Here is a 144,179-nt window from a genome sequence, read left to right on the forward strand (position 1 = left end):
TGGAATTACTCAAATAAATTTACACGAAATCACTTCTTGTTAACTTCCAAAGTATTATCCTCAAGCACAATACCGAATCTAAGAGAGCTTCTGATCTTCCCAAATTTTGTATTATATGAAATATGGTAAAAACAAGGTAATTTTCCAGCCATCATTACATCCGAATCGCTTTCCTTCATAATAACAGACATTTACTTTTTCCCAAACTTACAAAACCTTCGGTCCGAAGTAATTAATTGACTATTGGATCCAATTCAAAACTTTCCATGAGGAATCCATTTTTTCATTCGAGAAAGTTACATGAAAATCGGTAGTATAGCTCTAAAGATAATCAATGCTGCAATAGGAACATGCAGGTATAAGCGAAAAAATATTTTTTTTGTTCGTGACAAATAATTTAGGTTTTCAAGGATATGTTTCCTAAAATACGGTCCTGATAGCTACAAGCCACTCCCCAGGGAGGAGCAACGATTTTTAGTTCACAATTCTGGCACTTGAAACACATTAACAACGTCACATAGAATTTTGCGAAACTATGATGTAATATATTTCTAATTGGTATCATTGGAAATAAGAAGAAATAGGCTATGGCCATGTTGTATTAGATTTTCGAATTTAGGTCAACTGAAGCGACAATAAATTATTCAAAATTGTTATTGAAAATCGTACTTTCTACGTCAATAAAACAATTAATTTGCAAGTCAAAGTGAAATTATTACCTAACGAACATACAAGGGATAAAGACCTTCCAATATTGTTTTGAATCATCTCGATAGCGTTTACCGTTCCTGAGAAAATCAAGACCGAATTACCTAGTTAAGAAAAAGCCTGAATCGTTACTGAAAAAAAATACTATGGAATTAAGGAAGATATGACATCTTTTAATTTCACGCCATTTTCCAATTTTCTCTTATAGCTTGACAGCAGTTGTTGAATTCGTGGGTTTGGGATTTTACCAGTAGACAACGAATTTGGGACAACCGATACATAGTGTGAATAAACTATTTTTAAGCTATCCCCGGCGGCATAGATATTACTCCTAGACAACAATGAAACCCCACATTTATAATAAGAAGCGCATCTTGATTATTAATGATGAATTTGCCTAAAAATTATTATTCTTTTAGGCGACTCCTCATTAAAAACACTAAACATTCAGCTGCTTATCGATTCGACCGTAATCCTCGTGTCCATTTCAATCCTTCTATTCCGAAAATTCCTAAGCTATGCTTGCTTCTACTTCTACCCTTCTCTCACATTTTATTTGATGTAGGTAACATCAAAATCAGTAACTCACCTTGGAAGCATCTTTTACGTCTACCCTTCCCTTTGATTGCCTCTGTCTCTTAGAGTCGGAGACCACAATCGTCCAGTAGTCTAAAAGTTCGAGAACATTATTTGCTGAAATGTTACGCTCTCCTTTTTCCATCCTCGCCACTTCTAGAATTCTCCACATTTTAAACAGAACCATTCGAAGTATTCCAGCGAACAATTTGTTGGGGGGAAAAGTTGGAAAATTGAAACGCTCGGAAATTCTTACATTGTATACTTCATATCGTTGTTAATTTACATAACAAATCAACTTTTTACATTGAATGCCTGCTCGAGTTAAAGCTAGTTTTACAGTTCGGATCACTTGAAAAATTCGAAATATTCATTTTAATCCTGCCACTAGAGAGTGAATTCCAAAAAATTGATTCGGTCAATACTGCACAGATCAAAGCATAAGGTGAATATCGCCCAAAAACATTGGTCAAATACCACTCGTTTGGTTTTAGCTCAACAATAGAAGTCTTATACTTCTTGAGGACATTAATAAAGAAAATGAATAATTACTTAATAAAGTCTTTGATTCTCACACATTCATAAGGAACTACAATTAAATTCTGTGATCCATAAATCATCGCATATATCCTTACTTGATGGAAATTCTCTATGGAATGAAATGAATCAAAACTTTATTTTCACAAATTTAAATTGCGGGAATTATGTTTCGCTTTATTCCCTTTGATTTGATTTGTCTATAATAAACCAAATTTCTCAATTGAAAAAACAATGGTGATCTGTATAAAATTTTTGACGAAGTGATCAGGATGAATACTAACTACTTATAGTTTTTGATCGTTATTTTTAATGAATTATATTATTTACATATGTACAACCAGAAGGAAGTGAAATTTTGGAACTAATTAATGATATTTGTTTTCATTTCCAAGAGAAATAACAAGATACAGGGTGATTTATTTCAATGAGAACCTCAAACTGAAGTTACAATAAGCCAAATGTTAACTATGCTCTCTCTAAATAAGATTGATCAGTATGAAATTATTTTATAAATCTAGATCAATTGAACATTGGTGATAAAGGTGAAGATTCGAATTATATCCATCTATTCGAGAAGATAACATTCGGAAATTATCTAGAAATTCACATTACTTCCCATAAGAGCGAAAGCCTCAAGGTTTTTTAATAATTGTCTCAAGTTTAACAGAATAATCACTTTGAACTTAAAATTATTATTTTTTTATTCATTGCTTTCAATTTCCTGTTTGATATGATTCAAATATAAAGTTTGTTTTCGATATAGATATTGATGCCCATTGCTAATGAATCACCCTTTACATATATACAAATCAAAAGTTAGAGTTATATGTGATATCATTTTTCAATTAGCTTCTCAATTTTTCATTTGATTTTTTTTCCTTTAAAATTCGTTTTTTGGTATTCATTAAATCAATCATGATAATCGTTGACTGCAAAGATCTTTTTCGTTATTCCGTTTTTTTTTTTGGTTCATTCAAACTAAAGTTAATTTCCGAACAGTTAATTAGATGAACCCAGCAAATACGAAATATAAAAAAAACGTTTGCACTCACTTTACTGATATTGACCATTACATGGACGTTGTTCTCATAGGCAGGAAAAGAATATTCTTAATTTTAGTTTAACAACCTGAAAAATTCCATTAGGTGCTTTATACAAACACAAACGATATAACATAACATAATTAAACTTCAAATCAATACAAAATATCGATATCTCAAAAACTATCATCGTTGGTTATATCGGAAGTCTATAAATAATTGAAAAAGACTACCTAATATTGCACAAATAATCACATATCTTTTCAATAACAACTTAACGGCTCTCACTCAATAAGGTCTCCACACTACCGATTCACCATTTTGCGCAGGGCCTCTTGGTGTACCCGAGCTAAGACCCCTTGGATGAGTTTCCTCTTGACGAGCAGCCGCAGCAGCACAAGTCACATTGTTGGCAAGTAAGAGATCTGTACTGCCATTCATCTGTCTCTGATTAGTCGACAGTTGATCCATAACGCTCTGGATATCGTTGTGGTGGCTCTGGCTGGTGTGAGAGTGGAAGGAGTGGAAGTTATGGCTCTGGTTGGCTGCAGAATATAGTTGGGAGTACAAAAGACTGGCTGGCAGGACTGGATATATGGAATTGTTACAGTTTGAGCTGGGATAAGCGCTGCTTGAAGTCATGTTTTGATGCAGCTGCACGTTAGCGCTGTTGAGGTGGTTGGAGCCGAGGGTGGAGTGGGACGGCAGAAGGTCATCTTGGACCGGGCTTTCAGCGGCGCTTGAGTTATCCGATATTGATCTAGGACCGGATATTGTGAAGTCCGAGTGGGTTGTTGAATACCTAGGAACCAATAGCGAGGATGCGTGGCTTTGAACGTGGTTGTGATTTTGGCTGACTAAGCCCAGATGTTGATCCAGATCCGATGCTGTGGAGTCTGGAAGTACTGTAAAAAAAATGAGTGTTCAGTCCCTTCCTCTCAACATGTTTTATTGATGCGTCATTAAGCTGACTTTGTCTTGTGCACCAGGAATTAAGCAAAATTAATACTCACATGTTGTAGCAGAAGAACTACTTCCAAAGGCATCTTGGGTTGAGGATTGTTCAGGGGTAGTTCCAGAAAAACCTAGGGCTGGAGTGTTGAACTGTGATGCTGTTGGGGCTGCACAGGATCCAAGCGTGCTCGGAGTGAAATATGGAGAATATGCACCTGCGGCCCCATAGCCCCAATGGGAGTTGGTGGAAGTGAGGCCAAACTGGGTCATATCTGAAACAATAATAATACTTACGATAGATTCGGATGAGCAACAAAAATATTATATGAAAATGCGTTCATTCTTTTATTCCACGAACATAAAAAATAAAAAAACAATGCGAAAGAAAAAAGAAATATATAGAAAAATGTATAGAAAAATATAGGTGTAGAACCATTGATGAGAAGATGTTTCAGAATGTGACCCTCTAGATTCAAAATTTCATTTGAATATCTACAAAAGGGAAAGAAGACGAAAATAAAATGCTTGATTGTTTTGGCGAAAGATTTTTAAGAAAGAAAATATTTATTCTCGCTAAAAAGATGGCATATCTTTCCAGTGAGAATAAATCTTTTTTTTATATGTGGAGTATTCTGTTACGGAAAACAAAGAAAGAAACTAGAATTCGATGTTTATGTAACTAAATATTACATTTCATGAATTATAACTAATTTTTCGTTGGGATTCGTGAGGATTGCATAAACTAATACAATTTTTAATTACGAATAATTCATTACAATTCTTGCAACGTCAAATTCTACATAGTTAGCTTCTGTTAGGGCAGCAAAATGGGTCTCTGACTAGGGCGGCAGTTTGGCTAGCGACGGCCCTGCATTGAGGAAATAGTTAACAAACAAAGAAAGAAGACGCTGAACGAGCATTAGAATAAGTTTTCAAGAAAGATATAACAAATCAAAATAAGAATGACAGATAAGAGGAAATACCTCTTTCAAAGAACTAAATAGAAGAAAAAAGTGACATGAAGTAGAGAGGAAAGTCTTCAGATCAGACAACTGTAGAAAATAGGAGAAATTAAAGTAGAGGCATAGGGAATGTAAATTCCGGACAAAAAGAAGATCTGAGATGTATTATTGAGTATCTTATCTCTTATCTTTATATCATTTCATCTCTGAAGTTTGTAAATAGTCCCATGATATTCATTTTCCCTAGTTATTATACATGTGTATATTGATCCCAGTGGTTTCCAATAAGCGATCAGTCGAACCAGAAATATCCTAGCCCCTTTCACTCAATAACCAGAAACAACATTCATCAGACACAACAGTGAAAATTCATACTTATCAAACCGGATAGAAATGAAAGGTATTTAGCGTGGATCACGACATTCATATCATGCCATAAAGAACATAAGGGATGAACGCACGTACAGAGGTTCGCCTGTAATTACTTTGCAATGGCCAAATCGTAAATTCCAGTCGGCCAGAAGTAATAAATAGGCATGTTAACTGAAGTGCTGCTCCACTATCGGCGTCTAGTGTACTTTGTTCATGTTGTCAGTGGCGGATCACCGCATAGGCGCGGGAAGTGCGAAAATGGGACCCAAAGAAGAGGGGGCTCCAAAAAACTATGTAGTTCACTGAAGATGAAAATTGATTTTTTTATTGGGCTCATACTGTGGACGATCAAGAACTCAACGGTCAATAATTAATAATAATAAGGATGTCCAAATATACACTGCGCAAAAGAATTAACGCACATTATGGAAATCTCAAATTTATTCTACAACTGAAGGTGTTCTCAATGATAATTATTTTAATCAGAATTATGCATGTATATGTTATCCACTTTCAACGTTTTTCTTCAATACATATATGTTTTTCCCAGCAGGAATAAAAAAAGATGAGATTATCAGATTTTGAATGTAAAGGCTCCATTCTGAAATCAGTTGTTCTCGATCAATTCAATAGTTTTTTTTTCGTTTGATTTTCTACACTCGATCGCTATGAAATGCGAAACACGCAATTTGACCCAAGAGGAATGTGCCCAAGCGGTAGTTTTGTGAGAAGAAGGGTGGACATACACAAGAATTGCAGAAAGTTTTGGAGTTTCCCATACAAGTGTGTCCAGAATGTTGCAGCGATTCAGGGAGACAGGTATGAATGTCCGAAGACCAGCACAGGGTGGACCAAGGGTAACAACTGCCATTCAAGAACGTTACTTAAGAGTTTCTTCGTTGAGACAACGGTTTGACACCGCTCGCCTCCTTCAAAATCAGCTTGAGCAAACTCATGGAGTGCAAATTAGCACTCAGACAATAAGAAATCGCCTCAGAGCATATGATTTAAGGCCTCGTGTCGCGGCAAGAGGCCCAGCTCTCACCCCAGCCCATCGAAGAGCGCGCTTGAATTTTGCGAGAGAGCTTATCCATTGGGAAGAGGCTGATTGGGAAAGAGTGCACTGATCATATCTTTCATGTGGACGTTTGTATACAAGGGAACGTCGATCATAATGGTAGAGGCAGAATCTAGACTCATCTGTGAAGAGAACTCTTTCCCAATCAGTCTCTTCCCAATGGATATGCTCTCTCGCAAAATCCAAACGCCCCCTTCGATGGGCTGGGGTACGAGCTGGGCCTCTTGCCGCGACACGAGAACGAGGCCTTAAATCATATTCTCTGAGGCGATTTCTTATTGTCTGAGTGCTAATTTGCACCCCATGATTTTGCTCAAGCTGATTTTGAAGGAGGAGAGCGGTTGCAAACCGTTGTCTCAACGAACAAACTCCCAAGTAACGTTCTTGAATGGCAGTTGTTACCCGTGGTCTAACCTGTCCTGGTCTGCGGGCGCGCATAGGCGGATGCCATGAGTCATGACACAATCAGCTTTTTGCGTTAAATTCAAAGTGGATATCAAAAAAAGCTATAAGTTTCTTGAATTTTTTTATGAAATAAGTTTGATTTGTTTGTAGAGTAGAAGTTTTCCTTAATTACAGGATTGGATTTGAAATTCGGTTATTTAGCCTATTTTCTTAATCCGCCACTGCATGTCGGTAATGCAGTTGATGATACTATCGACCCGACCGCCCACGCACTAGCTCTCGCTGTCAAATCTGCCGACCGTTCGTCCGTTTTTTACCGAATCTATCGGACCTATGTTTCGTCCACATGTTATTAAATCCGTTGCACGCCACAAAAACAAATTAATTGCTTTTTACTTCGGTTTTAAACGTTTCGTTGTTCGACTGGAATTGGCAACAAATTTGCCGATGAAGTGGATGTTGGGATGGGAACTAATTTCGCTGATGAAATCGTCCAATCTCCAATCTCCGGATGATATATTGAAAAAATATCGGGACGAGGCTGTAGATGAGGGAGGTTCAGATTTCACGTTGCTCTTGATTTGTTCAATACCGCTTTTGGAGTGTTTTCAGGAGATGGGAAATCTCGAACCAAAATATTTTCTAGAGATGAGAGGTTTCGATTAATTTTTATCGTACTATAGTGTCTTATTCAGTGATTAATTTGAAATGAAATAATTTTATAAATATAAATAAGCACTAACGAGAAGTCGCCAACTGAACCTTTGAAGACCACAAAAATGTATGCAGGTATGTCATTGATAAACCACATCTCTTGAGTTGAGTGTTCCTAAATGGGAGATTCCCTGGATAATTTCAAGAAAAAAACGCAAATGCTTTGTTTTCGAGATACAGGGTGTTTCTGGTAATCCTACTTTCTTTAATTGATGATTAAAGCAGTTTTTATCGAATCTTCATCAGATTGAGTAAACTTGAGGTAACAATTAATTCATTGATCACAACTAACTAATTGGATCTTTATCATAAATTGGATCTTCCTGGGGATTATTAAACAAATTTTTCTCCAAATCGGTCGCAGTTGCGACAAAATTTCAAGAAACCGAAAAGTGTTGAACTGGAAAAATTTTTTTTTACATTTTTATAAACTACCAAACAAAAGTTCAGGCGGAAAGAAGCAGGTACCTACTGTTCCAGATAAAATGTCATCCTGTAGATTTTCATTAAAAATGAGCATAAAACATGATAAAATCTTCAAATTGAAATATTAGCAGGTGCTATGAAAAAAATCAAACTTCAACATCATGTTCCTTGTTCCTTGAAAATAAAGCCTTTGCGGGGCCTATGTTCATAGGACTTTTTTCTTAAAATTATACACGGATACAAGGCTATCCCACAGGTTTGAAATGTTGCCTTAAGTCATTTTACTCAGAAATTAAATTCATTTAATATGAATTAACGCATTATTCGGAGAAGCACAGGTCTGCGTTTACTATGAATCGAAAATTTCAGATATTCAATAGCTCATAAAATATTAATACGAAGTGTGCCCCATTATTTCAAATAAGCTTGTTTGAAAGAGTGTTCATTGCTGATTCTGTGGATAATTTCATTTTTCGAAAATTCGATGTACAGGGTAATTTACAATTTGTGGAATTAATAATATAATTTTCGCAGTCCGGACCTGCGCTATCGACAGGTCTTTAGGTGTAAATATTAGGCATTGGCCTATACTCATTCTCTCGAATTTTTATGAAGATCTATTCAGGCGTTCAAAAGTAATGCCGAAATTCTATGTTCTGTGGTCAAGGAAATATTGCATAATTTTTTTCATATCCTTCTTCAATTTTCTATGGTTCTGGTTACGGAATAAATATCAAATTCTGCATAGAGCTCCCAAACTGAGATTCAGAATCTAAAAACAACATTTTTTCATCATCCAATTCGTAGATTTAGATTATTAGGCATAATTTTAAACGAATCTACCACGGAAATTTTGTTTTCAAATCACTTAAAGATCCTTGTTACATTCATTACACTCCCAAACACAATTATCAAATGAGATATACGAAAATTCTTAAATCAAAAACTATTATGGTTAGAACTTTGTCTTGAAGATATACAGGATGGTCCAGATTTTAGTGCAATAACCCTTGCAATAGATAGAACATCTTTTTTCATAAAAAAAAAGGGCATATAAAGTGTTAAAAAACGAAATAATTTTTTACTTATAACTCTAGTATTATAACGTTCAATGTTTAAATTTTTGAGTACCTATTGGAATCTAGATAATGTAATATTTCGAATCAGATAAGTATCACCTACCAAATTTAAACAGTGGCATGAATATAAGGATTTGATGATCCTTTTCCTATTGAAAATCTACTCTACTGTGTTTTTTTTGGATAGGTCATAACTCGTAATGTTGAATTCAATTGTAACTTAGACCATTTGTAAGTATTTGTCGATCCATTCTTTCGTTGGTAAAATGAACAGTGGAATGTGAAAATCTTCCATTCATTGGACTAGTCCATAATGGTAGGAATACTTTTATTTTAAGCGATCGATTCTATTCATCAGGTAGGCGGTATAAAAAATTGTTATAAAAATATCTCGCGTCTAACGAAAATGATGGCAAATATCATGGTGCGCGAAACATTCAAATCTTCAACATTATCTGCCTTATTAAGCGTCTTGAATTGAAACTGCTTCATTTGGCAGCCCCCAGCTTTCAACGCAAGAATAATGAATGAGTTTTTGTGTTCATCCGAGAGACAATTCCCGATAGGGCAGTAAAAAGGGTTAGGCCAAATTAAGTACTAAGATTTAGCGAGGTTCAAAGTCTGTTTGAATGTAAGAAGTGAAAGGAAAGTGAATAATCTTGGTGGATTACCTCTAACTTCATTAATGCGGCAGAAACTGAATGGATATCTCCGGAGAAAAAAATGTTGAGGGGTTTACCCCTTTTCCTACTACGGGTTTTGTTGGAATTGTAAATGAGTTGGCGTGATTTATTGTAATTTTCCCTTCTGACAGAGGTTAAGAAATTTCTTCAAAGATATTCCAAAATTTTTGTTCTATAAATTTCAACATCCTATCGATTACATGGCATACAGGAAAATAATTTGTTTTTCTTTCGACTATGGGGATTCATCAAGCCAATTACCTTGACATTTGAACCAACTTCTTGACTTGAAAATCAAGCTCGTGAAAAATTACATACTTCTGCTTGACTTTTTAGATATTTATGGCTTGACATGGTATCAAGCTACTTGATATTACTCGAGCTTGATATGCACGCGTCGCATGGCATATATTTTGCAATCTCGTGCGCGCTCAGACTGAATAAGGGGATTCCTCAAGCGCAGAGAGACTGAAGCATTCGCCAGTGTGACTTTATTGGTAATTTTCTCACATTTCTATGAAATCTATTGGTAGATTTTGGTAGTTTCGGAAATATCTATCCAAACTTGGCCAATAGCCAAAGATTTTTTATCAACACCAGCATCTGCAGCTCCTGTTGAAAGACAATTTTCCAGAGCTGCTCTAACAGTTATAAAACCTCGCAATAGGTTAGGCGACAAATCTATAAGATGCCTCATGTGTCTCAGATCCTGGATGGAAAATTATGAAATCAAACAAAGCCTGGAGGTTTTTCAATATCACGAAGCTTCATTTTGTTATTATATTTTATTTTGTTATGATTTATAGTGATTTAATGTTTCTATTTCAGAAAAGTTGATGTTTTCAGCTCTTTTATACATAATGTTTGATAAATAAAAGTGTTCTTTGCAAGATTCTTTCTCTTTTCATCATTTTTCATTGATGTGACACTACTTAATGAAACTGCTTAAAATCAAGTTGCTTGATGATTTAAGTACTTGATAAATAAATACTTGACTTGATTTGAGATGGAAAAATTAATATTTGACTTGAGCTTGACTTGATTTCAAGCCAGCTCAAGCCAAGTATCTCGAAAATCAAGCAAAGCCGTGAATCCCTACTTTCGAAGGGATATAATAATATACTTATAGGCCCATAATTCGATTCCCAATGAGATCTATCATGATACAACTTTCAAGCATTCTGTTCATTTCACGTTTTTCCTAGATTCCTATCTAATTGTATTTGGGGTTTTTCGAATTGAGAGAATCCATGTAACGTTACATCTTTCAAATTTTTTTTTAGCAGTTACAGAGACTAAGATTATTTATTATTTGATTTATGAGTCAATTGAATATCATTGTTTGAAAACATTGAATGAAGATACAAAATAGTTTCTAAAGAAAAAATTAACCTTGAAAAATATACCTATATCATCATGAAATTGGGAACGTTATTGTAACTACGTACTACGATGATATTGAAGATAAATACCCTTTTGGTTTTGAAAATCTTAGATTTTATTTGGATATCAAAGAGGACGATACCGGATTCAGATCGTTCCAATAAGAATTTATATAGAATTTTTTTCATGTTTTGCATTCAAAAAGGCAATAATAACCCTAAATGTGTTTTCTTCATTGCGATTGACCAGTCGGCAACCGCAGAGTGTGTAGTACGTAACAAAAGCAATATCGAACTATTTTTTTTTTATTACAGATCAACAGCTAGTAATGAGGTATCTTACTCATGTTGACGTTAACTATGCCTTTCTGGAGGAAAGCGAGGGAATACTTCAAGCAGCTGTACGGAAACAAAATACAGATATCGTTCAATACATAAAGTGGTGGAATATAATCGCATAACAGCTTTACATTTGGCTGCGATGATGAAAAATGAGAGTACTACAAGAATACTTCTTGAAAAACAGGCAAATGTACACGCAGAAGATATAAATGTCGTACTCCACTTTTATATGCAGTGAAACACAATAAATTGGAACAGTGAAGATTACTTCTCCAACACGGAGGGAGAATTGAAAATAAACCTAAAGGGGCGACGAAATTATTCAACGCACTTTTTTGTGATGCCAAAAAATTTAATATCAATATTTTACAATTTTTCTTGGACCACGGTTTGAATAAAAGCACTCGCCTTCAAAATGCGGTAAAATGTGGCGAACTGCTCCTCAAATACGGTGCTAACATCCATGCGATAACCAGAAAAGGCGATTCAGCTGATTGCAGCTGATAAATGTTCGGGTCTGCCATTTTACAAACTCATGTTCGAAAAGGATGCGGACCTCAATAGATGTAATAAAAAAAATAAAACATTCTTTGATGTCGTCATCGAACGGTCTGAGATTCTTCTAGAAGGCTTCATCAACTATTTAGTCCTGGCCAAAATCATTATAAAATAATAAAAATTGATTATAATTTTGGCACTGTGATTTTGAATACGATAGAGTTCACGGAGTACATTGAATGCCAAAAAGAATTGAGCAGATTAAAGAAAATTGAAATTAATACCAAAAATCTTTAACTAGTAGCTAGTAATGAGATGTCTTCCTCATGTTGACTTTAACTTCGCCTATCTGGATGAGAACGAGGAAATACTTGAAGCAGCTGTACGCAAACAAAATACAGATATCGTTCAATACATCGTGAGGAGATTATCTGTACAAAAAATAAATAAAGTGGTGGAATATAATCGCATAACAGCTTTACAATTGGCTGCGATGATGAAAAACGAGAGTACTACAAGAAACTTCTTGAAAAACAAGCAGATGTACACGCAGATAAAAAAGGTTGTACTCCACTATTGTATGCAGTGAAACACAATAAATTGGAACAGTGCAGATTACTTCTTCAACACGGAGGAAGAATTGAAAATAAACCTAAAGGGGCGACGAAATTATTCAACGCACTTTTTTGTGATGCCAAAAAATTTAACCCTTCATTTCATTTCAATATTTTACAATTTTTATTGGACCATGGTTTGAATGAAAATACTACTGATGTTAAAGGCAAGACACTTTTGCACAGAGTGGCTGAAAGCACTCACATTCAAAATCAAGTAAAATGTGGCGAACTGCTCCTCAAATACGGTGCTAACATCAATGCGATAATCAGAAGAGGCGATTCAGCTCTTCACCTTGCAGCAGATAAGTGTTCGTTCGGGTCTGCCATTTTACGAACTCTTGTTCGAAAAGGATGCAGACCTCAACATATGTAATAAAAAAAATAAAACATTCCTTGAGGTCGTCATCGAACGGTCTGAGATTCTCCTTGAAGGCTTCATCAACTATTTAGTCCTGGCCAAAATCAGAGGAAAAATTGATTATAATTTTGGCACTGTGATTTTGAATACGATCGAGTTCGCGGAGTACATTGAATGCCAAAAAAAAATGAGCAGATTAAAAAAAAATTAAATTAATACCGAAAATCTTTAACTAGTAGCTAGTAATGAGGTGTCTTCCTCATGTTAATTTAACTTCGCCTATGTGGATGAGAACGAGACAATACAGATATCGTTCAATACATCGTGAGGAGATTATCTTTATAAAAAATAAATGAAGTGGTGGGAACTTATCGCTCCACAGCTTTACATTTGGCTGTGATGATGGAGAATGAAAGCATTATAAGGGTACTCCTTAAAAAACAAGCAAATATCAAATCAAATATATTCAACCAATAGTATGTACAAAATTTTATAAATATAATAAACTAAATTACATTAAAATTTCCATGGACAGGCGAGAATCACCTAGGCAATGCCTGTTTTGTGTCCTTCTCACCCGTCTGGAGTGAAATTAATAGTACGGACCTGTGCAAAACCATAAAGTACCCTTTAGTGCACCGAAAAACATAGTAAACGAGATCATGAATTTTTTTGATGGCAAAGGTATTATGTTAAATAGTATTTTTAGGTATAGAATAAAATTATTTTTCTCATTTTTTTTATACAAATAAACACTTCGCTGATAAATTAATCCACTTGTTCGATTTGAATGTTTGTAAGAAAGAAAATGAAATGAATCACGTTTATATACTTATACTTGTACCTCAATAGAGATTAGAGGTATGTATTATTTTGCCCGAACTTTTGTATGAATACAAAATTTTACAATAATTTCGTTTGATTTATCAAAAAATAGGTTAAGTTTATTTGGCCCATTCCTCGATTACTTGGGGTAATTCTTGTGCACATCAAGAAAAAAGCTCTCAAATAACAAAAAAGAATCCTCGACTCTCTATTTAATATTTGTTTATACATAATTTGGATGTAAAACAACTGTCATTGTGAGCTACGACATTCAACTTGTTCTTGCGAAGTCTTATTTGTATTTGTTGTATTTGGTTTTGTTGTGTTATTTGTCATTTGAAGGCTGCATTAATACAAACTCACTCGTCACTTGTTGAAATGAATGAAACTTGTTGTCGTGATATTTATTCACTTCGGTATAATTGCATTTAAACTATTTTTTTCTCATAGAAGAAAAAATCGAAAAGACCCACGAAATTCGATACCAATATCTATGCAATGCCAAATGGCGAATTTTCAACAGATTTCATTCAGTCTTATCAGTTCTATCAAAGTCCGGTCAACTTAAAATGTGCGCTATAGTAAAAGAGAAAGAAAAATTAAACTGAAAAAATAGTAGTGGAGAAAAAGTTTTTCTTTTGACCTCAGGAATCTTCGGTTGAAATATTTGTACAAAACGAAGACTCAACCTTTATATCGATGACATTTATGCCAGAAAATCAATTATAGTAGTGATTTTTTTTTCATTGTAGTATACATCAAAAAAATTATAAAAATACTCACTATTGCAATTTCCAATCGGTGGCATCCTGAATGTTGAGAGAGGATCTGAAGTAGCAAAAGGAAAGGGTCTTTGACCGAAGGCAAAATGGAACTGTTGTTGTTGTCCTGGAAAAAACACTTCATTGAGAACTTAATGAAAATACAATGTTTTGAAAATTTGATAAACGATAAGAACAAATTTTCATTTGTGGTTGTGAGATTTTCGTTTATTATGATTTGAAATTATGTAATGAATTTTTCTAAAGTCCTTATGATGGTTCCAAATCAAATTCAGGGAAACAATGAATCGGTTACAAAAACACTGAAATATCAATGTCTGAAATTGGTTATTATATCCTCATACGAGTCCTCATATATCATCATATCAAAATCATAGAAACAAAACACAGACGAGAGAGAGAGACGGAGATACCTGAAGGTAAGCGACGCATACTTGTGAGTGCGCGAAATTAAAAATTAAAAAACAGGTGTAAACAATGAAATTTTTTAAGATCTCTATTTACTATTGTAAATAGAGATCTTAAATTAAAATTATTAATATTAATTAATAATTAAAAAATTATCAACTATTGTATGGAGAATTAAGAAAAAAATATTATTAATATTTATTTTTTTTTTAATATATTTTTCATGGGTCGAAAGTACCCAAATTTGAGATTTTTCGAACCTTTAAAAATTCATATCTTCAAAAATATTAACTTTATCGTAAAAAGTCAAGGGGCCTTTTTTATTTGTATTTCAATACAGAATATCAAAAAAATTTGTCCGGTTGAAAAATAACAATTTCTTGCAATTGTTTAAACAATTTCGGTTTAAACAATATGGCCCGGGGTTGCCCCATGCCAACATGCATTTATATTATCAGTAGGACAATTTGAAGAGGATCACATAAAAAAATTGAGGTGGAATAGTTTTCGGTACTCATGCGCGGATTCCTCCTGGACTAACTGTACTTATCTTTGTTGAAATTTTTCGATAATTCTGTAACTATAAAAGTATATTGCTTTTTGCTTCACATCATTGAAAATTATCCGTCAGAGAATTTGTTTCAGAAACTTTCCTATTCTGTTTACAGACAGAATACTTTTTCGTAAATCTTACTGAGTACCTACAGGTAGTAAAGATATCTCGAAAATCATAAATAAGGTGAATCGCCTTTCTTTCCATGTTCTGAAATAGCAATTGTAATGGTTGTTTCCCTAAAAATAAGCCAATATTGAAGATTGTAATGGTTGTTTCCCTAAAAATAAGCCAATATTGAAGATTACCTTTTCGTTTATTCCGGTTGATTGCGGGTTCTTAATGACTAAATGATATTTGCACTTCTGGATGAGTTCGTTTTATTTCAGTTTCGACATCTTGAATTATTTCATTCTATCTGGATGTCATGTACTACTCAGTATTTGAAATGTCTTGCTAATAGGTTTACTTGTCTGGCTCCGTTGTATATTCTCTATTGTGTTCTACCCGACCCAAAGAAAATTGGATAAGGGTCAAAATCACCTGAAAATCAACTTTGAATGACATTGTTTGATATATTCAGCTTCAAAAGTTATTTCGAAAAATGTCATAAAATATACAGGTCCGTATTGAAAAAAATGAGGTTGAGGGTGGCCCAGAGAACACGAAACGTTGGATACGAAATCTGATTACGTCAAATTGAGAACAATTTACTGTTGAATAAAAAATTCCTGTAACATTTTTTGATAATATTTGAAATAAATTGGGAAAAAAAGGAAAATCAAAATGACAGAATTTACTTTTCTTATGATATCTCAATTGCCGGCCATGATAATCTCGATTTGTTTGAACTGCTTGATAATGCTTCTATGCATGCAACTTTTTCTCCATTTGACCGACCTTCTAACTTTTATGGTTTAAAAGTTACCAATACAATCCCATTGAAAAAGTGGCCACCCTGTATAATTGGGTTTATTGTGCAGAATGATTTTCTGAGAGACTTTATGACTTTCTATTGTGCATTATAACTCGTGTAAAGGTTTTCAAATTTTCTGTCAACAAGCATTTCTATATTTAGAGAGTTTTAATTTAATTTTTATATTTAGTTTTTTATTTAGGTTTGATCTTGTCTATTATAATATTTTTGCCAATTTATTCGTTTGATCAAATCGAGTATGTTACCCCCATTATTCTCAATTTTGAATTTAGGGGCAACTCAACTTTAAGATATCAATAACGTTTTTGAAAATTTCGATACTTCAATCTCAAATTTCCTCACTAAAATCTTTGAATTGAGAGATTTTTTCAATCTACTTTTAGACATACGAATTTCAGTTGAGTGAACTATATTCGATATTAAGGTAGGAAGTTTCATGCGCCATTAATCATAGAAATGAGATGGTTGAGTTTAACGGTGGAACATTTGCAAGCCACAATCCCGTAACTGAAAGCCAACTCGCGAATACAGAATTCTGACGTAAGAATAGGAGATATACATACAAAGTTACGGGATATTGAGATTTGAATGAAGATTCTAAGTTTCGAACTTTAGACATGAGAGGTATTCTGAAGTAACCTCAAATAAAACCAAGTCTCGCCTGAGATCTTCTGATGATTCGTATATCGAACTTTTCCCTATGAATTATAGTAATATGAATTTTCCATTCATAAAAGGTATCAAGATAAACAGGGTGTAACATGAGTGACTGGTCATAGCCCAGTCCTGAATGCAAGCCTTTCAGAAAAGTTACCTTTTTTGTATCCTAAGACTGTTAGTTTCGGAGATAATTCATGCAAATTGGCCTAAATTTCTGATCTCCATAACTTGGGAATCAGCAATCCGATTTTGTACGAATTGTGGGTTTATTTACTTCATGCAGCCCTTCAAAATGATTAATGTATAATAATTTCAATATTTTCAGTGCAGTATCTACTCAGATTATTGAGTTTTTTCCTTGGAACCTTAAAATCTATATTCTTTACACGTTTTAGAGAAATATCGTTATTGCCATAAAATAATACATAATTCATTCTAATGAATTCAATTTTTACTTTGAAAGGCACACTTTTTTCAAAGGCGTAGCAAACGAAAGAATTCATGTGTTATCTGGGTAACTCTTTTGAATTACGGTCCTGTTTTTATTCCTTTGGGGTAATATTTGATGTAATCTGATAATTTTTCGGATTTTATGGGTTTCTGTTGAACTCTCCTCCATTGTAAACCCTCAGCACTTACTGATTGTTGTAACCTCAGAGGACAGAAAAGATAGAGGTGCCCTTAGAAGTAAATAGCGTTGTATTGTAATCAACTGCAACAGTATGATGATAAAGTGAGATAGGACAACAACAAACCTGCAAAATTGACAACTAGAGGAGCGGTAAACATTTCAGTGGCGTAGTCAATGGGTCTCTTACTGCCTCTTATTCAGTTTTCGGTGCTGAAATGTTTGGAACAAACATATGCATATTTCGGCAAATTGTTCATTTGCAATATTAATACGTGGCACCATATTTTGCTAAATTCTCTATTTGAAGGAAACCTACAAATGTTAGCATTGAATTAAGTTTTCGATATCTCACAAATACTACGCCATAGACGAGATATATTCTACGCCTATGGACTCAAAACGTGAACTTACCTATGATAGGTTAGGTTTTCATTTCCGATGTTTTACACACTAAACATGTTTTTCGAGTATTTACCATGATTAAAATTAACAATTTGTAACTTAAAATTCACAAAATTGTATGAAATAACGCCGATTACAAACGTGAAATTAAAATGAACAGTTAACCTTTAACGCACCTCTAGTTGACACGTGCAATTACAACAACAGAACCGTGTTGCCAAATCCTCAGAATATTCGCAAAACATCTATGCCACAGAACGGAGAAAAGATTACTTCTTCCACAGAATGGCAACGCAGTACATTATAAGTGTTTGTAAACAAAAATGTTATAGCGATGTCAACAAATGCTATAAGGCACCTCTATCTTTTCTTTCCTCTGAGGTTGTAACAGGCTGCTTAAAATATCAATTAGTATCAAGTATGTTTTTGATGAAACTGTGAATGCTTTTGAAACTAGATCAAACTTAAAAATGATTCAACCCATCTTGAAAAATGTAAACTATGAGTCAAAATATGTTGTAACAATTATTTTTTGAGAAAATTTATAACTAAATTCGAACCAAATCGGACTGTTGATTTCCAAGTTATGGAGATAAGAATTTAAGTCAATTTGCATGAATCACCGTGTATCTCTGCAGTGGCGACGCTAGAAGGGGGCCAGGGGGGGCCCGGGCCCCCCCTAAAATTCTGCTGCCCCCTAAAATTTGACGTACTAAGGCTAAAAGATTAGCAGAACTATAGTTCCGCTCTACTTCGGCCCCCCAAAAAAAATCCGGCTCCCTCTTGGCCACCCCTGTTTTTGAAAGCTGGCGTCGTCACTGTTCAGACATCAATCAACTTTTCTAATTCTGTTTTCGTTGGTAATGTATTCCGAAAAATCAATATATTTAGTGCGTGGGCATATAATTGCATATAATCCAAATTCTAAATTACAGATTGTATCATGATACTAATGAAAAGGAAAAAATTTGGAGAGCAATTGCCGACAAGGTGAAACAAGATGGTTATGAAGATGAATATTGGATGTACACTAAATTTTCTTACTGACTTTTCTCTTCATCCAGTAATAATGCTATAGTACATAGTTTTTCACGTGAAAGTTTCAACATTTTTTCGCACCTCAATTTATCCAATGCCGAAACCAAACTGAAACGCTCCTTGAATGAGTATATGAATGCGCTCTCCGTTTTGACAATCGATTCGTTTGGTGCCTGAAAGGATACGTGTCGCATAAATTGAGTTTTATTTTACTATTACGTAAAAAACTATGTGCTATTGCATAATTAGTGGATGAAGATGAAACAAGAGAAAAGTCAGTAAGAAGATTTACTGTACAGTGCATCCCATTTTGGGTGAGACAGCCAGGTTTCTCGCTTGTTATTTAAGATAGAGCCTTGCGGTTTTCACGTTCCTGTCCTACTTTTTCGTGAAACTCAAGTTAGTCTAATCAGATTTTGCATAACTGTTTCCGTTCGAGGGCGATTTTGGAAATTGATACTTTTCGGACCCCTCCTTTATCTCCGAAGGTATTGGAAATAATGCTGAGGTAAAAACTACGTCTGAATCAGAATTCTGCGTAGAATCCAGTGGCGTACTCAATTTTTTTTTTCGGGGTATGGTTTTGAAGATTCAACACAAACCTATATTTTTTTTAATGGAACACCCTGTATATTATTACTTCGTTGGATTCGTAATTTTTTTTCCAAGCGAGAAACCTGGCTGTCTCACCCAAAATGGGATGCACTGTACACCCAATATTCAAAAACAGAACCATCTTGTTTCAATTTGTCGGCAGTTGCCCTCCAAATTTTCTCCTTTTCATTAGTATCATGATACAATCTGTGATTTAAAATTTAGATTATATAGCTAATTCCTGCTCACGCACTAAAAATATTAATTTTTCGGAATCCATTACCAACGAAAGTTACGTGTTTCAGAACTAAGCGCAACTGACTGCCAATTCACATTATCCGTTCAGACACGTTCCGACACTTTCATACAGACTCCGCCCATACGACATTAGACAAAATATTATCTCGAAGAATACACGATCGGTGACGGACAACGTGAATTACTTCATATGAAACTCATCCAATGATATTTGTCGTAAACGATTCGCTTCGTGTCTGAAACGATACGTGACGGATAATATTAATCGACCTTTAACGTTTGTGTGTTAATATTGTGAAATTAATGTCACGGCATTCAGACAAGATTTCAATTCTGAAAAAAGTACCTCCTTGGGCGGTACTCTAACCCGCAACCTCCGAACAACTCGAATATAGTAGTTCATTTCCCTCAATGCGGACCATAATCAATGCCCATGATTTTCCAATCTCTGCGCCCAAATCCGGAGTATCCGTTTCACCTGGAAAATTCGGGCTCAGCATCGGCAACGCGACAACACAATTAGGTAAACTCGTATTGTTTTACCGGAACAACATTAAAATTTCAGAACGCAACACCGACACATAATCAACCATGTAAAATAATTACAGCCAGGGCAGAACGGTTTTGCAGGAAATGTAATTATTTCCTGCGCTGGAGTATATATTAATTAACGTCTGTAGCAGTTGGTATCAGCAGGAGGTGACAAACGTAGCAGGACAGGGGGGGCCAAACTCCTGCGACAGCTGGACATTTTCCTGCTGACATGTATTAGATTAGGGTGAGAATCCAGACACTTGTTCCTGCTGCCTCTCGGTGTGGCGATGGCGGCCAATCTCCTTCAGGACTGGGGACTTTTATTTTTTACGTGCTAATTTCATTAACTGGAAATCTGTTCCGGAGGTCCTAACGAGTTTTTACCCATTCGGAGGCCTGTTTTTGGCCTGATCGATTTAATCTTAGACCGCGCTCGTTAATGCGATACCGATCTGAAATATTATGTTTTTTCTGTGACGGGAAAAAAATTTGACATTTTATCTCTGTTGACAGTTAACAAAATATGACTTTTCACGAAATTACTTTTTTCCCCGGGAAAAAAGGGAGTACTTTTTTCCCGGATATATATTTATCTACATATAGATAAAGGAATAATAATAATTCGACCACACTGTTGATGGCAGTTCCGAAAAATAAGCCAATAATACTGTCTCCGAGAAGGAACTGCATGTATTTTTCATTTTCCATTCCATAAATCTTGAATACGCGGTTTCGTAAATTCTCCGCGATTTAGCTGGCAACAATTTTCGTGACGCTACTTGCGCTGCTTCTATCAATTTCGGTGGAGTCAGAGAAAACTCGGAATCAGACATTTTTTAACTTCATATTATTCTACAAAATAACTACTAAACAATTATAACTGAGTTCGCAATTTTTGAAACAAATCACAAAATTAAATTGACAGATATTTGATTACTTTGAAGTTTCCCTTAGCAACGCAGGTCTAATTGCAGCTTACTAGTTTAAAAATTCAAATTTCATATCGATAACATTCTGACATATTGTAATAATATGTTCTTTCGCTATTAAATTGTCGTTTTTCCTGTCACAGAAAAAAATAGTGTATTATACACGGGAAAAATATTAGATTTTAGCTCTCGGTTTTTTGTCTCCCTCCGCTTCGCGACGGGAGACAACATAACCTCGAGCTAAAATCTAATAGTTTTTTCCCTTGTATAATAAATAACTATTAATATGTATGGAATAGGGATACATTTAAGTCAAACAAGTTTGATTGTACTGACAAACTTGACTCCAAAATCAAACTTTTATGTAAAAAAAAATTGACTTTACTTGATTTCTGTATCCTGTATCTTTAGGTTTGGCTTGAAATCAAACTTCTTCAAACAGTTTCATGTTTGAATATCATATTGCGCAACGTGTCTAAACCTGTAATCTGCCAATCCGCAAATTAGTTATAGTTCATATTTCATGTGTTGTGCGTTGTGTCCCAACTCGAAATGTCTGAACTTGAACTTTTTTCATGAAGCTCATGCAGCTCGGAATAGATAGATAGATAGATAGATAGATAGTTTATTTCCAGATTATATACAAAAACTTATACATAAAAAGAAATAGTGTCAAAAAAAACATACAAAAGAAATAAATTAAATTAAATTCTCAGAATTGAAGTAATCGTTTATATTATATGGTTCAAGATTAATTAACAAATTTTTAACATCTTCCTTGAATTTATTAAAACTATTACAACATTTTATATTGTTAGGCAACTTATTAAAAATTTTTATGCACATATAAAAAGGACCTTTTTCTAATAAAGTTAACCTGTGCTGTGGATAAATTAATACATACCACAACAAAGTAAGACTGATTTTGATGATCCCCACTGCAAAAACTAAAGAAAAAATGTATAGACCAGGCAAAAATAATCAACAATTTGCATTAAAGACTAGACGATCTAAAATTTTTCTTGACAATATTTTTCCATTGCTTGGATATGGTTTGCTGCAATAGTTGGATATTATGGAGGAGAACATTATCACCCAAAAAATCTAGTGGCTATTTACCACTGGCTGAATTCAAACTTTGCCTCGCAGAAAGTCTAACAAGATCTTATAATATAAATATAAAATATAATGTTACATTATGTCTTAACATGTTTCAACAGAAAATTCGAGGTGACAATTGTTTAGACATTTTTTATGGATAAATTGGTACCTAATACAAAACATAAAAAAAAATCGAAAAAAGGTAAGTGTGAATGTAGAGATAAAGGTTGAATTTTCATTATTTGCTGTTAAAATTACATTTTGAAAATGTAAAAAAATGGATCACCAATTAAGTCACTTCAAATGAAAACTTCCGAACATCCTCGATCTATCTCTTCCACAGTTCTATCTTCCTACTACTCGAGAATCCAATTACGAAAACTGAACGAGATCCCGGCTCTAGGACTACCTATCTATCTAGACTCCAGCTAATGATTTCACACTAGAAAGATAATAGATCAAATTCTGCTGCGTGCTGAACTATTCTGCAATTGATGTAGATCGACTGTTTTCGCTAAAGCGAACACGGAAGGATCCTAGAGAGCGATGCCAGATGAGCTAGTGGTAATTAATTAATCAGGCAATCCAATTCATTAATTCTGTTCAAGGGCTTTTGTGAATTCAGGGAAATTTCCACTGATGAATATGCACCCTAACCAAAGACTTTTTCGTCTGTTCGGTCGGATGTGAAAAAGGACATAAGGTTGATATAAAGAATTCTAAGGCTTGATATAGATTCTTCATTCTCGAACTCTAAATTATTCCGCTATGACCGATGTAACTGTAACATTTACCACTAATGGCCAGTTTCATAAACCACCCGAAAAGGCTCCCTTTGGTAAAGACCGTTTCATTTAAAAGTCGCCTTCATATAGAGCTTGAAAGTGGCTCCGGTTTCTTCAGGGCCCCCGCAAGGGACATCAACGCCCGCGTGCGAAACATATTTTGGCGCCCCTTAAAGGGGGGAGGTGGAGAAAAGCTGTTAAGATTTTAGTGTAGAATGGTTGAAAATCTATCAGCAATTTTTATTGCCTTAAGATCTTTATGGTGCTAGTTGTAACATAATACATTTTAAATGTGTTTCAAAACATAAGCTGTATTCTTCTATAAATCATTTATAAATAAGGATCAATCCAGGAATTGAATGTATGTTTTTCTAGATTTGGCTGTTGCAAATTTTTTTTATATAATCAATCAATCAATTTTATCGAGTATCTCTTGCTCTATATCTAAGATTGCCAACCCAGAAAATATTTCTTATGACATGGTAGACTTCAAATAATTTTCAATTATTTTTAATTTAGTGAATGATCTCTCACCAGAAGCAACAGACACAGGTAATGTGAGAAGGATTCTTGAGGCAATACTAAGATTCGGTAGAAAGAAGTAAGATTATTTTAAAAAATATATTGTAGAATTTCAAGAGGATTTTCGCTTCAGATAATGAACACAATCTTAGGGCTTTTAATTCGTTGAATAAATCATATTCTTTCACGTCAGCCTCTTTTTTTCCTGATCAGTTAGCTTTTGTTGAAGAGCATGACAGCATTTTAATAGATATTTATAATTTAATTTAAGAATATCACAAATAAAACAAAAAACGTTATCGTAATCAGATATCATATCAAACGTACTATTTAAGGAACTTAGTTTTTGATCAATTATTTTCAAAACGAAATTTAATTTAAAGGCGATTTTTGATCTTGAGGTGCCTCATCCGTCTGTTCATAATCGAACAATTTTGGTTTATACCTTCGTCTTACAGTATATAATAGAGAAAAACCTTGATCTATCTCAAGAGCAGCCGCTAGTTTTCCAGCTTCCGCAAGTTTTTCCTCAAGAACATTATCATCCCTATAATTTTTTAAATGATCAACTAAATTCTTCGAATAGTTTTGGCACATTTTAATGTCAATCGCTACACTTTGCATCATTTTGCTTACAATATTAATCTGGAATGAAACATCATAAGAAATTATTATACTTCAAATAAATTCAAAAGAATGAATATTTAATAAAAGAGAACTTGCTTTATGTCTAGTTTCAATGTTAAAAGTATCATTTTCTGCTATTTCTAAGAGGCTATCACATATTTGAATGAAATTAAACTTTAGCATCAATTCTACTTGACCATCTAGTATCACTTAGGGGTTTTAGATGTAACTGAGGTACATGCTTCTTTATAACATTCCAATCTTTTTGTGGATGAAGAGAAATATATATAAAGTTCTTGTACAATATCAAAATAGTCCACTGTTTCATTTGAAACCATCATTTTCACTTAAATTTAATATTTAATATTTCATACCGATTGCGACGTTCGGAAACTTGTATAAATTGCAAGAAAGAAGTTTGGAAAAAAAAATGGTTAAAAAAATTTGAAAGAATCTTTTTCGAAAACTTTTGGTCCATCGGTTCTTCATGCGGTCTATAAGAGGTTTTGGCGCCCTTTTAGAGTGCACGCGCGGTTGCGGGGGCCCTGGGTTTCTTGAAAATATCCCGACCGTCTTTCACAGAAAGCTTTTTTTATTCGTAAGTATAAAATTTCTTAAGGTTGGCTACTCTGATTTATAAAAAATGCAGACAGCATTTGGTAATATTTCATAGAAATTGAAATTTTGTTCAATTGAAATTGAAATTGAATTGGAATATTGTCTATGAAGGGAAAGTGAAAGAAGGTCCTTTATTCAAAATATGATAATTTTAACAAAACGAGTTTGTGTGGTAGAGAAAGACGTGTGATAGAAATGCCACAGAATGAGGTTATGTTTTGTAGTCATAGAGCATGCGTGAAGAAAATGAACTCTTTTTTGCGCTAAAAGGCCAATACGCTCTATTAGTGTGACATCACACACCGCCATTTTTGGTTCTCCTGTCAGTATTCGGAATCCAAACAAATAAATTGTCATTCAAATTAGTACGGTGTCGTTGAAGGTATTGGCTTATTTTTATAAATAAGAGTATTTGAGGAACGATTTCAGTATTAATTAATAGACAGAAGGAACGAGTTTAATACCAGTGTATGAGTTTGAATCCTGTATCATTCCCCAGATTTTGTAAGAAGCCGTGTTCATTAGTTGAACTTCAAGTTCGAACTTACCGGAATTTATCTCGTGCCTTCAGTCTATCAATTAATAGTGAAATCGTTCCTTAAATAATCTTAGTTATCCAAATAAGCCAATTTCTTCAACGACAACGTACTAATTTGAATGACAATTTGTTTGTTTGGATTCCGAACATTGACAGGAGAACTGAAATGGCGGTGTGTGACGTCATCACTAATAGAGCCTATATCGGGACTTTATGAGGAAATAAACTTCGAACCTTTTTCTATCCTAAAAATTGTTTTATAAAAAACTTTTTTTTTCAAGAAAATTTTTCACGAAAAACGAGACACTACTTTCACTTATGAAACTGGCCCTAAGACTTGTAGACTGATGAAGTCCCTTCAAAAAAGAAATCATTCAACTAACATACAAAATCAATGACATTTGGCAATTTATCAAAACTTAGAAGTGTGATACGCAGTAGGTACTCACTAAAAGTTTATTTTGTTTTTAGATCTTCGATGTTTTTATTTGTGATCATGGTAAGATAACCTTCAAGGAAGGACATATGATAAAACTATAAGAAGATTACCTATAAATATATAATACGAAAAGATAGCTCTATATTATTTTTCATTTAAATTAACGTGTCTCGACAACTAGGTCATTAACACATGGTACGATGTTTTTCTCCTCTAAGTATTACAAGAAATAATGTTCACAAACTATAAGTATTTACAAAAAAAAACGTATTACTATAGTTTCATGTTGGAAATGTCATTGACAGAAAATACGTATTCAGAATTCAGTTTTGTTTTTGTTATTGATTTTGATTCAAAAAATTGCGGAAATTAATATATCAATTACGAACACCCATTGATTAGTTAATTTAAGTATTTCTTGTGCTATTGTAAATGGCTGAAAATTATCAGTATGGCCGTTAGATTCGACACTGGACTTCAGAAAGCAACCCAAAAGATTTGTATTTGCCAAGTACATTCAAGGGTGAAGGCAAACAGTACACTATTTTGAATGCTGGAACAATAGATGGATTTCTATCTTGACATTAGTGATCATAAGGATTGCCATAAATCTATAAATTATGTCAAAATTGGGTTGTTGAACAATTAACATCATCTCTGCAGAAAATTGTAACAATGAATGTAAGTGTACAGCTCAAATAATGAATTTCAAAAAGTATTTGGTGAATGACCGAAGCTAGTATTTATATGGAATGAAGACAAATTGGTTAGACAGATGACCAACAAAGCCGACATCAAGCTATATGAATAATATCTGTAAACAATAAGTCTTGGCATTCCAATCTATATAGTTCATTTATATTTTATTCCAGAATTAAATATTGTTCAATCTGTTTCAATGAGTAATCCAAAAAACAATCAAGTTCTGTAACATTTACCTACATCTGTAATTACTAAATAAGTTATCCAAGAATCAAATAAATTAAAATTCGTTTTAGGGAATATGATTTGAATATTTGTGCAGAAAATATTTGAAAAATAAATTTAAGCATTTTCTCAGCTCGATGATAACAACTAAATTTTATAATTCACAAATTAAAAATGATTTCATGTGACAATGACTCAAGTAGTAAGTGGGTGAGTCAAAGCTATTATAGGCAAGAAACTAAACCTAATTACTAAATTATTGGATTGATTCTATACCATTCGCTACAAAGCAAAATAATAAATAAATTAATAAATAAAATAATTCCAATAATGTTAAACATTGGAAACTTGAATGAATAAAGAGGAACGTATCTACAAATTTCATAACAGTTTAATGACTTATTCTTGACATGGACAATTTTTAATGAAAAGTGACTTGTTAACGTATTTTTATATCTACCTTTTTTAAATGGCTGAAAAATTGGTTCAAGTTACTGTCCTAAAATTATATTTCCAATCCATTCGCTTTGCCACATTATTCACTATAGGTTTAGGTGTAGAAAACGTAATAAAGAAAGTATCGAACTTAATTTCTACATTCAGAAAGATATAGGAATACTCGGTGAGCCATTTGAAATAAGAATGTTTTTGGCATTTATTTATAGTTAATGTTTGAATATTAATCATGATCACTTTGTATAATCCGTAGCTAATTTTTTTTCTGAATAAAAGAAGCCAATATGAAATTGAAATTGGTGAATTTCCTGGAAATATGCATGTTTTGTGTCGAGAATTATAAACCTTATTTTGATATCCTAATGGAGCTTTTTTGATGTATATCAAGTAAAATAAACTGTGTTTTTCATAAAATCGTCTACTTGTGCTGAAACATCTTTCATTTTCTTCACCTATGTATGGTGAGAGAGGCTTTTCATTGCAGATTCATATTCGTTGCCAAAAAATACAAAAATTCACTACGAATAATTTTTCACGATTCCTCAAAGATGGCTCTGCAATCTAATTCAAATATTTCGTCAGAACGTTTCCTGTTGAGCTGTTTGTTTTCAGTACATTTATTGACATCAATCATTCAGAGAAGGTGGAATTTTTTGTTCTTAGTTTTTTGTTCAGAATACTCATTATCAAAAAGGATGCATCCATTGGAAAAATTGAAAAAAAGATCGAAATGGATGTCTTTCATTTGGAATATTTTACAAATCTCTGTCAAACCGTATATCTTTATGCGCAGAATGCTTTCCATCGTTTCAACCAATGATTGGATAAAAAACGGATACATTGAAGTCGTTAAGACGGAAAATTCAAATTCGATTACAGAGCCATCTGTGACGAATCGTGAAAAATTGTTCGTACAAAACATTTGTATTTTTCGCACTAGAATTATAATTATAATTATATTACCACTAAAAATTTCAAAGTTGACCTCCTGGCTCCCACGAGGGTGCAGGAAATGAAAAAGTTTGTAGTATGATTGGACTTACCTACCCCTTACAACTTTATATTCGGAATATTTTTCCTTAAGACGTTTTCTTTTAGATTCATCTATGGTAGCAATGTTTATAAAACATGATTTTTTTTATTCGATCGCAGGTTTTATATGATTAAGTACAAAAATTGGTTGCTACAGGAATTCGATCCTGGAAAACACTATCCATGAATTATGAAGGCAAAAAATTGAGGATTCAAAAAACAAATGAGTCTATAAAAATGAATACGAGCATAAATATGATATTGAAACATGTATCGAATACAATAGTTACAAACACGAGGTTCTTGCTCTAAGTGTTTCCGAGTTATGAGTTTGTGAAATTTTTTTTTTTTGGTTTCGGAACAAATGACCCTTCCTAGAAATCCGGCTGTCGAATGCTTGTTATTCATTCGATTTGATTACACGTAATTACTAATTTCATTGAACCCAGCATTACCAATTCCGGAAAGAAAATTCAAAACTCTATGAATAATAGAGCTAAGATTGCGATAAAAAGATATCGTGTTTATATATATACTTTTCACTTTTTTTCTAAATTGGGTTATAACCTGTTGGAAAATAAAGACTTGCTATTATACATGGTGATTCACCGGGATGGCCTATTAGACGTTCATGAAAAACTAATAATAATTTTGAGCTGAAAATTACATATTGGGATTTGAGACAATGATTTTTCTCCCTGAAATATTTTCGAATCTCTACAACTTCCAGTTATACCGAAAACAGACTACTTCCTTATGCCAAATAGCACACCTTGTACATAATGACAATTTCGGCAATATGCCATACCTTGGGTGATATGCACAATTTTTCTTATATATGTACTAGTTTGAAAACTCAACCGTTCATGAGTTAATGGGATTCTTATGAAAAAAATTGTGGCGATGAAGACTCACAATTTTTTCAATATTTCGGCAGTATAAGCTTTTTTCGAACATTTTTTTTTTGTTTGATTCTGCAGATCCCTGCTTTTATAAGACTGTTTACGGTTTGGAACAAAAATTAACTTGGAAAACTCAAATTCATCATAACTCAAGATTTTCAAATTAGAACCTATATTTTCTATTATTTCAGTCGATTCTACCTAACAAAATAGTAGGTGTTGACCCTGTACCTGCATTGAATACTTCAAAAGTTATCGAGGAAGAACATTAAATAAGGAAAAACCGCAATTTATAACTGTGTGGAGTGTTCTGTAACTTCTCCATAAACGTTTAATAGACCATCCCGGTGAATAACCCTGTATTTATATCAATGTGGCATAAAAATTTTCAAATGCATCATTATGTTAGAATGAATTATTTGTGATTCGATTTTTTTTTTTAGTTTTTTCTTCTTCAGCTTTGAGGATCAATGAGTTATCGCAACAGATTTTTCTATATATCATTTAGTTAGTAGTACTAATAGCTTCAGAGGAAAGTTCTGAAAGGGGGAGACCTGAATTGTTTCATTCGATTTTGGATTCTACATATCACTATACGTAAACTAGATAAAAAGAGCGAGAAACGAGAAAGAGAATGACCATTCGGAAAGAGACCAACCTGTGTTTAATTACAACATAAATATGGACATACAAAAATTTATAAATATAGTTAGCGTTCCATATATAAGCTACCTGATAATATTTTCAATATGTAAATGTTGTTGTGACTTGATTTTGAATTTGAAGTTACCTGTTTTGTCCAAAAACACCGAAATACAGTTCGTTGAATTGGCTGAATCGTTCCAAAATGTCTTTTGGAACGATTTCAGAAAAGATAAATTGTTCTCTCACCATGAAATATTCAGTGACAGAAATAATGAATAATTTGTATTTAATTCTACAGAAATGTAAGAACTAATTGATCTAAGCCGATTAAAAATGAGTACTTGTCACTAGCACTATCTCAAAAGATAAAAGCAGGTAAAGACCTAGTAATGGGGTGAAGTCATACTTTCGATGAATAGGTACTTCGAAAATATAATTTCACCTTTTGATTTTTGCCTGAGTTTTTCTATATAAAGGCAGTTCTACTGATCACAACATCATTCAGTCTAAGAACTTACCCCGTGAATGTCTTTTCCCTTAGTGAAATTGAGTTCCGAGAGTACTGTTGTTAGTTGTGTTTAAATACAGTAAGGTACGTGTATAGTGAAAAAATGTCGAACCAAAGAGATATTAGACGTCGGTTTTCCCTAAAGACCTTGAATAGGACTAATTCCGATGGAAAAACAAAGTTGGAAATTCTATTAGAGTTAATAGAAAATTCACAATGCAATACACATGACATAACTTTTATTATAAGTATACTCAAGAACGGTGCCAATCAACGGACTAGAGGCCTATTCAATATTTACAAAGCTATTCTAAGCGGAGTGATGGAATGCAACGGTAAGTTTTTCTTTAATGCTTAAAGCGATTCAAAATAACGTGTCTTCACCAGTATCGAATTCTTAACTCAAAAGTTCATTTAAGTTGAATAAATAACTTCCTTTAGTTGCTAATAAAACAGATCGTTGTGTAGAAACGAAAGTATAGTCTCTTACTAGTATACAATAATGTTTTCAAAATAATTTTTATTCACCAGTATCTAATTTCAAAGTTTATCATTTAGGGTTAGTTGAACAGACGTTTGGGGTATGAAATAATCAGAACGAACTGAACTTCGCCCTCTATAAATGTTGAAACAAGTGTAATCAAATTTCTATTCAATAATAGTCTTTTATATTTATTATTATTATTATTTAAGTTGAGTACCTATTTTTCTTACGTGATAATAATCTTGAAAACTAAAAAATATTATTCAACGAAAGCAAAACAAAACAATTATGAGAATCAATAATAATAATAATGTGAACAATAATCCAACCTAGTTAACTGGAACAATTCAGTCCTTCTTTTGTCTATTTAATTATAATCCGTTTTCTATCACTTTCCACATGCGACTTAATTTTTGACCTGCAGTTTCATGAAATAACTTTTTTTAGTTGTTAATAAAACAGAACGTTGTGTAGAAACGAAAGTATAGTCTCTTAGTAGTATACAAAAATATTTTTAAAATTACGTTTATTCACTAGAATCTAATTTCTAATTTAAAAGATTATCATTGTGGTTTAAATTGAACAGACTTTTGGGTTATGAAATAAACAGAACTGATCTTCTTGAAAACTAAAAATATTTATAAAATTCAAAAAATTACAATGTGAACAATAATCCAAATTGAATTAATTCATTCCTGCTTTTGTATATTTAATTATTATCCTTCTTCATCCCAGATCCGACTTAATTTTTGACCTGAAGCTTTATGAAATATCTTCCTTTAGTTGCTAATGAAACAGATCGTTGTGTAGAAACGAAAGTATAGTCTCTTACTAGTATACAATAATATTTTTCTACAACTGTTATGAAAAGTAGCGTATTCTTCATAGCTTACTCAATTTCAAAACTATGTATTGCTCATACTGTGGGAAATATTATTTCTCACGTCACTTTGCTCACACCCCGCTTGGTATAAATTGAGCTTTTGAGTCGTTTCTATGGGAACGAAATAATTTAGCACATACTGTCAACGAAGACCATTTTGATTTGAATCAAGTACATTACTTGAATTAATGAAATTTGTGTACTCGCCTTTCAGGCTCGTGCCACAAACTATCACATGCGCGAGAAAAGTTGGACTTTCCCCACTTGTTGCACAATATACTACAGTGCACTCTCGTTAACTCGAAACACCACGGGACCAAGATTTTTCGTCGAGTTACGTATAGTTCGACATAGGCGTAGTTCGAGTTTTACAGGTCATTCTTGATTAAATTCTACTTACAGAGGTAATGAGATATAGAGGTAAGCCGAGAGGTAAACCAAATGGTAATTCGGGTTATAGAGTTAAAGAATAGTCATATTTATTCCTAATAATGAGAGTAGATCGTACATATTTATTTAATGATTAATGAATTGACAATACAAAATTTCACAATGCAATAGATCAACGTGTCTTCATGTTGACAAAAGCCAATCGACAAATTCTGAATATTTTGAGAGTTTTTTTAATGAAGGAGTCTGATTTAGACTCTGAAATGTCAAAATTAATTCATGATGTTATTTTTTTTTTCTTTTTTGGTAACATTTTTTCATCCTGACAAATTCTTGCAATTATTGCGTAGGAGAATTTTATTCAGAAATTTAGAGTGAAAACTCAAAATAATTTTTTCTTAAAAATTCCAATCTAACGAAAGGTCTCTCAGAGGCTTAGGAAAGTCGGGATAAAAACATCAAACAAAAAATGCATTTCCAACAACCTTTACATAACCAAGCAATAAATGAAACAAAATTCTTTAAAACCTCACGATGCAATTATTGCATCATTAAATACGTTCGATCGTCAAGTTTCGACTTGAGCAGCGGGGTTTGAAATGAACTACATACCTACTAACTTCGAATTATAGAGGTAAATTTGGTGCTTTTGCGACTTATAGCGGTAAAAATGGTAAAATATATCCGTAAAATCGTTTCGAGTTATGCATGGAAATTTTTTTGGCTTAGACAGGTTTTTCCATGGGGGTTGAAAATAATTCGAGTTATCGGGGATTTCGATTTAACGAGGTTCGAGTTAACGAGAGTCTACTTTATTTCCTAAAGTTTTCATACGGCAAGGTACATTTAATATTTCCAATCAATTTCTAGTACTATATGGACATACAGGTTGTTATACTGGGAGAAAGATGTACTGTAAAGAAGTACAAAGTACACCGAGCTGGTTTCAAATATATGTAACCTGAGTTATTTTCACTGTCAAGATATTGGGTCTTTTAAATTTTACAAATTTTTTTTTTGGGGGTCATAACAAGAGAACCAAATCTGTACACTTTCTTCGTATTTGTCACGCATGTTTGTTATTCAATGCTCAAATTAATTAGTCAATGACCATAAGGAAAATCCAAGGTCGAGTATACAAAAAATTATGAAACGAATGTATGCTTGAAATAACATCCTATATGTCAGAATTTCGAAAATCCGTTTGCAAATTTAAAAAAACCCAAAAAACTAAACTATAGCGCGAGCCCATCTATTGTGTGCAGATAGTTGTACTACATAAATTTTCAACTTGATAGTGAGGTTTTTAAAAACTTTAATAACAATCAAAATGTGGTTTCTGAATAACTTCTAATAATATATAATTATTTTTTTGAGAAAGAGCAATACAAATTATTAATTTGAAACATTGAAGCATATGTGTCGATGAATCTCAGTATTAATTATGGAATATTGGAACTATTAAATGCATAATTATTTTGATATTACTATTATGAAAACATTGTAAAATACATTCGTTTACAAATTAATTTTCAAAACACATCAGTTCTTCTGAATGAATGATTGAGACTTGAGGTGGAAAGTAATTACGTACCATTAAAATCAAAAGAGGAAATTTAACAATTGTTATTTATAACTCTGACACGATAAACAATAATATAATAATAATGAATTTATTAGGGGATACATATTTACGGTTGAAACTATTATTTTTGGTAATATCGGAGTAATATATAAAGGCTGATTCACCGGGATGGCCTATTAGACGTTTATGTAAAACTAATCAAAATTTTGAGCTGAAAATTCGCATATCAGGGTTTGAGACAATGATCTTTGTTCCTTAAATATTTACAGATCTCTACAACTTCCGGTTATACCGGAAACAGACTTCTACTTTCTTATTTCAAATGGCACACCCAGTATATTATTGCATCATTAGATAGCTTTTTTGATGGCAATTTCGGCAATATTCCATACCTTGGCAAAAACTCAACAGTCCATGAGTTATTGGGATTCTTATGAAAAAAATGGTGGCGATGAGGACTCACATCTTTTTTAATATTACCGCAGAAAAAGATTCTTCCAAAAAAATTTTTTTTTTTTCGATTCCGCAAATACGTAGTATTATAAGACTGTTTGCGGTTTGAGCCAAAAATGTACAGGGTGTTTATAAGAGGATCATGAACTTGGACAACTCAAATTCATCAAAACTCAAGATTTTCAAATTAGAACCTATATTTTTTATTATTTCAGTCGATACTTCGTCCAAGAATAGTGTGGGTTACTCAATCAAACCCTATACCTAAAATGAATACTTTAAGAGTTATCGAGGAAGAACTTTAAATGAGGAAAAACCGCTATTTATAACTGTGTGGAGTAGTCTGCGATTTCCGAAAAACACAGTAAGAATCTAAAATTCGATGTTTTCATAACCAAATTTGACATGTCAAGAATTGTTATGAATTAATCGTAATTGAATCACCCTGTATTTTATCTCCATTTTCAACTGTAGTTGCCATCTATTTTTATTTGGTCGCTCAATTTTAGGTTTATGATGAATATATAATAAATAAATAATATAATATAAAAACCGTTTTCTTATCGTTCGCCGTTCGGTGCTTCTATAGAAAATTTTGAGAGATTACCCAAATTGAACAAAATAATTCTCGTATACTTGAGACAAACTAGCATTCCTAGCACAGGCGTACCTATGTACTATTGCGCCTATGGCAATGAATTAGAGAGCGCCCCCCATTTTCGAAGATTTTTGTTCATCCATTATATTTTCGTTGAAGTTTTATAATAATACACAATTTTATACAGGGTGAATATGAATAGTTTTTAGCGAAAACATTTAGGGAGCTATTCTTTGTCACAAAATAGGGGGGTCCTTCATATGAACTTTTTTGTGAGCCTCCCCCTGCTTAGTTACAGCCGCCTAAAGAGGGCGCCCGAAAAGTAGTTTTTAATTTGTGAAAAGTTTATAATTGTTTTTTGTTACATCTATTTTATATTTGTACCAGATCTCAATGAAAATATCATTTTGACATCCACCTATTGGATACGTTTGAGGTAAAAAACAATTCCAACCCCCACAACTCGGGCGTATTATCTGTTGATATTTTTTTCTCAAAAACCGAGAATTTTAGCAGAAAATTACAAGAGACCTTATTTGCTGAGAATGGATCAGACTACCCAAAATTAATTTTCTTATTGTAAAAAATGAATGAAGAAAAAATTATTACCAAAAATGTTGGTGAGGTGCTTTTTTCTATCCCTTGGAATCATAGAGGAACACAGTTTTGAATGCCTTCTCGCCCGCTCAGTTTTATGAATGAAAAAATCGAAAACTACTTTTCGCGAGTGCCATCTTTGGGGGACTGTAAATAAGCGGAGAGGGACTCAAAAAAGGGTTTTTATGGAGGACCCACCCATTTTTTTGACAAGGAATCACCCCCTTATTTTTTTCGCGAAGATTCATAAACACCCTGTACATATTTATATTTATTGAAACCATTGAAGTACAAATAAGATATATAATAATAATAATATTTATTAACCATTTCAATTTTAAATATACAATAGTCTTTCAGCTAATGATAAACAATATAGAATCCCCACAAAAAGATATACCTGTGCGTGGGTTGTTTCATATAAAAAAAACAAAAACATAAGATATATAAGATAAGATATAGCTCCTGAAGATCCAAAAAACAAAAAAAAACGATAATAAATTGTATCAAAGAAAAAGAAGACGCACTTCACACAAAAATAGATGGTCCCTCTTGTCGAAGAAATATCGACAAGCTTGATGAAGCTCAAAAAACTCGTGAAGATAGGGGTAAGACAACATGCCGACGCGCGACCGTATTATGTATTTATGATAAGATAATGGCATGCTTGAACATAGCCTTATTTATATTATTTCTTACCTTAAATTAAAGTTTCGTTGAATCGTTGATCACATCGTAATTATTTTAGACATAGTACGCATATTCTAGGGAAGGCTAGCAATATTTTAAATGTTTCCACAATTATTTCGCTTGGTGCTCCAATAATTTTTTCTTTTGATATTTTTGGGCGACCCTGCGGACCTTGCACCCATGGCAAGTGCCACCTTTGCCACGCCCTAGATACGGCACTGATTTCTAGCTATTACAGTTTAAGAGTTACGAGCAAATGACCCTGGTCTGAATCTGGTCGGAGCATGTTCATGGAAATTTTTTATATTGATGTTTATTCTTTATTTATTACTTTGTTTTCACTCCCGTCAACACCAATTCAGTTATTTACACATGCAGAAGAGGAGTGTATCTTAACCTAGAAAATACAAGTTCTCATTTTGTTCAGTATTGAAAACTTCCACATCTAATTTTTTTATATATTATGATCAAAGATTTAATAGATGATGAATTATCTGGTATAAAATAAAAAAATTTCTTGATTTTATCCTGTGAATTCAAAACATTTGAACTTGTTGAAGCCAAATATAGACATCATCAACAATAAAACTACCAAAAAATAATTTTAATATTTATATATCCAGCAAATCGAAGCCGGAATTATCCATTCCGAAATCCGAATGATAATTAAAAATATTCAACTCCGAAAGTAAAAGAGCTCAGATTCCGATAATAAAATATTACATAAATTTAGTATTATCGTGGCAATACGAATTTTGAATCGCATAATTATGTGAGAATGAATTATATGGGAATTGCATTTTTTTCAGTTTTGTCTTCCATTTAAAAGAAGTGATAGTGTTCTCAAGATAGGAGGATAAATGAAGTATCCCAATATATTTGAGAAAAATAGCACTACTAGTTTCAGAGAGATTTTAGATTCTATACATCGCTAAACGTAAACTACGAAGCTTCAGGTGTGTTATTTTTTCCCGTACGATCCTAAAATTAAATTATTACAAATAATGAAACAAACCATTCTCCGACCAACCATTCCTCGAAGAATATACAAATCATTATGCTTAGTGTGAAGATTATGTCGAAAATGATATACCTACTTATACATAAATTCATAACTAGAACTATAAGAGCTTTTACTTCCTGTGGGAATATTGTACCTATTTAATATCACCGTAACAATTTTTTTTTCAATTTGATGATTGTGTGTTTTAAAGTATTAGAGAAATTAATTGTTTCGATTGGGTTTCCATGATTAATGCTTGAAAAAATCATGGAATATATTCTGGACCTAGCATGACCAATGCGATGGCATGATGTATGATGCGATGGCATGAGTATCTTAGTGATTATTTCATACACAAAAATAATATTTCATTCTCATCTGATATATTGTTAGGAAATATAATGCATTTTTTCGATATTCGAAAGTATTATGTTATACAGGGGGATTCATTAACTCGCCGAAAAACTATGCCGTAGGAAAGATCATGTAATTTTAACAAAAAAATTGTATCGGAACATATGTTCGATTTCAAGTATTCAAGTTGAGGAATGACTTCAAAAATTTCATCCATTTTGTTTTTATGATTTATTATTAACAAAAAAGTATTCTTGAAAACTTGTCAGTTTGTAATAAATGGGAAATTGGTAAAACCTTTCAAATTAAATCGAACCAAATTCTACGCAGTGTGAGAGGTTCGAATTGTCGATAACTCATAATTAGATCTTTCAGCAGTTTCTTTGTCTCGGACTTCAAATAGATCATAAATGTCACATAAATTGAGTAGTTAACAGGGCTTTTAAATTCGTCTTCCAAGGTTAATACGCAGTTAAGATGACATAATATTTTTGAACGGAATAATTCTTTGGAAAAATATTTGGTAAATAACATGAGTTTGCTTTCAACTCCCTCAACTAAGCCTCTCGGTAAGAGATCAATTTTGAAAATGAATTAGAAAAATAAGGCAGTATCGATCGGGGTTTCAAGGGAATCGTTAGTAACGGTGAAAAAAAGTATCGATCGGGGACTATGGTTGAGTTAAAAAAAAATATTATAATTCGGGTTTTTGGTTTCTTCTTCTTCCAATGCATATCCACTAATGGATGTTTGCGATAACATTTTCCATCGCTTCTCTATTTCTTGCGGTATGTATCAAGGACTGTATATCGTGCAGCCCTGTCCACTGCCTGATGTTTCGCAGCCAGGACATTTTCTTCCTTCCGATCCCTCTTCTTCCCTCAATTTTACCTTCGATCAGTAAGTGTAAAAATTGATATTTGTTGTTCCGCATAATGTGTCCTAGGTACGCCGTTTTTCTCTTCTTTTTGGTCTATTATATTTAATTTTAAAAAATTAATTGATTTCAATTAACCTGAAAATCTAATCCTGCCCCCAAGCAAGAAAATCAACAAAAAGAACTGTCCCCTAGTGCGACGGGCCGAACCCCACAATAACATCATTTTTTTTTTCATTTTTTTTTCAGTGGAAAGCCGCTGTTCCATTGACACATATACCCCCAAAGAAGGGGTTTATTACAAATTCATTGTCAGTAGTTTCTCTAATTGTCATGATCTATTATTACACTAAAATTGTAGCAAATTAGTACTAAGCTAATAAGCTCCTTTGGTGTACGTTTAGAGCACGGAAGAGTATGTCGATCATATTCATTTATGGTTGATGCAAATGCATGCGCGTAAGTTCAATAATTAGGTATATTGAATACCTACTGACAATGAACTGACAAGTGTATTTACGCTTGTTAGAATGAATGAAACTTCTGAAGCCACTTATTTCCCTAAATACTTGAAATAATTATCTTATATATGTTGCCACTGAAAAATAATATTGGCCTTATTTACAAATTCATCTGCGGAATCCAGAATCTGAAATGAAGATAGCCAAAAGTTTCTTGATTGTTTCCTTCGAGACATCATTTTTATAGCAGGACAGACAGAAAACTCTGAAATATACCTGTATCATCATGAAATGAAGAATATTTATATTAATACGTTAATTTTGGACATAAATGCTCTATTGGCTTAGGGGTCTTTTAGATTTTTTTCGGATTTTACGAAGGACGATCCCGGGTTAGGATCGCTACGCTGGGAATTTATTGAGATTTTTTTTCATATTTTGCATTCAAAAAGGCAATATTACCCAAAAGGTAAATTTTGTAGTTTATTACGATTGACCAGTCGGCAACCGCAAAGTGTGTAGTACGTAACGGAAGCAATATTAAGATATATTTTTTTTGTTTCAGATCAACAGCTAGTAATGAGGTGTCTTCCTCATGTTGACGTTAACATCGCCTATGTGGATGAGAACGAAGGAATACTTCATGCAGCGGTACGGAAACAAAATACAGATATCGTTCAATACATCGTGAGGAGATTATCTGTACAAAAAATAAATGAAGATGTGACATATAATCGCATAACAGCTTTACATTTGGCTGCGATGATGAAAAACGAGAGTATAACAAGGATACTTCTTGAAAAACAGGCAAATGTACACGCCGAAGATGTAAAAGGTCGTACTCCACTTTTATATGCAGTGAAACACAATAAATTGGAACAGTGCAGATTACTTCTCCAACACGGAGGGAGAATTGAAAGTAAACCTAAAAGGGCGACGAAATTATTCAACGCACTTTTCTGTCATTCCAAAAAATTGAATGTAAATATAATTCAACTTTTATTAGACCACGGTTTGAATCCCAACAGTACTGATGTTTATGGCAAGACACTTTTGCACAGAGTGGCTGAAAGCATTCGCCTTCAAAATGCGGTAAAATGTGGCGAACTGCTCCTCAAATACGGTGCTAACATCAATGCAATAACCAGAAAAGGCGATTCAGCTCTTCACCTTGCAGCTGATAACTGTTCGGGTCTGCCATTTTACGAACTCATGTTTGAAAAGGATGCGGACCTCAATATATCTAATAAAAAAAATAAAACATTCTTTGATGTCGTCATCGAACGGTCTGAGATTCTCCTAGAAGGCTTCATCAAATATTTAGTCCTGGCCAAAGCCAGAGGAAAAATGGATTATAATTTTGGCACTGTGATGTTGAATCCGATCGAGTTCGCGGAGTACACTCAATGCGAAAAAGAAATGAGCAGATTAAAAAAAATTGAGATTAATAGCGTAAAATCTTTAACTTTATGGCATATGATAGTTCAGGATGATGAAAAGATATATCGGCATTGTTTAAATGAAAGACTGGGTGATATCATTGCTGAACAAATTGAAAAGTTTCCAATGTATAAATCGGAAATAGAGAGGAAGTACAAAAGTGTGTTGAGATTACAGGAGGCGGAAGAGAGAGCATACAAAATAGTGCAAGAAATTTCAGACTCCAAATTGAACCACTACGTTATAAAACGCATATTGGATTATCTTTCGAAAGCAGATCTCGAGAAATATCTAGAAAATGGGGAAATCTAAGCTAATCACAAACGATGGCTGAATAACTGGGCTGGGAGTAACAAAATCCTTCACATTATGTGCAATTCTGTATATTTTTTTATTTATTTTTAATTTATTATAAAATGAAACCACTTTGGTACTGAATGTATAATATATGTAGTATGTAAAATGCTATTTTTAGGTATATATATATATATATATATATATTTTTTTTATGCAAATATATTACGAAATTAGTTGAATTGAAGTTCTTATGTTTGTTCAAGGAAACAGCAGGAAATCGTCTATAATTATCTGAACAGATAAAAAGTGTCTATGTTGCCGAAGCATTAAAAATAATATGACACTAAATTTTCTCAATCATTTGAAAACTACTTGTGGACATCGTGAAATTGGAAAATTTGAAAAAAATTATATCGTGAAATTTCCAATCTCAAGATTTCTCAGAAACTGTGTCATTGGGGTCAGTCAACAAAAAATCTTCACCACGAAAGAGAATAGCGTCCGTGAAGTAGGCACCCACTTTTTCGAAAAAAAAATTTTTTTATTGCATTAATTACTAACTCGTTAGTAACTATTCATAACACAAAAATTTTCGTTTATAGATAGATAGAAAAATATCGCTTCACGCTAGGATGCAAACTTTTAAATTTTTTTCGATATTTCTCAAAAAAAAATCAGTTTGAAAGTCCATCGTTAGTAACCGTTTGTAAGACAAAAATTTTCATTTGTAAACTAACTGTAATGAAAAAATATCACCCCCAAATTGCAGAGTTAGCACCCACTTTTTCGAGAATGAAGAATTTTTTTTTGCATTCGTTAGTAACTCGTTAGTAAGTATTTGTAACTGCCAGGGGTCTCTGTTGACTTGGGAGTGCCGTAACACCATAAAGAAACTGGCCAGAGGCAATATAGTGACTCTACTATGGGTACCTGGGCACTGTGGGGTTGAAGGAAAAAAAAAAGCTTATGGACTTGCAAAAAGTGCATCAAGGTTAACACCTGCTGGACCTAAACCTTTCTGTGGGCTAGGAAGAATAGCAATATAAAGCTGCGGTCCAGCTATGGGAGTTGAACAACAGGATAATCCACTGGACTAACACTCCTAGACTTGCTCCGCTGGGGTGCGAACTTCGCGTGTTTTTCAATATTTCTCAAAAAAAATCAGTTTGAATGTCTATCATTCGTAACTGTTGGTTGAACAGAAATTTTCGTTTGTAACCTTTCCTATAATAGGAAAATCATCCCTAAAATGATAAATAAGCACCCACTTTTTCAAAAATTATATATTTTCTTTTGCTTTCGATAGAACTTCGTTAGTAACTATTTGTGACACAAAAAATTTCGTTTATATCCGTTATATATAAGCTGTGTTAGCAACCATCTTTACGAAAATTCTATATTTCTCTTTTGTTTCCGATAGTACTTCATTAGTTACCATTTGTCACACAAAAAAATGATACCCCTGAAATTCGAAGTTACAAGCTACATCCACTGAAAATCGCCATTTTTTGCTCCCAATAGTTCTTCGTTAGTGAATATTTGTTACACAAAAATTACGTTCCTAACAAAATCTGTAATTGGCAATACCACCCCTCATATGGGAATATGAGGGTTGCGTAGTTGTTAGGTAACTTTCAGTCATTGATCAAGTTGTTATAGATCGATTTGTTGTCGATCGAGTTGTTATCGATCGTGCAGGAACCGGTTGTGTTGTTGTCATGTGACTTCGAGTCATCGATCGGGTTGATATCGATAGGGTGGCAACTGGGAGCCTGGTACGGGTGGTGTGAGGCTGAACTGTCGATCGGGTTATTGTCGGGGGCTGAGTTATCGATCGATGTGTTGCCATGAGACGGAAAATCAAAGGTTTCCAAGTGTTAGGTAATCTTTGACCATCATCCCGTTTGTTGAGGCAATTGGGTCGTTTTTCGATCTGTAGTGCTTCACGGATTATCCTACATGTGAGGGTTTTCTCTGCAGAGATGGTCTTGCATCAAAATTAACGTTATGTCCTGTTTCAGAGTAGTGTTTGAATAGGGCAGATGTTGGATCTTCTTGGCGTATTGCGAGTTGGTGCTCATATACTGTGTTAGTTATACGTTTGTTGGTTTGTCCTATGTATGTTCTAGGACATGCGGAACATGGTTTCTCGTATACACCTTGAGACTCGTTATCGATCGTATCCTTTGGTGTTCGAACAGGTTTGGCGTTTGATATGATACATCTGTAAGAAGCATCTATTTCTTCCACTAACTTCATGTCTCATGTTTCTTAGAGATGTATCATATCAAACGCCAAACCTGTTGATATGATACATCTCTAAGAAACATCTTTTTCTTTCACTAACTTCATGTTTCATGTTTCTTAGCTTTCTTCTTAACTTCGCGTTTCCGGATTGATATTTCTTCATTATAGGTTAGATTACAAACAAAAATTTTGGTGTTACGAACAGTTACTAACGAAAGACATCCAAAATAAATCTTTTTTCCCGGAAAAATCGGAAATATGGAAAAAAAACGTGAAGTTACCACCCTAGTAGAATGCGATATTTTTTTACCAGTACCCTTGAAGTACAACGAAAATTATGGTGTTACAAATAGTTACTAACGAATGCAAAAAAAAATCTTCATTTTTGTACCGATGCCCACCTTCTGGAGAGGGGAATTTGACGTCACCTTCAAGACGATATTAAAACGGTACAATGAAATAATAATAATAATAATAATGTAGTATATTGTATCATAAATATTAATCGCAGTGGCTTTAGAGCCTGTACGCGACGCAATGGAATTTTGACTTGTGGCCTACTTTGATGGATTGTAGCTACAATTCTTTGAAAAATTTCAGATTTCTGCCCATAATTTATCAAATAACGTACTGATCGCCCAACTGGAAGCATTTTCGTAATTAACATAGTTGAATCAATCAATAAAATGATACAATATTCCCATGAAGGACCTTTTATTTTTTTGAAAATTTTCTAAGGGTTAGGTATGGAAAATTTTAAGAAAATTGTTGGACAAAAAATTTTTCGGGTGAGATCGAAATTCGGCTAATCATAGATCGTCAATTATGGCACCGTTCACCGATTCTTCGTAGAGCTCCCGGTTTTGAGGAAATTTGAACTTAAAATTTGGGAAAAAAATGAATTTGATGGACGAATGAATTATTTATTTAATGATACTGTGATACTTTGCAAATGTAAACATCTAAATTTGAACGCTATAACTCGATTAGTAAGAAAACCATGATTTTTCTGCGGAAGTCCATTTTTTGCTATATTTATATGGTCAGTAGGTACTCGTAAACAACTTGACAAGTCAATTGAATACCCATATTGTTCAATAACATGCTAGGACAGATGAATGTCTGAAAAAATTAACGATATTACTGAAAATTTTAGTATTTTGCAATGAATGAAAATTTAAACAATGTTCAATCTGTTATATCAAAAGGGATTGAAAAAAATTAGTTTAGTTTTAGTATGCAATTAAACCTGAATTGTTCAATTACATGCAAGGATAGTTGGATGTCTGAAAAAAAATTTATTTCTCAGAAAACTTTCATTTTTTCATTATTTCTCTGATATATAGAATATAGATTAAAATAATCTTAATATCTGACCAAAATCGAACTGCGTTTGAAAAAATTTAGAAATTATAATAAGGCTGTTCCATTACGGGTCAAATGGTTTATTGCTAAATTTTAAGCCTTATTCGGTTAAACTGAAAAAGGCTCAAAATTGAGCCGAAACCTTGAAATAAATCAATAAAGAGTTGTATTATTATAGTCCTCAATTGAACTTAAACATTATAATAATTTCCTTGAATGAAGCTATGTTCAATTAGTTCTTTCAAAAGATATTGAAAACATTTATTTTTAAATGCTCGAAAGTGACGTAGCTGCGCGTGAAAAACGAAATTAGGGACGAATATTAGCATAGCGCGTGTAAGTGTATCGTGATCTGAGAGTTGTCTTGAAGCGCATTTCAAACAAGGGCGATCCTAGCCTTAAATCTTGGGGGGGCCGTTATGGGCTTCAAGTTTCCTTATGGGACCATTTCGTACATTGTCTGCTTGAAACGCATATTAAGTGTTAGGTGGTTCCATTTTGGGGGAGTGGAATGACCCCCTTGACCCCCCTTGGGACTGCGCTTGATTTCGAAAGCGCTGAAATGAACAGAGAGCATAAACATTGACTCGACGCTCTATTACAGTTATATTCTGAATGTTTTTTCAATATATGCTCAAATTGTTTGAAAATACGCAGGGTGTACAAAAAAAAAAAATGAAAATGACCATGTTTTTTCATTACGAAAAACCCGGTTTTTGTTGATATTTCAGGTTATATGGAATAAATTAACCCGATTTCCTTAACCTCACTATTTTTGGGATATTTTGATTTTCCATGAATTGAGGGGTCATTGGAACACCTAATAACTTTGAACGAATCAATTTGAATGAGATTTTGAAAGTGAACACTAGAAGAACGGACGTAAGTACCGATGACTTTTTGAAAATCATTATGAGAACTCTACTGAGTGTTCAAAATGAGACGATTCATTAATTAATATCGGACTTTCCAAATGGTATACCATTTATTTTGTGATTTTAAAAGTAGGCAAATTTTATTATATTCGAAAAATTTTCTACTATATGAGAATATAAATAATAGGGTATGTCATTTGGATTATGCCCAATATTAACGTTTCTAGTAGATATCCATTAATTGCCTCATTTTGAACACCTAGTAGAGTTCCATTCATTAGCGAGAACTCAGTACTCACCTCCGTTAATGTAGTATACATTTTCAAAATAAATGAATTCATTCATTTCAAAGTTATTAGGTTTTCCCAAAGACTCTTCAATTTATGAAAAATCGATACATCTCAAAAACGGTAAGTTTTGAGCAATCTTCCCAAACAATTTGAGAATATAGGTAGTTCAATGGAGCCTAATGTTGCTGTCTCAAAAAAAAACTGAAAATTTCAGCGCTTAACCGTAATAGGGCTTCCGGTCAATGGTGGAACATCATGTATATGTAGCTCAACAAATCGAAAAATATTCAGTAATAATAGGTTTTTTCACGGAGCCCACAGCTGCCATAAACAATGTTTTTTCTGGAAAATAACATAACATAACATAACATATATTCATCATCAAAGTTTACAGATACATGAATTAAACAAAAAGTACTCCCTCAAATTAAACTATCGATATATATGAGGGACTAATGACATGAATATCTATACAAAAAATAGAGAAAACCAAGTGAAATGGTTTTCTGTGAGTAAAATCACAAATATCCCAAAATTTTACATTAGCCTTAGTGTGTAGGTAAGAAGATTCCATTTTCGGTCTCTTCTCAATCCAGTGTGAATAGTCCAATTCAGTTCAGTTCAGTGTCGCAATTCAGGTGATCAATAACCATATTCGTGTATTATGTCACAAGTCGGGTAAATTCTCAGTTATCAAGCAGTTTGTCAAGTTTCAGGTAAGTAATATATATGCATTTATTTTATTATTCATATAGAGTTCATAATATTGTAGAGTAGTGTTCTTTCGGTGTTTTTTATCCATATTTTTAGCTTGCATTTAAACTGATAACAATTTTGGATATTCCTTATATCTTCAGGTAGAATGCTGAATATTCTTGGAGCCAAGTATTGGTTGCATCTTTGGCCAATTGTCTTTTCAGCTCTTATAGTAGTGGGACGAGTACCTTTTATTCTCGTGTGATATATGTGAGTAGAATGTGTTATATCATTTTTATTTTTATGAATATCCATCAGAGTCTTAAATGGATACAGTTGTGCCAGATCCATAACTTCCGCTTCTTTATACGTCCGTTCACTGCTGTACAGAGCATCCCATTTTGGGTGAGACAGCCAGGTTTCTCGCTTGTTATTTAAGATAGAGCCTTGCGGTTTTCACGTTCCTTTCCTACTTTTTCGTGAAACTCAAGTTGGTCTAATCAGATTTTGCATAACTGTTTCCGTTCAAGAGATACAGGGTGATTTTGGAAATTGATACTTTTCGGACCCTTCCTTTATCTCCGAAGTTATTAGAAATAATGCTGAGGTAAAAACTACATCTGAATCAGAATTTTGCGTAGAATCCGGTGGCGTACTCAATTTTTTTTTCGGGGTATGGTTTTGAAGATTCAACACAAACCTATATTTTTTTCAATGGAACACCCTATATATCATTACCTCGTTGAATTCGTTATTTTTTCCCTTCAAAATGATATATGATGCTTTAGTGTTTTTTCAACATTTCTGACCATCCTACCTATATAGGTAGGATGGTCAGAAATGTTGAAAAAACACTAAAACATCAAATAATGATGATTTTTTTGTTAATGAGCAATGGATTTCCCATATGAAAAAAAGGTTCAATTGGATAATTTTAATTTGTGATTTTTATAAATAGTAGAGTAAGCTAACAAAGATAATACACTCATCACTAACATGAAAAATAAAACGTAGGTACCTACCTAATAACAACAATACAAAAATTCATAAGTATTGCATGATATCTTACAGCTTAAACTGTTCAATATTTTTCATATTAGTGATGACTGTATTATATTTGTTTGCTTACTCTACTATAAATAAAAATCACAAATGAAAATTATCCAATTAATCCTTTTTTTTCATATGGAAAATCCATTGTCCATTAACAAAAAATCATTATTATTTTATGTTTTAGTGTTTTTTTAACATTTCTGACCATCCTACCTATATAGTATCATATATTATTTTGAAGGGAAAAAAATAACGAATTCAACGAGGTAATGATATATAGGATGTTCCATTGAAAAAAATATAGGTTTGTGTTGAATCTTCAAAACCATACCCCGAAAAAAAAAATTGAGTACGCCACTGGATTCTACGCAAAATTCTGATTCAGATGTAGTTTTTACCTCAGCATTATTTCTAATAACTTCGGAGATAAAGGAGGGGTCCGAAAAGTATCAATTTCCAAAATCACCCTGTATCTTTTGAACGGAAACAGTTATGCACAATCTGATTAGACCAACTTGAGTTTCACGAAAAAGTAGGAGAGGAACGTGAAAACCGCAAGGCTCTATCTTAAATAATAAGCGAGAAACCTGGCAGTCTCACCCAAAATGGGATGCACTGTACATTCTGCTTTTTCTTAGGATAATTTTGATGAACGATTTTTGTATTATTTTCAGCCTGTTGAGGCGGCCGTCAATCATATGCTGCACCCCAACCCAGAATGCCGTATGATAAATGGGACTCAATTAATGCGTGATAGAGAGTTTTCATTTGCTTGAAGTCCAAAATTTCGGCCATCCTTCTAAAACGTAAAACAAAACATATTAATCCAATAGGACAGCGAAATTTTATTTCGCCGGGGCGCCTACATATCTGGCGGCGGCTCTGCTCGTAGGTTTTTCTTGGACAATGAAGTAAATATCGAAATTTAGCCAATTTTTCGTTGATTAACGTGATATTGGCCTTTATCTTCAACTTTTTTCTGAAGTTTTACTGCAGATAATGTATTCAAGAAAAAAAATGGAATTGAAAGTTAATTAAAAGTGAAAGGGCTAAGTAATGAAAGAATTTGCTCGTACAAAAATTTCAGTTGAAGTAAATAGAGCGTGTATTACCTATGATTCTTGATCCTAATCATTCAATATATTTTCACTTGATTCAATTGAAAATCCCAGCGCAATTCACTTAATGATTTATAAAATAAAACAAAGTAATTTTCTCGAATACTTTACTGTTTATGACCATTGTTGCACCAACAGTGGCTTCAGTAGATAACATTTCGATATTAAACTTGAAGAAGTCACATAAAGCGTCTGTCCTAAATATTAATATTTTTATGGAAATTAATTTGTTTGGAATTATTCATAATAATGTACCTGTACATTTTTTGACAAATCGTTTTTGTCATCAAATTCACTTGTTAAAATTCGGATTTAGTCAGAGTCAATAGAGATCCACCGCTTACAGACAAAGAATGAAGATAAACTAGTTTTTCCCCATTTTTGACGAATAATGACATGGATTTTGAACATAATAATGAACATAGAGAGAGTATACGCAATTTTCACGTGCCCCAATATGGTTAGACGATGTTGTTGGATTGTGATATATTTAATAGTTCATGTTGGGGACTCATTTCACTTACTCCCTCGTATACTCCCTCTTTCTATGATTATCAGTCTGGGATTTCGAACGATATTCCTATTTTAAGTTTTTTAGTTCATCAAATCGATCAAATATTTCTGAATTATTCAATGATCAATAAATCAGAATCTGGAACTGATTTAACTGTGCTGTCAATTGAACAATGTCCTTAGTTTTAGTTGAGCAACACACTGATTTGGGCGTCAAACACATTTACACAAACAAAGCGATGAAAACCTTTGAAACTGATACGTTAATTGAAACGGGTGGGTTCAAGACGGTATTCCGACACTTCTATGAGTTTGCAGAGAGATATAAAATTTAGTTATGTGCGGTATTCCTTTAGAACTTCCAGTAAGCTTCATTTCACTCAGTTTTATGTATCTCTGTTTCAACTCCCGCATTGCTTGTGTCCCAACGTATACATTACTTCTTCTTGTGAGGTCAGATTCTCTTTTTCCATTTTATGACAGCCTTCGCTGTGAACATTCGGATTCTGTTCGAAGAAATCTTAACAGATTTTACACGATTCTTTGTCATCTTCAAGTCATAAAAAATTTCAAGAAGGAATAGTGCTTTTCCTTTTTAATTAATTTCTCTAATTCTGTGGTTATTCCGTTCATTCTTTCACATCTTGTAGAACAAAATCGTGCGAGAATATATCAGAAACGCACAGTTTTCACGGTTATATTTTATTATTATATGTTGGTACTCCGAACTTTCCGCCAACCAACATTTTTCAATGCAAAAATCATTAAATGATATTTATGGAAATATTTCATTAATTTCAATAAGAATGCAATGAATTAGAGAAAATAATGAATAATACTCATAAAGAAGACTCATTCTACCACTCATTCATTCAAAAACTTGCCACTTCGTGGCTCGTTTTTGAATTTTGAACTCGTGGAAGAATATCAACGCCTTCTGCACTTGTATTATAAATAACTATAATAATATTATACTTTTCCTCGGAATGATGTCAATATAGCTTTATTTAATTTTGAAGAAACAAATTGTTATAGTCCATGTCCATTCCAGGGAGTGTCAATGTTCCATCAGTTGATAATTCTTGGAAATTTGGGCTAGGAGAATGATTCAAATTTAGACGGAATCGACAGTACTCGGCGCATAAGCTCAAATTATTTTTAACTCTACAAGCCGGTCAGAAAGTGGAGAAACACGATACTCCCATATTTTTTTTCAATGATAATGCCCGATTCCTATATCATACTCACAATCTCCATGAAATTCTGCTTTCAAAATACCCCACTTGTCATCATATCTGTGATATCTACCTACTTTTTGACGTAGGCAACTTTTATCAAGAAATTTCATGGATGATAATATTGGTTTAAACTTTGAACTAGAGATCATATCTTGAAAATTGTTCTAAATAATTGTGTGATTTATTTTATTGAATTCCTGAGAAGTTTTCAAGTCTTCAGAAAATTTACGGATCACTTATTGAACGTCTCCTTCATTCCTAAAAAATGACCTTTAAAAAATGTCAATAAGTCCGTTTTTTCAAATGGTATACCCAGAATTTTTTTCGCCGGTCAGATAGCCTAGTGAGTAGTGTTCATTTATTGACATGTTGTGCCTAAAACTGGCAATATACTTTTCACGCATACAGTTTCAAAGGGATAATATTACTCATCTGTACTTAATACCTACTAATATTATCGATTTAAGATAAGCCAAATAAAAGAAACCAACAAAATATTTGGAAACATTTCAAATAAATCAAATTTAATATTTGGAAACATTCCAAATATTTTATGGTTCCTTCGGTTTGGAACTGAAAATGAAAAAAAAATTTAGTACCTATTCTTTTGTAAAAGTATGAAAATGGTCTATCAAAACTTTCCAACACTATATTAATTTGGCTAACGTTTCTTTGTTTTAATGTTAACTACGTAAATATCACTGCCAGTGATACATTATTTTATTAAAAAAGTTCGCAAAGAGCATATAAACTACACTTCTTTGTTTTAATGTCAACTACGTCAATATTACTGCCAGTGACACATTTTTTTTTTTAAAGTGAAATGTTCTAGTTTCCTGTGCAACTTTCGTATTTTTTTCTTACATAAGAACCTTCTCCTAATAATAACAAATACAACAAAAAAGAATTAGTGAAATCGGTCCAGCCATTCACACGTGATGCCGTGACCAAGGGAAAAAGGGATTCATTTTTATATATATAGATAGATTAGGAAGTAGATGACAAGTGGGGTATTCCGAAATTTCATGGGGATTATGAGTATGATATAGGGCTGGGAATCATGAATTTGAATATTACAGTCATCCTTGAATATGTATTAGAATAATTGCGGATTGCATTATTCGAAATTCAAAATTTTTTCAGTTATCATTTTTGGCATACAGACTTGGAAATTCATTTTCCAACTTAACCACTATGGGGGTGAGATAACTTCATTCAGCTTCAATATTCTTTTCTTTCGTAGAATTAAACATGAATGTATTCTTGAAGGTTTTAATGTTCTCAGAATCCATTTGATCATTGTCTTTTTCAATGAAATTTTGTGATAAAGAATGAATAATCGGCATGATCATTGCAGGTATTGAGATTCCATAAATAATGAATTGATGACGACCTCAATAAATTTCAGAGAAGTTGAACAATTTTTTGTAATTCGTTAAAAATTTTAAATAATGGTAGGAACGTATTATCACAATGAAAACGAAAAACCCAATATATTTGGTTTGTGATCTGAATTACAAGTTTCTTTAAAGATCAACTAAAATAAGAAACCTAATGAAACTGTATTTCAAACTTGATCTTAATATCTCAAAAACTATGAGCTATGAAGAAAAAATCAACTGAAATTTTAATGCTCTGTAGTTCGGTAATGAAGCCCTGAAATCTTGATACTGAATTTATGAATATTCCTTAGTATTCATGAATATCATATTCAGGACTGGTAATGAGTGGTTAGTTGAGTAATTTATCATTCGTGAAATTACGAATAAAAGTTTGAATAATCATTCAACTCTCCATTCAGTAATAGTTGAAAAGAATTGAATACAGAGTTTACAATTTCATTATTTGAAATTTTTTTTATATAAAATTCAATCCATTTAAGAATCGATTTTTGAGATTAGGGATAAGCAATAAGAAGAAAGACAAATTGACATACTCACTTGTTTTTGATCTGGGCTCCCTTGGACCATCAACTGTGACCTTGATAGCTTTATTGTAGGTTGCTACTTGTGGAGGCGTTGAAGAGATCATGATTGTGAGTGTGAAGCTCTTTCCTGAAAAAAATATTTTGTGTTAGATATTGGGAACGACTAATGAAGACTTCAAATCATCTTCTCTGCCAGAAAAATGCTCATCCCTTGTTTTATGACACACTCACCCCAAAAGCGGTTGGTTATTCGATCGTAGTACGCAATTTCTGTTCACAAAGTTCGTTTCAGGACAAATCGCTCTATAATTTCGACACAATGTCTGTATGATTTTGGAATTTTGACTTGAGAATAGTCTCAAACGATATGAATTGATTCGTTGACTTTTAACCCGTCCTCAAATTTCATTCTGTATCGAAAGAGAGGTTGTCAGGTACATAAAAATAATGTTATCCAAAATAAATACTTATAAAACATATATACACAACAAAGAACATTTGAAAACAACAACACACTTTTTTCTCGTCAGAAAACATTCAATAATTTAATGTGTGATCATAATGATCAGAAAAGACATAAATATAACATGGCTACAAACTAATGACTCAGAAACAGTTATTGTGAAAGGAAAATCAAATCATTTTCTAGTTGTATAGTTCATTTTTGTGTTTTTATAATACAAATTCCAAGAATCTTCTATTCATACTCTATCACAGAATCAATATCCAGTTCAATTCCCCTATGTTTGTATGCCAATCTTTCCTGACAATCCTGACCCAGCGTGTTTTCAGCATTTTGTACTCTCTCTTTACTTCTTTCTTATGATATGTATCAATAAAATTTAGTCGATTCGTTTGACTCAACAAATGAATTAACACTTCTAGTGAGAGTAACTCCAATATTCAATCGAGGAAAACAACTGATTCAATCATTAAGAGCTTTAAAATGGAAGATAATGATGTTTGCATAATTTCTTAAATTTCCTTGTTATTATGTTCGCCATGATATTGAGGCCGAAAATAAGCAGCTAGTATAAAAGTTAATATATGTCATTCGAAAATTCACTGAATGGGGTAGTTTGTGCCGAGTAGAAAACATGTTCACAATCATTCATTTTTCATCTATAAACCTATTGGAAAAATATGATTGATATTGTTAACCTAAGAATAGTAATGATTATCTGCTTACCACGCCCGCAGTAAGAAATTTTTTGGCACAAGAAAATTTTTATGTTATAGCCAATTTCACGATTTTTTTTGAGATATGTAACCAAATTTGATGAGACTACAAGGATAACTGTAGTGTGATTGATTTTATTGAAAAAAAAATCAGATATTCCGTAAAAACACAAAATGAAGAATAACCGTCAATTTTCGATCATGTGTTACATGACGTTTTTTATTGAAAATCACATGTAGAATCTCGCCTTGAAGTTTTCGACTTTTTAAAGTAGACACCCTGTATACATTTCCTCGAAAATCATGAATGAAATGGTGTCATAACTCCAAATCGCTGATACACACCAAACACGCGAAAAACAGGAGAATGTCGACATGTTTCGATCTCGACGCCAGTAGAAATCATCAGGCGATGCATCCCTTCAATCAACCTGTCATTTTCACTTCGTTCTTTTATAGGTAAAGAGGGCGTACCGCAGAGGTGTGCTACGGTGTTGGGGGCTCACGCGATCTACTTGAGGCCTGAAATGGAATCAAGACAGAACCGCGACAGGTACAGGGTGGTGCTGAGGGTGTGCAACCCCACTGGGGTTGACGTCTTCTGATGTGAAGTAAATTGTCTGGGTATCAAGCATGTGAGGCGTGGGAGAGTTTAACCTTGGAGCGGAGTTGCTGTTTACTCGAGTTATGCCGTAGAAACGGAAAAAAAAGCGGAATATAAAAATAATCTAATATATAAAATTCTTCTGTCACGGGGTGCGTAATCGAACTCCTCCGAAACGGCTCGACCGATTTTCGTGATCCTTAGCGAGGATATTAGTCAGGGAGGAGAATCGGACAACATCTATTTTTCATCCCCCTAAATGTTAAGGGTGGTCCACCCCTTAATTTTTTTTTTTTATTTTTCAGACAAAATTTTTTGTCTTTATTTTTTTATGATACATCATACAAAAATACATGCAACCCTAAATTTTCAATTTTCACCCCTCTACGATCAACCCCTATTTTTTATTTGGTAATTAAAAAGTTTTATTTTTTTTGCAAGAATTTTTTTTTATTTTGTCATGACTTATAATGAAAAATTTCATATGACACTCAATTTTTCACCCCTCTACGTTCAACCCTCATTTTTTATTTGTTAATTATAAGCTTCAATTTTTTGGCAAAAATTTTTTTTTATTCTATCATGACTTTAAATGAAAAATCCATATTACTCTCAATTTTCACCCCTCTACGATCAATCCCTATTTTTTTTTGTGAATTATAAACTTTAATTTCTTGGCAAAAATTTTTTTTTTATTGTGTCGACTTAAAAAAAAATCTGATTATACTCTCACTTTTTCATCCCTCTACGATTAACCACTTTTTTTTATTTGTTAATTATAAACTTCAATTTTTTTGGTAAGAATTATTTTTAATTTGTCATGACAGAATAAAAAATTTCATATCTCTCTCAATTTTCACTTTTATACGATCAACCCCTATTTTTAAATCCCGATTTTTATCGTTTTTAATCTATCCACAGATCCGCAATAAGGTTGCAAAATGGCAATCAAATATTATAATTGTAGTACGATAAATTCTTATTCAGAGTTTATAATTTCAAGTTCCTTTTTTTATTTTCTGTTGAATTTTGTTTCTAAAGATGCCGGCAATTAGACGTACAAACTTAAGTCGCAGAACCCGTAATGCTGCAAGTCAAAGAAATACAAAAGCAAGTCAAACTGATGAGCAACGAGAAACGCGGAATGAAGTTGAACGGAATCGATGGAACCGGAACCAACAAAATAGAAGTGTTGCGTTTAACCCCTATAGAGCTGCATTTAATTATAACAAAGAAATTGACTACAGTACACTGCATATCGTTGCTATTGGACTAATGAACGTTATTTGTCAATATTGCAAGGCATTTAAGTTTAAAAATGAAGCCCCTGCATTGTGTTGCTCGAACATAATAAAGAAATTAACTTAACTCAGATGAAAAGGTAACAGACATTTCTTGATTATAGGGCGGTATGAAGTTTGCCGGGTCAGCTAGTAATAATAATAAAGGCTTTTTATTCTTCGAACAAAATACATATTCTATCGCAGAATGGGCAAGAATCAGTGCATCCAGGCCGGATGCACTGTTCTATCTAACCTTGAATTCATTGAATATCTAAACATTTAAAAAGAAAAAAAAAACAATATTAATTTCAAAATTCAGTTTCGGTCATACATGTATGTAGTGGGGAAAACAAAAAAGGAGAGAAATGAAAATACAAAAATTCAGAAATAAAATTATAAACACGACTACCCTCATAAAGACCTGTTCTGTATGTTTTATTTTGATCTCTCATTTCCTAAACAGATCCCTCAATTCTTATCTATGTCTGTAATTAGAGAATTATGAGCCGCTAATGGTTTGAAAGAATTCGACTAGCCGATGACGAATTTGTGGTCGAATTCATGCTGATCGCGTTGGTCGAATCAGAAAAAATTCAAGAAGGATATCGAAGTAAATTATACACTACTTCTTCCTGCCCCCAAAAGCGACGAAGTTGAGATTTTTGTAAAGAGATATCAAAAAACAATGTCATGTTTCATGCTTAGTTGCTAGCTGATCACGTAATAAGAGTCGTAGAATATTCAAGAAAAATATTGGAAAAGCAAGGCCCCATATTTTCGTGAAAACAAAGTCGATCTGGTTGAGATTTAGCCTGTATTTGAATAACAACAATTTCAATCTATATACAGAATTAAGTGTTGATAAGGTCAGAAGAAAGATAATAAATTCAATCAGAATATCAAAAAAGCTAATATTTCAGTGACGACATATCCAACTGAGTTGAATTGGGATTTTGCAAGTAGATATAAAATAACAATGTGAAGTATTTTTCCAACAGATTCAATCGTTACTTAAAAAAAAATCGTGGAGATGAAGAAAATAAAACAAAATAAATAACATACTTTTTTATATTTGTGGGAAAAATTTTGTTTTATTTCATTTCATGCTTGACGCAAAATTTCATGTTGATGCGTCATCAGAACCGGTGAACTATAGATAATTGCAAAAAGAGAAAATATTCAAGAAGAATATCGAAAAAAATAAGAGAACAATAAAAAGCTCCAGACGTTAGTAATTTCCTTTTTTTTTCGTTATACTTCTTGTTTTTTATCCTTGCAAATATCTGCTAATGGTGATTGATAATTGTCATAGCAACTACATTGTATATTTCAAATGGCTAGAGATAGCCCTGCCACCTGCCACCCTTGATTCTTGTTGTCAACAGTAAAAATAGTAGTCTTCGATTTCAAGTTCAAGTCAACAAAAGCCACAATTTCTCATTTCTGGCAAAAATCTGACGGGTGGGCATGTACCAATCTTACGCAAAAAAGCGAATTTTTCCTGGGTCAACATATGGATGTGAGGAGGTTCGTTTGCAGATGGACTCACGAAAATAACACTCATGGATTTCTTTTAGCGCGCTTGTTCTAGAAGAATAGTGGAGTATAATTCTGTTCAAATGTCTGCAATTTTAGAATTTTGAATCAAAAGTGGTCTCAAACGATTTAGTTCACTGAACTGATGAATAATAAGATAATAAGATGAAACTTTCGAATTATATTGACTGATTTTAACTATTTCTCAAAATGAGATGTGGAAATATATGCCGTCAGAAACTATTATTATTTCTGTAGTTTACGTATAGTCTTATGTTATTCTTCATTATGTAGTACATTTTATTATGCCATGGCATGACGTCACGGATGGCGAAGCTGAGATACATGGTGTTAATTGGAAAATAAAAGAATCCTTGAATAATTTCAAGAAAAAGTCTTTTTCGGCAACCGTCCGGGAAGTGCTCACTTCCCGGACGCTTTTTCTCTGAGAAAGTAGCATTTCCCGGCCTAGTCCGGAAAGTACGTACTTCCCGGACTAGGCCGGAAAAGAATCATAGAATCCATAACAACCGAGATAACGGCTGACAGTTCATATGAAATTAGTTGTCAAAAATTTGCATGTTTTTTTATCGCAATCGTAATAAAATATGGAAAGCAGCAGCGATAGTGTTATTTTAAATGGTTGCCGAAAAAATATTGTACGCAACACGCCCGAAAATGTTTTTTTTGGACTCACAGACTTCCAGGACTCGCTTACGCTCGTCCTGGAATTTTGTCTATTCGTCCAAAAAAACCCTATTTTCCGGACTTGTTACGTAAATTACTATTTTAACATAGGCCCGCAAACGTTTTGTTTTCGAGATACATGGTGTTTCTTGTAGTTTTATTTTTTTTGTGATCAATATTCGTTACAGATTGGGTAAATAAGTACCGAAACTCATAAATAATTTATTCATCACAGCTTACTAACTGGATCTCCATAATGAGTTGGATTACTAGAGAATTGTTCAAAATTTGTTTTTTCGAAATCAGTAGCAGATATGACAAAGCCACAAAAAAACAAGAAGTGTAGTACTGGACTCAATTTAAACTAAACTACCAGTGTTCCACGAAAAACTTTAACACCCCTTATCTCGAAACCAAAACGTTTGTGTGCTTCAGTTCATAGAACTTTTTTCTTAGAATGAATCTATCATTTTCGTTTGTACTTCCAATTCAGGAACACCCTGTTCAAATATGTACACAAAACAGGCAATTTTTAAGCTTTGTATTGTCGACCTTTGCTATGTTGCCAATGTACTTATTCTTATTGTACGTTTTTATGTCATTCGTAAGAAGAATCGATTTTGATTGTTTTAGAATTATTTTATCTGCTAATAATAGGCAATCATGTTCATCAGCATCTATACAGAGTGGTAGTTTAGTTTAAATTGAGTCCAGTACTACACTTCTTGTTTTTTTGTGGCTTTGTCATATCTGCTACTGATTTCGAAAAAACAAAAAATGTAGGAGTGATTCTGTGACGGAAATTAAGGTGAATACTTGGTATACATTTTTTTTTGAAAAACCTCCCACACAAAAGTTTCACCCCTCCGAAGATAACCAGAACAGATTTCAATAAATATAATAATTGTAGTGTCGATATTCGACAGGTTATTGTATATTGTTTGTTCACTATTGTTTTAGTTGTAAAAGTCGTAGCCTAGTAAAAGCAAAATTTGATTGGCTCTTGTTCAAAATAATAATAATTCAATAAACTTATAATAACAATAAATAATAAAATAATGAGCTTGCTTTCAGAAAAACTTGTGAAGATAAGAATGTAATGAAATAAATTCGCTTTTCAGCAATGTTTTTTCAAAAGAAAAATGTTCATCCAATAAAAAAATTGTAACAAAAAATATTTTAGGGGTGGACTATTTCAACCTCTTTTAAACATACTTCAGACTTGCAAATATTCCAAAATGTGAAGTTCTATTGACAAATTAAAGTTTCGTATCTTTAGATCAATAAACGTGGAAACTAAAAAAGAAAAATTTTTTTTTTCATCGGAAGGGTGTAACTTTTCTGGGGTGGTTTTTCAAAAAAATGTATACCAAATACCCACCTCAATTTTCATCACAAAATCACGGTGTTTTTTAGATACTGTATACACTATTGAATTCGAATGGATCATTATCTTCTAGTATGCAATTGAACATTCATAATAAAATCGAAGAATCTCTTTTTTAGGTAAGCAGTAAAAGTCATCGCTTAAATAATTTTCATCTTGAAATTATCGATCACAGCTCTGCATATCGCTCTAATTATAATAACCAAATCCTCGAAGATATCCAAAGAGGACTTAAACACCACATCAGCTCTAGGCTCACAGCAGCAGGCTAGGCAACATGTAAGAATGGAACGGCAATGTGGTGACCCTCACCGTCGGATGGCTGAACTGCGGTGAACCTTTGACGGTTAGCCTTTACCAAGCACTGTTGGCATCCCGCATGTACCTAAGCGTAGACCGAGATCAGATACATTGTCAGACCGTCGAAGATAAGATATTGAATTGAAGGGTTTCCGTATCCACATCAATTATTGCATTCAATTTTTGGCATAAGCTCCTATCCGATTATTATTGAGAGATTTTTTTCGATTAACGGAAATGGATCTCTTGTTAGGGAAATATTGGTTAACTTGCTTTTATCCTCAACTCCCCTCGAGTGGTGAGCTCTAAGAAAATGACCGTTTTTCTCTAGGATATTGTTTTTAGGCTATAATCTATTCTCGCAAATTATCGAAAATACTGAGCCTTTGACAAGAACAATTAGATTCAATATAGACATCTTCAAATCAGCACTTTCCTAACAGTTGAATACAAGGAACAACCTGACTGATTTGTATATCTCACATAAATTTTCAAATAACATGAATTTTTCAATATGGAATAGCTGGGCTGGAAGTTCCCGGGGTAACTTGTTCCGATGGTAATAATATTTTAAGAAAAAAAGATAGCAAGTCATGCAAATAAAGCACCAAGTGGAGTGCAAATTTGGCAGTAATTTTTATTACCCTGGCGACGGTGGTTGAGTAGCTGTGTGCATGTGATCTCAAAACGCCACGTGAGTAATTTTTTTCATGTTTAAACTATTTGGTCTATCTTCATTAATTATAGACATATTCATGAGTAAATTTCCAAAATTGTTGTTACATAAGTAAGGAATCTTATTGCTTTAGTATTGTTTCAATTGATTCTGTTAGATTGTGTCAATGTTCGTATATAAAAGTAATTTGGGTTCATAAGTTCCTTTCTGCCGCGGCTGGTTATTCCTCGGAAATACTTACCCCAATCGACTTTCAATCGTATGTAAAACTATAAGCGTAAGACAAAGATAGGTAAGACCTCCGAGACAATTGTTACGTCAAGCTGGCTTGCTTTTATCAACGACGGCAAATCTGTTGAAACAGTGATAAGGGAAATTGAATTGCCCGCACGACCTTACATCGAATTCTTGAAAACGATGTTTACGAAAGACGACTATTTTAACCGACATGCCAGAAAATATGTATTGGCTGAAGAACAGGCAAAAAAAGACAAAACAGATGAAGACATTAGAAGGACTAGACAGAAAAAACAAAGATACAAGAAAAGTAAATGCTAAAGGCAAGGAGAAAAGTAAGGAAAAATATTAGAATCAGGAAAAGGCAAAACGCAAGATACCGACAGTGGCAGCTGTAATGATCTGGAATGGTACCTACTGCATAATTTGCTATGATGATTCGTATTCAAATTCTCGACCACGAGAACAGTGGATTAAACATAGTATGTATTAGAAGGCTTGTGACGAAAATTCCGAAAAAGCCCAATAGAGAACACAAGAGACCGAAGATGACATTTCCCTAGAAAGTGCGTGTTAAGCCAAACATCGACTGGCACAAAGACTATGTAATTAATTGTTACATAAACATTTTTATTGGCATGTGGACACCTGCTACAGCAGAACACAATACTTCACCAGAGGTGAATTATATTGAGAAATTTTTGACAGTTCCAACAACCAATCAAATTTTGTCATTTTATGTCATATGAAACAATTTCACCCAATCATTTCAACATTACATTGCATTCAGTCCAATTATCGATCCCTATGACAACACGATGGAGTTTGATCTCTTCATTCTAATTTAATTTAAAAACGTCATCATTTAGCAATGCTTATGTTCAAAGTATAAAGGCGCTAATCAAAGAAAAATTATCAGAAAAATAACATACAGTTACAAATGTATTTGAGGAATATTTATGTAGTTTTGCTGAGAACGAGAATATAATTTGAATGAACCTAGGAGCCTAGAAGAATTGACGTTGATACTAAAAGATTGGGCGGTTAGTATGAGAAAAAAAGATGGGACCTAATATAAACATGCAACGGTGAAGACAATGTGGAACGTTTTGTGCAAACTCTTGCAAAAAATACTATAATAACTATAACATTATGATTGATCCGTTTAACAATATAGTATTTAAATCAGCTCGAGATGCCCACGATGCAATGGTAATAGATCATCTATAGTAGAGAACAGCAACGAATCTAATGTTCAGTTAAATTTTTATATAGTCATACATTTTTTGTAAAACAATATGCCGCCAAATATCTATATGACATTAATAAATGCCCCATAATTCTATGAAAAATTTTTCAAATTCTTATCTTGATTACCTAGTAGTTATGTCCTAGGGATATAACTACTGAGAAGAAGCAGTAAAAATCTAATGGCTTAAGTGAGAAAGAGAAAGAAGTTCAAAGTTTGAATTGTAGTTACCCCTACCCTTCATACTTGGCATCAAAGTTACCTTCTATCCGGCCATTTCAAACCCCAAAAACGCGAAGGCGAATCCCAAATGAACAGCAGAAAACTGCCAGACTAAAACGTGATTCCAAACAGGGCTTGATTGGCCAGAAGTCAAACACGGTCGCGAAACTCAATCGATTATGTACACTTTCGAATTTATTCCTCTGACCACGGCGACCAGTGCGCGGTAAGTTGACATTAAGCTTGATTTACGCCCGAAAAAACTCCCTCATTTCCACGGAGTGGTCGCATTTTCGGCCGGCCGACTGCGGGAAATGGAAAAACTGGAAAATTGAGATTGAATCAGTGCAATTTCGTCGTCGATAGCAATGCTGTTGATTTTGATCTAAAGCTCGGTCGTCACGGGGTGACCAGTATGTGACTGGTTTTCTGATGATGGGACCTCAACTTTAAATCTGATTGGTTTTTGATCTATTTAAGCAGTCCGCAAATGGACTAGTTTTCATTTTTTTGTTAAGGATTAATTCTAAAAATTTAAGTAAAATGAAACAAAAATGTGGAAGAATCATTGAAATATCTCTAGAAATGAAAAATTTATGGGATTTTGAAGTTGCGCTTGGAAGAATAATTTCCTAGTACGTGTAAGTGACGTGACGTCACACACTAGACGACTGGTATTCGCAGAGTGCCTATGAATTCATTGGTGTACAATCACTTGTGCCGTTCGTGTCGTGTTTTGTTTTTTTTACACGATGGCTGAAATAACTTACTATATACATACATAAAAAAAATTACTCCTCACATAAATATGTTTTACCATTGATAGACATCAACAACCAGTACTCAACTACAAACTGTTTATGAAACGTTTTTTAAATAAATCATCGTTATAAGTTGAACCATGATGAAGCAAACTCAAAAGTAGATACTCACTTGAAAAGTTTAACTCCTTTTATTTCAGCACTGACATAAGATGGATTTGAAGAAAAAAACTCCATCACTGCGAATATATCTATTTTAGGCAAATTGTCACTTTGTCCTTTTACGAAGCCTTCTTCCATTATGGTGACATAAAAACAAAACTCGAGTTAAAACTACACTGTACAACTACAAACGGCGCGAGAGCCTTGGCGCGGCTAAGTATTCAAACGTAATTTATGGTGGAGCGATCACAGGCAAGAGCCGTGACGTCACAGACCAAAGACGTTCCGCGCTAAAATCGTAAATTTAAATAATCTATTTCTCAGTCATTTATTGATGGATTTTCAAAATTTTGTCACTGATTTATCAGTTTTGCTCTATATTTTGATTTTATCGTGTCAAATATAGTATTATCAACATCACTAAACTAGTCCATTACCGATGAAAAATCAGTTGCTGTGAACCGTAAAAAAAATCAGAGGATGCTAGGCATTCGCCGCCCCGTTCTACCTAATTTATCTAGTTCAATACAGAGTCAATTCATTATAGAAAATCATAGGAGTATTAAATTGATATGATTTGCTGTTTACCCAGAAAATTGTTTTTGGCAGCTTAGGGAACTGTAGAACAACCAATCATTACAACGTATTTCTCCGTTTCTCGATTCAATAAGTGCTAACTTTGAACTTTCGAACTGCGGGTTCTTGAATTTTCTTTGAAGAAGCCTTTGTTATTCTTCTCAGTCATCTTTTAAATTTAAATTACATATGATATCGATATTTCAACCTTAAATCATCTTGTCTTATTCATCATAGGACTTTGTGTCGATTTCATTAGAAATTATCCTGAATCATTTAAATCTATCAAGCTCTCTAGTATAAAGGCAACGCAATTCTTATCTATAGGCCCATTATAGTACCCAATTGTATTTTCATAGGTAACTATATTTGAGAGCGCCTATTCGATTGCAATGAAATTGGGCTTGGAAATATTTTAATCCACTACAAATAGTGGTATTTTCAAAACGAAAATGATTTTGGGTCAAAATTATGTCTTGTTTTGTTGATTTTGCGCCCCTTTAATTTGGCGCCCCGGCAGAATGTCCGGTTTGTCGATCCTGGCGGCGGCTTCGGGAAGTATAGTTACAAAAAACCAAACCGAGTAACCAGGAGAGGTAATTTAAGGATATTGTGATTAGATTCGGAAACCTACTAACAACCGAAAAGGTTGTTTATTTATTCAACAAATACACGACAGAAGATCATGGGAAATGCCTACTTGAAGGAATGTTGGATGCTTATGACAGAATGCCCAGTGAGGCACTAAATAACCCACCGGATAAAGTAACAGAAGAAAGAGTAGAAATTGCTAAAGCAATACTTCAACAGGACACAATTAGATGAGAAACAACAGATACGATTCTAACATGCAAAGCACTAATGAAAATCACTGACTTGAGAAAACTAAAAAGGTATTTAGGTATATAATTCTGATATGATTTCTCTTATGAAATATATCTTTTTATGTTAGTTATTTATTATTTAATGGATAGGGCTGGATTCTGGTCATTAATTGAAAATTTTGAAATTCAAAATTTAAAACTATATTTCTTTTATCAGAACACAAAAGCTAACTATCTTATCTATCTATTCGAATCATCAAACGAAGTTATACAACAAATATAATTGAAATAATTCATCCTTTGAATTCTCGATCGTCCTTATATTTATGGTTCGGTAGATTCTTCTAAATATTAGTTTGCTACTTATTTTCTTCAGTTTTCAATTATACAGTTTTATCTGATTTTGCATGCTCGCAGGTGCTCTCAGATGATCAATGATATTCCTATAACCTACTAAATTCTATATTTGTCTACGGTAAAATGTCATAAGAAGTCAAAAAATATACCCAGTGCATCTTTTCGAATTGTATCATTTCTTTTGGAAACACTTCACAAACTAAATATCAACCTAGTTGTATCTGCTCTTTTGGAAATATTGGGTTATATTTCTGATATTCTGCTTGATTTTTCTATAATTCTGGTGACACCATCAACACGAAATTTGCTATCGATATAGAAATTGCTATTTTACATTCACAAAAAAACAGTCTACTCCGTCAGATGTATTGCCATTGAAATAACAGATTTTTTTCAGACTCATTGTGTTAGTATGTTTTTGTTCCTTATATTGTTTTGATTATTTCAATCATGGAAAGATACACGCTTCAATAACATTCCGAAATTGTTGGAGTGTTTTATCAAAATCAAAATAATGAGAAAGATTGAAGAAGAATTCATGAGATTCGGTATTTGTCGTATTGTATACCAAACTGAAAGTGAATTTTGTGTTCACGATATAAAAGTAGCAGTAGCAGGTACCTACTCAACCGAACTTAGCAACTCTTTCAAATTTGTTCACAATAAACGAATACAGTAAGCAAACCAATAATCGTAATCGACTCAGTAGCCGAATATGATTATAACCCTATACCCTAAGAGGAATCGAAAAAGTAAGAGTACAGTCCATTCAGGAATTATTGACATCCCGGGTGGCTTTGGAAAATCGATATTGAGTTGGTATAGTATATCCAAAGTCACTTGAACTAGTCCTTAAAAACGCTGGGCCAGATGTCCCTTCGAAGTGGATATCGCGATCCGCTAAATACCGGGGCTTATTTGAAATTATTGTTAGGCAATAAATTCATTCACCTCAAAATATTTTCTGAAAACTTGAACAATCCTTGTATAATCGAAATATTCTGGCTTCCTCCAAGTGACTTTGAATATACTATACTGGCTCATTCATAACATTTTGAATTGTAGCATCTGGATTTTAATCAATCAAAGACAACATAACATAAACTTAATTGGTTACAAGTTCAAACAGTTAATAAAAGGAAATTTCTTATTGATAAACAGAAAAATATAATAAGTTGAGTACGATTTTATGGTAAATACAGAGAATATTTGCAACAAAATGTGAAACTCATTTATCTGGCGGAAACTTGGTTATTTGAAAATACCAGCATCATTCAACAGTGGACTCTAGAAAAAAAACAAAATGTTTTTCAAGTATATTCAAGGGTAAAAGTAGAAGGAGCACTATTTTGAATGCTGGATATTTAGATTTTTACCTGGATGTTTTGTTTTGACAGTGGTGATCATAAGGATTATATAAATCTATGAAGAGAGAATTATTTCATAATTGGATTGCTAAGCAAAGTCTTGGCATTGCATCTATAGTTTATTTATATTCTATATTGAAATTAAGTATTGTTATATCTGTTTTTTGTTCTACAATGAGTAATCCAAAAATCTTATAAATTCCAATTGCTTTATAGAATTTTTACTGAGTATTTAATCGAAAAATATATTCACAAGAGTAACTTCAAGAATTTCTTCCTCTTACCCACTTGAAGGTAATAACAGAATTCAATAAAATTTTAAAATTCACAAATTAAAAATAATCTCATGCAAAAATGCTTTTAGTGAGTGAGTTGAAGCTGTTATGGGCAAAATAATTTATGTAATTCAACAGAAACTAGTATAAAAGCAAACTCGAGTACAAATAGTACCTATATTTCTCATACAAGTTTTATCAATCATTCATGTCATGAACAGTTTCAATAAATAGTGACTTTAGAAAGTAATTTACACATCGGCTGATAAATTGGTTCCAATTTTGAAAGTTACAGTACAACTGTGATGTCAAAATTTTTCATATACTAAATGGATTCTCTGAATTTTATTCCTGTCTTATTATGATCTGGCTCTTCCATTCACTAAGCTACACTATTTAAATTTATCAACCAGTTTTTTCTGTTTTCTCCACCAGTTTAGACACCACAGTTAAAATGATCGATAAGAGTTATTTGATAAGAATTTTGCAAGCAGGTTGGTATCCAGTGTCCATCAGTAATGCAACAATTTTTGAAGAGCCTTTGGTGGAAAGGGATATGCATATTTTGATGATTTTCAATGGGATCTTTCATGGGCGACTTTTAAATGAATAGATATCTCTTCATTGGATTTCCTTGAAATGAGATAGCATTTCTCTATATTTTTACGTTATATAATCTGAATTTCAATTTATGGAATCATGACTGTATGTTTAATCGTAATTTCGAAAATTCAGGATCTTTCGGATACAAAAATGATGAAAATAATTTAAACTGGTTATTTCTATGATGAACCATAGCAATTTTTAGTGATATTTTTGTAACCAGAAATAAAGCCGCGACTAGACGTTCATGGCCTACTTCGATGTCAATAATTCCTGAATAGACTGTATAATTACATTATAGTCAATTAACAATATTCGAGAAAAACATTCAGTTAGCGTCATAAAAGACGCCAAACACTCCATAACTTTCCACCTTGTTTGGCCCTGCTAGGTGGAATCGGAAAGAGAGGAGCATATTAATAGTCGATCAACAAATCTCCCCGTAAAAAAAAACCGCCAGAACCAGGCTGATATCGCGGCGGTATGTTTGAGGTATCACACAAACCCTAATGGCGGGGTTAAACACATCAAGTGCTGCACATTTTTCAGGGTAAAAAAGCAGGCCCGAGAATAATTCGATTCTGTGGGGTGGATGGGCCGTGAAATCAACGGCGGCGTTGGATTTGAACTGTCCGACGGCGGAAGCCACGGTGGCCATTTTGGGTTTAATGAGTAGATACTGAAATTAGTGTAGTACAGGATTTATCTGTATTATATCTATTAGATATAGTAGGTGTTGAATGTATAAACAGATTGCCATTTTGGTTTAATATTTTTCAGAAAATAGGCCTTTACTAGTTTACTCGGGCCTTTAGAATCATTCTCAGATTAATAAACATAGATACAGGGAGCATACGTCATTTTCAGTCAGCGATTTTGTGACCAACTCAAATTTCACATAAGGTGCGCGGAAATGACAATATATCAGTGATATAATAATTCACTAAATTCGCGAGTTTCTTCACAAAGAACGCACTTCTTATGTCCTATTGTGAATTAACGTTTAATAATAACTCAAAATATTTTGAGATGAATACCTAAATATATCAGAAATTCAAAAAACAAACATCAAGCGCGCCAAACGACGTGAAACAACCGATGACACTAGGACAGCTAGATGCAGTGAATAATAAATATTCTGCTCACTATAAATTCGACAATAAGGGAAATATCGAATTGCAAATATTCAAATTTGGATATTTAATCGGGAATCACTCAAATAAATATATTTCATTCAATATAATATACATTTATAAGGATATAGTATTGGACTAGTTTAGTGATGTTGATAATACTATATTTGACACGATAATTTCAAAATATAGAGCAAAACTGATAAATCAGTGAAAACATTTTGAAAATCCATCAATAAATGACTGAGAAATAGATTTTTTAAATTTAAGTATTTTAGAGCGGAACATCTTTAGTCTGTGACGTCACGGCTCTTGCCTGTGATCGCTACACCATAAATTACGTTTAAATACTTAGCCGCGCCAAGGCTCTCGCGCCGTTTGTAGTTCTACAGTGTAGTTTTAACTCGAGTTTTGTTTTTATGTCACCATAATGGAAGAAGGCTTCGTGAAAGGACAAAGTGACAATTTGCCTAAAATAGATATATTCGCAGTGATGGAGTTTTTTTCTTCAAATCCATCTTATGTCAGTGCAGAAATAAAAGGAGTTAAACTTTTCAAGTAAGTATCCACTTTTGAGTTTGCTTCATCATGGTTCAACTTGTAACGATGATTTATTTAAAAAACGTTTCATAAACAGTTTGTAGTTGAGTACTGGTTGTTGAAGTCTATCAATGGCAAAACATATTTATGTGAGGAGTAAAAAGTAAAAAGAGAAAAAAGTAATTTATATGTATGTATATAGTAAGTTATTTCAGCCATCGTGTAACGAACAAAACACAACACGAACGGCACAAGTGATTGTACACCAATGAATTCGTAAGCACTCTGCGAATACCAGTCGTCTAGTGTGTGACGTCACGACACGTACTATGAAATTATTCTTCCAAGCGCAACTTTAAAGTCCCATAACTTTTTCATTTCTAGAGATATTTCAATGATTCTTCCACATTTTTGTTTCATTTTACTTAAATTTTCAGAATTAATCCTTAACAAAAAAATAAAAACTAGTCTATTGTGGATTTGAAAATATATTACAATCCTACAACGTAATGAGTTGTTGATTCGAAGCTTCCAGTATAGGCTTCGAACAATCTGTAGATCTCTTGTATCTAGACCATTTTTTTTGAGTACATCCATCATTATTTATTATCATATCAAAAGTTGACTGATAATCTACAAAAGCTATAAATACATCTTTCCGTTGATTATAAGATTTTTGAGCGAGCAGCTGTAAAAAATAAGTGACTTCTCTGGTGCCTATTGCGTTTTTAAAGCCAAATTGTGTATCACCGCTGACTTCTTCACATCTCTTGAATATTCTCTTGTGAATGATTTCGAGGAAAAGTTTTAAAACGTGACTCATTAGACTCACTAAACGATGGTCCTCACACTTGTGGGGGAGTAACGGCTTTAAACTTCGTAGAACTGTACGGTTAATCAATTGTCTAGCCCTTGTGCGAAGTGCTGTTTCAAACCTTATATCTTCTAAAACAATATTTAGGTCTGTTGAACTCATCAATGAATTGTAATGATGACTCCGATTCTCACATATAATATATAAAAAGTATAATGTATATTACTTATCAGAGTAATGAACATAGGTAGAAGGGCATATGTCATTGTCAGTAAGCAAATTTTGTCCCCAACATGAACTATCAAATTTGGCATGAAGCGCGCGGAAATGAAAACATATAAGTGATATACGATATTTCACTCAATTCGCCAGTTTTTCCACAAAGAACTCACTTCTTATGTGCCATAGTAAATCAACGTTTTATATTAACTCAAAATATATTGAAATAAATACCTATATATCTGAAATTGAGAAAACAATCTTCAAGCGCGCCAAACGACGTGAAACAAAAGATGACACTAGGACAGCAGAATTTGTCAAAACTTGGATTTCAGCAGGTAGATACAGAAAATGATAAATATTCTGCTAATTATAAATTTGACAATAAGGAAAAATATCAGATTCCAAATTTGCATATTCAATCGAGAATCACTCAAATAAAATATTTCATTCAATATAATATACATTCAGAACGATATAGTAAAATTGTGGATTTGAAAATGTATCATAATCCGACAACGTAATCTAACCATGTCGGGGACGTGAAAAAATTGTGTACACTCCTTCTAGCTATGGTTATTACTCTATGATATATTCCCAGATGTCTGCTACTCTCCTATCATGTGCCAATGACAATGTCAAAGGTCAATATGTTGCTGTATCGGCTGAAAAAACGCACAACTCATATTCTGTTATAGCGATTATACAGGGTGGCCTTTGAAAAGAAAACAGACGAGATTACAGACGAAATAAAGTTTTTCGATAGAAATGCTCGGACAGGTCGATTTCTGTTTCGAGGGGAACAACTTAAGATGTAGGTTACGGACGCATAGCGCTTCAACCCTTGCTGCTACAACCCCCACCCCCAATTTTTGAATGGGGAAGATGGGGTGAGTGATACCTCAATTTAAAGGTATTTTTATACTGATTTCAGCACAGTAATTGTTTTTCATTTTATGCATTAGTCCTCGAAATATTCATGCGTTAGTTAGTTAGGAAGGAAGCCACAGTCATGGTTGTTTTGAAGCTCAAAATGTCGATTACTACAAGTGCCATGAAAACACCACTTCATTTTAAAATACTTAGTTAAGAATATTTCGAGAACTAATGCATAAAATGAAAAAACAATTACTGTGCTGAAATCAGTATAAAAATACCTTTCAAATGAGGTATCACTCACCCCATCTTCCCTATTCAAAATTTTGGGGTGAGGGTTGTAGTAGCAAGGGTTGAAGCGCTATGCGTCCGTAACCTACATCTTAAGTTGTCCCCCTCGAAACAGAAATCGACCTGTCCGAGCATTTCTATCGAAAAACTTTATTTCGTCTGTAATCTCGTCTGTTTCGTTTTCAAATGGCCACCCTGTATTCATTCTATGCAATGAAAGAATACTCGAGATATTAAGACGTAAAGATCTTCTTTAACTTTCTCCTTAGAGATTTCAACGATGAATAAGACGCAAATCTCCCGGAAGGGTGTAAAGAAGGAGGAAGCAACATCAAAGAAAGTGAGAACTCCATAAAAGACGACCTGACGGGCAAAAACCCCGCGCCGAATATCAACACAGCATCACACAACGGTGGAAAACCGAACAAACTTATCGCGGAAAACTGTCAACAGATTATGAAAGTTAATCCTCGGCGAAGTAAGCTGTTTGCCCGGCAAACCCTTCTTCTCCCTTTCCGTCATGAATAAAAACGGATCGAATTCAATTTGAAAATACGAGGGCTACTTTTTATGTATTGAGAACTGGCAACACTGATATTGCCAGGTGAAATCTGATATTGACATCGTAAAATCTTACATTTTTTGTGTTGTAAGTACTCATGATGTTTTGAGGTACGAGCACATTTTTTTTTATTTACAGTAAATTGAAAATTTCATCTCTGCCAAAATATGGAATTAACTCGAGCTATGAAAATTTTGACTTTCGACGTGGTCTAACTTGAAAAAAATGCATCTATTAACTAAATTCAACTTTTGGCGATGCACACCATTTAAAGTCACTGTATATCGCTGGTATACTCAATGGACTAGTTTAGTGATGTTGATAATACTATATTTGACACGATAGAATCAAAATCCATCAATAAATGACTGAGAAATAGATTATTTAAAGTAACGTATTTTAGCGCGGAACGTCTTTGGTCTGTGACGTCACGTAGTTCGTTCTCGAAGCTTCAAGAAGCAAATGGTGGCGTCTTTCTTCACGAAAACTGGTCATGTGGCAATTGTGGCTCTTGAAAATCAAAAGACCTTTTATGCAGAGTAGTATGAAACTACTTGTTCGCTTGAAGTTTTCGGTAAATGGACTAGTTTTCATTTTTTTGTTAAGGATTAATTCAAAAAATTTAAATAAAATGAAACAAAAATGTAGAAGAATCATCGAAATATCTCTAGAAATGAAAAAGTTATGGGACTTTGAAGTTGCGCTTGGAAGAATAATTTCATAGTACGTGTAAGTGGCGTGACGTCACACACTAGACGACTGGTATTCGCAGAGTGCTTACGAATTCATTGGTGTACAATCACTTGTGCCGTTCGTGTCGTGTTTTGTTCGTTACAAAATGGCTGAAATAACTTACTATATACATACATATAAATTACTTTTTTCTCTTTTTACTTTTTACTCCTCATATAAATATGTTTTGCCATTGATTGACTTCAACAACCAGTACCTACTCAACAAACTGTTTATGAAACGTTTTTTAAATAAATCATCGTTATAAGTTGAACCATGATGAAGCAAACTCAAAAGTAGATACTTACTTGAAAAGTTTAACTCCTTTTATTTCAGCACTGACATAAGATGGATTTGAAGAAAAAAACTCCATGACTGCGAATATATCTATTTTAGGGAATTGTCACTTTGTCCTTTCACGAAGCCTTCTTCCATTATGGTGACATAAAAACAAAACTCGAGTTAAAACTACACTGTACAACTACAAACGGCGCGAGAACCTTGGCGCGGCTAAGTATTCAAACGTAATTTATGGTGTAGCGATCACAGGCAAGTGCCGTGACGTCACAGACCAAAGACGTTCCGCGCTAAAATACGTAAATTCAAATAATCTATTGCTCAGTCATTTATTGATGGATTTTCAAAATTTTTTCACTGATTTATCAGTTTTGCTCTATATTTTAATTCTATGGTGTCAAATATAGTATTATCAACATCACTAAACTAGTCCATTGAGAGAAACAAGCCCAAAACGATGAATCATCTTGCATCATCACAATGAGAGTTCACACACATCAAATTTAACGAATGAGTATTTGGACACACAGAAATTAACTTAATGGGTCATCCGCCTCACAGCATCGACTTGGCACCGAATGACTTCTTCATATTCCCAGAAATTGAAAATTAACTTGGTGGACAACGATTTTCATCACCCGAAGATGGGGTTGAGGCATGTTTTAGAACTACCAACTTCTGATTAGAAAAAATGTTTCGAATAATGGTTCCATCGCATGCGAAAGTGGATAGATCTTAAAGGCCTTTATTTTGAAAAGCAATAAAAATATTTTGCATCAACATCACCTGGTTATTTCTTGTATTCCCGATACATAAATAGTAACCCTCGTATATATGAAAGTATAAAAGTTGAGGCTCCGGCTTAGCGTGAAAAAACATTTGCTCTTTCGTTCATCCTCGCTGTTTACCTAATGGCCGGTCGGTTCCCCCACGATTGGGAGTATATTTGAAAAGTTTTTCTCTGCTTAATTCCTACTGAGGGCGATTTGATGAATGTTCATTAGTTGCGGATGGTAGAGCGGCTTGTGTTTTCGTAGAGGCAATTTTTTAATTTGTTTTTCGCGTCCGGGGATGCCTTTCCCTATCTACGATTACACAACTAGATGGGAGATAAATCAGAATGAGCGTACGTTGTTCTTCTGTGTCTCGAAATTATCGTGTATTGGGTTGGGTCAGAGGCGGACCTTTTTGAATATCAGTTTTTATCTACGACCATGGGCGTAGGCAGGCGGGGGGGATTGGTGGTTCAAACCCCCCCCATCCCGAAATGTTTAAGATGTCAAAATTTATTAAAACGAAACATCAAGTTAACAGGACTATATACAGGGTGATTCACCGGATTGGCCTATTAGACGTTTATGGAAAACAAATCATAATTTTGAGCTGAAAATTTGCATATCGGGGTTTGAGACAATGATATTTCTCCCTAAAATATTTTCAGATCTCTAAGATTTCCGGTTATACCGGAAACAGACTTCTACTTCCTCATTTCGAATGGCACACCTAGTATATTATTGCATCATCAGATAGCTTTTTTGATGGCGATTTCGGCAATGTTCCATACCTTGGAAAAAACTCAACGGTTCATGAGTTATTGGGATTCTTATGAAAAAAATGGTGGCGATGAGGACTCACATTTTTTTCAATATTACCGCAGAAAGAGCTTTTTCCAAAAACTTTTTTTCTTTTTGGATTCCGCAAATACGCAGTATTAAAAAACTGTTTGGGCCAGAAAAGTACAGGGTGTTTATAAGAGTATCATGAACTTGGTCAACTCAAATTCATCAAAACTCAAGATTTTCGAATGAGAACCTATATTTTTTATTATTTCACTCGATACTACGTTAAAAAATAGTGGGGGTTACTCAATCAAACCCTGTACCTAAAATGAATACTTTAAGAGTTATCGAGGAAGAACATTAAATGAGGAAAAACCGCTATTTATAACTGTGTGGAGTAGTCTGCGATTTCCGAAAAACACAGGAAGAAACGAAAATTCGATGTTTTCATGACTAAATTTAACATATCAAGAATTGTAATGAATTATTCGTAATTGAAAATTGTATTGGTTTATGGATTTCTCAACAATCCCAACGAAAAATTAATTAAAATTCATGAAATGTAAAATTTAGTTATCCAAACATCGAATTTTAGTTTCCTTCTGTGTTTTCCGGAAGTAACAGACAGTTATTATCACAGTTATATATAGCGGTTTTTCCTCATTCGAATTTCTTCCCCGATAACTCTTGAATTATTCATTTTAGGTATAGGGTTTGCTCAAGTAACCCACACTATTTTTGTACGTAGAATCGACTGAAATAATAAAAAAATATAGGTTCTAATTTGAAAATCTTGAGTTTTCTTGAATTTGAGTTGTCCAAGTTCATGATCCTCTTATAAACACCCTGTACACTTTTGGTCCAAGCCGAAAACAGTCTTATAATGCTACGTATTTGCGGAATCGAAAAAAAAATTTTTCGAAAAAAGCTTTTTCTGCTGAAATATTCAAAAAAATGTGAGTCCTCATCGCCCCTTTTTTTTTCATAACAATCCCAATGAACTCATGAACCGTTGAATTTTCAACCAAGGTATGGCATATTGCCGAAATTGCCATCAAAAAAGCAATCTAATGATGCAATAATATACTGGGTGTGCCTTTTGAAATAAGGAAGTAGTAGTCTGTTTCCGGTATAACCGGAAGTTTTAGAGATCTAAAAATATTTTAGGGAGAAAGATCATTGTTTCAAACCCCAATATGCAAATTTTCAGCTCAAAATTATGATAAATTTTCCATAAACGTCTAATAGGCCATCCCGGTGAATCACCCTGTATTCGTAAGTATATAGTAATGATATTTTCTATCAATTCTAATCATGCATGATGGACTCCACAATTTAACGAATTTTATTCGATCTAATTCAGTATGTTATGGACCTGACCCAGGAATATTCCGCCAGAGTATTTCTCTTTTGGTTTTTCCTTCTCCTGAAACTCTTTCTTGTAGGTACATTTGCCTATATCACAGAAGGTTCGGGCATTATCTTTCAGCATTTGGAAGTATTTTTGTAGGATGTGTTCAACCGTGGTAATTTAAACAAAGAAATAATAATATTTTTTTGTATCCTAGTGTTTTTTTTTTCTTTGCTCCATCGATAACAACGGTTTATAGGTAATATGTTGACTTCAAATTTGGCTCTAATGAAGTTGATCGTCGATGTTGTGTCCTATTTCGAAAGCAAAGACGGATCTTCCTAGAGAAAATTTATTGAAGAGTTAGATGATTATTCAAGTACATGTACCTATCGCTTTCGAAATTGATTATGTTCATGAATAAACTCGAATTTTCAAGAAAAATTCAGCCCGGAACGCATCGAGTGCTAAAGTGAACTGATTATCTCTACAAACATCTAAATATTCTAAATTATACGGTAAGTTTTATTCATAAACCATTCGTTTTTGAGAATCCCATTATCAATTGAAGCTCTTATTCTCAAAGCCCAACTATTGAAAAATTTCATGTAAGAGTCCTTTGTTTCTCTTTCAGTTAAACTTAACATGTGAACAGGATATACATAAAAGTATTTTCTATTATTGTAAGAGTGTTATGGTAAGTGATCGTTGAAATATTCTCTATTTTTAAATGGAAACATAACACCAACATTCTTTGATGTGAAGTGCCGAAATAGTTAAGATATCAGGGCTTTGTCTGAAGATTTCTTCACAGGATGTTCTAGATTTAAATTTCTTCAGTATTCTCATTGCTCATTTTCGACTTATGGGAATTGTCCTATTTCGTTAGAGCCACCTTAAAAATCCGAATCATACAATGGATTTGAAATTTGGAAAATAAATCACTTTATACATCACATCACTATATACATGAGCTCACAGTACAGTAAACAGAATGGACTAGTTTAGTGATGTTGATAATACTATATTTGACACGATAAAATTAAAATATAGAGCAAAACTGATAAATCATTGAAAAAATTTTGAAAATCCATCAATAAATGACTGAGAAATAGATTATTTAAATTTACGTATTTTAGCGGGGAACGTCTTTGGTCTGTGACGTCACGGCTCTTGCCTGTGGTCGCTACACTATAAATTACGTTCAAATACTTAGCCGCGCCAAGGCTCTCGCGACGTTTGTAGTTGTACAGTGTAGTTTTAACTCGAGTTTTGTTTTTATGTCACCATAATGGAAGAAGGCTTAGTGAAAGGACAAAGTGACAATTTGCCTAAAATAGATATATTCGCAGAGATGGAGTTTTTTCTTCAAATCCATCTTATGTCAGTGCAGAAATAAAAGGAGTTAAACTTTTCAAGTAAGTATCTACTTTTGAGTTTGCTTCATCATGGTTTAACTTATAACGATGATTTATTTAAAAAACGTTTCAAAAAGAGTTTGTAGTTGAGTACTGGTTGTTGAAGTCTATCAATGGCAAAACATATTTATGTGAGGAGTAAAAAGTGAAAAAAGAAAAAAGTAATTTATATGTATGTATATAGTTAGTTATTTCAGCCATCGTGTAACGAACAAAATATGACACGAACGGTACAAGTGATTGTACACCAATGAATTTGTAAGTATCCTGCGAATACCAGTCGTCTAGTGTGTGACGTCACGACACTTACACGTACTATGAAATTATTCTTCTAAGCGCAACTTCAAAGTCCCATAACTTTTTCATTTCTAGAGATATTTCAATGATTCTTCCACATTTTTGTTTCATTTTACTTAAATTTTTAGAATTGATCCTCAACAAAAAAATGAAAACTAGTCCATTCCATTTTTCATGTAAGTTTTCTATATGATAGTCCAAAGACAATGATTCATCTTTTATCCATCCTGAAAATTTTGTTTCAGTACTTAGATTGTACACCCCATCAGAGGAATTCTCGCCATAGCGTGATCTATAGCTCGCCTTTCAGTTTCAGAGTTCTAATGAACTTCAGTATCTTGGACGGCTTCAAAGAGGCTACTTCTTCACTTCTACAAGTTTCTTGTCCAAAGCAGATTTCTCCTTCCCAGAGAATCTGCACTGGTCATTTTCTGCTAGGCACATTCTTATAATTATGAGATGTTTCCTAAGGCGACAATGCCCTATGAGCAATCCAGTGAGGAGTTGTAGTATATTCCTGCTAAGATCCAGATACTTATTGAATCTTGCAGTGTCAAAGTTTCGAAGAAACTCCCAATCCAACCCAGAACCCAGAAAGATTCCGTCAGAGTATTTCTCTTTCGGTTTTCTCTTTCTCCTGAAACTCTTTCTTGTAGGTACATTTGCCTATATGACAGAAGGTTCGGGCATTATCTTTCAGCATTTTTGTAGGATGTGTTCAACCGTGATAATTCAAACAAAGAAATAATAATATTTTTTTGTATCCTAGTGTTTTTTTTTTCTGTCTTTGCTCCATCGATAACAACGGTTTATAGGTAATATGTTGACTTTAAATTTGGCTCTAATGAAGAGTTGATCGTCGATGTTGTGTCCTATTTCTAAAGCAAAGACGGATCTTCCTAGAGAAAATTTATTGAAGAGTTAGATGATTATTCATGTACATGTACCTATCGCTTTCGAAGTTGATTATGTTCATGAATAAACTCGAATTTTCAAGAAAAATTCAGCCCCAAACGCATCGAGTGCTAAAGTGAACTGATTATCTCTACAAACATCTAAATTATACGGTAAGTTTTATTCATAAACCATTCTTTTTTGAGGATCCCATTATCAATTGAAGCTCTCATTCTCAAAGCCAAACTATTGAAAAATTTCATGTAATAGTCCTTTGTTTCTCTTTCAGTTAAACTTAACATTTGAACAGGATCTACATAAAAGTATTTTCTATTATTGTAAGAGTGTTATGGCAAGTGATCGTTGAAATATTCTCTATTTTTAAATGGAAACATAACACCTACATTCTTTGATGTGAAGTGCCGAAATAGTTAAGATATCAGGGCTTTGTCTGAAGATTTCTTCACAGGATGTTCTAGATTTGAATTTCTTCAGTATTCTCATTGCTCATTTTCGACTTATGGAAATTGTCCTATTTCGTTAGAGCCACCTTAAAAATCCGAATCATTCACAATGGATTTGAAATTTGGACAATAAATTACTTTAGGAACACACTATAGACACAGTACAGTAAACAGAATTCCATTTTTTATGTAAGTTTTCTATGTGATAGTCCAAAGACAATGATTCATCTTTTATCCATCCTAAAAATGTTGTTTCAGTACTTAGATTGTACACCCCAGCAGAGGAATTCTACCTATAGCGTGATCTGTAGCTCGCCTTCCAGTTTCAGAGTTCTAATGAACTCTAGTATCTTGGACGGCTTCAAAGAGGCTACTTCTTCAGTTCCACAAGTTTCTTGTCCAAAGCAGATTTCTCCTTCCCAGAGAATCTGCACTGGTCATTTTCTGCTAGATACATTCTTATAATTATGAGATGTTTCCTAAGGCGACAATGCCCTGTGAGCAATCCAGTGAGGAGTTGTAGTATATTCCTGCTAAGATCCAGATACTTATTGAATCTTGTAGTGTCAAAGTTTCGAAGAAACTCCCAATCCAACCCAGAACCCAGAAAGATTCCGCCAGACTATTTCTCTTTCGGTTTTCTCCTTCTCCTGAAACTCTTTCTTGTAGGTACATTTGCCTTATCCGCAAAAATTTCTATTTCAGTATAACATAATGTTTATTTCATTCATAGTAACTGCATTCGAATATCCAAAGTTGTTTTTGTTAACAAGAGACAGTTTTTTTTTTACATTTGAAAAGAATCATTGATTCGATTGCTTTAAAGTATAGTCATAGTCATTATAAAGTTTCATGTAATCAAGATTTTGTGCGGCATCCAGATGTATACTTTTCAGTCGTGGAATAGATTTTGATGTATCATTTACATATGCAATGAACGAAATAATGCCGATTATAGCACCCCGTCGGATAGGTGCTTATTATAATAAAAATAATCAACAAAAATACAGAAAATTGAGAGTAACTTTCAATAATTCCGTCTTGAATCATAATTTTGCCCCCAAATATCTTGAAGTTAAACTTGATTCTTCTTTGAATTTCAAGGTTCACTTAAAAAAATTTGTCGAGGAATAATATCCTCCAAAAATTAGCAGGATCTTCATGGGATGCTGATGGCAACACTCTTCGTACAGCAGCCTTGGCCTTGGTTTTTTCTGCTGCTGAATACTGTTGTTCTGTTTGGTTCAATAGTGCTCATGTTCATAAAATTGATGCACAGCTTAACGTTTCTATGAGAATTATTAGTGGGACTATTGGATCAACTCCTTTAGATTGGTTACCGGTGCTATCACATATAGTTCCGCCTCATATTCGTAGACAGGTTGCAGTCAAGAAATCTTGGGATACATTTCATTTCTACCCGAACTCATTTCCAATTGTATCCTATTTCCCAGATTCTAGAACTGCTAGATTGAAATCACGCAAACCTTTATGGACTAATACCTTCCTTGAATCCAATGAAAGCGACAAGGAAATTTGGCGTTCGGGATGGACTTCTTCTAACGTCTTCAACAAAAGTCTTATCGTTGATCCCTCAGAAAAAGTTCAAGGTTTCAATATTCCTAGGAAAATTTGCTGTATTTTAAATCGACTTAGAACTGGTCATGGTCGTTGTAATAGTACCCTCTTCAAATGGCATTCTATTGATAGCCCACTATGTGAGTGTGGTGTAGAAGAGACCATTGACTACTTGGTGAATGATTGTCCAAATTATAAATTTCATGATGGTTTCCAAGCTATCCATCCAGTTTCAGATTATTTTTTAGAATGGGTAGTTAACTTCAAATCGATATAATGAAAACTAATATTGAGTACTCCTTTCTGCTCCTTTTTTTTTTGTTTTAGGATCCAATTGGAAATTATAGAGTCGTCAACCGAAAAGAGAGGATGAAGTCTATTTCTATTTTCCCGACAGATATGACTCCAACCACGAATAGCTAGCTATTCCATAGTCCTTCAACTTGTTCGGTAAAGTTAAGTAGTAAGTAAGCTTTTAACAGGAAATTGAAACCTACAGGAAACGAGATATTTGCAGAAAATGTTCAAAAAACCGATTTTTGTGAACTTTGACCTTAGTTTGTAATAGTCACGGGAACCCTACCATATGTAGGTTTTGAGACAACTTTTAGAATGCCCAAATACAAGTTTATAAGGTTTATTCCTAGGTATTTCGAATTCCGAGATGCTTTTGACTAAAATGAGTGGACTACTAGGACAGTCGGGAGTAATAACAAACATTGAATTCTACTTACCCCTTCCACTTCTTCCCACGAACCTCAAGTCATTAAATTTCGCCACCTGGTTCTTCATAACAGCCGTACAATTTCTGAGTTCCGCACAATAGTTCTCGTCGTTTCCGGCCCTAACTGTCACTACGGTACCGTCACCCACATCCCCTAACGCGACCACTTTGAACGCCACTGGAAGCGTCTTGTTCGACCTCCAATGGGGAGGTAGGACGGTGCACACAAACAGAGGACTACCCGTTCTGATCAGCTCGCCTGGGTGCTCGGACAGGAAGTCGTTCAGTGTCCTTTCGGCCAGGATGTCAGATGTCATCTTGGTGTAGGTGTCATTCAACAAGACAGTGCCTGAAACGGTAATGAGGATGTAGACTAGGGCTGGGAATCATAAATGAATGATTTGAATATTCGAATAATCATTGAATAATTATTCGAATAATTGCATTTTGCATTATTCGAATAATCATGAATTTTCACTGAATAGTTGAATAATCAATGACTACTTTTCTATTCATGAATAATCAGTGAATAGTCGAGTATTCACTGAATAGTTGAATAATCAATGACTACTTTACTATTCATGAATAATCAGTGAATAGTTGAGTATTCTATGATTATTCAGTGAATAGTTTTCTATTCAGTGAGTAGTTGGATATTTATGAAGTTACAAATGAAAGTTTGAATGATCACTTGACTCACTATTCAGGAATGATTAAAACAAGGTTTTATGATTCACTACGGACAAATCGTTTTATCACTATTAAAATTACTGGAAATCACATATTGAAATTGATAGATACAATTGAATTAAAATTATAAATAAACTCCTGTCAGTGTTTGGAATCCAAACAAACAAATTGTCATTCAAATTGGTACGTTGTCGTTGAAGAAATTGGCTTATTATTTGAAGAACGATTTTACTATTAATTGATAGACAGAAGGAAAGAGATTAATGCCGTAAGTTTGAACTTGAGGTTCAACTAATAAACACGGCTTTTTACAAAATCTGGGGAATGATACATGATTCAAAGTTACTGGTATTAACTTCGTTCCTTCTGTCTATCAATTAATACTCTATTTATGAAAATAAGCCAATTCCTTCAACGAGACCGTACTAATTTGAATGACAATTTATTTGATTGGATTCCGAACACTGACAGAAGAACCAAAAATGGCGGTATGTGACGTCACACTGATAGAGCGTATATGGCGAGAGGCAAAACACCAAAACGATTATACCACGTCACAAAGGGTATATTCACTCATCAAAACGCTCGGATTTTATTGGTTCATTGAAACATGAGTTTAATCACTGAATATTGACTGAATAATCATTGAATAATCACTGATTAATCATTGAATAATCACTGAATACTCATTGAATAATCACTGAATAATCATTTAATAATCACTGAATAATCAACGAATACTTGGATATTCATGACTACTCATGAATAATCAAGCATGATTATTTGTTTGAATGAATTATTCGAATAATCGAATAAATTTATGGATGAATATTCGAATACAAAAAGGCGAAAAAGTCCCAGCCCTAATGTAGACCTTAGAATATAGATAGAAAGAACGAAAAGTAAACATTTGTGCTCAATTCCGAATGCAAGAGAGATGTAAGTTTAGTGTCGCCAATCACAATCGATCTAGCCGATTGTCGGTGCTAGCCACAGGCGTGGAGAATCCTGATTTGGATGTTGAATGCTTCATCAGGAATTCTTTTTTCATAACTTCGCAATAGCTAAATCAATAAACTGAGAGAACATCGACCTTTTCGAAACACGAATGAATTTTATGAATAAATCACATTTTAAACTATTTTTGAGCATCAATTGATAATTTCGAAATTAATCAAATTATGTAACGCTACTGCTAGAGTGTCCCGTCAGACAAGGAGCCCCGAATGTTGGCATCCAAACAAATGCATCAGTTACAAGGCGATTTTCGTTCCTCTCATCAATGTTCTAAGATGTAGACCGAATTCTACGTGTTTGCTTCTTATCTGCCTATTGAGATTCATAATATCGATTCCAATCAAGAGTAAATTGAAGATATAAGCTGGGGTGTAGATTTGGTGGGCTACTGTAAGTACTCCCCTCCCAAGACTTCCAAAATACGAAATTCAGAATTCTCGCCAAGACTAGGACAAAAAATGTTTCCATAAGTTTGGCAAATCAAGTGGGCGCTTATGAAGCATGAAATAACAAATATAACAATTATAAAGTATATCCGTTTAATCATAGCTTTCAAGTAGTAGGTATATGGTTTATTATAGAAGACCGAGGTGGAAATCATTATTGAGTACGTAGCATAAGTTATGTATGCATACAAATATATTAAAGATTAATGATAATAATTGAAAGCAAGAATGAAAAGTTACTTCTCCTTCGAATTGATTATGTTATTTTTTTCAAACGTTTTGAAATCCATAAAAATCTGGAGATCCAACTTTAAATAAGATATATAAACGATATTTATAATTGATTGATCTATGAAAAATGTGGCTAGTTGTAGATGTCAAGCTATATTAATTTTGAAAGACAAGAAGGGTAATACTTGATAGTTTCCATTGCTAGGCAACTGTTTTTCCTCCGTCGGACGGAAAAGTAATTCATTTGGATCGTGGAAAAACTTTTTGAGTTCATTATCACTTGGTTATCATCCATTGTTATTTAATAAAAAAGAAAATATTGGGAATATTGGACACAATTTTATGCTATTGTTTAATTTGTAACAACGCCGACGTTTCGAAACAGTTCGTTTCTTTTTCAAGGCTAAAAAATAAATAAATATATAAGGCATACAATATGACATAATATGATAACACATTACCTAGTTACGATAAACAATATTGTACGCTTATTAAAATCATAAAGACAATTTTCAAGGAATCGAAATTCTTTCACACATCAGATAATCAACATCAACATCCATTAAGTTATTTTCAATATGACAATGACATAAACATACCATTACGACAAAAATATTAAATGGACTTAACACTATTGTCGTGGCCAGCACTCATCTTCTAATTATATTGTTATAAATCGTGCTTAGGTGTTGTACATCTTCTCTATGATTAACTGTGTTATTTACTTTTATATTAATCATTTCGCTTATATTTCTTTTATAACCAACCTCTTCCCTATCAAGAATCTGTACATTATCAAAATCAAATTTATGGCCCATAGTCATTTGATGTAAAGTTAAAGCTGTTTTATTAAAATTTATAACACTCTTACTATCATATTTATGTTGTTTAATTCTATCTCGTAAATATTGTTTTGTTTGGCCAATATAACACTTGTTACAGTCAGCGCAAGGTATCTTATATACTAATCCCGATTCTAAGCTATGAGGAGTTTTATATTTTAAATAGGTGAAAAATTTTTTGTGGTGAGTAACAAGTGTTATATTGGCAAAAAAACAATATTGACGAGATAGAATTAAACAACATAAATATGATAGTAAGAGTGTATTAAATTTTAATAAAACAGCTTTAACTTTACATCAAATGACTATGGGCCATAAATTTGATTTTGGTTTTGTACAGATTCTTGATAGGGAAGAGGTTGGTTATAAAAGAAATATAAGCGAAATGATTAATATAAAAGTAAATAACACAGTTAATCATAGAGAAGATGTACAACACCTGAGCACGATTTATAACAATATAATTAGAAGATGAGTGCTGGCCACGACAATAGTGTTAAGTCCATTCAATATTTTTATCGTAATGGTATGTTTATGTCATTGTCATATTGAAAATAACTTAATGGATGTTGATGTTGATTATCTGAGGTGTGAAAGAATTTCGATTCTTTGAAAATTGTCTCTATGATTTTAATAAGCGTACAATATTGTTTATCGTAACTAGGTAATGTGTTATCATATTATGTCATATTGTATGCCTTATATATTTATTTATTTTTTAGCCTTGAAAAAGAAACGAACTGTTTCGAAACGTCGGCGTTGTTACAAATTAAACAATAGAATAAAATTGTGTCCAATATTCCCAATATTTTCTTATTTATTTTTGAGTTCATTTAAGTTAATAATGATGCACTTGCTGATATGAAGAATTTTTCATATGATAAATACAAATTTTTACCTTCTGGTGACGATGCTGCCCCACTAACAGTTTGTGGGTTTGAAGTCAGATGCATTTTCGATGAGATTCATGCACCAACTTGTTACAGAAACCTCAAATATCTTGAACAGGTACTTCATCACCTTCTCTCCATAACAACGTCCCGAGTAACCAACCTTTCAGTTACCATGCTGCAATATTTCTTTCCAATATCACTAGAATATAATCTGTAATAAAATAATAGAAATTAGTACCTATAATGATGCTTCATTTCAGAAATATCGTAGTTCAATTACTTTGAAACCTAGAATACCTAAGCACAAGTGCTACCAATTATTTTTTTCTAATTGTCAACCAAACCAAAAGAAGTTTTCAACTAGAAAGTATCAATATATTTCAAACATGAATTAAAAATTATCTAATATGTGAAGCTAATATGGTGCTAATCTTGAATTTTAGTTGAGTTTGTGATTGGTATTTCGTTTTCCTGATCATTTCAAAACTGCAGACAATTTCAAACGTCGCATCGTGCATAATTTCATCTTGATCGCATAACCAAAACCGTAGAATATTCGTTAAAAAAGCAAACAAACAAAAATTACCCAATGTTTCCGAGACCAAAAGCCAGAGGAAGTTGTAATTTCGAACATTGATATAAAATACCAAATTGAAGCTGCAAGGAAAATGTCGAACAGATCACTTCAAAACTAAAAAACACAAAAAGAAGATTGGAAAAGAAATTTAAAAAATTTATACTTGACTGAAAATATATGATCTGATTGAGATTTAGGGGGTATTTGAAAATTAATCAATTCCGGCTTCGTTCTAATTTTTGGATGGATAGTATCATTAGAAACACAGAAAATTCTAGCAGAATATCGTAAAAACCATGAGGAGACAATATAAAGCTAAAAGATGTCCCAAAATTAACGCAAAATTTAAATTTGCTGCCATCTATACAGTAAGGTATTGACAACTTAAAAAAAAAACAAATCGATAACTGACAGTTTAGGGTGAGTAAAAATGGAGCGTTACACGAAAGAACAACGTGTCTTTATTATTGAACAATATTTTTAAAATAATGAAACCTTGGCGACGAAACACATTTTCACCTTGATGGATTTGTTAATCACCAAAATTGTCAAATTTGGGGTTCTGAGAACCCACAAGTGATTGTCGAAGAACAAATGCATCCATAACGTGTCACTGTTTGGTGTGCGTTTTGGGCTGGAGACATAATTCAACCATATTTTTTAGAAAATGAGGCTGGTTGATCAGTTATTGTTAGTGGTGCTCGATATCACGACATGATAACACAGTTCTTTTTGCCAAAATTGGATGATATTGATTTGGCCAATATATGGTTTCAACAAGACGTTGCCACATGCCATACAGCCCGTGAAACACTTCAATTACTTAATGAGACTTTCCCAGATCATGTACTCTCTCGTTTCAGTGATCAGAATTGGCTCCTAGATCGTGTGATTTAACAACATTAGATTTTCTTCTTATGGGGTCATTGAAAATCACAGGTTTATGTCAACAAGTCCACAACCACGAGTGCTTTGAAGGAGCAGATTCAACGTTGCATCAACTAAATTCAGTCACATTTATGCAGAATGATCATGAAAAATTTCAACAAACGAGTGCGTATGTGTATGTAATGTCGTTGAGGACATTTGCATGATGTATTATTCCATAAATAACCCTTTCATATGTACTTTATGATTTAAAGAAAAAATTACAATCAAAAGACTAAAAAATGTGTTTTCTATTCAATTCAAATCTTTCGTTAGTTTCATGACACCCTTTTTATACAGTTCTGTGTTCGTCAAGGCTCAATTTCGGCATGAATAAGCCCTCAAAAGCTTCTTATTAGAGCTTTCTTCATGAGTTCACCTTTGCGGAACAAATTCAAAGTATATCGAAGCATATTCCCTCCCAACCAACCTATTCTATATCATCAACCAAGACAATATACACGTGCTCCACTGGCCAAGGGCTGTTCATTGTGCATCTGCAGATGAATACGGATGTCAATCTCGTCAGAACATTACACGACTCGATGAAGATTGCTTGTATTGGTGACGATGTCAATCCGCAATTGAACTGAATCGATCTTGAGTTAACACACAAATTAGACTTCGATTAGCCTACAGCAAGTTTGTACAATGGTACAATAACATACGTGCTAAGTGAGAACTTAGCGATGCCAAACAATCAATCAAGGTGTGATTGGTGGGTTTTTGAATTGATTACTGAAATTATTCAGTGTTGGTTCGTGCAAATTACGGATAAGTCGTTTATACATACAAGGTATTTGCTAACAACGTACTTTGGAAGCTGATCAGTTAGCTCGTCGAAAAAAATTTCTATGAACATAATATGTCCAGAGTTGTTTCGTTTCTGAGGTAGTGGAAGATGAATCGAGAGAAACAGTATTTAGAGATTGATTGAAATTTAATACAGATATTCCGCTTATTTTGCCATAACCAAGTTAAAATTATTTGGCCGAGGGGAATTCCAGTTTCATGGTTAAAAATGAACTAACAAATGTGTCTTAGACAAACACGTAGCTTGTGTTAAGCATTTCTCTTGAGAAGGGTGAAAATTAATCTTTCAATTATAACTAGCCGCAACAACTACAGTTATCTTGACATTGAATCAGAGAAGATACAATGTAAACTGATTCTTCGAAATTTTTCTATAAGCTCATTTCACTGTCTTGATTTGATCAAGAAATTGGTAAGAGTTCAGAGCTTCTATGTATCGTCTGCTGGTCAAAATACACATTTGTTCACTACAGTTTATTGATCGTACCCATTACTTATTTTGATGTTATCTGTAAACAGATTTTGAAGTGTTTAGTGAACAGCAAGTATAATGTGAAAAAAGCAAAATAGAATACATGAATATTATTAGGCCCCCTTATTCTTTTGAAATTTCACCATCTGTTGCCGTCTGTTAACTTCGGAAGTTGACTGAGATAGGTATTATAAATATGGATGCTTGAAAAATCCTTGGATTCTGAATACTGAGCTTTGAGTTTATGATCAGAAGATCATCACGTTGATCAAGGTGACTTTTTTGAATTTTAGTGGTTTTGTGCTTTGGCATCACAATCTATAGGAACATTCACCTGTAATGTGTTCTTATGGTCAATGATTTATTCGTAGGTTATAATTTTTTTCAATCAATAATTCATATAATTATTCATGAACAAAATATTCTTTCGCAATTCAATGATAAAATAATCAAATTAATAACTAGATCAATATTTTTTCATTGGATGTTCGATGGTGTTTTGTTTCGATAATTCAAGAAAATGTTTTATGTTCTAGGTAGGTACGAATAATAGTATAGTTGATTCGTGATTTAAATGATATTGTTTTCTTAGTGTGTTCAAGTCGATAATTTTCTTCAATTATATTTTAATTGTATTTTTATCATATAGCATAATTTTGATGTTAAAAATAGTTTCGTTTTTGTTCCTTGTTGTGCAACATTTTCTATTTTCATAAGTCTATTATTCACTGCATGTGGCAGGCAATTTTTTTTTCATTACATAACATCCTGTCTATCGAAATTTTCAAATTAGTTCGAAACTAACTAATGATACAAATGATTTTTGCTAAACCATGTAATAAACTAAACAACCCGGTGAGTTGAAATATCTCCTTTCATATTATATGACGTTGAAACTTTCTTAGTGAATTAATAATTCATTTAGTTGATGAAAATACTATTTCAAAAAACAGAATGGGAAACATACAAATGCAGCAGAATCAATTCACAAGGTATATTTACAAGATCGATGCTTTTTATCAGTTATGTTTGAGTTTAGAATAATGTGTGATATAGCTCATAATAACTTAACAACTGCCAACTGTTTAGATCTGCAGTATCAAAAATACACATAGCTTTGATGATGACCAAACTTCGGAATGAAGAGGGCTCCTGAAGAAGTCATATAGGTCTCCTTATGTTAATGAAGGAGGATTTCGTTTGAGTAATTAGTTATTGTTTATTATATTCATTATTATTATTTAGATAATTTATTTATTAAATACTAAATAAAATACTGTTGCACATTTTGCATCAAATTACCTAAGTCTTGCATTTATTTTATTCGAGCGCAAAATTCACAACAATACTCACATACTTAGGGAGAATATCTCTCATCCAAATCATTCCAAAATCAACCCCTATACATCTAAACGTATTCGATCAAACTTCACAGCCCAGTTCAAAAAATCATAACAAAACTTTCACACATAACGCCGTACGTGTTGCCAGGCAACACATGACGTAGCGACAACTCTTTTTTCTGAATGAAACTTTTTCAGGGGGTGGGGTGGAAAAAATAGTAACCTGACGTTTTACACACCACACACTCGCGACGTGAACCGCGCGCGTTGCCGATATTGCGCCGCACAGAGTTTTTAACAGTTCGGCCGAAAGTGGAATTCGGACTGGGAAGAGACAGTGTGTTGTCCCACACGCGGTGTCCCAAAAAACACGCACAGTCCTAATTATGAGCGGAGCGGATGCAGCCGGAGATCTTGAAAATTGGCGGTTTGGAAAGCCACTGAAGTGCTCTCTCTAAATCACCGTTTGGCGAGCAAGGTTTTAGTACTAAACGTTTTGTAGAAACACGAAGTTTCATGCAGTAAACATACCAGTGTATATATGACGTTAGGAACCCACAGTCGGTCTTTCTCCGCATCTTCTGTTTCGTTCTAGCACGAAACCGGAGTGTACCGCTATTTAAAACAGTAAGTTGGTGATTAACTATCAAAAACACATGCGGGAACATACGTCCAAACTTTGCTAGTAGGGAGTGGGAGAGTGCGTGAGATGTTAGTTAGGGTTGTCGAGTCGCTGATAGACCCAGCGGCGGCTCTGATAACCCTTCACTATCAGGGGAGTGAAGCGAGAGAGGTAACCTCTCTTTCTGGACCCTGAAAAGGGATGGCACAATTTCAGATTAAAACAGAAGCTAACATAAAGGGGTACATGTTCGAGGAAGACACCGGCGCATAGACGCGGGCGAGTGAGAGGAGGACGGCAGCTCTGTGGTCAGAGCAGGTTGGGCCTCGGTGTAATAAAGGAACGAAATACACAATTTTCCCCATGCGGGACAGAGAGCATTTTCAGCGCGGTTTTCAGGTTTCAGTATGTTGGAAGAGAGATTGTTTGCGGCACGCAGGCGTCACGTATGGTAGAATGAGATAGGGGGCAGACTCCTTTTACTTCGCCTCACCGCGATTGTCATGTGTTTTGTCTTTGCCGGCGCGGTTGCTTGGGCTAACCCGAATCTCTTTGGCTGTTGTACCGTGGAAATTTTGGCCGGGAAATTTGGATCGGTTGCCGCAATTAGGTCGGCGGGATGGCTGACTTTCCATGACGATCATTCTCGGGATTTTGGGGAAATTGGGGGATGTTGGTCGATGGACGTGCCACGTGTTTGAGTTCGATAGATCGATGTGTCGATTACCCAGATCTTAATTCTTAAGTACTTGATTTTAATGTTTCGTTGGCACTTATAGACCAACTGAAAGACGTTACAAAATATTGTATACAGGATGGCCACTTTTTCAATGGGGTTGTATTGGTAACTTTTAAACCATAAGAGTTAGGAGGTCAGTCAAATGGAGAAAAAGTTGCATGCATAGAAGCATTATCAAGCAGTTCAAACAAATCGAGATTATCAGGGCCGGTTATGGAGATATCATAAGAAAAGTGAATTTTGTCATTTTGATTTTTCTTTTTTTCCCACTTTATTTCAAATATTAACAAAAAATGTTACAGGAATTTTTTATTCGACAGTAAATTGTTCTCAATTTGACGAAATCAGATTTCGTATACAACGTTTCGTGCTCTCTGGGCCACCCTCAACCTCATTTTTTTCAATACGGACTTGTATATTTTATGACACTTTTCGAAATAACTTTCAACGCTGAATTCAACGATATATCATACAATGTCATTCGAAGTTGATTTTCAGGTGATTTTAACCCTTATCCAATTTTCTTTAGGTCGGATCTGTGGTGAATGCAATTTATCAAAAACTGCTGTTAATAAGATAGTAAATACAATGATTTTAAATTTGAATACCAAGCCTTGCAAAACTTATATCGTAATGATATCAAAATAAAGTTCGATTCTGGAACAAATGACAAATCCAACAATTGTGATTTCTCGCGAGAAGATTGAGAATGTATTGGAAGGTATTCAAGAAGACGAAATAAGCAAATGTACAAGAAGTATGGGTTCCAGAACCGTTAAGTGCATTTTACAAAATGGTGGACATTTCGAACCCTTACTTCATGCATTTTCATTTACTTTCGAATAATCATTCGATTTTTCTTTCATAAAATGATAATTCCTGTAATTATGAATTGAAATATGTAAATAATTATTACTTTTTTCTCGATTTGATTCTGATATGTTCCATTTAGTTCAAGATGAGTAAGTTGATTTTCTCTTCGAAATGTATTGCTTGTTGTTAATTAAACTAAAGGTACCGAAATGTAATACAGATCCGACCCAAAGAAATTTGGATAAGAGTCAAAATCACCTGAAAATCAACTTTGAATGACATTGTATGATATATCGTTGAATTACGCATTGAAAGTTATTTCGAAAAGTGTCATAAAATATACAGGTTGAAAAAAATGAGGTTGTGGGTGGCCCAGAGAGCACGAAACGTTTGATACGAAATCTGATTACGTCGAATTGAGAACAATTTACTGTCAAATAACAAATTCCTGTAACATTTTTTGATAATATTCGAAATAAAGTGGGAAAAAAAGAAAAATCAAAATGACAGAATTCACTTTTCTTATGATATCTCAATAACCGGCGCTGATAATCTCGATTTGTTTGAACTGCTTGATAATGCTTCTATGCATGCAACTTTTTCTCCATTTGACCGACCTTCTAACTCTTATGGTTTAAAAGTTACCAATACAATCCCATTGAAAAAGTGGCCACCCTGTAGATCAACAAGAGAGTAATAATCAAAACATACAAGATGAAAATTTCATGGCTATCAGGGTCCGGTAATCAATCGTAAATGGTTTCTTCTCAATATAAGGAATGTAGGGAATATTGCTTTAACTTCGGAAATCTGGAGGTGGAGATCTCAATTGAGTCCTGGAATGACAACACAACAGTTTACTATATTAAGACACGTTGCAAACCCCTGATGTACCTTAATAACTGTCACGTTCTGAAGATATCACTTAGAACTAATACCCTACACATAAGTTTCGAATTAGATCAGAAATTTGGTATATTCTCAAGAAGCACTGGCTCTGACCCAAAGAAAAGAACCAATAGCAATGTATATTCAACAGAAAAAAGTAAGACGATCTCGGATTACTCAAAAATCACCTGTACGATTTTGGTATTGTATTTCACATTGAGATACGATTGCACGATTCCTTTCACTTGAGAGTATTGCAGAGTATATTTTTGTTTATAATGATTAGAGATTGTTGAAGAGGAAAAAATAATCTCACATTGAAGGTAGTAAAGTTTGACTTTGGCTTTTGAAAAGTTTCAGTAAATGTTTACCAAACTGCCCACTCGTATTTTTACTTTTTTATTAATTAAGTAATCTATCACAGTAGCGGGAGCCTATACTTGATAAAAATATTGCGAGCAGAATAATTTACACTATCCTCGATAATAATGTTCGACTGAGTTGGAAAAATTTCTGAGTGTCATTTATAGAGATATTATTTAACATGGTAGGTGAATGGAATATTGCTACTTGCATTTATAAGTGCTTACTTGGAGGTAGTCTCAAACTTGGTTACTAAACATCTCAAAGAATCATCTCCTTTTTTTTCGAATATCCTATTCTTCAGTTCTATTTTATGTCTACTAGAGTTTATCATTATTCTAAGTTTTTCGGTAGTCATGAAATTAGATGGGATCCCAGATAAGTATAACATCTTTTTTCTATGCGCTTCGACTCTAGGAACAAGAAAATGTTTTATTCTATTTCTTGTTCCATAATCATCATCATTATCATTAGAAACATATCTAGTGCAAACAATTGATGGGGATTCATAATTCTTTTCCAAAATTTGAAACGAGCAGACAATGTGTTTATCCCATCGTTGCCTTATCTAGATGTGAAGTACTTTGGTGCAATAGGCCCCTGTATTTAGTTCACGAAATACTGAAAATCACACCTGAATATTTAAATTATACTTTATTGCAAAGACCTATGAGGTACAACATTTTTGATTTCCTTTTCTGTATCCATAGATCCTCTTTTATACAGGGTGGCCACTTTTTCAATGGGATTGTATTGGTAACTTTTAAACCATAAGGGTTTGAAGGTCGGTCAAATGGAGAAAAAGTTGCATGCATAGAAGCATTATCAAGCAGTTCAAACAAATCGAGATTATCAGGGCCGGTTATTGAGATATCATAAGAAAAGTAAATTCTGTCATTTTGATTTTTCTTTTTTTCCCACTTTATTTCAAATATTATCAAAAAATGTTACAGGAATTTTTTATTCGACAGTAAATTGTTCTCAATTTGACGTAATCAGATTTCGTATCCAACGTTTCGTGCTCTCTGGGCCACCCTTAACCTCATTTTTTTCAATACGGACTTGTATATTTTATGACACTTTTCGGAATAACTTTCAACGCCATGGGCGCCCGCAGAGGGGGGCCAGGGGGGGCCATTGCCCCCCCTGAGATTTTGATTTTCTCATTTTTCAGCACAACACCCTCAATATTACTTTCTCAATCCAAAGGGCAAGGAAAAAAGGAAAGTAATGGATTCACAACAATTTCCAATGGAATTACTATACATATATCCATAATATACTATACACATATCCATAATCGGCAGAGGTATTTTTTGAATTGAAAACTTTTTTAGGCGTGTTGAGCACTCCTTGGGTGAAGAAAAATCGTGGAACCGAACGCAATCCATGCGTGTCAATTTTTTTAAAAATCCATCTTATATATACTCTCCTATTGTCTAATAGATAAAGGTAAAAAAAAAGTGTTGCAGAGAATAGAAAAAAAAATTTACAGATTATAAAAACAATAGTTTTTTGCGGAACTCACCCACGATATGCCTATACGAGAGAGCAACAAGAAATGTCAGTGATCTTTTGAAATTCAGAGTAGAGGCTGGATATAAAGATTTAGAGATCCATTTATTCAACGCAGCTGGTTTGAATTTGGACAAACTTGTAACACAAGGTTATGATGGATGCTCAACAATGGCTGGTGAAATTCTCAGGGTTCAAAATATCATAAGAGATAAGTACAAGAAAGCAATTTATTTCCATTGTGCCTCCCATAGGTTGAATTTAGTAATAAATGACATCAGTAAAATAACTGAAATTCGTAATAGCATTGGCACCGTTAATGACATTCTAGTCTTTTTTCGAAAGAATACCTCAAGAAGAAATCTGATTCCAAATATTCCTTTGTTTTAGGAAACTCGTTGGTCAGCTAAATATAAATCTTTGTGAGTTTTCGCTGAAAACTTCAATACTATATTCAAAACTCTCTTTGCTATAAAATCTGGAGAAATTTCAATGAATTCTTCAACAAAAAAAAGAGCTGCTCAGTTATGGGCTGCAATAAACTCTTTCACTTTTGTGATTTGTTTGACGGTAGCAAGTAAATATTCAAATATATTGAAACAAATAGCAAATATACTACAAGGTGTTTCTATTAATTTTGTAGATTTTCACCGTCATATAAATTTAATTATAGAAATATGTGGAAAACATCGCTCAGATGATGCATGCTTCGCAGAATTTTTTTCGAAAGCATCATCTATTGCTCAGAGTCTCAATATTGAGATTGGAAAACCACGAATTTGCGGTAGACAAATGTACAGATCTAATTATGAAGCAGATTTAGCTGAAGATTACTTCAAAAAATCTATATTCATCCCATGTTTAGATCATTTGATTTCAGCCCTTGAAACCCATGTCCTCGAAAGAACATGTAATGCTTTTTTTTTGTTCAATTTTTTGACGAAGAATTAAAAATTACTAGATATTGAATCTTTCGCACCTAAGGTCGGCAATATGTATAACATTGAAAATTTAGAAAGTGAATTGAACATTTGGAATGAGTATTCATCTAAATCACAAATGGATAAAAACATAAAACTTGAAGATCTTATCGGACAATGTAAATTTTCTCCTGCTGTCAAAGAATGCCTTATTCTTCTCCTTACATTTCCCTTCTTAGTTACTACTTGTACTATAGAGCATAGTTTCAGTATTTTGCGCAGAATTAAATTTTAGTTTAAAATAAAATATGCCTACTCTGTTGTATAGCGATCAAGTATTTCGTCTTCAAAATTAATATAGTTTTTATGAGTTGTTTTTTTGCAATTTATGATTTGTTAATTTTGATTATATACTTATTTGTTGTTTTTACAATCTGGAGCAATTCTGTGTTATTTTGAATCATATTTTAGTAGCAAGTTTTAAACTTTATTGTTTGAGTCATTCAGTGTATATTTCAAGATTTATTATTCATTTATTATTTTTATAAACATAGTTGTATCGAGCGTATATGTATTTATTTTTTATTTCGTTATTACTCGTTGATTCTTCTTTATTTATTAGAAATTATAATAATTATTTCATTCCGTTCTCCATATTTTTTATATTTTATTTTTTTGTGAATTGTTTCATTGAATGTGACTTGTTTTGAAAAGAGTAACCGTATTATTTTACATCACTCTATGTTGTTGATGTTTTAAAAAAATGTTGAAGTGGAAAACTTCATAACTTTTATTTTGCACAGTCCACCCCCACTTATGAATATAAATACATAAATAGAGAGAAACGGAATACTAATATCGTATAGGAAAATGATGGACGCGTTATCGTTTTTCAATAATTTCCATTTTGCCCCCCCTGAGAAAAATTTCTGCGGGCGCCCATGTTCAACGCTGAATTCAACGATATATCATACAATGTCATTCAAAGTTGATTTTCAGGTGATTTTGACCCTTATCCAAATTTCTTTGGGTGGGATCTGTATTACATTTAGGTAGGTACCTTTAGTTTAATTAACAACATGCAATACATTTCGATGAGAAAATCAACTTACTCATCTTGAACTAAATGGAACATATCAGAATCAAATCAAGAAACAAGTAATAATTATTTACATATTTCAATTCATAATAATTAAACGAATTATCATTTAATGAAAGAAGAATCGAATGATTATTCGAAAGTAAATGAAAATGAATGAAGTAAGTGTTCGAAAAGTCCACCATTTTGTAAAATGAACTCAACTGTTCTGGAACCCACACTTCTTACACATTTGCTTATTTCGTCTTCTTGAATACCTTCCAATACATTCTCAATCTTCTCGCGAGTAATCACTATTGTTGGATTTGTCATTTGTTCCGTTGAAACAAATTACAGAATCGAACTTTATTTTGATATCATTACGATATAAGTTTTGCAAGACTTGGTATTCAAATTTAAAATCATTATATTCGCGTTTCTTGACTATTTTATTAACAGCAGTTTTTGATAAATTGCATTCACTACAGATCCGACCCAAAGAAAATTGGATAAGGGTCAAAATCACCTGAAAATCAACTTTGAATGACATTGTATGATATATCGTTGAATTCAGCGTTAAAATTTATTTCGAGAAGTGTCATAAAATATACAGGTCTGTATTGAAAAAAATGAGGTTGAGGGTGGCCCAGAGTGTACGAAACGTTGGATACGAAATCTGATTACGTCAAATTGAGGACAATTTACTGTCGAATAAAAAATTCCTGAAACATTTTTTGATAATATTTGAAATAAAGTGGGAAAAAAAGAAAAATCAAAATGACAAAATTTACTTTTCTTATGATATCTCAATAACCGACCCTGATAATCTTGATTTGTTTGAACTTCTTGATAATGCTTCTATGCATGCAACTTTTTCTTCATTTGACCGACCTTCTAACTCTTATGGTTTAAAAGTTACCAATACAATCCCATTGAAAAAGTGGCCACCCTGTATATATATATATATATATATAGGAATAAAATAGAGGAGAATCATTTTCGTTTCAATTCAATTATCTACTTTCCGTCAGGTCTGCCTTTGAAGTGTAAAATTATACTCTAGATTGTTCGCGCGGTCGGAGGAAGAAAGAAACTTGTTTTCCTTTTCCTCACGATTTTATCAAACATATTTTGTTATATAAATCTTCCCAGGCCAGCAATGAACACAACAAAAAAGGAATTTTTAATTTGGTGCAGTCATTTGAACGTGAAGCCCTTAGATAATATCGATAGATCCTCTTTTATGTATATAGATTACTTATGGGGATAGTGGACCCGTACAGTGCATCCCATTTTGGGTGAGACAACCAGGTTTCTCGCTGGTTATTTAAGATAGAGCCTTGCGGTTTTCACGTTCCTGTCCTACTTTTTCGCGAAACTCAAGTTGGTCTAATCAGATTTTGCATAACTGTTTCCGTTCAAGAGATACAGGGTGATTTTGGAAATTGATACTTTTCGGACCCCTTCTTTATCTCCGAAGTTATTAGAAATAATGCTGAGGTAGAAACTACGTCTGAATCAGAATTCTGCGTAGAATCTAGTGGCGTACTCAATATTTTTTTTCGGGGTATGATTTTGAAGATTCAACACAAACCTATATTTTTTCAATGGAACACCATGTATATAATAACTTCGTTGAATTCGTTATTTTTTTCCCTTCAAAATGATGTAGGATACTATGTAGGAAGGATGTTCAGAAATGTTAAAAAAACACTAAAATATCAAATAATGATGATTTTTAGTTAATGGGCAATGGATTTCCCATAGAAAAGAAGAATCAATAATGATAACAATAATTTATAGCGATGACAGTTAGATCAGATTGGTTTCTTTCCTCCAATGCCTACTTGACAAAACAATGCTCCCAAATGCATAGTAGCCATAATAACAACAAGGATGTTTGTATCATCAATGACCTACTACTTTTAAAAATCGAAAGTAATAATCCTCTTATTGAAACAGAAAATTCATGGCCCATTTACAAAAAAATCATCATTATTTGATGTTTTAGTGTTTTTTTAACATTTCTGAACATCCTACCTACATAGTATCATGCATCATTTTGAAGGGAAAAAATAACGAATTCAACGAAGTAATGATATACATGGTGTTCCATTAAAAAAAATATAGGTTTGTGTTGAATCTTCAAAACCATACCCCGAAAAAAAGTATTCAGTACGCCACTGGATTTTACGCAGAATTCTGATTCAGACGTAGTTTTTAGCTCAGCATTATTTCTAATAACTTCGGAGATAAAGAAGGGGTCCGAAAAGTATCAATTTCCAAAATCACCCTGTATCTCTTGAACGGAAACAGTTATGCAAAATCTGATTAGACCAACTTGAGTTTCACGAAAAAGTAGGACAGGAACGTGAAAACCGCAAGGCTCTATCCTAAATAACAAGCGAGAAACCTGGCTGTCTCACCCAAAATGGGATGCACTGTACATTAGCGTAAAGTTTGAGCTCGATATCTGTAATGAATGTTCATAAGAAAGCGTGACACCAACTTATAGAAATACAGACAACTTTCGTGAGATTTTTTCGTTTTTTTAAATTTTCCTGGAGACGTGAACCTGACGCCTATTTGCTATTCAAAGGAGCTTATTAACAAGAGTGCAAATTTTGTGTATAAATCAATTCCATGAAAATGATTTTGATATACCACATTTTGAATAATAAGTCCAAAGACAAATGCAGAAGATAGAAAGATATGGAAAAGGTTTTTCACGTTCTGACATTGCTGCGAATTCATTATGGTTATAATTGTGAAAAACTCCAGTGTGGCATTATTCATTATTCCTTTCCAACTAATGATTTGTTGGAACGTTCATTTTTTCAATTATAATCATAATAATTTCCAGTTATCAATTAATATACAGTTGATGAAATCATCACTAATTAATTGATTAATGTGAAAATATGGTTTTACATTGCGCGTTATATTTATAAATTATGTTCAGAACGTAATTGAAGCCACAAAATCGAATTCAACTACATAAATAGAATAGATGAGTTTGGTTCTGGAATATGATGTGGTAATTCTAATTAGAGTTAGATATATGACATAGAATGAACCGAGGAATGAACTGATTACAAACTGAAATATTTCTTTTATTGATATTCCAGGAGTTCTTGTTGTCAGGGTAATGGAAATATATTAATTCAATTAATGAGATTTCCATCGAAATGCAAATCATTCATGATATTAGGGAATATTCATGCATTAAAATTATACTTCATAAAATAACGAATATGAAAATTAAATCCACGTAAAAATTTGATTAACATAATATACAATAATTGCATTCAGTTGAAATTCAATAAATTATGTGATGACAAGCACTTCCACGTTTTTGTGCCTCAATGACACAATTTATTTTAAATTGAATTGTAATTATAAGCTCCTTCGCCATTTTGTACCTTCATCAGTAGCACTATACGGGATGAGTCAATATTGCTCGATCAGTCGATAACTCTAGAGAATTTGGCCAAGTAAAATATTTCAAATTCTGATGAAATTGTCATTACTACACACATAAACTCAAATTATTTTTAACTCTACAGGCTAGTCCGAATGTGGTGAAACACGATACTACCCTTTAATTTGAAATGGAAATGCCCAATTTTTATAACATACCCATAATCTCCATGAAATTCGGATTTAGTAATACTCCACTTTTCATCATTTATCTGGAGTCTTTTTGAAGTAGTTCATTTTTTTCGACAAATTCCTCGGTTATAATGGTTCAAACTAAAAATCATATCTATCTTGCAAGCCGCTCGAGAGAATTGTGCGATCTAGTTTTTATTGAATCCCCGAAACGTTTTCAAGTCTTCTGCGAATTTAGGGACCACTCTACAGGTGGTGCAAAAGACACAGCAAGTTTTGAAAAATGACCTGTAAAAATATCATCAAACCCATTTATTCAAAATTCTTGGCATTTCATGTTTTGTACTGGGGCTAGCAATATATTTCCTACGTATACAGTTTCAAAGGGAATACAATACTCAACTCTATTTGAAACCTACTAATGATATCAATTTGAAGATAATTCAAATCGAAGAAATCATCAAAATATTCAAAAAAAAATTATTTGACAGAATGAAATGGAGAGTTCCAAAAATTGTGAGTCACCGAAGATGCAATTCTGGCGATTCACTATAGTGTTCTTCTGGGATTGCAGCGTCAATGGAAGGGTCGTCGTTTAATGCAAGTCCATCTGACCTCAAGTTTTGGTAAAAATTCCTCACTTCAGGTACAAGGCCAAGAAAATTTTTGACTTAGGGGGCTTCAATAAAGAAATTCCTAACGTATGATTCTTGCTTTTGGCACTTACTTTGATCACTCTTATTGATCTGATGGGTAAATACCACGTGTTTTCAAGGTAAATGAAGACAGATGTTTAGTCCAATTAGGGAATTTATCCAGGTCCTGGCCATAATCCACCACTTGGTAAGGATTCGGTTTCGAAGTGACGTTCCTGACACCGTATCTCAAGTCCTCAGGAGTTTCAGTATGTGTATTTTGTTTGATAATGCTCATATCACGGTCGCACTGCAAGAAGGAGTAGCTTCGAATTGGGAAAATAGCCTTGATGTTTTCCAACTCTCCTTTTTGGGTTACCAAGTTGTGCAAAAACTTCATTGATGCGAAATTCTCATTGTGCAAGAGTCGCGGAAGATCGTAAGTTTCTTTACTGTTGGAGACACATCGATAACAATGGAAAATGATATTAGCCAATAGCTAAGTTGGCAACACTATATCCTTACCATTAAATTTTCCATGGCCAATTCGCACATTTGCGGCTGTATGGCCTCAAAGAAAAAAGTCTGAAGGTGTTAAATCACAAGATCTCAGTGGCCAATTGTAATCACCTCCTTAAGAAATAACACCAGAGCGAGAAACTTCTCTTGCAATTATTTTATTACTTGTGTGGCACGAAGCGACGTTTTGTTGAAAATAAACGTCGTATGGCCAATTTCGGCCATAAAAATCATTAATAATAGTTTGGTAGCGTAATCCATTCACCTTAACATCTGCCTCACTTGGGTTTTCATCAACACTACTGGTTACAGCAGCAATATTGAGAAACCCAAATGGTTTTGATTCTTCACATCACTAATTTGTCCCAACAGCTCGAATTTTTCCTCCAGTGTTACTATTGGCGTCCAAGAAGGTGCTTCACGACGACCCAAAATTGCTTCAGATTTCCAAACAGTCACTGCACAATATAATAATAAAGCATTCGAATGATGCAATATGGAGCAAACCTCGTCAGCTCCTTTTTTTTGCTAGTTCGCATTCGCGTTCGTGTAGAAAACCATCTGTTATGTTGAAAGGACATGAATGTTGAAACTGGAGAAATCAAGTTGACCTTTAGGGAACATCGTTAGTAGTGATGTTCCGGCAAGGTAAGTTCTTTTGGAAACCACTTCGAACCTATTTCATCCAAAGATATGTCGATTACGAGGTTTTCCCCTATACATATAGACGTGAACCTTGAAGGAGGACTATATTATAGATCACTCATTTGCTGTTGATTGAGCCATATTTATTGATGAACAAAAATCAATAGTTTTCGAGATATTTCAATTCTTGTGTTTCACAAAAAATGTCTCACTTTACTTAATTTTTCGTCAATTTTTTTTTACGTTGGCCAAGTTTGATTCAAGTTTCGGATTTTTTTCATCAGAAAAGGATATAATATGTATTTAATTGATTCAGTCCTTACTTGGTGGGAAATCATATTGATTTGGTAAAAAATAAATGTAAACACTTACTACTTTCCACAGATTTGTGGAAATCTGTGGAAAGTAGTAAGTAAAAGTGGTAAAAAATGAATGTAAACACTTACTACTTTCCACAGATTTCCTCAAGTCTATGGAAAGTAGTAAGTGTTTACATTTATTTTTTAACAAATAGATATAATATGTATGAAGAAAGCAAAACTATGCTGTCTTAGAAGTTGAATAAGAATCAGTCTGATTTGGAAGATGGTATATGTAGAAAAGAATAGCGAATTCTCAATATAAATTTGCCTGCAACTTTGTATGACAAAATTATTTCAAAAACTTGCCTAATTCCTTTTACTTCTAAAAAGGCACTCATTTTATTTCAGCAGATTTTGATTTGAGAGGCGAAAGAAGCAAAGAAAGAAAAGTAAGGACTCAAATATTTTTTTATTGCTAATAAATTCAAAAAATCAGTGAACAATTTATTCATAATTTATATTTGAAATGACCTCCACCATTTCTTATACAGCCACGCGACCTCTTTCCCATTTCTTCAGTTGCCACGTTCCGCATGAAATTTACTCTCAATCTTCTCGCTGTTTCGTATATTCTAACGGTGTTAGATCAGGACTTGTCGCTTGTCATGAAAATAATCCAAAATTATAGAATTATAAAATGTGTTCAAAGTATAAAAAATCGATGAAGAATGAAGTAAGGTGAGAAATCTTTTGAGAATCACAAAAACTAAAATATCAAATATTTCAACGTATTATGATACAAGAGTACAAATAAAAACTTCAGCACAAATTCTGTCTCCCTGCATAGTTGTTGGTGCATATACAGGGTGGCCACTTTTTCAATGGTATTGTATTGGTAACTTTTAAACCATAAGAGATAAAAGGTCGATCAAATGGAGAAGAAGTTGCATGCATAGAAGCATTATCAAGCAGTTCAAACAAATCGAGATTATCAGGGCCGTTTATTGAGATATCATAAGAAAAGTGAATTCTGTCATTTTGATTTTTCTTTTTTTCCCACTTTATTTCAAATATTATCAAAAAATGTTACAGGAATTCTTTATTCGACAGTAAATTGTTCTCAATTTGACGTAATCAGATTTCGTATCCAACGTTTCGTGCTCTCTGGGCCACCCTCAACCTCATTTTTTTCAATACGGACCTGTATATTTTATGACACTTTTCGAAATAACTTTCAACGCTGAATTCAACGATATATCATATAATGTCATTCAAAGTAGATTTTCAGGTGATTTTGACCCTCATCCAAATATCTTTGGGTCGGATCTGTATTACATTTAGGTACCTTTAGTTTAATTAACAACATGCAATACATTTCGATGTGACAATCATCTTACTCATCTTGAACTAAATGGAACATATCAGAATCAAATCAAGAAACAAGTAATAATTATTTACATATTTCAATTCATAATAATTAAACGAATTATCATTTAATGGAAGAAAAATCGAATGATTATTCGAAAGTAAATGAATATGAATGAAGTAAGTATTCGAAATGTCCAACATTTTGTAAAATGCACTTAACGGTTCCGGAACCCATACTTCTTATACATTTGCTTATTTTGTCTTCTTGAATACCTTCCAATACATTCTCAATCTCGCGAGAAATCACTATTGTTGGATTTGTCATTTGTTCCGTTGAAACAAATGACAGAATCGAACTTTATTTTGATATCATTACGATATAAGTTTTGCAAGGCTCGGTATTCAAATTTAAAATCATTGTGTTCACGTCTCTTGACTATTTTATTAACAGCAGTTTTTGATAAATTGCATTCACTACAGATCCGACCCAAAAAAAATTGGATAAATCAACTTTGAATGACATTGTATGATATAAGGTTGAATTCAGCGTTAAAAGTTATTTCGAAAAGTGTCATAACATATACAGGTCCGTATTGAAAAAAATGAGGTTGAGGGTAGCCCAGGGAGCACGAAACGTTGGATACGAAATCTGATTACGTCAAATCGAGAACAATTTACTGTCGAATAAAAAATTCCTGTAACATTATTTGATAATACATATTTGAAATAAAGTGGGAAAAAAGAAAAATCAAAATGACAGAATTTACTTTTCTTATGATATCTCAGTAACCGGCCCTGCTAATCTCGATTTGTTTGAACTGCTTGATAATGCTTCTATGCATGCAACTTTTTCTCCATTTGACCGACCTTCTAACTCTTATGGTTTAAAAGTTACCAATAGAATCCCATTGAAAAAGTGGCCACCCTGTATGGTAGATGCCATGATTTGTAGGATTTATTGTTTAATGAATTTATGCTCATCCCTTCTTATTATAGGTTTTCATTTTCTGTGATCTAGCAGAGAGTTGTTAATGAAGACTGGGTACAAACTGTCTGAATTTTAATTATTACCTTATCACATTAAGTTATAGCATGCAACATGGCGCAGTAGAAAGTGGAAAGAATTTGCAGAATATCGTCAAATAATTCGATATACAACAATATAAGTGAAGAAAAAGTGTCTAAATTTCAATTATTACCTTATCAAATTGAGTTATAACATGCAACAGTTGTAGTGATTGGTTTGTGTATTTGTTTACATAAAAAGCTGACATATTTATATTGAAGGACCTTCTCTTCATCCAAACATAATCGCCTGCATCCTTCCTCTTCGCCAAAAGTGGACGACATTTTTATTACAATTATATCTGAAACCAAAAAGAAAAGAAAAAGAAATGTTAAAGTAACCTTAGAATATAGATAGAAGGAACGGAAAGTAAACATTTGTGATCGATCCCGAATACCAAAAGAGATGGAAATTTAGTGTCACCAATCACAATCGAGCTAGCCGATTGTGTGCGTGAGCCATAGGCGTGGAGAATCCTAATATGATTGTTGAATGCTTTATCAGGAATCCTTTTTTCATAACTTCTCAATAGCTAAATCATGGAACTGAGAATAACATTGACCATTTTGAAACACGAAAAAATTTTTATGAATAAAACACATTGTAAACTATTTTTGAGCATGAATTGATAATTTCGAAATTAATCAAATTATGTTACGCTACTGCTACAGAGTCCAGTCAGACAAGGTGATTTTCGTTCCTCTCATTATTGTTCTAAGATTGTAATAGTTTCCATTATATCGATTTGAAGTTAGTAACCCTTTCTAAAAAAGAATCTGAGACTGATAGCTTGGAAACCACCATGAAAGGACCCCGCACGTTTTATATGGGAAATGGCTTTCCGTGAATTTAGCTGAATTTTTGATATGTTGTAGTTCTTGATAAACTGATCAGAAGTGTCCATAGCTACAAAGCTCCAAAATGGACAGTTTTCGAGATATGGAGCTTTGAAAATGGATTTTTTGCAATTTTCGGGGTTTTTGCTCATCAATCGGGGAGCTCTCATTTCTGGTAGGGATGGATTTTGGATGTTCGGCGGCCAGAACCCGACTGAGAAATGATCTTCCTCGGTTACATTAGGCACCGCCATCGATAGTTTTTTACACACTGCTCCACATTGGCTATGAAATGAGATACAAAATCCAAGATCTTCCATACATCTTTTCATGCCACAAGATATTGTGAGATTTTTTTAAGAGAGACCATAATAACTGAATCCTCATATATATAATGTCCAATAATATCAAATATGTTAGCCAAAATGTTCATAACCAGGCATCGCGAGCTGTAATGGGGGAAAATGGGAAAATCATAAATCCTCAGGGATCACAATTGTGATCACTATTGATGTCATTTACAATGATATGTGATTTGTTTCTCACAAATCTCGATAATCTGACAATGGGGTGCCAAGACATTTTCCTCAGAATGTCTCGAAATCGATGATAGCATCTCACAGACATAAAAAAAATTGTATTTTCAAGAATTCGTGGGTTAATATCGGAAGTTCCATTCATAGTTAGCTTCCAAAACTTGGACTTCTACCCGGATAGTACTATATTGTATCAAAACTGCAGACATTTTCACGGATTCGTTTGTCTGTGAGATGCTATCATCGATTTCGAGACATTCCGAGGAAAATGTATTGGCACCCCATTGTCAGATTATCGAGATTTGTGAGAAACAAATCACATATCATAAGTAAATGACATCAGGAGTGATCACAATTGTGATCCCTGAGGATATATGATTATGATTTTCCCATTTTTCCCCATTACAGCTCGCGATGCCTGGTTATGAACATTTTGGCTAACATCAGATATATAAGGATTCAGTTATTATAGTCTCTCTTAAAAAAATCTCACAATATGTCGTTTCTCGGTCATGTGAATTATTCTGGCGTTATCTTGTGGCATGAAAAGATATATGGAAGATCTTGGATTTTGTATCTCATTTCATAGCCAATGTGGAGCAGTTTATAGTAAATTATCGATGGTGTTGCTTAATATAACCAAGGAAGATCATTTCTCAGTCAGGTTCTGGCCGCCGAATATCCAAAATTTATCCCAACCAGAAATGAGAGCTCCCCGATTGATGAGCAAAAACCCCGAAAATTGCAAAAAATCCATTTTCAAAGCTCCATATCTCGAAAACTGTCCAATTTTCTGATCAGTTTATCAAGAACTACAACATATCAAAAATTCAGCCAAATTCACGGAAAGCCATTTTCCATATAAAACGTGCGGGGTCCTTCATAAATTGGACAAGTATTCACCAAGTGGTCAATGGTTTCTTCTACACCACACTCACATGGTGGGCTTCCCATAGAATGCTATTTGAAGAGCATACTATTGAAACGACCATGATCAGTCGACTTGAAAAACACCAAAATTGCCTAGGGAGATTGGAACCTGGAACTTTCTCTGAAGGATCAACGATTTGACTTTAGTTGAAAACATTAAAAGATCTCCATTCCGAACGCCGAATTTCCTAATCACTTCCATTAAATAAATAAATAAATAATAACTTTATTTCAAGGAATCCTCACGATAACAGAGATCAAATGAAATAGACGTCACAAAAAATATAACTACAACTATAGCTTCAAAATATTCGCTCAGCGAATATGGCTCAATATTTATAAGAAAGTTTTTCAGTCTTTTTTTGAACACATTCAGGTTACATGAAATTCTTAAATTACTAGGAAGTGCATTGAACAATTTTATGCACATGTAAGATGGATGTTTTTCCGTCACTGATAATCTGTGAATTGGATAGTGTAGATCTGGTTCTATAATTATGATGAGTTGTATGTACTTCAAACACTTCTCTATGTTTGAAAAAAAATACTAAACACTCAAATATATATAAAGCGTACAGAGTTAAAATACCGTTCTTTTTGAACACTCCTCTAGAAGACTCTCTAAATGACATATGATACATAATCCTAACAATTTTTTTTTGAACTCTGAAAATTACATCTACCGCAGAACTACTGCCCCAGAAAATTATTCCATACCTCATAATCGACTCAGCATTTGCGATATATACAATCATTAATTCTTTTTCACTTATATACTTTGACAATGTTCTTATGCCAAAACTAATCTTACTGTGGTCGTACCATTTCAAAAATCTATCAACATGTAGACCCAAAAATTTTGTTGATTTTTCCATTACTACAATTCTATTTCCGAGCTGTAAGGTGTCATCCAGATCTCTACGCGATTTATCAGTACTGAAAATTAATGCTGCAGTTTTATCTTCAATTATTTTAAGTTTATTGGAGCAGAGCCAATTTTTAATTATTGTGAAAATTTCATCAGCTTTCTCCTTTAGAACCAAAAAAGTCTCACCATGTAATAATACGTTTGTATCATCCACAAAGCAAGTAATAATAATTGAAAGGTATTCAACCAATATACACAGATTATTTACATATAGAATAAACAATAACGGGCCCAGTACACTACCCTGAGGTACTCCTGTTTCAACTTTTGTGAACTCTGATTCAGACAACACAACTTCTACTGTTATAACAACTTAGAAGGAAAGTATTAATCCATAAAGGTTTGCGTGAACTATTCTGATAGATCGACCCAAATCATAACAACCCCAAACAGCCCCGGCTCTGAACATTCCAGACGATCTAGGCAACCTCCCCATCCTGATCCCTTTGGCGATTTAGGAAAGGGCCAGCATTATCAATTCTTCGGCTTAGGTCCGGGCGTCCGCTAATTGCGTTCTTAAATCAAGGGGGAATAAGACTCGGAAAGCTGCATTTTTACTGCACCGTCCGGCAGTGGTAGTTAGTTTAATTACCGGAGGAAGGGGTGAACTCGGGGAGGCTACAGACCGCGACTTGGACGGCGGACACAAAGGAGGGGGTGCACTTGCTGCTGTCCGAGAGGAATTGGAATTGGGCCTTTAATTTATTCACTTTATATCGTAGTTTTTCGTTTCGGTGAATACGCCGAATGAGCTGTACATCAGACTGATGAGGAAGAGGAGATTTAATGCCTTTGGTAGCCAAGATTGCGTTACGGGGTTGTCCAGTGGAACGGTAAGGGTGGTGTAGAGTGAATTGTGTCGATTATTGTAGCATTGTACAGTGTTTCAATAGGATTTTCAGATATGAGAGCTAAAAAAATCATAAAAACGGAACAAAGTTTCTTCAATGTGTTGTGCTAACTAAATCTGTAAAATTCAATTTTTTTTAGCACAACAGAGACATCAGAATTATTTCAGTGAACAGCTTCACATTCGCATAGCAATTGTTTGGTTGTCTTAGTGGCTTCTTGACTAAAGCAAGTAGCTTTCTTACACATTGGCAGAAGCAACTTGTGTCCTCAGACGCTTTTCCCATGTTTTTCAGAGGATATCCCACAGGACAACGTCCCCTGAGCACGCCCATCAGTTTCCTCAGTTCCTGCTTACTGAATGAGGAAATTTTTTAATCCAGGTCGTCGAGTAGGAGAAAAGTGACTTGGCCTGTCTCTGACCGATGATTGTCCTCCAAAATGCAATCTTCCTCTTTTGTTCCCATTCCTTAATAGTAATTTCTTGATGATCGGTTGAAAAGCCATAAAATGGCTCTGACCTAACCTTGAATATTTAAAAGTGACGTGCAAAAAAATGGATGTGTTTTTTCTTCTTAAATGGTCCTAGGAACTATCATATGTTAATTTATTTATAAAGAGGGAATTTACAGTCCACGACAACGGCGGACACAAAGGAAGGGGGCACTTGATGCTTCCCGAGAGGGGTTGATGTCTATTGGAATTGGGCCTTTAATTTATTCACTTTATATCGTAGTTTTTCATTTCGGTGAATACGTCGAATGAGCTGTACATCAGACTGATGAGGAAGAGGAGATTTAATGTTTTTGGTAGCCAAGATTGCGTTACGGGGTAGTCCAGTGGAACGGATAAGGTGTTGTAGGGTGATTTCATTCGATGATCATCAGATTGGTCAGTGTTTCAATAGAATTTTCTGATTTGCAATTCCAAAACTAAAAAAATTAGTATAACAGTATAAATTTTATTTAATATTTTGTACTCAAATCTGTAACTTTTCATTTTTTTAGGACATTGATGTCTCAATGAAGATTACCACTTTTCTGGGGGCTACATCCATCACTTGTTACGGACGTAAAAACCAAGATCCAAGGGTTTGTAGTCTTTTCCGATAAACAGCTTTAGAATAGCATAGAAAATGTTTGGTTGACTCAGTGGCTTCTTGATGAGCGAATTGTGTCCTCAAACGCTTTCTCCATGTTTTCAGATGATATTTTACAAGACAGTGTCCCGTGAGCTTAACCGGCAGTTTCCTCACTTCCTGCTTATTGATTGTGAGAACTTTTTTAGTCCAGCTCATCGAGTATCAGAGAAGTGACTTGGCCTGTCTTTGACCAATGATTGTCCTCCAGATTCCAAGCTTCCTCCTTTGTTCCTATCCCTTAAGAGACATCGGTTGAAAAGACACCAAACGACTTCATGTCTTTGTTGTGTTAAAAAAAAAATAAAAAGACTCTAGTTGAAGATTTAGTGATTTTATTATAATTCTTCAGCATTCAAATTGCTCTCATATCTTGAATCCTATTGAAACACTGTCCAATCTAATAATAATAGACCTAACCTAAAATGTTTAAATGTTACATGCAAGAAAGTGAATTTGTTTTTTTTTCGTCTATCCTAGGAACTATCATTTCTGTTAATTTCTCTATAAAGAGAGACCCTACAGATCGCGACTTGGACGGCGTACATAAAGGAAGGGGTGCACTTGCTGCTGTCCGAGAGGGGTTGATATCTATTGGAATTGGGCCTTTAATTTATTCACTTTATATCGTAGTTTTTCGTTTCGGCGAGTACGCCGAATGAGCTGTACATCAGACTGATGAGGAAGAGGAGATTTAATGCCTTTGGTAGCCAAGATTGCGTTACGGGGTTGTCCAGTGGAACGATAAGGGTGGTGACTAGGGTGAAACAATTGTGTCGATTATTATCATTAGATTGGACAGTGTTTCCAACTTTGGTTTTTGAATGGAAATTTATTCTTTCTCCATTTCTTCGTTTTCTAAATGAAAGAATAAAGGATACTTCATGCCAACCCTCACTTCGAAAATATTGATTATTTTCGAGATATTCAGTTCGAAAGGTTTTTTTGTTAATATCAATCAATCGAAATATTTTGTTACAATTTTGTGGAGTATCCACTCCGAGGTCCTATTCTATTGGAATTTAGTTCTGGTCAAATTCCACAAATCCAAATACTCTCCCCAATCGTGTGTCTAAAAAGGACAAGTGGTATAAAGTGTATGAAAAACAGTTTGCCAAATTTTGTGAATGAAAACTTGCATGATCTTCTTTATTTCAAATCAAACACCCTGAATATTTTCGATTCATAAAATGCACAAACGAAGACTACAAATTTCATCACCCTAAGGCGAAATTCACTGTCCACTTCATGCCCTGTATTTGACCGGTTTATTTCAGATATACTGTTCGAGAGAGTAACTCATATATGAAATTTGACCAGAATAGTATATAACATTGTATGTACATTTTTACGTTGCACAGTGCTTAAATAGATAGTTACATAGTTGGCGAGTTGTACAAATTTCGTCATTTTCTGTATAGAGGTAAAAAAATGAATTTAATAAAAAACATTATAATTATTAATATAATATAACCCGAGTGACTTATATCGAAAATAAAATCCGGTCATGCCGATTATCTTGAAACCAACAATATTTTCGAACTGAGGGTTGATATGAAGTGTCTTCCATTTTTATCAATAAATCGGGAATCGAAGAAAAAACATGGGTGCTATTGAAAAAACAAAATCAGGGCCCTTCTAGAAAGATCGGACCACTCTGTGTGAGCGAAAAAAAATATATTACACGTCAGGTGATGAGGTAACACTATGAAGAGTTACATTCCTATCTAGAGATAAGGAGCATCGCGCCACTATGACGCAATATTATATAATACTGATGCGAAATAATTTGAAATATTCACCACTCCAAATAATTCATGGAAACTCATCAAAATGACGTCCAATCTCCTCTGAGTTATTGTCATTGAAACCTATTCTTTACCGAAAACATTATATCGGTCTTTTGGTATTAAAAGACAAAATGGTTAATGCGCCCATTTAAGATTTATTCATGAAAGGTGTCAAACAGTTTTAATGTAATATTTATCACGTTATACTCATATCGATTGATTGATATCAAATGAAATTCAATTTTCAATGAGTGATTTTCATTCAAGCCTATCATTCTTCATTGGAAAATATTTCAAACCAACTTCATTCTATACAAATATACAAAATGGTGAATACGCAGGTGGAAGATATTTTGTCAATTTCCAAGTTGTTTTCATTCTTAAATGTCAAGTACTTGACATTAGCACATAATTTATCTTCTGGGATAAATATCTTTAGATTGACTTCCTAAATAATTTCAATGTTGCGCAGTTATCACTTCGAGCAATTTCATTTGTATGAGATTTACCATTAATTCATTTTCATTCAAACCTATTAGTTTTCATCGGCTATATATCAAATGCACTTTATTCGATGAAAAAAATTAGGATAACATTGACGAAAGTCAGGAGTTTCTGAGCACTCTTTCATTTCTGCTGCAATTACGCTCTTGGAGAAAATAGAATTTTGAATAGTTGTATCCAAACGCAGAATGGGCGATAGAATGAACGAGCACTCAAAACTCTTGATTTCTCCTCAGGGTTTTCCTCATTTTGCTTTTAGATATTTAGCATGAAGCTCAAAATCTTTATTTTATTCACTCAAGGAAATCTCTGGTCATTATGAAAATAGGTTGTTTTCGATATTCTTCTTGAATTTTCTTTGATTCTGACGGAACTGCCCAAAACGAAGTTCAAAATATGTATTCACATATAATAATCTTATCACGGAAATATACAGGCATTGTTTTTCCAACATTCTGAGATCTGCTTGAATTTTTTTTTTTTTATATTCAGCTTGAAATTATTATTTTATATTCACACTCAAAATCTCAAAAATATTTTTTCTGTGGTAACGAAAATAGTTGGAAATTTTTGTCTACGTTTTTCTTGGATTTTATCTAGTTATAGTTACGCGATCAACATAACGCGACCGAATCTGTAGTTTTGAAATTATGAAGAAAACAAAATTCTGAACATGCAATTCACTTAACTCCATTAACGAACTCAACCTACCATTAAAAATTTCTATATGAATACAATTTTCTATAGGTCTTTCTCTTGAAGAGCTATCATGTTACGGACGAACAGAATGTAATTCTGTTCAGTGAGTTGAATTATATCGTTAGCCCATAACTGGCTTGAATTTTGAAAATTACAGACATTATGACAAAATCTTAAGAGAATGTTAATGCGCCTATTTAAAATGTATTCATGAGAGGAGTCATAGAGTTTCAATGGTACATTTATCAAGTGGTGCGCATATCGATAGTTCGATATTACAGTAGAATTGAATTTCTCATGAGTGATTATCATTGAAACATATCCTCACTGGAAAATATTTCAAACCTACCTTATATGATATAAAAATACGAAATGGCGTATGCGCCGGTTTAGTATTCCTTTTCTAAATGTTTTCATTTTATTTTTGTAACGTGTCAAAAACAACGGCAGCAACTCAATGCTATATCAATCTATTGTTATACATATCTATACAGGGTGATTCACCTAGAATCAGTCTATTAGAAATTTATGGAGAACTATCATCTTTTTGTGCTGAAAATTTGCATGTTGGGGTTTGAGACAATGGTCTTTCTCCCAAAAATAAATAACCTAACAAATTCTTAACTGAAAAATCTGAAACACAGCATAAAATTTCAACAAAAACACAAATAAAATCTTCGCGAGACATAAAATGAGTATCTGAAAATACGTCCGCGGTCAAGACTCACCCTGTAAATCTGGCCAGTATGCACACACCGGACCAATTCGAAAGGGCGCATATCTACGAATCTTTATACGGAAACCCCTTCGTTTTTACTTTGAGGGAGGATTTACGTTAGCACGAGTATTTTGCGCCCCATATAAATTTTTGGACTACTCTCCCCTTCCTGTCTTTTCGGCATCTTCCTTTTGTATGTTTCATCGTCCTGTGCATAGTTCAACTTGAATTACGACCGTCCAGATAAATTTCACTAACAAGGTCCGTTCCAGTTGCTCTCAGAGCAATTTTCAACCCCTTCTCACCATTGGCGTAGATCCGGATAGGTTGTAAATGGTGTGTGAGGTCAATATCCAGATTTTATTTCAGACGTAGAGTTGCACAAGTTTGACTTGAATGTTTGAGATTGACTTGAAATTAAGTATATGTGTTTCTCTATTTCAGTATCGTAATTAGTTCATTACAGTTCTAAAAACAGTGCTGTAATGAACTCATTACTCGTTTTCAGATATATTTCATTTTGTGGTTGTCTATATTTGTATTGGTATTATGGTCATTTTTACCTACCTACTGACATGCCCGAATAGAGAACCAAACTACGAAGGACCTAGAGACGAGTGACGAAAATTTTATTTATATTTGTGTTTGTTATTGTATGTCTTTTTACGTGTTGTGAAATTGATGTATTACGTGTTGCAGACGAGATTGTATGGTTAGGTTTTTAAATCAATTGAGACCATTGTTTATCATATTGACAACATGGATATAAAGATCATAATTTAAATTCAATAAGACAGGGATGTATAGAAAATAATGACTTTTGTACTGGCATGCTGATGAATTGTCTTAGCCTTACAAGATCGATTTTTATAAGTCTTTTCGACTTTTCAAATTCTGTAAGTGAAAAGTTTTGTTTATTTTGAGAGTTATGTTTTATACATCTATTTATTGTAATTTTTGTAGTAGCCCTGATGATGGAATAAAATATTACGAAATCTTGGCAGAAGAATAAAGAAATTTAAGTCGTCAATTCCCTTATTCACGCTTACGTTGTCTATACTGACTTCCAATCCTATCAAATTTCAACAAACGTTAATAATTGTCAATATAATATTATTTGGATATAGTGAAATGATTTGCAACATTATTCGCAAATTCTCTTAATGCTGCTGGTATTGAATCGATTTCGTCAGACATAATTCACGAATTCAACGCGTAATTGTAAATTATTTCAAAATTCGAAACGTTTCATATCCGAATTCCGTAATCTGTCAATTTTCGTAACAGTCACACCAACTGCCAAGATACAATACAAAAGTCACTAGGATATATAATCTGAATTTTTCATTGAAATTCGAAAATATTTCACGAAACTTGACTGAAATAGAGAAAATATCGTCTAATACTCGTTGCAGAAGGCAATTCCAACACTCTACAATTTGTTTTAGAATATACTAATATATTGTTTCTTTCAAATTTTCATCATTTTATGGGTGAATTTTACATAAACAAGTCTTTACAACCAACACAGGCTAAAGGGAATCATTATGTATCCAACTAGAACTAGTCCATAAATGAACATGATTAACAATTGAGATATTCAGTATTTTCGTTAATTCATGGTCGAGAATCGAGATTATCGATGCTAAATTTTTGATAGTCATTTTCACTTTCCCTCGAAAACTGAAATAACCAATATTTACCCTATAGCTGAATACTCGTTCACCGAAATGAAATACAAGTATTCCACAACAATAATTTGAATTCCATTTCAATTATTTTTTTCAGTTAGCTTTGTGCTTTGATTATCAAGTATTGATATATCAATCATTAATAGGGATATTTAACTATCGATTTCAGGTGAACGTCGAAAAGACGAGTCCAAACGAGATAAGGGGAGAATATGTTTCAGCTGTTTCCAGGAAATTTCACGATTCAAATTCTACGCAGGAAAAATCAGAGCTAAATGTAACTTTGCTTGTTATAAACGTTCATTCTAAATTACTTTTTTTCTGAACTATTTAATTATCGATTTGAGTTATCAAAAATATTAGCAAACTTCAATTTTTTATTGTTGGAATAATATATGAAAAATTTTAAATCGATTTCAAAAGTCGAGAGAAACTAAAAATTCATATTCTTTATATTCAAAATTTCAAGAAGGCAAGTGAAGGCCGAGACAATCAAATAGACTGACAATAAATTTAGGCATGGAGATATACCGGGTGTCCCAAGTTATCGTATATATACAGGCAATATATAGCTTATTTGAAAAGATAATAAAAAAATGAAAAAATTGCTTTGAATAACATCAAAGTACCTCCCAATTATGTATAAAAAAGGTTCTTACATGTAACTGCCTGATGGTAGCTACCTCTAACTGTATTTTCAAATGGCACCCCCTGTATATTGTCAGTGAAAATTGCGTGTCATTCTATTTGGAATACAACGATAGCACATTTTTGGTCTTTTTTCATTAATAAAAATAAAAACATCAACATATTGAAGTATGAATTGCAACATAATCCTCCTCCTCAGTCCTTTCTCCTACGTAAGGAGATGGTGATGTCATGACGTTTGTTCGACTGTGATCGACCATTTGTCTCTATAACATAATACCTACTATGCAATTCAAAAGAGAAGGAACAAGCAAGTGAAATTATTTATTATCTTATTATTTCTTGATTTTTTAATTAATTGATAATTTTTGAAATAAGAAATTCATCTACTTCACATATGTGAAGTTTGTACAAACAAAAATAAAAAAGACACAAAATATTATTATTTTTCTTAATAACAACAAAAAGATCAATATTTATGTCTTCTTTTACATTATTTATTTATTCTCACAAAAATGAAATGCATCCACCCGTTTGTACAAACTTCACATATGAGAAGTAGATGAATTTTTTTTTCAAATCCGAGGAATAATAAGATATTAAATAATGTTGAACATTTATTCTAAATGTTTCTTCTTTTTTCGAATTGCATAGTAGGTATTCTGGTTGCAACTCATACTTCACACAATGTTAAAGTTTTTGTTGTTATTAATGAAAAAATAACAAGTATGTGCTATCGTTGTATGCCAAATAGATTGACACGCAATTTTCACTGACAATATACTGAGGGTGCCATTTGAACATATGAGTTTTTATTTATTTTATAAAAAAGATATTGTTCCTTACTCTTACGAAAAGTGTCTTTCCCTCAGTCGTGCGGGAAAGTACCACTTTCTGCACTTGTTGGGAAAATAAATATTATTCATCATAGCTTATTTACTCGATCTTTATGTTAATTTCTCTCAGTAGAGTATTGTTTCAGATTTTTTTGTATAAATCTGTGCATATACGACGAAATTGCAAGAAACCAAATACTGGATCAAGTTTCTTTTCACATTTTTCTAAACTACCAGTGGTCCACCAAAAAAAAAATTCAGAGGGATAAAAGCGGGTTTGGTTACAGGAAAAATTCACCCTGTAGATTTGCATTCAAAATTAGTATGTCACATGATGAAAACTTTAAATATAGTTATTTATGACAAATTGAAGTCAAATATTTTGTGTAGGTGCTATAAGAAAAAATGAAAAACCATGTATCTCAAGAACAAAGCGTTTGCGGGCCCATGTTTACAGGACTTTTTTTTCTCAAAATGGCCCGGGAAATCTGTCATTTTCGTTTGTACCTCCAATTTAGGAAGACCCTATATTTGAGTCACTCGAAATGAAACATGCTATTCGCACAATATTTCCTACTCATTGAGAATAATTGACACTACTTTTAACATCAACTTTGTTACTATCGTGCAGACGAAAGTGAATTATTTTTTTCTACGCTACTGACTTATTTCATCAATAATAATTATTACTAACGGATCTCTATCTGTAAGAGTGATAATGATTATTGACGATTCAAGAGAACGAATTCTTCTGAAAATGAATATACGCCATCATATCTATACCTCTATACATAAGGATATTTAATTATTTTATTTTTTTATTTATTCAAGACAAATAGGAATACAAACAGGTAAAACCCAATACAGCATTTACAGTTTGAATATTAATATATTATACAAGATATTGAAATAATGAAAACAAAATTCAAGCTATGCTATGAACTATAAACTGAAAATTAAACAGAACATTATCTGAAAATGATCAGCATACTGAAAAAACAAAGGGCAACTTTAATTTCAAAATTTTCTTCAATTCATGGAGTTGAACATTGAAAATATCAACATCACATGAAAAAGAATTAAATGTTGACAGCATTCTATACAGTGGCGAATTTTGGGTTATATTAATTCTACGGAATGGAACCGCGAATAAATCACGGGATCTTAGTCTTCTCTCCGGTACTCTAAAATCCATAGATTCGAGAATTTCTGGGACATGAAGTATATTATTCACTTATTTGAAAAGCAGACACATATCATTCAGTCTTCTACGATTCTCCAAGCTCAATATTTTAAAACTTCGTTGAAATCCGGTGTAGTCATGATCAATAATCTGAATTTTACTTCTGAAAGACAAGAACCTCAAGAATTTATGTTGTACACTTTCTAATCTACTAATATAATATCTATACTGTGGATTCCATATTGACGTTGCAAAATTAAGCCTACTGGATACAAATGAATAGTAAAGAGTCAACAATGTTTCATTTTTCTTGAACAATTTACCATGCCTGAGAACAAACCCGAGCTTCTTATTCGATGACTCAATAACTCCGTTAATATGCACGTCAAATGTTAACTTCGAGTCCAGAAATACCCTCAGATCTCTCACAGCATCTTCCTGCTTTATAATCACCTGATTGATAGTATAATCAAATGCAAATGTGTTGACTTTCCTAGTGAAAGATATTTTGAGGCACTTGTCAAAATTCAAAAAGAGGAAATTTACAGAGCAGTACTCATAAAACCTGTCTAAATCCTCCTGAAGCTTTATACAGTCTTCGTAACTACTTATCCTCAGAAATATTTTGAGATCATCAGCGTACACCAAAAACTTAGCATAATGAAAGCAGCAGGATATATTATTTGAATAAATAATGAAGAACAACCAATATGATGGCTTATATTCATTAATACATAAACAAACTACCTTTTCAGAAAAATTAGTTCTCTCAACTCTAGCTGAGTCTGGTTATTAAATCTTGATTTCTGTTGTTTTTGATTTTATTTACTGAATATTATTGTAGTCATTTTTAACGGGAAAATATTGGCTATACTAGCAATAATGGGAGATGAAAGTCCGCGTTCGGATTTTCACCACTATCGTTTTCACGAAATGAAAATCATGATGATTAAAAATAATAATCAAATAGACCAAGAAATTATTGTTTGAGAGTTCCTACCTGTTGTGCTCTTCGATGTTAAATAAGATGAAGAGGTTGAAAGGATAAGAATATAATTCCTGATCAAATTCAGAAGGTGATTAAATTCTCCGAACGAGAATTCACTCACAATGTCTTTATACTCGGTCTATTCAATGACGATATAAAACACAATAGTTTCAGATGAAAATGCAAGAATATTTTCTTAGATCAATATGAAAATTTCAATTATTTGACGGTGATGAGCGTAAGAAAAAATGTAAATATAATATATATATAAATATATAACTGTCACTTCAGCGAGACGAGCGAACGAATGAATTTAATCAGATGAACATATGTATTTTACGAAGCCAAGATGGTAACAGGTCATTTAGTTATATCGAACGAACAGGAAAGATGAATTAAACCCAATGAAATTCTTTTTTTTGTCGCATTGTTTTCTTTGTCGGTCATTTATTATTTTGAATTTACATCCAAAACAATGGGGTGGTCCTTATTCATAACTGAAATATAGAAATTGACAGCTCTCCTATTTGTTTCAGATAAAATTATCGTTCCGAAGATTTAATTCGATGGTGGGGAATATCAGTCACAAGGAACAGTTGTACACAATTTATTCAATGGCAACGTTTCTGAACATTTAGCTCCTTCATCAGGCTAAAAACAAAAACTAATTTATAAACAACGGCATGGATCATACAATTGGTGTAGCAATAAAGATAAAAAATACATAAAATGACTATAACGCTATACAATAATAAATATGAAATATAAACCAGATGACAAAATAACAATGAATATAAATATAAAGCAAAACAACATAAAACAATTCACGCCAGGTCGGCCAAGGAAACAATAAGATTACAAGAAAAAGCGATCTCACCCTATGAATAACGGTTATAAATCATTCGAATACATCGAAATCATCAAATAAATGTCCATACAATAAAATGGCATTATCAGGATAGCATAAAAAAACCACATCAAATAAGACGTATATATAAGTATAAACTAAGGTATCAGGCAAGACAGACTGCATTAAAATGTGTGAGACATACACCCGATTCAAAAGGAAACACGAACTACCGCGCAATAAAACTATCTACATTAACCTTATTAATTAAATTAAAATACACCGAACTCAAACTACCAATATCGGTGCGTGTATTCACAGAATCTTTTATTCTCTTGATAAAAACCATTTCTTTAAATGTTCGTTTGAACCAATTCTTTTCTTTATATAAAATGTTTACATTATTAAAATCAAAGGAGTGGTCATTAATTTTTGCATGCTGTGATAATGCTGTTGCTTCACTTCGATTTTGGCAATCTCTCTCATGTTGTTCCAACCTCGACCCTATATACTGTTTTGTTTGGCCTATGTAACTGCCAGCACAATCTGAACAATCTATTTTGTACACTAAATTAGAATCAAAGGATTGCCATCCTTTAGTCGACTGAACAATTTGCCCACAGTTTTATTATAATAAAAAACTACTTTGTTGCCATTGAATAAATTGTGTACAACTGTTCCTTGTGACTGATATTCCCCACCATCTCCTATTTGTATTCGTGATATATTCATTCGGACTCATAGTCAAACATTTTTCTGAAGATGGCGCCACGGTTTTTGAATTTCTCTGAAAGTTATTTTGAAACGACATATAAGCCCAATTTTATCTGCTCAAAACATTACTTACGGACGCATGGGTTACCGTGATCAATAAGGCGGTGATCCCCGGAGTGAGACTTCTTTCACGGGGCTGACCTCCGCGATTTTGAGATATTTCCTAATGCGGAAAACCTCAAGCGTATAAATTTTTGGTAGCCGGGACTGCGTAACGCTGTCCCGCATCAAATAATTAATTTATTATCCTGAAACTATTGCATATAGACAAATAAAGAGAAGACTGACGACTGCGTAATGTCGTTTGAAATCTTGATGCTGGCGACCCGTGAGGCAGGGTTTGGAAGTAATGTATCGCTATTTCACACAAAAACGTAAGCGTGAATAAGGGAATTGACCTAAATTTCTTGAAATTTCTTTATTCTTCTGCCAAGCATTCGGAATATTTTATTCCTAGGACAAACATACAAAATATAATAAAAGACTAATATTAGAGATGATACACATAAATAGAGAAAAAGATGCAGTAAACAGAAGATCAGACACGCAGAACTTAAGTAATATATATATCTACCTACTGACATGCCCGAATAGAGAACCAAACTACGAAGGACCTAGAGACGAGTGACGAAAATTTAATTTATATTTGTGTTTGTCATTGTATGTCTTTTTACGTATTTGTTGAAATTGATGTATTACGTGTTGCAGTATGGTTAGATTTTTAAATCAATTGAGACCATTGTTTACCATATTGACAACATGGATATAAAGATCATAAATTAAATTCAATAAGACAGGAATGTATAGAAAATAATGACTTTTGTACTGGCATGCAGATGAATTGTCTTAGCCTTACAAGATCGATTTTTATAATTCTTTTCGAGTTTTCAAATTCTGTAAGTGAAAAGTTTTGTTTATTTTGAAAGTTATGTTTTATACATCTATTTATTGTAACTTTCGTAATAGCCCTGATGATGGAATAAAATATTCCGAAAGCTTGGCAGAAAAATAAAGAAATTTCAAGAAATTTAGGTCAATTCCCTTATTCACGCTTACGTTTTTAACACTGAATGACCATAATACCAATACAAAAAAAATTTCACACAAAAACATATTTCATCCTTATCTACTAAAAATGTCGAATATGATTAAATGTTTTCGGTGTAAATTTCAACCCATCCTCTCTTTTGTGTTTCAGTTCAGTCCTGATTCTCAGTTTCTTGCAGGTTCAAGTTTGTTATCTTTTCGATTTTTTTAGTTTTAAAGCACTTTTTGTCATAATTGATCAGTATTTCATTATACAGGGTCCTGCTCCTGCAAAAGTGCGTTAGGCTTCCATTGCTGTCAAACCAGACGTTTTAGAAATTTAGTTGAAAAGCATTCTATTTGTACCATCTATCAATTCTGCATCTCCGGAAATTATTTTCTAATATACAGGGTGTTCCCAAATAAAATTATTCAACAAATGGGTGATTTTTTATGTGGAACACCCCTTATATTTTCGTATATTTTGAATGCTCTTCAAAACCTCTATCATGACGCAAAATATTAGGGATATTTTTCCAACGGTCATTTTTCGTGTCTGCTGGACACAGGAGTGAAAATAATCCTAAGGTTACTTCCGAAAAAATGTAAGGTTTTAAACTGTGTACATCATCATGGAAAAAGATGCAGGGTGTTACATTCGAAAAAATCGAGAAAAAAAAATTTGAAATTCTTCATATTTGAACATTGATAACGGACACCTTGTATAAGAGAGGTTGATCATCTAGGAACGATGACTAGGCAAATCCTTAAGTTGAAAAAAATTCTGATCAAATTCATGTTTCTATCGCTTCTGAAAATCGGTAAAGGGCTTTTACCGAACTACTGTTTCGTCGAGATTTTGCAGTTTTTTCTGAATAAGATCCGTACCGTTGGTAAAATATCCCTTATTTTTTGCATCATGATAAAGGTATTGAAGATCATTGAAAATATGCAAAAATATAAGGGGTGTTCCATTTAAAAAATCACCAATTTTTTGAATAATTATATTTGGGAACACCCTGTTTATTAGAAAATAATTTCCTGAGATGCAGCATTCAAAGTAAAAAGGGAATGCTTTCCAACTAAATTCCTAAAACATCTGGTTTGGCAGCTATGGAAGCCTAACGCAGTATTGCATGACCCTGTATAATTATTCATGTTGCATCTAAAATTGTGCGAATATATATTACAGGGGTTCAACCACGAACGAGCACTTTTTTCGACCTCCAACAAGAATTTTGAATAGAATAAAGCAATTAAAGCTTTTCATTCCAGCAAATATCAATATGAATAGTATGAATGAATGAATGAATGAATATTATGAATGAATGAATGAATAGAATATGTGAGGACCATATCAGTGAGGACAATTTTTTCAATACACCTAAAACAAGACTTTCACCTCCAGCCCCTCCAGATTTTCCAAATTATGCACTGCTTTCAGATCATAATAATTTTTTTATATCTATTAGTAAATGTCGAAGAGAGCAGTTGTCTAGATTTAAGAAAACAGCTATATTTTCACTTCATATCGTCCTATTGTCATCATCTTATATACTTTCATTAAAAATCTCTTCAGGATCATCATCAATTTCTCACTTTGTTTCAAACGGCTTACGTTGGAGTTCTGCCAAAGAATTTTAAACTAATCCTTCCTGGATTTTTGTCAATAATCACAGAAATAATTATGTCAATGTTCAAATGAAATGTTTCCTTCTTTAAAAGTTAAGTCTTACAATACGATGTATCTTATTTAATTCAATTATTACAATTATTTATGTTCACAAATATTAATTTGTATAATTATGTACAATAAAAGTATTTCAAAATTCTTTGAGTATTATTACTTGAGTAAAAATTAAGTTGGATTGAAAACCTCACTGAAATATTGAAAAACTGTAATTGATATTACAGTTTTTTCACAATTTTCACTGTGAAATTGTTTTGAATTATGTATGATTTAGGGCGACACAATCACTCTTTCTTATTTTACCACTAAGTTGTTACTCTTTTCTTTCATTTCTCTATGTAGGTTGGGCAAATTTCGATGTTTGAGCACTACAACTTTTAAACCAGAGGATATAGACAAAATCTAATACCCCATCCTCGATCTCTTTTTCTAAGAAACTAATAAGGGTAGTATTCATTTTTGGCCACCTTCTTTTGTTTTCGAGTAATAAGCGAAAAGTGGAAAAATGGCAATATCAAAAAACATTTATATCTCTGCTAATACAGAATTAGCGGAGATATAAATGTTTTTCGATATCGCCATTTTCCCAATTTTCGCTTATAACTCGAAAACAAAAGGAGGTGGCCAAAAATGAATACTACTCTTGTTAGTTTCTCAGAAAAAGAGACCGAGAATAGGGTATCAGATTTTGTCTATCTCCTCTGGTTCAAAAGTTGTAGTGCTAAAACATCGAAATTCGCACACCCTGTATATATACAATAACAAGAGTTACAAGATATTACATTAATTCTTTGATCCGGAATAGCTCACGCAGTCCCGGCTACCAAAAATTTGAACGCTTGAGTTTTTCCGCCTTAGGAAATATCTCAAAATGGTGAGGTCAGCCCGCGAAAGGAGCCTCACTCCGGGGAACACCGCCTTGTTGATCACGGTAATCCCTGCGTCGCTTTAGCTAGCATTGAGCAGATTAAATTGGCTTATATGTCGTTTCAAAATAAATTTCAGAGAAATTTAAAACCGTGGCGCCATCTTCAGAAAAATGTTTGGCCATGAGTCCGAATGAATATATCACATAAGACATAATAACCAGACTCAGCTAGAGTTGAGGGAACTAATTTTTCTGAAAATTCTTTAGTTTATGTATTAATGAATATAAGCCATCATATCTATACAGCGGTATAGATATGATGGCATATATTCATTTTCATTGTCTCAAACCCAAATATTGCGTATAAAATACTAACTTTGTACAGTTTATACATATATGAATGTGTAATGTATATAATCAATAATTATAATGATTTTAAATCTTTCCAATTAAAACATAAATATAATACTAGAGGCAAAACCTATTCAAGTGTTGAAAAACCAAAACGCACATATATACAGAAAAATGTTACCCATTTTATACCAACATCTTAAATTAAAAAAAATTAAAATTACTAAAATTAAATTACCTCAATATTTTAAGTACAACAAAAGAAATCGTTAAAAAGTGTTTTGCTTCGAAAATGCTATTATAGTGTTAAAGAAATCATGGATGATGAAGATTTAAATTAACTTTAATGTAATTAATTATTAGATAGTGTTAAGGATTTGAGGATATGTTTTAGCTTAGAATTAATCGTAGGTTATAGTTCTTTTTTTGTATTTTTTTTCTTGTAACGTGATTCACATCTGTAAGATATAATGGATCAAATAAAGTTGATCTATCGATCTATGCAAATTTTTAGCTCAAAATTATGATTAGTTTTCCATAAACGTTTAATATGCCATCCCGACGAATCACCCTGTATAGATAGGTTTGAATACAATGCTTCAAGAGCTGAGATCCGGTGATCTAGCAGGCCGTCTTATTGTTCCGCCCTACAGGCCAGTAAATTTGTGATTACAAGGCCCCTCACGGGAAAGTTTTAAGGTAGTTATGATTTCTTCGATTTGATGTTTTCTGAGATGCTGAATCCGAATCTGCAAAAAATTTAATTTTTCGGAGTTTTTTGCATGTAACTCAAAAAATATCAATTTTTCGTGAATGACCTCAACATAAAAAACAAATTGAGTAAAATTGCCTACAAATTTCTTTCATTAAGGTTTTTTGTCCGATTAACCGTTCTGACTCTAACGATAGTTGAAAATTGGCGTATTTTATCTGTTTTTATGATTTTTAAGAATCTAATATCAAATCATAAAAATTAATTACCGTGATTGAAAACTAGTGAAGAGTTGGTATTTTTTTGATGGGATATATGATTATAATTATACAATGAACATGAATTGAATTAAATCTCAAAATAAAAGAAAAGTACCCATATAATATAAAGTCGAAAAACTCAATATATCTTTGAAACGGATGACATTTTTGGAAATCCGATAATGGGATACTTTCCGTCAAATCTGCGGCCCAAAAATTGCATTATAAAATATATAGGTTGTCGTATTTAAAAAAACACCAAGTGTCCTCTACATCTCTGAAACATTAGTTAATTTTTTTGATTCGATATCAGTATCAAATAAACCATAAAAACTGAAAAAACGTCTTAGAATTTTTAGAACTTCTCAAACAGAAAGCAAGATATAGAGAAATATTCGAAACAGTCATTTTCAAAAAGGCCCTGTAACTCGACAACGAATCAAGATATCTATTATCTGATTCCTTATTATTTCGAAAAAAGAGTCTTACAGTTCTCGAGATGGTTTCAGTGAGCAAAGAATTTGGGATATGCTGTACTATCATTTAAGGGATTCAGTTATGACTCGATGAAAATTAAATTTTGAGTGACTTAATGACGAACTCTGAAGATTTTGGATTTCGTGGACTGTTCATAGATTTTTAACAGAAAGAATAAGTTTACATAAATCCGTTCATCGAGAAAAGTACTTACTTATATCGGTACTGATATGATTTCGTTTTCTGAAATCTATCCTTTTCTGTTTATTAATTATTTTTTAAATTTTTGAAATTGGGGTGTATTCTAGTCACAATCGAAAAATATTAATTAAATAGTCAATTAAACAGGGTGGCCATTTGAAAACGAAACAGACGAGATTACAGACGAAATAAAGTTTTTCGATAGAAATGCTCGGACAGGTCGATTTCTGTTTCGAGGGGGACAACTTAAGATGTAGGTTACGGACGTATAGCGCTTCAACCCTTGCTGCTACAACCCCCACCCCCAATTTTTGAATAGGGAAGATGGGGTGAGTGATACCTCAATTTGAAGGTATTTTTATACTGATTTCAGCACAGTAATTGTTTTTTCATTTTATGCATTAGTTCTCGAAATATTCATGTGTTAGTTAGTTAGGAAGGAAGCCACAGTCATGGTTGTTTTGAAGCTCAAAATGTCGATTTTTCACAAAACACTACAAGTGCCATGAACACACTACTTCATTTTCAAATACTTAGTTAAGAATATTTAGAGAACTAATGCATAAAATGAAAAAACAATTACTGTGCTGAAATCAGTATAAAAATACCTTTCAAATGAGGTATCACTCACCCCATCTTCCCTATTCAAAATTTGGGGGTGAGGGTTGTAGTAGCAAGTGTTGAAGCGCTATGCGTCCGTAACCTACATCTTAAGTTGTCCCCCTCGAAACAGAAATCGACCTGTCCGAGCATTTCTATCGAAAAACTTTATTTCGTCTGTAATCTCGTCTGTTTCGTTTTCAAATGGCCACACTCCACACTGTATATATTTTTTAATAGAACAACCTTCTTTATTTTCAATTATCAAACACACTATATTATAACAACTTAAAATTACTTATCTAATATTCGAATTCTTTTCAGTTTCTCAATTAATTTTTCCAATTCAATTCTGCTCTACTATCAAATCCTCTTCATCCTGTTCCAACTCAAACAATCATAATTTTTCATTCTCGATGAAATTCTATTTTCATTTATTAATTTTTATTGACTTAAGTTTAATGTTTGTTTCTCTTTTATTTCAAGATTTATATTCTCTCCTTAATTATCTTTTTGATAAACACTTTTTTTATTCTAGACTTTTGCAACTCAACAATCTCCAATTTTTTTTATTCTGACGTCTTTATTCATTCAATTATCAACAAATAGCAGTAATTTTTGTTTTTTGAAAATTGAAATTTTATGTATCATTTTAAGGTTTTTTTGATTATTGAAAAAAAATTTGAAATGATTTATATGGAGTATGAATTTCAATCAAATTGGAAAGCAAATAAAATGTAGTGACTATCCGGACCCGCGTTGGGCGCCAATTGCTATGATTTCGTTTTCTGAAATCTATCTTTTTATATTGATTTATTATTTTTTAAATCTATTTTTCGATTGTGACTAGAATCCACCCCAATTTTCAAAATTTAAAAGAAATAATAAATATACAACATAAAAAGATAGATTTCAGAAAAACGAAATCATATCAGTACCTACTCATCAAAAGATTCTAAGAATATTAGTCTTATACCTTTTTGGGATAGCGAGTTATTGAAATTTTAATCAGATTCTTTTGAATGATTGAAGTAATGTATACAATCTTTGATTCTCTTTCTTCCTTCCTGTGAAATATCCAGATCAGCTAGTCCAATGTTAGCCATAGGTCAATCATTACAAGTCAACATATATATGTTTATTCCAGGTTTGTTATCTTTATTGCTTAATTGTTCTTATTTTTAGTGAAAATCCCTAGAATAATACTTGCAATTGATATTTTTCTTCAGATACTCTGCAATATTTTCGGAAATATGTACGTTGATAAAATGTGTTCCTGTTCAGTACTTTCAATAATTTCACGTGAAACTAACGATAACAGAAATGAGATAAGCAAGAAAACGATACTGATCTGGCACGCCACTGTCCGTCTTTCTAACCCTTCCTTCATATATTCACCCTTGGACAGTGGCCGTTCAAATCCACCCTTCGCACACTGGCCCTGGCCCTTATCACATGTAAATTCTAGATTCAAACGTGGCTTTTATTACAAACGAAATTTCAGGCGCAGATTTCATAATTTGCCGTATTAATTTCGTAGGAACCATTCCTCCTTTCGGCAAATATTTAATGAATGTGTGTCGATGAGAGATTTTCGTGTAGGGGAAGATTTTAATTAAGCTCATAATAAACTTCGAACGCACCCGTTGTTTCTATTCTTCATATTTCATTAATTACATCTAGACGACAGGTTTTTTGTCAATCGCGGTTTTGGATCTTGGAGATACGCCAGTGATCGATAAGAATTATCGATCTGAAGAAATTTTTGGGAACGATGAATTAGATGAACTGGTTTCGGCCTTTGGGTTTTAGACTTCTTCAACTTTATATTTGAAATACGTAATAAATTAAAGTAAATATTTTTTCAATATGAATTATTCAATTTGATATTGCTATACTGGCATTAATTATTTTTTGAACTAATTTTTTACATTAATCATTAATTGCTATAATTTAATTCCTTAGGTATTTGATTATTCGAGATGACTTCACTAAAAACACTGTGATTCTCATAATATTCACAATGGACTAGTTTAGTGATGTTGATAATACTATATTTGACACAATAGAATTGAAATATAGAGCAAAACTCATAAATCAGTGAAAAAATTTTGAAAATCCATCAATAAATGACTGAGAAATAGATTATTTAAGTTTACGTATTTTAGTGCGGAACGTCTTTGGTCTGTGACGTCACGGCACTTGCCTGTGATCGCTACACCATAAATTACGTTTAAATACTTAGCCGCGCCAAGGCTCTCGCGCCGTTTGTAGTTGTACAGTGTAGTTTTAATTCGAGTTTTGTTTTTATGTCACCATAATGGAAGAAGGCTTCGTGAAAGGACAAAGTGACAATTTGCCTAAAATAGATATATTCGCAGTGATGGAGTTTTTTTCTTCAAATCCATCTTATGTCAGTGCTGAAATAAAAGGAGTTAAACTTTTCAAGTAAGTATCTACTTTTGAGTTTGATTCATCATGGTTCAACTTATAACGATGATTTATTTAAAAAACGTTTCATGAACAGTTTGTAGTTGAGTACTGGTTGTTGAAGTCTATCAATGGCAAAACATATTTATGTGAGGAGTAAAAAGAGAAAAAAGTAAAATACATGTATGTATGTATATAGTAAGTTATTTCAGCCATCGTGTAACGAACAAAACACGACACGAACGGCACAAGTGATTATACGCCAATGAATTCGTAAGCATTCTGCGAATACCAGTCGTCTAGTGTGTGACGTCACGTACTATGAAATTATTCTTCCAAGCGCAACTTCAAAGTCCCATAACTTTTTCTTTTCTAGAGATATTTCAATGATTCTTCCACATTTTTGTTTCATTTCACTTAAATTTTTAGAATTAATCCTTAACAAAAAAATGAAAACTAGTCCATTATACAAATATTCCGGATAGATCCCTTTTTCAATGTCTAAAAATAATAAACAATAAACTAAAAACTTCATACATCGAGAGGGTCATTATAAGTGCAATAATGTGTATTATTTTTTGACACTTAATATACATGAATGAAATCTTTGAAGCCATTCGTTTCCTTAAATAACTGAAATCGACATATGTTCACATAATGTTTTTTTGTTAAAATTATATGATCTTTCATATGGAAAAGTTTGTCGCTGATCTGATAAATCACTTTGTATACATTAGGTTACGAAATTGAATTTTGTGGAGCTTGTGAGCTTTTGCCCGGGCGTTACACGAAATAAGGAATTCATTTAAGAATCGCCTATGAAATTCCTTTTCGCCAAAGGCTCTTCAATAATTGTTGCATTATTGATGGACACTGGAAAATAACCTGCTAGCAAAATTCCAATCATATAACCCTTATTGATCATTTCAACTGTGGTAGCTACACTGGTGAAGAAAATTAAAAAAACTGGTTGATAAATTTACTACTAGCTAGTACCTAGTGCCATATCATAATAAGACAGAAATAAAATTTGAAGGATTTAGCACCTATATGAAGAATTTTAACATCACAGTTGTACTGTGACAAAGTTGGAACCAATTTATCAGCCGATGTGTAAATTACTTTCTAAATTCACTATTTATTGAAACTGTTCATGACATAAATGATCGATTGGAATTGTATGAAAAATATAGATACTATTTGCACACTCAAATTTTCTATCTTTTATTTGCTATTGAAATGCTTTTATACTATTTACTATAAAATCACATAGAGTATTCTGCCCATAATAGCATCGATTCACTCACTAAAAAATTTTTGCATGACATGATTAATTTGTGAAGTTTAATTTTTTTTTGCATTTTGTTATTATCTTTAAGTGGTTAAGAGCTGAAGAAATTCTTAAATTTACTCTTCTCAATAAATTTTTCGATTAAATACGCAGTAAAAATTTATAAAGGAATTAAAATTCATCAGATATTGATATGATTGATAACTAAATGAATAATGTAATAATGGAATGAATTAATAAATCAATTAATTGATTAATGAATAAATAAATTAATAAATGCCTGAATCAATAAAATAAGGAATTAATCAATATTAACTCATTTTACCAAGATTTGACAGTTTAGGAGGCAAGAATTGTGGTAGTAGTAAAAATTAAAGGAAACAGCAAAATAATTCCTAAAATACTGAAGAGTGAATTACGGAAATCAGAGCTAAAAAATTATACCGAAAAGAAGTTTGCAAAGTACAATTTAATAATCAACTATTTAGCACACTTTTCTTGTTTTTCTCATCAATTTTTACCCTCCTGCCTTGTTTCTTTGAAATAAGTAAACATTTTTATGCTCCTGATAATTTTTATATATGAAATTTTCCACTGAGTGGATTGGTCGGAGGGTTCCTATAGAACGGACAGCCAGATCTCCAGATCTGTCCCCTCTAGATATTTTGTGAGTCCACAATCGAAAAATTATGCGACAGAAAAAGCCTTTGGAAGAATTATGCCAGCGAATTGTCGACGAACATAGCTGAATTACCTGCCATATTTAGAAGTGAAAGATTTTTTACAACACTTTTTCCCTATTCAAATCTGAGGGGTTGGAGATGCCTAGCAGAGGGATTAAAGGATATGATATTGGTTTGTAAGTGAAGAAATGACCCTCTCTAGAACAAAATTGACAGATCTTAATTTTTCTGCCCTGAAAGACTTCTGTTTCATTTTCAATGTGACACCGCGTGTATACCTCTTTTGTGGTCTTCAAGGTCACGATTGGTGTATGCATGAACGAGGGCTCTGAGGCTCCTGACGTTTAGTCAGTACTTTTCACGAATTAGTTTTTCTCAACAGGGTTTTTTACCACCTGACATTCTGCCAAAGTTCAAATACTCCTATCTCCTCAGCGTTTTTGAGATCGCACCACTTTTCTGGATGTCTGAAGCAATCTCAAACGTTTCTCTGATTTGCCGTCGTTTTTTAAAAATGCATGAATTCCAACCTTTGACAAAACTTTTTTTATAAAATTTTCATTTGAAAATTAATAAAAAAAGAAATGTTTGTTCGGAAAGTTATCATATATCATGGAAATATTTATCGATCAATGAAAAATGGATCTAATTTTTTTCCCATCCAAAAAAATTAATTAATAATCCACATTTTTCAATGGTTCATGGCTATATCAAAATATAACATATATTTATAAATAAATATATGTTGGCACTCGGAACGGATTTATCTATTATCTATTAAATTTGTGACAGAAAACTGTTCTACTAACCCATATTTACCCAATATAAAAATCCCTAAACGATATTCACGGAAATATTTCTTTGATTCCAATAAAAATTCAGTGAATTAGAGAAAATAATCCATAATACTCGTACAGAAGACTCATTCAACCACTCGTTCATTCAAAATTTTAAACTCGTATTATAAATAACTATAACATAAAATTTTTCATCTAATTCCCAAACCACACAAGTGAAATCTCTGTGTGCCCTTAATCGTATTTGTATTCTTACTATACTCCAGCTAATGTTCTAGAAGGGCCCACTTCCGCTTTCTGTTGAACGAGTTTCCGGCAATTTAATGGGTGGCCGAAAAGATAAAGAATCATGTCGGTGTTTTGCACGTATCAAGTTTCCCAAAGTCATTCATTACACTTTCTGAATAACGAAAATATATAATGCCACACAGGGGCACGATGTAGCAGGGTGCGAGGTTATCCATCTGTTTGGGGGATGTCCCTGATGAAAAATGAATGATTTGCGGAAAATTAGGTTGAGGTGACAGAGTATCGCGTTACTGATATCCATTCACGAGTTTCTCCAGTAGTTTGTGAATGTCCATCTGTTCATTCATCGAATTTTGAGATTTTGTTCTTATATTCTGATTTATTACTATTGATAATTATCTTTAAAATTTTCAGGAAATATCTTAATACTGTTTCAATTTTTATTCTTTTTTTTGGTGAATTTCGACGACTAGTAATCAGGAGATGAATTATATTTCCAATGAGCAAAAAGAAAATCTGACTTCAAGTAAAAATAATCTACACTAAAGTTTGAAATATTTTCAACTTAGTAATTTTTCATAGAAGTTCATAGAAGTTGAACAAGAAATGATAATACACAATTTGTGGAATCTATTTCGAACATTCACCAAATATACAGGGTGATATGAATAGTTGCGGAAAAATTTAGGAGGGGATCATTTGCCAAAAAATAGGGTGGGTCCTTCATATAAACTTTTTTTTGAGCCTCCCTCTGCTTAGAAGTAATAGCCCCCTGAAGATGGCGCCCGAAAAGTAGTTTTTAATTTGTGAAAAATTCATAATATTTTTCTTTTGTTACATTTATTTTATATTTCTACCAGTTCTCAATAAAAATATCGTTTCGACATCTGCTTATTGGATGAATTCTCGATCGAAAATAATTCCAGCCTCCACAACTCAGGCGTATTATCTGTTGATAATTTTTTTGGCCTCAAAAACCGTGAATTTTAGCAAAACATTACGATATACGTAATTCGTTAAGAATTGACAAGTCTATCCAAAATTAATTTTCTTATTTTAAATTATGGATATAGGAAAAGTAAAAAGTTTTTGCGAAACAAGATCGAGTGGTGGCTTTTTCTACCGCTTGGAAATCATAGACGAACACCACCAAAAATACCTTCTGCCCGTATAAAATGTCAAACTAATTTCTTTTTCATGAATTTCCTGCTTTTTGAAAAAAATTAGAAACGGGCGTCAACTTTAGGGGTCTGTAACTAAGCAGGAGGGGCTCAAAAAAAAAAAGTTTATATGCATAAATTTCAACTTCTAGGGAAATAATAGTATAATGGGCTGATTTTTAATAGCGTAGGATGAGAAACTATAAAATTTCACTCAATTATTTCAGGGCCTAACCAGATACCCAGATAAATATGGATAGTTAAGGGCGACAGAAATTTTGAAACCATTGAAAACGATACAACTTTCACATTTTCAGAGTTGAGAGAGATTTTTACTGAAAATGTGGTCAAAAGAGAATGTATTTCCAAATGACCACCAAAGTAGCCAACAAATTTGACTTTGTGAAATTTGATACTTCATTTTTTCTGCCACCCATTGCCGGAAGCTGTCGAGTGAAATATGTGTGAACTGAATTGCACAATGAAGTTAAACTTCACCATTTTTAGCCCAAACAATGGTTAACCGATATTTAGGACTTCCTGATGAGAAGAGGACTGAATCCCCAGATGTTCCAAGAGTGTTGAGAGACGAAAACTAGTTAGGTATTAGTTTCTGTTGATTAATTATAAAACTGTCTGAATAAACCAAATCTATCAAGGAGGAACAACACAGATTTAGTGGAAAACGAAAAAAATTAAGTATAATTTATTATTCTACAGCTGAATGCAAAATCCATCGACTTCATAGTCTAAAATTATAGTTGGAATTTGCCCATTAACAAATTTAACCGAGTTTCATTCCAGATTCATAACTACCCTGAAAATTTAAGTTTCCAGGTGTCTCCGTTCACCATTTTGAACATTTTTTTTATTACTTGATATTTGTGCACTGTGCCAATCATTTTTATGGTTTAACTTTCTTCCAAGGTGTTGAAATCTATCAATAGATCAATTTAGACTTAAATGAAATGTTCGATTTTCTTTAGCGGAATAAAGTCTCAAACATAACATAACGTTGTGTGGTCATCTTACCTCCAGCGAAGACCAAATGATATAGATGTGAAACCGATAGCTTTCTGTCGCAACCAAAACAAACACCCTCAAATGAATTAACCAAATGGCTGGAATCTTAGCTTGAGTTATATCTCTTCTCTGTTATCTTTCATAATAGAGGTACTCCATAAGTAGTACAAAACAAAGACAATTCACGTCACACTCAATTTTTCAACAACTTACTTCATCCATATATACTTCCTTTATGTTTGTGATCTCGAGTCTTACCTTGAAACAGTGGCGTAACTATTTACCATCGGATGCACGAGACAAATTATTTCAGTGAAAATTCACACTTCAAAAAAAATATAAATTCGATCCTTGAAACAAAATTTTAATCTCAACCAGATATTTTCTGTTATTCAGGTAAAAGAATAACAAGATAAGAAATTCTGTGTATCCAATAATGTCGATAAAAAATGGTAGGACGATAGGGTTTTCCACCAACTATTCATCTTAGTTCCTCAAAACTATTAATTGTGAAATTCAAAATAGTTTATAACATTTATTGCAAGTAGAATTTGATATTTTATCCTATACCTACATGAGTTACTAACATTCTCACAAGTTCTTGCATCCACCAAATATGTACACCGGATATTAATCTTATCAATCAGTTTTGTATTTTAAAAACTATTGTTTATGAATAAATTTTGAAACATCGTCTCTGATTGATCTTTGGTCATTTTTGTCTGATAAGTATATAGAAATTTATTCATAAATAATAGTTTTTGAAAGGTAGAAAGTATTCGACCTTTGTTTGAAATATTCCATCAAATAATTGTAATTAATAATGTTAATTCTCTTATTTACTACCTAAGTTGGCCTTAATATTGAATATTTGGACCATAAAGAACTCGAAGACAATATTTTAGAGAAATCGGTAAATTATCCGATATAACATAATTTATAGGTCCAAGAACGAAGACAACATCGTCTCTGATTGATCTTTGGTCATTTTTGTCTGATAAGTATATCAAAATTTATTGATAAATAATAGTTTTTAAAAGGTAGAAAGTATTCCACCTTTGCTTGAAATATTCCATCAAAAAATTGTAATTAATAATGTTAATTCTCTTATTTACTACCTAAGTTGGCCTTAATATTGAATATTTGGACCATAAAGAACTCGAAGACAATATTTCAGAGAAATCGGTAAATTATCCGATATAACATAATTTATAGGTCCAAGAACGAAGACAACATCGTCTCTGATTGATCTTTGGTCATTTTTGTCTGATAAGTATATCAAAATTTATTGATAAATAATAGTTTTTAAAAGGTAGAAAGTATTCCACCTTTGCTTGAAATATTCCATCAAAAAATTGTAATTAATAATGTTAATTCTCTTATTTACTACCTAAATTGGCCTTAATATTGAATATTTGGACCATAAAGAACTCGAAGACAATATTTTAGAGAAATCGGTAAATTATCCGATATAACATAATTTATAGGTCCAAAAACGAAGACAACATCGTCTCTGATTGATCTTTGCTCATTTTTGTCTGATAAGTATAGCAAAATTTATTCATAAATAATAGTTTTTAAAAGGTAGGAAGTATTCCACCTTTGCTTGAAATATTCCATCAAATAATTGTAATTCATAATGTTAATTCTCTTATTTACTACCTAAGTTGGCCTTAATATTGAATATTTGGACCATAAAGAACTCGAAGACAATATTTTAGAGAAATCGGTAAATTATCTGATATAACATAATTTATAGGTCCAAGCTTCAATTTCTATTGACATGCTTTGTTGCATTCAGAAAACTATCAATGGCAATAATGCAACTATATCTGTAAATTTTGTTTGCATAATAATTGTAAGTAGTCAAATTTTTCAATAATATATCATTACATCGATTATAAATATGAATCTAACGCAGAGAAGAATATCTACATTATAAGGTATTGAATACATAATTTTGAAACTAAAAAAAAAGCATATTGCATTTAGAGGAAAAGTAGTTCGTCATGGATTGCTTTCGGTTACCTATCTACTCAGGCGGTCAATGATTCTTTTTTATTTATCGAGTTATTAAAAGTGTAATAGTTACAATCTCGAGTACAATTGTCGAAGGTGTAGAGCTGGAAAATAGGTTTACCAGATTTATAGCAACAATGAATACGATATACAATTGATCCTTTCCTCCAAAATGAAATGACTGTTTTAATATTTCTAGTTTTTAATACTTTGTATTACAATTGTTTCTTCAAATTTTTCAGGTTTCACATTTTGAATTACAATCGCAATTTATAGAAAAAAAGTCGTTTTACTTCGGATTTGAAATAAATTTCCATCAACGAAATACCTAGTCAAGCAAATATTTGATCCTCTTCTCATTAATTATTCATCTGAATTTCTATATTGTCTCCAGTTGTGTCCAAGTTTCACCAATTTCAGTTTATAATATTAACCTCCGAAAGTGAAAGGATATTCATAAACCAGAAACAGGCTCTGGAGAATACTATGGACTGGGAGACACTGCTGTAGAGAATTATTTTCCAATGAAAACCTTGTCATCCATTTTCATACTCAACTGTGTATTAGAATTGTATATATTTATGACAATCAGAAGATATTACTAGAAAATGACTTCAACCACTCCACACATATGACACTCGAAAAAAAAACAACTTTTTGACTCCTTACCATGGAGTAGGAGTCTCTGGCTATCTGGCTATAAAGTTGTTCAATAAGCTGCCAACTGAATTAAAAGAACAGGAAAAAAAAAAAGATAGGAAAAAACTTGAAAAAGAACTAAAATCTATGCTCATAATGAAACTTACATCTGCACAGAAGATGCCTTTTGAGATTTTGTTGCTAGCCTAATATGTAATGTTAGTGAATTCTAATGTAATGTTAGTGAATTCAAATGTAATGTTTCTTTTGATGTTTTGAGGCAAGGTCTGTAGATTACACAGGTTGCCTCGTAACTTGGATTGAAGAGTGGGGTAACGCGCGTCATCCGGTGTCTGTCGAGGTCTATAGAGTGTCTGTTTCTCCATTGGCCATCATTGACAGACATTTTATCGTAGCTATTTTATGGTTGAAGATATTAAAGACTATTTAGGATAGACTACGAACGATATACGCGATCAAACTAATAAGAAAATCCGTGAAAACCCATGATTTCATTGCAATCAAATGTTATTTATTTGAATGTGTAAACCGAGTGACGTCAAGAATGGTTGACGCTGATTGGTTGAAAGTTACGAGACAACCTGTGTAAATCTATAAACCTTGGTTATGAGGTTATTCATTTTATTTTATATATTTTTTACTAGTAGATAATAGATATACAACTGATTCCCCATGTAATTTGTTTGATGGGTTATAAAAACAATTTGTTCTTATCGTATATCTTCTTTCTTTGGAGTTGAGTACATTGAGTCGAAAAAATTGAATTTTGAATTTGAATAAATTTTGTTGAAAATCTTCGCGGTCTCTTGGACCAAAGGCTCATGGCATATTGCCAGTTCTGCCCCCCTATAGCTGCGCCACTGCATGGAACCACACCTTTATTCTTAATTCTGTCATCAGTCCGCAATCTTCGCTGATCCATCTTTCCTCTTCGATTTATAACATCTGTTTTCGGTATAATCACCAGTCGGTCCAGTTTACACAGCCTACTCCGATCGGAATAATGAAGAGGAACGTGACACATTTGCGTTAATTTTTAACACGTGCCCTGTCGCTGTTTGAGATAGATTCGGAAAACATATACACGGGGGTGTCAAACATAAATTAAATTTACTAAATATATACAAATTGGGGATCGACACATTCACGAATAGGTGTAGGGGGTGGAGTTTGGGCGTAATTGTGAGAAGACGTTGAATGTTAGGATGGTGGTTGAGACATCTGCTTTTGAAATTTCAATTGAAATGAAAGTACCGAAAGTTAACTAGAGGTTTGGTTAAGTTTAGTTGATTATTTTCAGTAATGAATCTTTAGAAACAATCGAAAGATAACAAAGGATAATGAGGAATGTTGCGCTATACACTCTCCTACTCTTCGTTCGAAAAAAATTAACCCCACACTCTAAAGAGTGGTTTAAACTCGATCTATAATACCTAATGGGATCTACGGTACTAAAGCAGTTAGATAGAAATTGATGGCATATTTCCCATCATTGATAAATGAGAGAACAAAAATTGGCGTAGTGTAAATGCTTTCAGATGGCATTTAATAGAAAATTTCTGAAAGACACTCAAACAATAAAAAATTTCTGCGAATATTTTTTATTGTTCAAGTATCGGATGAATTTTCTTTCTGAAATGTTTGATTAGATGCCATCTGAAAGCGTTTTAATACACTACGAGAACGTTTGTACTTTCATTTATCACTACTGGGAAAATTTTAAGAATTTATTTTTGTGAATAGTATTTGCATTGTACTCGATTATCTCGAAAATGGTACATTCTATGAAAAAACTTCAGAATTTTTTTTTTAAAGAAGGTATGTTGATTTCAGGAATGAATGAAAATTGGAAATTTCTCATTTGCATCAACACATAAATAACATCGCTGTGTATTCAAGTGCAATTTTCCATAGAATCTGTTGTTCTGCTGAAAAAAATAGTTTGTCATGAGTTTCTGAGTTATCATATAAAATTATTTTATTTCTAATTTGAATTAATCATTTCCACTTTGTAGAACTCATTCATTTTATACCATCAAGATTGTGGAAGTTAAGATGGTCCGGTTTAAAAAAAATTCAACTTTCGTTCATATTTCGGAAAAAAGAAAAAATACATAGACATGACGCGGTTTCCATTTTTTTTTCGTGTCTAGAAAAATGGCTCGAAATGTACCATCCATTGTGAACTCATGAGAAAATGATCTTCTTATATTATGTGGCAAATCCTTTCATTCTTCCATGCCTTGCAGAACAAAATCGTGCGAGAATATCTCAGATTAACACAGTTTTCAAGGTTATAGTTTATTATTATATGTTAGTTTTCGATAATCTCCTGTCACGGATTTATCTATTTATCAAATTTGTGATACAAAACTGTTCTGCCAACCAACATTTCTCAATGCAAAAATCGCTAAATGATATTTATGGCAATATTTCATTGACTCATTCTAACACTCATTCTTCATTTTGAATTTTAAACTCTTGAAGAATACAATACCTTCTGCACTTTTATTTCAAATAACTATTTTCTCGATTGTAACGAAATTCGAATGTGTGTCAAAATCTACTAACATAGAGTTGAGTCTGAATCGAGATAGTGAAGGTTGAGTGACCATGAATTTGTTGTTGTTTGAAAAATGGGAAAAAACGCGTTTCGTTTATTGATAAAACACTACGGAAAATACTGTACAAGTAAAGCTAGGCTTGATAAGTGTTATTCAGACTCTGATCCATCCACAACAATTGTTATAAGGTGGGATGCTGACTTCGAATTAGGTTCTAATGAAGAAGGTTCAAGCATATTTCGAAAGCAACGACGATTCTTTTAAATGGAAAGTAGGAGGAGTAAACTTGAGTATCACTCTTGAAGGTGACTATATATTGTTGAACAAAATCGAATTGAGTGAAAAAATCAAGAAAGAAGAAAAATCAAGAAAAATATGTTCCGAGACTTATTGACTGTGCTATGATATTTATTTTCATTTATTTATTTAATATATTTGATTACTACACCCATCTACAGCCTAAGTCAATTACAGAATGGGAAAAAAATACAAAATTACAATAAACAATATAAAAGTAGAATACACAGATAACATCTCATAGAAATTGCGACACTAAAACAGCCCTTTTTATATCAAAATAATTACAGCAACAAAACTCCAAAACATTCTGAACATTGCAAAAATCTTGACACATTCTGAACAGAGATATGAGGTTTTCGTTTCTAGAAAAAGATCTCGAAAATGTACCATCCATAGTTTTCTATCTTTTGTCGTTGCAGAGATCCAATCATTAGACATCGAAGTTGAACCACCCTATACATTATATTATTTGATCCAATTAATATGCTCCCTAAGCCGAACTATAGTCTCATTTTCTACGCCTTCCTCAAAAGTCAATTTCACGTTACAATCCGTAATTTTAAGATTCTCCCCAAATTTTATTTGAAATTGGTGGAAATCCAATATACTATTTCCGAATTTTCAATTCTCTGAGTTTTTCCATAGGTATTTTCGTTGTGGTTGCAATGTTCAACCAATTGATGCTAGATTTGCGGTTGGCTTTTTTAATGGTCAATTTCCCTTATTAGATATGTATACGATAATACATATTAAGTAAATACCATTTTCTCAATCAGTTAGTCCTTTTCATAATTTATTCGAAATTTCATCAAAATTTTATTCAGAATTCCAATCAAATAGCTCTTGATTAATTTGATTTTTCTATATAAGTTGTCATTTGAGATATTTAAAGAAATTAGAGGAAATTACTCATCACTGTGTGTTAACACCACAAAATCAGTCAAAGAAATATTTTTGATTATCTTAATGAAAATTTTCTCATGTTTATTTATTTATTCACTTATCTACATAAAAACTGTGGTAAATAAGTTTTTTTTGACCCATCAATAGTTCACAGGTGTCTAGCACTATTTTTTTTGGTCTAAAAATAATAAATTTCAGATATTTTGTCAAGATAACCATATGAAAAATTCAATATTTGCAGCTTTCTTCAAGAAAAAAATGGAATATAGAAGATAAAAACCCGGAATTTAAATTTTACCTTCACCGTTTAGTTCAGGTGGCGACAACTCTCATTTCTAAAGAAACTTCGCGGAGTCACCGACAGATAGCGAAAGGGTTAAAAATGGAACGAGATTCAACCTATTTAAAGAATCCGTTGAAAGAGTTGCCGCGAGTTCTGAAGTATTGATCATTTTTGGAGTTGTGAAGTTCGTCTATTCGCTACTAGATGGCGCAGAAAGTTCAAAAATTCATATATAAATGGAAAAATATATTTAGCATGTTCTTTATTTGGATAAACAAGATATCGCCTTGGTATTTTAATGGCTTATCGACCTTGGTTCAACTTTTAACGAGTTCTTATTCTAATTTGATAGGAAAAAACCCGATTCGCTCCGGAATACACATAAACAAAGATGACACAAATCTTCGCCATTTTCGTATGATAATATTTTGAAAAAAATAAAATAAAAACGTGAATGACTTATGGTCCATAGGAGTTTCATATTTCTAAATTCTCCAATTACAAGCGATTCGAATTTTATGGGATAATGATGATAATATAGGGTGTCCCAAGTTATCGTATACAGGCAATATCTAGTTTATTTGACAAGATAATAAAAAAAGGAAAAATTGCTTTGAATAACATCAAAGTACCTTTCCAATGATGTTTAAAAAGGTTCTTACATTTGACAGTTTTTGGTAGCTACCCCTTATTTTTAACAACCAAAACATTGATATCCCTATGTGAATTGTTTAAGGTTTTTTAATTATCCTCATAAAAGAGAAATGTCTCCACCATGTTTGTACAAACTTCACATATGAGAATTAAATGAATTTTATGTTTTAAAAAATCGATGTTAAAGAACAAATGTTTTTTATAACAAAAAACTTGCTATAAATATTCTTTCTATTCACAGACTAACGAGTACAGAGCGTAATAATTACTATATGAGTATGAAACTGTTCAATCATTTACCTAGAAAAATAAGATCCATTAAAGAAATTAAACTCTTCAAAAGACAATTATGTGTCAATTAAATGTGAACCATATTCTTTAAATGAATTTATAGACTTTTGTCATGTACAGATATCATAGATATATTATATTCATTGATTCATTATTTTTGTAAAGAATTTGTGACTTGTTTTAATTTCGTAATGTACATTCAATTCCGGAAATAAATACCTATTATTATTATGATACCTCGATTCTGAAGCGTAAGCGAGATACATGATGTTCAACGTCATTTCTGAGCAATATTCTATAGTGTGTCAGTAATGTATAACCTTAGAAGTTACGATTTTTGGTCAAATCAGAGTATGTTTGGGAGCACAATTCAGAAAAGGTGAAGAACCCTAAAAAAATTTGAAAATTTTTCAGGTTTGCTTTTTTAGATCGAACTCATCTTCGAAGACTCTCATTCTTCCCTAGACTTCATTGTGTTGATGTTTATAGATAAACAGAAGTTGATATCAAGGGTCAAATGAATGAATTGAATTGTGATGTGTTGTGATTGATTAATTATTTATTGAATATCGTGAATAGGAATGAGATTACATATTTCTTTTGAAAAGGACTCAATCTGGAATTGTATTCTCGAAATATTTCTCCTCAGAAAATATAATTCTGTTTGTGATATATAGATGAAATTTATACTCGTCTTTCGATTATATAATTAGGTTCAATCACTGCTGATAACAACGCTTCATTAGTTATTTAATCAGAACAATAAATCGAGGCATATTGTAGATGATTAAATGACTAGGTATAATAACATGTCCATTATTATTCCAGTTGAATGTCGAATGTGAATGTTTTACGAACAATATATGTATTGAATTGTTTGTACTACCTAATACAGATCAACGTATATTGAAAAAAAACATGTTTCTTAATCCAAATTTATCGTATCGCTCACAAAGTAGACACTTTCCGAAATTAAATAAATGCAATGACATTTATAAGAGCAAAATTTTATAGGCAGATAGTATTCTTGATTTATTTCATAGAAAAAATCTTTAGTCAAACCTTCATTGTCTGTGGCATGCCAGGAAGACATAAATGATGTGATGTGTGTGCCAGCACAATATAATTCATCAATATTTCTTTAGGAAATGAAAATAATATAAAAAAAAATAAATGCATGCTTGAAACTTTCGACTTTTTCTATTGGTTGTATTATGCCATAATATATCAACACCATGATATAAAAAAATTTCCTGCTCCAAATTTATTTATTTTGGATTAGATAGTGCTTTTCATTGAAATTTAAAAAAATACTGTATCTTCTTGCCATGATATCGACCCCTCTCGAAAATTCCTTCCTTCATGTATATTCTTATATCTTGGTATTTATTCGATACTCCCTACATATAGTTGAATAAAATCTCCAAAATATATTCCTTAGTTCAGAGATTTTCAGATTGAAATATTTCACACTCGAGATGAACTAACAAAATACAACACTGTGTGCATAAGTAGGTATAGAGGGAAATGAGTCAAACTCTGTCCTGTTTTTGAAAAATTTATTAGTTTTCTGTTCACCAAAAAATTTTGGAAAAAGAATTATAGAATTTGAACTGAATGGTAGATAAAAGAATTATTAATAAATGTTTATTGCTTTTATGCTACAGGTATAAACTTTATTCATGGAGACGTGAGCTTGAAAGTACATGATTTGAAAAGAATCAGGAGAATTTGTACAGTGCTTAGCCAAATGGAAATAAATCTGAATTAAACAAAACAAATTACTATTAGTCATTCTCAATTCAACCAATACTGGCGATGTACAAGCACAAACTAAACATAATTAAGAAGACAAGGTCAAACATCAATATATTTTCAAAATCTGAAGATTGAATTTCAAAAAATTGAATCGATTAATTCCTCTGAAACATTACAGCAAGCATCCAATAAACAAAAAACATTCATGTTAAATGCTTCCGACGTTCAAAGGACTTCCCAGCTGTAGGTATATCCCTTTGAATATGTAGGTACGATCACAACATCATGTATGTAATCTATGCTCATCAATGATCCATTCCTTCTGATTTGATTAGTTTTGTTTACTACCCCACCTAACCAATCTTTTGTTGGCTGAGGTACATGTCATGATGATGATCTTGACTTACAATATGATTATTCGTGTAGAAGAGTACAAGGATTATTACAGGACAAAACCATAAAGGGATGCCGGTGTTAAAGAGATCAGCCGAAACTGATACACAAAAGAGCCGACAAAAACATGGATAATAAGTACGTTATCTTACCTTTGATCTATTCCCATGAGGTGAAAATGAAATCCATTAGGTTTATCTCTTTGCTTATCGAAAGCGGTGTACAAATAATGTATAACGAGATATATCTCTACACAATTTTTATAATGATTGAACGAACGGTAGAGTGTATCTTTTGGATGGCTAAAGTAAAATGTACGACAAACTTCAGGAGGGGTTCTGCATGAAGAAGTAATGACAGGTTGCTATATAATTGTTTGTTGACAAATAATCTACATTCTGAGAAGAAGTTTTTCTCAAAAACTGACTATTTATATATAGCTGTGAAACAGGTGTGGATATTCAAATGATATTCAATTGTTTCGAGAGGTGTTTATTGCATTTATTGACATTCAATTGAAAATTTTATGTTCATCATTGTCGCGGATATAAAGTTAAAAAATATTTTGAAATCCTCGTTCAATTGTTACAACATTTTTCTTTCTTTTTCTCCTATAGGCTATAGGGCTGAGCTTGTATTCAGAAAAAAAATAAAACATCTTAACGCTTATTTACATTGCTTTAACAAATTATCAATTAGATCTTGATAATGTATTGAAGCTAAGATATTTCGTTTTTCGGTTAGAATGGTTGACAAAGATCTCAAAGTTTGATAGTTATCGAATTGTTAGCAATGTATTGCACACAAGAAGATTATTCTTACTGATTTTGTTTTTTGATACAAAATTATTCAGATTAATATGTCTGCTAGTTAGATCTACCAGCTGGATGATCTGCTGGCTATACAGGGTGATTCAAAATTCAGAATTAAGATTTCAGGGCATATTTCTCAGGTCAAAATAAAACGCAAAGTTTTCGTTACCGAACTACAGTGCTTTAAAGTTTCAATATTTTTTTAGTTTTTTCTTCATAACTCGTTTAGTTTCTGAGATATTGAGATCAAATTTGCAGTATAGGTTCGTTAGGTTCATAATTTTCACTTCACTCAATGTTCAATGGAACTCGTGATTTAGAACATAAATCAAATCTGTAGAGTTTTTTGTTTTCATTGTGATAATAGTTTCTTACCATTAGTGAAAAATTTTGATGAAATGTAACGATTTACAAAAAGTTATTTCACTCTCTTCTCGATAACGATCGCAGATGCGTAAAAATTACAACCGACAAAAAGAACAAAATAAAGAATTCATTTCATATGTTGAAATCCACCAGCAGCGTACTACAAAAAAAATTATGGGGCGAAAAAGGCCTCGACTCCTGAAAAAATAATTAATTGTAGCTTTGTTAAAATCACTGGGCATAATGGAGGATGTAAACCTTAAAACTCAAACTA

General features: G+C 33.0%; 1 protein-coding gene and 2 non-coding genes across 5 annotated transcripts; 1 reads left to right on the forward strand and 2 right to left on the reverse strand.

Moving 5' to 3' along the window:
* Positions 1 to 1,531: 1,531 nt before the first annotated feature.
* LOC123682513 (runt-related transcription factor 1) lies at positions 1,532 to 103,470 on the reverse strand. Of its 3 annotated transcripts, none has more exons than XM_045621157.1 (7): positions 103,323 to 103,470; positions 83,978 to 84,183; positions 79,864 to 80,202; positions 51,833 to 51,946; positions 14,343 to 14,459; positions 3,878 to 4,090; positions 1,532 to 3,769 (listed from the first exon to the last, which is right to left on the reverse strand). In XM_045621157.1, exons 2-7 carry the CDS (start codon positions 84,030 to 84,032, stop codon positions 3,153 to 3,155), a joined length of 1,455 nt encoding a protein of 484 aa, XP_045477113.1. In that variant the 5' UTR covers positions 84,033 to 84,183; positions 103,323 to 103,470; the 3' UTR covers positions 1,532 to 3,152. The 3 variants fall into 3 exon arrangements, with proteins under 3 accessions (XP_045477113.1, XP_045477112.1, XP_045477114.1); XM_045621156.1 differs by lacking the exon at positions 103,323 to 103,470 and adding an exon at positions 88,115 to 88,665; XM_045621158.1 differs by lacking the exon at positions 103,323 to 103,470 and adding an exon at positions 88,115 to 88,661 and having other exon boundaries at positions 14,343 to 14,447.
* A 15,679-nt stretch (positions 103,471 to 119,149) lies between these two features.
* LOC123683561 lies at positions 119,150 to 119,310 on the forward strand. The gene has a single exon (XR_006748031.1). It is a non-coding gene; the product is annotated as a U1 spliceosomal RNA (small nuclear RNA).
* A 3,285-nt stretch (positions 119,311 to 122,595) lies between these two features.
* Positions 122,596 to 122,755, reverse strand: LOC123683562. The gene has a single exon (XR_006748032.1). It is a non-coding gene; the product is annotated as a U1 spliceosomal RNA (small nuclear RNA).
* Positions 122,756 to 144,179: the final 21,424 nt, after the last annotated feature.

The sequence above is a fragment of the Harmonia axyridis genome, chromosome 6 (assembly GCF_914767665.1).
Source record: "Harmonia axyridis chromosome 6, icHarAxyr1.1, whole genome shotgun sequence".
NCBI lineage: Eukaryota > Metazoa > Arthropoda > Insecta > Coleoptera > Coccinellidae > Harmonia > Harmonia axyridis.

What these genes read in the sequence shown, in the direction of transcription:
- LOC123682513 (XM_045621157.1), bottom strand. Translation starts at nt 84,032, where the DNA reads ATGCATCTGACTTCAAACCCACAAACTGTTAGTGGGGCAGCATCGTCA. An exon ending in GGCAGCATCGTCACCAGAAG is followed by an intron (nt 80,203 to 83,977) that starts GTAAAAATTTGT and finishes TTACCGTTTCAG; the next exon opens with GCACTGTCTTGTTGAATGAC. An exon ending in ACCGATTGGAAATTGCAATA is followed by an intron (nt 4,091 to 14,342) that starts GTGAGTATTTTT and finishes TTATTGTTTCAG; the next exon opens with ATATGACCCAGTTTGGCCTC.